The 144179-nt window shown below is 40.5% G+C and overlaps 1 protein-coding gene and 2 long non-coding RNA genes across 3 annotated transcripts in view; 1 reads left to right on the forward strand and 2 right to left on the reverse strand.

Annotated features, from left to right (window-relative positions):
* The first annotated feature begins 5788 nt into the window (after positions 1–5788).
* Positions 5789–67109, forward strand: LOC126419911 (zinc finger FYVE domain-containing protein 21-like). The gene is made up of 7 exons (XM_050087191.1): positions 5789–6059; positions 6139–6189; positions 6420–6588; positions 21042–21123; positions 44907–45001; positions 55071–55198; positions 66774–67109. Exons 1-7 carry the CDS (start codon positions 5940–5942, stop codon positions 66816–66818), a joined length of 690 nt encoding a protein of 229 aa, XP_049943148.1. The 5' UTR covers positions 5789–5939; the 3' UTR covers positions 66819–67109.
* Positions 67110–73651: 6542 nt separating this feature from the next.
* LOC126419912 (uncharacterized) lies at positions 73652–118420 on the reverse strand. The gene is made up of 2 exons (XR_007576021.1): positions 118268–118420; positions 73652–74327 (listed from the first exon to the last, which is right to left on the reverse strand). It is a non-coding gene; the product is annotated as an uncharacterized LOC126419912 (long non-coding RNA).
* Positions 118421–143638: 25218 nt separating this feature from the next.
* Positions 143639–144179, reverse strand: part of LOC126419913 (uncharacterized) — a 12649-nt gene continuing 12108 nt past the window's right edge. Inside the window, exon 2 of the long non-coding RNA XR_007576022.1 lies at positions 143639–143989. This is a non-coding gene — a long non-coding RNA (uncharacterized LOC126419913). The remainder of the gene's footprint in view (positions 143990–144179) is intronic.

Consider the following 144179-nt stretch of genomic DNA (forward strand, 5'->3'; position numbering starts at 1 on the left):
GCTGAAACCAGATGTAAACAATAATGAAATTCTGAACTCAGATTGGAAGGTATACCGCAGAGGCAGGCTGGACAGTGAAGGGGGAGGCGTGTTTATAGCGATAAAAAGTGCAATAGTATCGAAGGAAATTAACGGAGATCCGAAATGTGAAACAATTTGGGTGAAGGTCACGGTTAAAGCAGGCTCAAACATGGTAATTGGATGTCTCTATAGGCCCCCTGGCTCAGCAGCTGTTGTGAAAGAACACCTGAAGGAAAATTTGGAAAATATTTCGAGTAGATTTCCCCACCATGTTATAGTTCTGGGTGTAGATTTTAATTTGCCGGATATAGACTGGGAGACTCAAACGTTTATAATGGGTGGCGGGGATAAAGAATCCAGTGAAATTTTTTTAAGTGCTTTATCTGAAAACTACCTTGAGCGGTTAAACAGAGAACCGACTCGTCGCGATAACATATTAGACCTTCTGGTGACTAACAGACCCGAACTATTTGAAACAGTTAACACAGAACAGGGAATCAGCGATCATAAAGCGGTTACTGCATCGACAATTTCAGCCGTAAATAGAAATATTGAAAAAGGTAGGAAGATTTTTCTGTTTAGCAAAAGTGACAAAAAGCAAATTTCAGAGTATTTCACGGCTCAACACAAAAGTCTTGTCTCAGGTACAGATAGTGTTGAGGATCAGTGGACAAAGTTCAAAAACATCGTACAATATGCATTAGATGAGTATGTGCCAAGCAAGATCGTAAGAGATGAAAAAGAGCCACCGTGGTACAACGACCGAGTTAGAAAACTGCTGCAGAAGCAAAGGGAACTTCACAGCAAACATAAATATAGCCAAAGCCTTGCAGACAAACAAAAATTACGCGAAGCGAAATGTAGTGTGAGGAGGGCTATGCGAGAGGCGTTCAATGAATTTGAAAGTAAAGTTCTGTGTACTGACTTGGCAGAAAATCATAAGAAATTTTGGTCTTATGTCAAAGCGGTAGGTGGATTGAAACAAAATGTCCAGACACTCTGTGACCAAAATGGTACTGAAACAGAGGATGACAGACTAAAGGCCAAAGTAGTAAATGTCTTTTTCCACAGCTGTTTCTCAGAGGAAGACTGCACTGTAGTTCCTTCTCTAGATTGTCACACAGATGACAAAATGGTAGGTATCGAAATAGACGGCAGAAGGATAGAGAAACAATTAAAATCGCTCAAAAAAGGAAAGCCCGCTGGACCTGGTGGGATACCAGTTCGATTTTACACAGAGTACACGAAAGAACTTGCCCCCCTTCTTGCAGCGGTGTACTGTAGATCTCTAGAAGAGCGTAGCGTTTCAAAGGATTGGAAAAGGGCACAGGTCATCCCCGTTTTCAAGAAGGGACGTCGAGTAGATGTGCAGAACTATAGACCTATATCTCTAACGTCGATCACTTGTAGAATTTTGGAACACGTATTATGTTCGAGTATAATGACTTTTCTGGAGACTGGAGATCTACTCTGTAGGAATCAGCATGGGTTTCGAAAAAGACGATCGTGTGAAACCCAGCTCGCGCTATTCGTCCACGAGACTCAGACGGCCATAGACATGGGTTCACAGTTAGGCTCCGTGTTTCTTGATTTCCGCAAGGCGTTCGATACAGTTCCCCACAGTCATTTAATGAACAAAGTAAGAGCATATGGACTATCAGACCAACTGTGTGATTGGATTGAAGAGTTCCTAGATAACAGAATGCAGCATGTCATTCTCAATGGACAGAAGTCTTTCGAAGTAAGAGTGATTTCAGGTGTGCCGCAGGGGAGTGTCGTAGGACCATTGCTATTCACAATAGCCATAAATGACCTTGTGGATAACATTGGAAGTTCACTGAAGATTTTTGCGGATGCTGCTGTGGTATATCGAGAGGTTGTAACAATGGAAAATTGTACTGAAATGCAGGAGGATCTGCAGCAAATTGACGCATGGTGCAGGGAATGGCAATTGAATCTCAATGTAGACAAGTGTAATGTCCTGTGAATACATAGAAAGAAAGATCCCTTATCATTTAGCTACAATATAGCAGGTCAGCAACTGGAAGCAGTTAATTCCATAAATTATCTGGGAGTAGGCCTTAGGAGTGATTTAAAATGTAGTAATCATATAAAGTTGATCGTCGGTAAAGCAGATGCTAGACTGGGATTCATTGGAAGAATCCTAAGGAAATGCAATCCTGAAACAAAGGAAGTAGGTTACAGTACACTTGTTCGCCCAATGCTTGAATACTGCTCACCAGCATGGGATTCGTACCAGATAGGGTTGATAGAAGAGATAGAGAAGAGAGCAGTGCACTTCATTACAGGATCATTTAGTAATCACGAAAGCGTTACAGAGATGGTAGATACGGGCTTTTGTTGAAGATTCGAGAACATACCTTCAGCGAGGAGTCAAGCAGTATATAGCTCCCTCGTACATATATCTCTCGAAGAGACCATGAGGATAAAATCAGAGAGATTAGAGCCCACACAGAGGCATACCGACAATCCTTCTTTCCACGAACAATACGAGACTGGAATAGAAGGGAAAACTGATAGAAGTACTCAAGGTACCCTCCGCCACACACCGTCAGGTGGCTTGCGGAGTATGGATGTAGATAGATTTTTTTTTTGTTTGGTCATCAGTCTACAGACTGGTTTGATGCGACCCGGCACAAATTCCTTTCCTGTGCTAACCTCTTCATCTCAGAGTAGCACTTGCAACCTACGTCCTCAATTATTTGCTTGATGTATTCCAATCTCTGTCTTCCTCTACAGTTTTTGCCCTCTACAGCTCCCTCTAGTACCATGGAAGTCGTTCCCTCATGTCTTAGCAGATGTCCTATCATCCTGTCCCTTCTCCTTATCAGTGTTTTCCACATATTCCTTTCCTCTCCGATTCTGCGTAGAACCTCCTCATTCCTTAGCTTATCAGTCCATCTAATTTTCAACATTCGTCTATAGCACCACATCTCAAATGCTTCGATTCTCTTCTGTTCCGGTTTTCCCACAGTCCATGTTTCACTACCATACAATGCTGTACTCCAGACGTACATCCTCAGAAATTTCTTCCTCAAATTAAGGCCGGTATTTGATATTAGCAGACTTTAGATAGATAGTAGATACTATCTGTAGGTAGATAGTAGATAGATATTGCAAAATATTAAAGACAGTAATATGGACATCAAAGCAAATATATTACTTGGATAAGATAGTCATATCAGATAACAAAATGAAGACAGTATGGGATATAGGGAAGGAGGAGACCAGTACAACCAGACATGAAGAGGGGCAAATAGTATTAAGAGTAAATGATACGTTGGTGACAGATGTGTATAGTGTTGCAGAACGTTTTAATAAACATTTTATAACTGTTACTGAAAAGATGGATGCTGCAATGGAATACCTCAGACCATACATTTCAAGTAACTTCCATAATATGAATTTGACCCTCACTACCCCAGCAGGAGTAATGTCCATCATAAAATATTTAAAATCAAAAACATCTAGTGGGTATGATGAAATACCAACAAAGTTAATTAAAGAATGTGCTTCTGAGTTATGTAACATATTAAGCCATCTATGTAACCAGTCTTTTAACAGTGGAATATTTCTTGAATGATTGAAATGTCTTGAAGTTAAGCCATTGTTTAAGAAGGGAGATAAAGCAGTAGCATGAAATTTCCATCCAATTTCACTTTTGCCAGCGTTCTCAAAAATTTTAGAAAAGGTAATGTACAATCAGCTTTATAACCATCTTATCACAAATACCATACTGTCAAAGTCGCAGTTCGGATTTCTAAAGGGTTCCGATATTGAGAAGGCTATCTACACTTACAGTGAAAATGCACTTAATTCATTAGACAAAAAATTCTAGGCAACTGGTATATTTTGTGACCTGTCAAAGGCATTTGACTGTGTAAATTACAATATCCTTATAAGTAAATTAGAATATTATGGTGTAACAGAAAATGCTGCAAAATGGTTCAAATCTTATATCTGCGGCACGAAACAAAGAGTGTTATTAGAAAACAGACATGTTTTCAGCGATCAGGCTTCATTCAACTGGGAAATAATTACATGTGGGGTCCCACAAGGTTCCATCTTAGGTCCTTTACTTTTTCTTGTGTATATCAATGACCTTTCATCAGTAACATTACCAGATGGCAAGTTTGTTTTGCTTGCTGATGATACAAACATTGTGATAAATAGCAAATCAAGTGTAGTTTTAGAAAGATCCTCTAATAAAATATTTGTGGACATTAATCACTGGTTACTTCCCAATTCTTTCTCACTGGCTCTGAGCACTATGGGACTTAACATCTATGGTCATCAGTCCTTTGTCACTAAACTTTGAAAAAACACACCACATGCAGTTCAAAACTTGTAAGGGGTGTCCCATGAGTATATGCCTAACATATGATGACAAGCAGAGAGAAGAAGTGGACAGTGTTAAATTCTTGTGATTACAGCATGATAATAAATTCAACTGGGAGTAGCACACCACAGAACTGTTGAAGTGTCTTAACAAATCTTTATTTACAATCCGAATTGTGTCAGACATAGGGGATATAAAAATTAAAAAGCTGGCATACTATGTTTACTTTCGTTCCATAATGTCATATAGGATTATTTTTAGGGTAATTCATCAAGCCAAGCTAAAGTTTTCCAGGCACAAAATCATGCAATAAGAGTTATAGTGGTATGTACTCAAGAACACCCTGCAGAAGCCAGTTGGGGAACTAGGGATACTAACTACTGCTTCCCAATATATTTATTCCTTCTTGAAATTTATCATTAAAAATATAACTTTTTCAAACCAACAGCTCAGTTCATGGAATCAATGCGAGAAATAAGAATAAACTTCACAAGGATTTAAAGTCACTTACTCTTGTGCAAAAAAGTGTGCATTATTCAGAAACACACATTTTCAATAACTTGCCGGCAGCCATAAAAAGCTTAACAACCAATGAAATTCAGTTTAAGAGAAGCCTAAAGGACTTATTGGTGGCCAAATCCTTCTACTCCATTGATGAATTTCTCAGTAGAACCAACTGATTTGTGTGTGTATATATACCATTTCACTGCAGTAATGTGTTCATTGTAAATAAGTATTGTAGTAGATCTATTATATATTTATTACGCTATAAATAAAAAAACATTTATTTAAATTTTAAATTCAGTGCATTAATACGATCGTAGTAAATGAGTGTTTGTAAAATGATTCTTTCATACAGTGTTCATTAAAAAAATGACGATCATTCCACTTGGGACCTGTGGAAGGACATTAGTTTATTTGTTTCAGTTCTAAGTATTTGTTATGCATTATTGTTTTCCTGACATGTTCTACATCCTGGTGGACCTCCTCACTACGGATCAATTGGAATGAAAGTAAAACTAATCTAATTTACACACACACACACACACACACATCACCAAATATAGAGTCAAAAATTTCCCGAAAAATCCTTGAAACTGATTTCCTGTTCCGTTGACAGAGTATGCTATTGATGAAATTGAAATTAGTTTTAAAATCTTTTTGAGTTCCGAGCAACGACGACCAGATTGAATCGACTTTTAGGGAATTTTGAGAATTTATTTGAACTTTAACCGTATTTCACAGTAGTAAAATCGTCCAACAATACACGTCTAGAATAATTAACGAGTAACACGTATCAAAAGTACGTGATACATCGTAAATTATGTGTTCGAAATTTCTGCAGAAATATCGATTTTTCCGTAGAAATAAGGACGACTGTGACTTTCACGTAACTTCAATTTTGTCAGCGACAACTATGTAAATTGACATTCTGAAAATCTGTGGAACAGGTGTTTGCGTGTAGCAACTTTGACATGTTTACATCTTTTGGGTGATATGAAGGTGAGGCTGATTGACGTGTTATCAGTGTGGGAAGTATGAAAAATTGTACAAAAGAATGGAGAAGACAGCACCAAAAAAACTCGTGAAGTCTAAGTCGGGATTACGATTAGTAAATCTCGACGGCAACTTAAGTCCGTTTACTCTGCAGGAACCTTCATGGATACCCGACAGCGAGGTACGGGAATTGCAGTTTGACATAGAAGCGGAAATGAAATACCAAAGAAAGTATGTGAAATAAAATATTTTTGTTTCAGGCAGCACATTGTTCAAACTGCGAAGTCAAGTTCGATATGTTACGCAGAAAGGTACTCATATTGCAGACATTAATTAAGCATATCCGTTATATTGCTGTTGTTAATATATATGTATTTTCATTTGGGAACTGACAGCTGTTACCTCTACATGCACATATTTCCGAGAAATTCTGGGCGGAAAGTTTTTCTTCCACTACATGTGCTGATTAAGTATTCCACCATAAGTAGTGTAATTTTGTTACAATAACAACGAAATGAAAGTATCAAAACTGCGGTTGCAGCATCACTGCCGACGCTGTGGTAACATCTTCTGTAACTCATGCTGTGCTACCAAGTTGGGACTTCCACGTATGGGCTTCGTTGATCCAGTTCGTCTGTGCAAGCCCTGTGCTGATGTAACTGATCGCGAGAACGATTTCTTCAACAATCAGCTGAAGATACTGACAAATGGTGAGTGCTTAACAAAGCCACCTTCTGTTAGAGTGAAAAATAAAAAATCATCGAAAGCAAGTAAATTAGATCTTTTGTGTCATATGAAACTACTGAATAGATTTACATATTCAGTAAACAAGGTAACAAAGTAACGTCGTATCTTAAAGAACAACTCAAAATAATTACCTCTAGACAAGTACATGTAAGAGAACTGTGGCCTCGTTTAGAAGAATGGTTCTCAAAGTACTGGACATAAACCTGGTAGAGCAGTCAATGTGATAGGAGATACCCTCCGTGGTATAGTCTTTGTGAGAAAACTTCTTTTAAATAGAGACTATTCAAATGTGCAAAACAAAGCATAGAGCTATATATAGATACGCTGAATGAAACACCTTTGCCTGTCAGCAGAACAATTCAAGAAGTCTTCAATGATTACCATGTCATCTCACACAAAATGCAAAAGAAGTTGAAGTTATGTATTGGGCCGGCTTCCCCCGATGAAATCTTGGCTGCAGTGACAGATGACATGCACTGCAGCCAAGATCCAAATTAAGTGGAAGGTGACAGTTGAGTTCTGAGATGATGAAGCCAATGCCTGTGAAAGGAGAAATCCTGGCCATATGTAAAAGACTTCATTGGTGCCGAAGTTAGTGTCCAGATGTAGGAAATCAAAAGAAAATTAATGAACTGTTATTTTTAGTTGGTTGGTTGGTTGTTTTGGGGAAGGAGACCAGACAGTGAGGTCATCAGTATTATCGGATTAGGGAAGGACGGGAAGGAAGTCGGCCGTGCTCTTTGAAAGGAACCATCCTGACCTTTGCCTGGAGCGATTTAGGGAAATCACGGAAAACCTAAATCAGGATGGCTGGACGCGGGATTGAACCGTCTTCCTCCCGAATGCGAGTCCAGTGTCTAACCACTGCGCCACCTCGTTCGGTGTTATTTTTAGCTGCGTCTTTACAAAGAGAGATATAGAAGGGGTATCCTAGTTTAATTCTCATGGCATTACGAAGATTGATGACACAGGCACTAGCACTCATGGTGTTGAGGAACAGATGAGTTTGCTCCCATGGTAACAACGATTTATTTTAGATCCCCTGCACTAAAAACTGTGCACAGTGGTGGGAAGAAAGGACAGATTGAACACATCTACAAGAAGGGTATCAGAAGAGATCCACTAAACTACGAACAGATATCATTAACATCCAGCTGTTGTAGAATTCTAGAACATATTCTGAGCTCCATTGTAATGAGGTATTTTCAAATGGAATTACCTTCATGCTAACGACCATTCCTGAATATTTTGAAACCATTGCTCTTGAGAAACCCAACTCAGGCTTTTCTCACATGATATTCTGGAAACATGGATCAAAGCAATTAAGCAGCAGCAGTATTTCTTGACTTCAGTAAAGATTTTTACTCTACTACATGGCAATGTTCATTATAACAAGTATGATTGTAAGACGGTATCAAACAAAATTTCTGGCTGGTTGAGGGTTTATAGGTAGAAAGGGTACAGCATGTTATTTTGGATGGAAATTCATAAGTAGTAGTAGAAATAACTTAAGTCAGGCATTACTGAAAATTAAACTAGCAGGACAACCATGGGAAACTGGGGATTTAGGGCAGCGACAAGCTAAATATACAACAATAAAAAAATGCCGCACAATCCCAAAACAAACAATATAAAAAAAACCAAAATCATGGTATTCCCTTAAACCAACCTTGACCAATGCAGCTCAACCACAACTGAACCAACTCCTACAACTATGAAACATAGAACAAAAAGACCATCACCTCAACAACCCAAAAATCAGACACCACTACATCAATTAAAACAGTCAACCTGCCATAAATACACAGAACTTCACAGTTACTTTAGAATATAGCCAAAACAAAAATTACTTACCAACAACAGATTGTGGTGATAAAATCTATATTGACAACCCCAAGCACACAAGTGCGCGCGCGCGCCCACACACACACACACACACACACACACACACACACACACACACACCAAAAAATAAAAAAAAAACCTCGTAAACCACCAACAGCCTACCATCCATTAACCAACCTCAAACCACACACATCACCCCCCACCCCCAAACAAAGAGCACAAAATAAACCAAAATCAATCACAACTTACAAATCAACAAAAACTGCAACCAAACTGGTCTTCTACAACATAATCATAAAACAATCCCCCCCCCCCCTCCCCACACCCACACAATCCCAACCCCCTCAACTCACCACCCTCTGCCTATACATCTTACCCACAGCCCTAAAAAGATGCAAAAAATTAAATAATCTCCAAGGACACTCTTCAACCAGCAATACTCCTCTAAATGGGATTGCAAGTTGGAAGAGCACCTCTTCCCCCTTCCTGTAACTGAGTAAATTGTCCCGCCCCCCCCTGCCCAGAAAAAAAAAAAATCCTCAATCATACTGGTACATGCCCCATTTTCTTGATATTTAAATTGAATACTGTGATTAACAACTAAATGCTCATAACCCCTCTTCTCCAACTACCTATAGGATGAAAATGCATCTGAAACTATAGTGCTCCCTCCCTCAATATATTCTTCCATCAAACCCACCAATTCCCTCTTAGTATGGGCCTCCAAAACCCTAAAAGCACAATCAGCACCCCCCCCCCCCCCCCCCGCCCCTCCTCCCACCCACCGCAAAATAACAGCCCTCCACACCCACAGATCAACCTGAGAACTACCCCTCCCATACTTTCTCTTACCAGACTTAGATTCGTTGATATCAACGACCATACCTGGCCCATCCAACTTCCCTTTATATTTAACATACTCAGAACAAACCTCTCGACAAAAAGAAAACCAATTGAACACTATTCTCTCACTCACACCAGTCTTATGTGCATAAAAACTGATAGAGCCCCTATAACAAAAATAAGTCGGCAAACATTCTCCTTCATGGGCAACCTACAGGGTGTTTCAAAAATGACCGGTATATTTGAAACGGCAATAAAACCTAAACGAGCAGCGATAGAAATACACCGTTTGTTGCAATATGCTTGGGACAACAGTACTTTTCAGGCGGACAAACTTTCGAAATTACAGTAGTTACAATTTTCAAGAACAGATGACGCTGCAAGTGATGTGAAAGATATAGAAGACAACGCAGTCTGTGGGTGCGCCATTCTGTACGTCGTCTTTCTGCTGTAAGCGTGTGCTGTTCACAACGTGCAAGTGTGCTGTAGACAACTTGGTTTATTCCTTAGAACAGAGGATTTTTCTGGTGTTGGAATTCCACCGCCTAGAACACAGTGTTGTTGCAACAAGACGAAGTTTTCAACGGAGGTTTAATGTAACCAAAGGACTGAAAAGCGATACAATAAAGGACTGTTTGAAAAATTTCAACGGACTGGGAACGTGACGGATGACCGTGCTGGAAAGGTAGGGCGACCGCGTACGGCGACCACAGAGGGCAACGCGCAGCTAGTGCAGCAGGTGATCCAACAGAGGCCTCGGGTTTCCGTTCGCCGTGTTGCAGCTGCGGTCCAAATGACGCCAACGTCCACGTATCGTCTCATGCGCCAGATTTTACACCTCTATCCATACAAAATTCAAACGCGGCAACCCCTCAGCGCCGCTACCATTGCTGCACGAGAGACATTCGCTAACGATATAGTGCACAGGATTGATGACGGCGATATGCATGTGGGCAGCATTTGGTTTACTGACGAAGCTTATTTTTACCTGGACGGCTTCGTCAATAAACAGAACTGGCGCATATGGGGAACCGAAAAGCCCCATGTTGCAGTCCCATCGTCCCTGCATCCTCAAAAAGTACTGGTCTGTGCCGCCATTTCTTCCAAAGGAATCATTGGCCCATTTTTCAGATCCGAAACGATTACTGCATCACGCTATCTGGACATTCTTCGTGAATTTGTGGTGGTACAAACTGCCTTAGACGACACTGCGAACACCTCGTGGTTTATGCAAGATGGTGCCCGGCCACATCGCAAGGCCGACGTCTTTAATTTCCTGAATGAATATTTCGATGATCGTGTGATTGTTTTGGGCTATCCGAAACATACAGGAGGCGGCGTGGATTGGCCTCCCTATTCGTCAGACATGAACCCCTGTGACTTTTTTCTGTGGGGACACTTGAAAGACCAGGTGTACCGCCAGAATCCAGAAACAATTGAACAGCTTAAGCAGTACATCTCATCTGCATGTGAAGCCACTCCGCCAGACACGTTGTCAAAGGTTTCGGGTAATTTCATTCAGAGACTACGCCATATTATTGCTATGCATGGTGGATATGTGGAAAATATCGTACTATAGAGTTTCCCAGACCGCAGCGCCATCTGTTCTTGAAAATTGTAACTACTGTAATTTCGAAAGTTTGTCTGCCTGAAAATGTACTGTTGTCCCAAGCATATTGCAACAAACGGTGTATTTCTATTGCTGCTCGTTTAGTTTTTATTGCCATTTCAAATATACCGGTCATTTTTGAAACACCCTGTAGATTTCTTGAACCAGGTACCACATCTAATCCACTGCCAGATACCCCGCTAACACTCCACACATAATCGTCCCTGGTCCAAGATGCCATAACTCTTGTAAGACTCATATTATTACCACAAATAATCTGCAATCAGCCCAAATAACTGCAGAAATTTAATAATAGACATAATGTTCTCACCCATCTCGGCATGCAATGATGCACTATTAAAATTCACAGTCATATTCATCTCCAACAACAGAAGCCATACAACAATTTAAACTTCTTTCTGCACAACAAACAGTAAAGTAATAAGACCCAACAAAAAAGTCAAATGCATAAAAAAATTATTAATAATTCAGTGAAAACACTTCCAAACCACATTATACCATCAACTATGTACACACACAACAATGTTGCAATTGTCAAAACCAAACCACAAATGAACCCAATACAACCGGTTACGCTCGGCACATATACATACGCCACCATCAAACTCAACAAGACATCATCTACAAACACAGGCAACTCAAAAACTCTGCGCTGTAGTGATGTCACACAAAACACCACCATTATGTCACGGTTCAAAGCAGACGGTTGGATTCGGACACTTCTGTTGACCCCTTAAGTCATGCACCAGTGAAGTGTATTGGGACCCTTGCTTGTCATGTTTTATATTGATGACCTGGCAGACAATAGTAATCTTGCAGATGATACAGATAACTTTTAATGAAGTACTATCTGAAAAAAGCTACACGGATGTTCAGTCATATTCTGAAAAGATTTCAAAGTGGCACAAAGGTAGGAAACTTTCTTTAAATGAACAGAAATGTAAAATTGTGCACTTGATAAAATACAAAACTTTGGTATCCTGTAATTACAGTATCAGTGAGTCACAATTTGAATCAGTCAATGAAGACAAATACTTAGGTGGAACAGTTTGTATAGATATGAAGTGCAATGTTCACATAGGCTCAGTCATAGATGACAGACTAGATTTCATTGGCAGCACTCTGAAAGTGCAGTCTGTCTGTGAAGTAGACTACTTTACAAAACACCTGTGCATCTCAGCTTAGGATATTGCTCAAATGTATGAAATGTGGTCTAACAGGAAATATTGCATGTTTACAGAAAAAGACAGCAAGAATGGTAACAGGTTTGTTCGACATGTGGGAGAGTATCGAGGGGTGCAAAGAACTTACAAGCAGGCCCTTGAAGGTATACAGATATTACCCTGAGAAGTGCTAATTACAAAGTTTCAAAACTGGTTTTAAATCACGACTTTAGGAATATACTACAAGCCCCTACATATCACTTCCATAGGTGTCATGAGGACAAGATTAATTAAGCACTCAGAGAGATATTTAAACAGTTGTTCTTTTCCTACTCCATACGTGGATGGAAAGGGGAAAAGCTATAATAACTGGTACAGTGCGACATATCCTCTGTAATGCTCTTCACAGTGCTTTGCAGAGTATGGATGTAGATGTAGATACCTAGTAGGACTAACAGAAGATATGCATATTCAAAGAAAGGCAGCATGCTAGTTTGATGGTAATGCTGAAATCTCTGAATGGCAGATTCGTAGATGGATAGCAGTTATGTCACTTAGAGTTTCAGGAACCAGCATTAACCCGTATTCAATACGTGATAGGAACTAGAAGAAACATTTGCATGTGACACAATGCTTAACTCTCTCACTTGCCCTTCATACTTCCAAAGTTATAAATGCTAATTAACCAATAGAAATGCTTATTGTTTGCTGTACATTGTGTTGTTAGCAGTTGCTATGGTTAATTTTGGAATGGGGCCCAACTACATTGATTGTTGTAAGAGGTTTTTTTCCCCATCTGAGAAGTTTACTTACAGCAAGTGATGTTATGTTGGTAACTTGTAACACAGTAGTTTGAGATTACTAGTTACCAACTTTCTGACACACAGTTTTAATATACCAGGAAGTTTCACAACAGTGTGCACTCTACTGCTGAGTGATAGATTCATTCTGGATGCTTCTCAGTTTCATACAACATTGTTTGTAGTTCAGAATTAAATGTGAGTTTCCAAGGTGACTAAAACTGTTCATAAGACCTTATATATTTTGCATTTCTTCTGTGGCAATTACAATGTTATTTATGTCAGCAGGGAACAGTTCAGTTTTATCAGATCTCAGATTAGATAACTTGTGGAAAAAAGGCCCGTTTATTCACTTGAAACCATACGCTTTGTGTCCAGTCCACTAAGTGCCCACAGTGGGGATGATGTAAAACTTCGACACTGCAGGTGTTCCTTGAACCAGTGATAGGTGTCTCAGACATGTATTGCTATTTAAAGTATTAGCTAAAACTAGCTGCTGGGTAGTGTAAGATGAAGAGTGGCCACTATTTTCTCTTAATATGCATGTCAGGTAATATGTAACTACCATAATTATTAAAAGTTTTTGCAGATTAGCACTAGTTATAAGTTACTGTTAGTAAATATGTCTGTAGGCTTTTGTGGCAATTTCCATTGAAGGTAAAATCTTCTGGGTTGTTATGCTGCATTATATTTCTTCCGTATGATCGATGCTTTGACACCTCTGCTGGTATCTTCTGGGTGTGGTGTCCATGGTTCACTGAATACTGTTAGTTTAGTGTACTTTACAGAAGTAGCCTGCAATGGGTGCTTCTGCCTGTTCATGTATAGCTTGATTTAGCAAAACTGACATACTGTCTTTAGAGAAAATCCACACTCACTACCTTTGCAGCATATTTTATTGTCCATCTGGATTGCTTTTATTTTTAAAATGTATTTTATTGTGTATCATAGAATGTAAATTTTGCTGATAGTTGGATGGGTTACTCTGAAGACTCATCATGTGGTATTAAAACTGTTCATTTTAAAAATGAAAGCAGTCTGGATGGATAATGAAATCTGTTGCATGACTTGATTTGTTTCACATCCCTAAAGGCTCTCATTCGTGGTGGTTTTTATGGGTCAATATGTGGAAGTGAATGAATATTTTGAAATTTATTGAGGGTTGTCAGGTGTCTTGCCAGCCACACATTGGCAGTGAATGGTGTATTTGTGCTTGAGCTCATCTCCTACTTCTGGGAGACTCCTGTCACTCTTTGTTCCTTGCTTCCTTGACCCAAATGGTAACTGCATAATAAACATGTAGCATATATTTGACAAAAATTTCTACTGTGTAATATTGCAAGATGCCTTTATATCCAGCAAGTTGTTTGTCCTGTCAAAGGTTCTACGATAATGGTTTTTAGGCCATATATGTTGGATGCAATAGGGTAACAATAATTTGCACTTGTATAAACACTGGAAGAGAGCAAGTGCTGATCTAGAATCCAATAACATGATCAGTTCTTTCACTTATTGGCAAGATGCTGGAGACATTGTAGCTTTGCTATTGTAATAGTGTTGTCTCGAGGCAGAACGCTAACAATATTTGTTTCACTTCTACATAATTTTTTTGGATTGTACATTGCGGTGACATACTGAATTGAATTGTTGTCTAGTCCAGGATGTAGGTTAAGTTGAAACCCAAGAAATTAATTATAGATTATGGAACCAGTGAATGTGATTTCATGAAAATAACTATAAAGGTAGAGCCACACATCATGGAACAAGATTTCAAAACGTTCCGTAATGTGTTTCAAATGACGGCATTCTGATAGGCTGTCAGCAGAATGGAACAGATATTTATGCCAAGGTTTCTCAGAAAATAAGTTTTGACAGTGATATTTGTGTGGGGGATGATAACATTGTCTGCACTCATGTTATATAAGTGGATTTTGTGCATTTGAGCCTTTTTAGTCTGCATTTTATTGTATACTTTGTTCTTTCTCACACATTGGAGAGGTTCTAGGACAACATGGATGTCTGTCCAATGTGTGTTATTGAGCAGGACTCAAGCACTGAGTGTTCTATATAAATATAATTATCTATATATGGTTATAATTATCTATATAGATATTATTAATAAATTTGTGTGGCTTACTGGCCTGGTGCAAGATTTTCTGTTGGACACCCTTTGTGTGATCTGTGTGTCTTCAGCCTGCCCCAGTTGTCCAACTGAACAAGTGGGGCGTACAGTTTAATGTGAAGTATGAATCACATATTGTACCTCGTGGCACTTCATATCATTGACAGGTGAAGACTAGTCAAAGCAAAGACTGAAATATCTGTGGTCCATCCGAGATTTGTTCCTGTGACCTCTGGGTTTCCTGCCACGTGCTTTACCACTGGATCACCCTGCCCAACCTATGTACAGATAAATCTGTAGGTTTGATGAGCAAGTTTGCGAATATCAGATTATGTGGCTTATTTGACCGTATCTTGTGATGACGTTGGCTTAGAAGCTAAAAATTATATACATCACCACGGGACATACATCTCTACCCGTTCCTGAGAAAAAGGCTCCTAGCAAATGGACAGAAGCAGGTGGGCAACAAACAACAAAAAAATATTTTTGTGATATAATTACAAATTAACAATTTTAGAAGTTTTTCCTTTACTTACACTGTGAAACCGTGCTCCTTGGCAAAATTTGTTTCAACGAAAACAGGAAGGCTTTGATGAGTGAGTTTGTGAGTATCAAAATAAGTGACATAAATGGTCATATCTTTTGATTGCATTGAATTAGAAGCTTAAATTTTTGACTCTGCCAAGAGATCATAGACCGTAGTATGTGACATAAATTTCAATTTGATACCTCTACCCATTCTTGACTCTTAACTGTTGGACAGACAAACAACAAAGTGAACCTATGTTTCTGTTTTTACTGATTGATGTACGGAACCCTAGAAGCCAATTATTTTTTATGTTATTTGGTAATTAGAAATAGAAAGCAATTGAACAGACATGATAAAAGGTCATACATATTGCCTTGTAAATATTGTGTAATGTGTTTGTATGTATATATTTTCTCTAGTAAACAGATGTTGAGGTTTTGGAATGTTTGGATAGCACTTTTTCTGTTCTTCAGTTTCCAGCAGTTTACCATACAAACTTTATCAATAGCGTCTGCTATGAATTTTGCTTTCACTGTTAATAAATTCTATTATTTCTAGTTCTTTAATTCTGGTAGTACATTCTGATTCTGTTACACAGGTTGTATCTCGTAACCTACTATCACTGTTGGGTACTGGAGGAGGAGGGGGGGGGAGATTAGTGTTTAATGTCCCGGCAACAAGGTCATTAGAGATGGAGCATCTACATCTACTTAGTGGTGACTTTGTCTTGATGTTCCATCTAGTATGAATACACCATGATTTAACAGTGACATCAGCTTCAGTTCTGTTGACATCCATTGTTAATTGGCCATAATTATTATGACCTGTAATTTATGCATGTTAAATTTATATGAGTTACTCATGTCTGCCATTGAGATAACATCGAGTCGTCAAAGTGGAAATCAGGGATGCTGATGTTATTTGGAGAAACTGATATATAATGTTTTTAAAGTTAGCCATTTTTGCAGAATGGAGTATTTGTGATGGAATCTGGAGTTGATGCGAGGGGCACAGCAGCACTTTCATTGTCCAGGAGTCGTCATTGGATGCCTTAGTTTGTGTGACAGTGAATAGTGGAACTGTGTTTTGCATTGCAAGTAACTGGGAACAGTCCAATAGTCATCAGATCTGTCCTAAATTTGTGTGGCACTGAAGAATGAAACTATGTTTTATACTGCAAGTTACGTGAAAAAAGTTGTGTATAAATCAAGAAACAATCAGGAAACTATATGAAAATAGTAACTGTTCCGACAGAAAAGATATCAATGATGACCGTGCAGCTTTTCTTAGAAAGAAATGATAATTAATCGAATCCTTTAGCTGCCAACAGGTGTTGTTGATATAACCTAGTGGGAACAGTTGAAAATGTGTGCCCCAACTGGGATGAATTTAGGTTGTGGACAGTTGGGCATGTGGGTCTCATGGGAAGCGTGCAAGGGATAAGTCCCTGCAGTCGCGCTATCCTCTGTGCCCTCGGTGGCTCAGATGGATAGAGCATCTGCCATGTAAGCAGTAGATCCTGGGTTCGAGTCTCGGTCGGGGCACAATTTTAGGACAATTTTACGAAAGAGTGGTTGACGTATAAAGGAGGCCACATGAAGGACACTGGTGCAACCTATTCTTGAGTACTGCTGGAGTGTTTGGGATCCTTACAGGTCGGATTGAAGGAAGACATGGAAGCAATTCAGAGGCAGGTTGCTAGGTTTGAACAACACATACGTGTTACAGAGATACTTCGGGAACTCAAATGGGAATTCCTGCAGGAAAGGCAATGTTCTTTTTGAAAAATTTAGAGAACTGGCATTTGAGGCTGACTGCGAAATGATTCTACAGCCACCAACATACATTGCGCGTAAGGACCACAAAGATAAGATACGGGGAAATTAGTGCTCCTACAGAGGTGTACAGATAGTCGTTTTTATCTCGCTCTATTTGCGAGTGGAACAGGAGGGGAAATGACAAGTAGTGGTACAGGGTACCCTCCGCCATGCACCATACGGTGGCTTGCGGAGTATCTGTGTGGGTGTAGAAACATTGTACAATGGGGGCTTACCGAATGAGACAGTGCAGCTGTTAAGACATCATCATCATCATCTTGGACAGTTTCCAGCCACTGGCTGGGTCTGTCGGGAACACAAGCCTCTCCATCGTGTTCTGTCTTTCCACCATTCCCCCTCTTCCACCTTCGTCCAGTTCTCTCCTCTTCTCATCACACATTCCTTCACTCCCTTCACCCATCTATCTCTTGGTCTTCCTCTGGGCCTCTTCCCCTCCAGTTGCAGATCAAACATCCTCTTTGGAATTCTTCCCTCATCCATTCTCTTCATGTGTCCATACCACTGCAGTCTTGATTTTTCTATCCTGTCCTGTACTGGTTCCTCCTTTAGTCTTTCCCTCACATACACATTTCGCAATCTGTCTCGTCTTGTTACACTCAACCTGCTCCTCTGGAACTTCATTTCACTAGCCTGTATTCTACTTTTGTCGCTTTTGTGCATTACCCATGTCTCACTTCCGTATGTCATATGGGGACAAAGTAGGTTCGGTATATAATTCCCTTGGATTTCTGTGGCACTTCCTTGCTCCAAATAAGCCCCCTAATGCATTTGTAGAACTGCTCTGCTTTTCTGCACCTTTCATTTATTTCCATTGCGTTTCCCCCCTTACTTTCAATCATGCTTCCCAGGTACTTGAAGTTCTCTACCACTTGTAGTTTTTCCCCTCCACAAGTTATATCCACAATTGGCCTATTCTTCTTCCTTGTTGTGACAATTATTTCACTTTTCTTTGCAGAGAAATGCATTCCATATTGTGCTGCCGTTGCCTCCCATACATCTAACTGCTCTTGCACCTCCTTCTCGCAATTTCCCCATAACATCAGGTCATCGGCAAAAAGCACTGCTTTCATTTTATGATCTCCAATTGCATCTGATACTTGCTGTAGGATTTCATCCATAACAATAATAAACAATAAAGGCAAAAGTACACTTCCCTGTTGCAGCCCATTTTCCAGCTTGAACCATGCAGTACGTTCCCTCCCCACTTTCACACAACTCTCACTTCCCTCATACATTTTTCTGACTTTTCGTGTTATCTCTTCATCTATCCCTTTTGCGTTCAGCACATCCCAGAGCTTGTCCCTACAGATACTGTCATACGCCTTCTCAATATCTAAAAAGGCCATGATTAAGTCCTTCCCGTACTCATAGTGCCTTTCCTGCAGTTGCCTTACCGCAAATATGAGGTCCGTTGTTGATCTTCCCGGTCTGAAACCGTGCTGCTCCTCTTGTAGTCTACTTTCAATACTGCTTCTTATTCTCTTCTCCAGGATCTTTTCATAGATTTTTCCACAGTGGCATAGCAGGGTGATTCCTCTGTAGTTCTCACATCTCCTTTTATCCCCTTTCTTGAAGATCAGGACTATAATTCCTTTCTTCCAATCCTCAGGAATTCTGTTCTCCTTCCACACCACCCTCAGCACTCTGTATAGCCACTGGGTTCCTACTACTCCTGCTGCTCGTATCATATCCACTGTTACTTCGTCCCAACCTGGTGCCTTGCCCCCTTTCATCCTCTTTATGGCTTCTTCCACTTCATTCCAAGTTAGATCATCAATTTCCCCACTATTATAATCGTCTGCTGCCTTAGGCTCTCCATCGCTGTTAGTTACCCACTTGGCGGCACTCAACAGATCTTCAAAGTACTCCTTCCAAATCTTTTCGAGCTCATGCATTTCCTCCACAACTCTTCCATTATTATCCATGATCCTCAGGCACTCGCTTCTGTCGTTCCTCTTATTTCTTACCATGGTGTAAAGTACTTTTTTGTTCCCTTCACTGTCCTCTTCTAACATTCTTGTCCATTTTTCCATCCACGTCTTCTTCTCCGCCCTTACTATGGTCTGTGCCGCTTTCTTGCTTTCCTTATATTTTACCCTAGCTTCCTCTGTTCGGGTCTGGAATCATTCTCTGAAGGCTTTGTTCTTTCGAAGTACTGCCTCTTTACATATGTTGTTCCACCATGGGGTTTCCTTACTTCTCCTCTTTGTGCTAGTTCTTCTGCACACAGTCTCAGCTGCCTCAACTAGAGCCCTCTTAAAATCTCCCCATTCTTCTTCCACTGTTCTCTGATCTTCCTTTGGCAGCTTCTTCCTGATCAGTGTCTGGTACTGGGTCCTCCGTTCATCCTCTTTCAGCATCCATGTCTTCAACCTTTTCTCCTGTATATCTGTTGCCCTCCTATCTTTTTTCTCTCTCAGGGTGGCTACTAACAGCCGATGGTCACTGTCTAAGGCCTCAGATGGAATGACCTTAACATCTGTGAGGCTGCTCATCATCTGCCTATCCACTAGTACATAGTCTACTACTGAAGTTTGGGACCAGTCTCCACTGTACCAAGTTATTTTGTGGCTACTTCTCTTCTTGTACCAGGAATTTGCGATCGCCAGCCCATTCCTCTTGCAGAATTCCAGCAACAATTTTCCTTCTCTATTTCGGTTCCCCCAGCCCTCTGGTCCCATTATCTCCTCGAACCCTTTACTGTCTGTGCCAACATGTGCATTGAGCTGTTAAGACACTGACCTCATATTAGGGAGGACGGAATTGCTCTGTTTAGCCATCCTGATTTGGGTTTTCTGTGGTTTTCATGAATCCCCAAGGCAAATGCCGGGATAGCTCCTAAATCAAGACCACAGCTGACCATCTGTTCTACCTTCATAAAACATGTTATGTATGCTGTATGTTGTATATTTTGGCCTATTGAATTGCATTGTATTACCTTGACAGATCCTGTATGTCTATTGTGTGATGATCCTTGGATGAATAAAAACAAATAAATAAATTTTTGTGAAAAATGCAGGCAAAAATCAAAACCTGCTACATGTTGCCATTACAGAACTTTCGTCTAAATAAGGCATACCATATAAGGAAACCTCTCTGTAATGACATATTGAATTTAGCTGTCTTCTCAAAGTAAACTTATACACACCCAATTGTAAACATGCAGTATTACAGTAGGCTGCCCTTTAAATGAAGGGAAGAGTGAGTAAAAAATGGTGTCAGGTGACTTATTTGGCTTTTATGTCATGACAAAAAGGCTTTAATTAGTACATTCTTAGATTTAAAGTCTCATTTAATTGCCATTTTTGATGATAATTGTGGTAATATCAAGCATAAAATATTATCCTATGTCAGATTAGTCCTGCAGTGGTGAAAGAAGCATTGGACAAGGCCGTAAGTATATTTGCTATAGCAGTTTTGACTGGAGCAGTACTCAAACCGATGTACATCATTGCACATCATAATATCAGAAGTTTGAGTGAATTTGATATGGCTTTCCAATATTTTTTGTAAAGAACTATATTTATCATTGTAGCAGAGTTTCCTTAATTCTAGAAAACATGTATTTATTGAAAGAATATTAGCTTTTATGATTATTGTACTTAATGTGTAATTGATTTCTGTGATTGTTATTTACTCCTTTTAGGGGCAGCTTTCTTGATTGAAGATCTGGATCAGAATGCCAGTACATCTGGTTATGTAAGGTGCAAGCTATCTCGCGACCACAGGTATGAGTGAACAACTTTAGTTGATAATTTCGGTATTTCTGGTGATTTTTCATAGATTTAATTGTTGCACATCATTAAGCATGTTACAGTGGTTTAAACTATTTTTAATGAAATTTTTTTAATTTACATGAAAATACTACTTTTGCGCGCGCACATGCGCGCCTGTGTGTGTGTGTGTGTGTGTGTGTGTGTGTGTGCGTGTGCGTGTGTGTGTTTTGTTTGGCTTAATTTAATTAGAATGAGATAGTGGCTAGAGTTGTTCCCTGAAAAGGCCATGATTGATTGTGCCACCATCCTTGCCCTATGTAACTAATTATCCATATTTGTTGATCTTATATCAGTGAGATTTTAAGCTGTACACTCTGTCATGGATATACTGTATTTACTTGAATCTAAGCCACACTTTTTTCTGGTTTTTGTAATCCAAAAGACCGCCTGAGGCTTAGAATCGAGTGCAAAGTAAGTGGAAGTTCTGAAAAATGTTGGTAGGTGCCGCCACTACTAACTTCTGCCATCAATATATGTAGCACTACACAAGCATGCTTTGCAGGCACAAAGATAAATACTGGGGCCAAAACTTTTGCGTCAGTAAATAAATTAAAAGAAAAGGTAGAATAATGTAAACATTATGCCATGTATTCTTTCGTATTTGCTGCTATCTCATTTAAATCCTGTCTGCCTAATAAACTATGAAACTAGGGTGAGACAACAGCAAACGTGGAAGAATATACATAGGTCATGTTTATATTCGTATTATTCTTATGGTGAATAGTGATACAGTCAGAAATGATACACGGCAACTGACTAGATTTTTAAATCTAAGATGACTCTTTTATGTGCAGAATGTAATGTACTAAAGAGGCATCTGCAAAGATTTTCAAACGGAGAAAATTTTTTGCTAAACTCTTGTTCAGAACATCTTCTATCATACACAGTCTATTATTTGATTCTTGTTGATCATTATCAAAGAAAGCAGCAGTGTAAGTAACAACAAATAGCAGTCTCTTGCCATTGTTTCGCTTGTGAGACAGTTCCTCTCTTTCTTTATTGTAAGTGGCGGTAGCGCACACAAAAGCAAGCCATGCCATGAGTGGTGACAGGTTGTAAACACTCATTATCAGAAAGCGACAAACGATGCATGACACAGTACAATAATGCATTTCCAGTTTAGAGTGACGTAAACACCTCTAACAAAGAGAATGGCACTTATCAGATCAAATCAAAATAAGCAATCGATTCAAACCAGATGAAGCACGTGAAAAAGGAAAGGTACCTGTATAAATACGGACAGAACACCTGACACACAGCAATGGCTACTTGGTAAAGCTTAACTGTTAAGCTTAAGACTCGAACCAAACTACTGTAACTGGATCTTCATCCATTCGACCTAAATTGTGTCTCATGTTACGATGGACCAACCTTGTTTCGATTTGGAGGTGCAGTCTAAAACTTTTCTCTCCCTTTGAATTTCAAGTCTCAAATTTCAGGTGCGATTTAGATTCGGGAACATTGTTTATCCTTGATTTCGAGTCTCATTTTTCGTATGCGGCTTAGATTCGAGTAAATACAGTAGTTTCCATAAAGAACATGGTTTATACACATTTCCTAGCCTTGCATTGTGGTGAGAACTTTTGGTCTACACAGGTCTTAAAAAAGAAAAGAAAAAAAAGATTGCAGTTACTGTTGATACGAAACAAACCAGTTCCTGCAACCACAAACTTTTCAGACTGAAGAATATTGGTTAGAATAAAAAGTCTGAATTTATCACTCTCTCTAAACTGTCTGACCACGTTCTCTCTCAACAGTCTGACCAACATTCCAAACATCCTGTCCAAACATAAGTGATACGTCCTTAAAAGTTTTGTTGTCATGTCGGGACTAGTTTCCTTTACTTCAGTGTGGTATCTTGTGATCCAAACTCGTCAAAGGTTAAGGCAGATCTAATAGGATTAATAGAATGTTTCTTATTCTAATGATGAAAATGTCTCTTCAAGAGAATTGATTTCTTCATTGCAAATCATTAGACCCCAAAAATTTTCCCTCCATGGCAAAGTCATGGAAGGAAAGTGAAATGAAGTGAACAGGAGTTCCTGCTTTGCACCTGGGCTGATGGAGTGTCCTTTCTCCTTACTAAGGCCATTGTCTTCGTAGAGAATATATTTAAGTTAGGTGTACACATTAGAGTTTTTTTCATTCTGAGAGCCCTTGCTCATGTTGTTGTTGTTGTTGTTGTTGTTGTTGTCTAAACACCACTGAGAATCAGTTCACCGACAATGTCTGAGTGTGGGGAAACATCTCATATAGTCATGATTCGCGAGTTTAGACCTCTTGTGTAGACTGCAACCTCCATCTCTCGAGAACTGCTTGCCATAGCTCTCGGACAATAAAAGCTACTTGGGCATGTTAGGAGAGCTGAGAGTACTTTGAGATTGCTGCGCAGCTATATTGCGTCCCAGACTTGTGCCATATTCCACAGTTTGTACAGTACCACATCTTGATAATATAATTTGCCATACTCATGCACACATAATAGAAGTACCCACAAAACTGCATGATTTGAACTGCTTGAGCAGTTGGCTAATTTTGAAACTACTAGACTTAATGCTGTGTTGCAAATAACATGCAAAAGCATCATAGACATATAATATAGAATTAATAAACAAAAATAAAAAAAATTCTTGCTGAAGAGACTCAATATCATGTTAATATGATACTATGAATGGCAGACTAGCGCGCTACTCACTGTGCCAGTTTAACACTGCAACAAGTCCTTGTGTAAAAGTGTGCAAGCATTGCTGTCATAATGGATACACACCGTGAGTGAATATCGGTGATGTGGCGTAAAAGTAGTAATTAAGAAAGCTGCCATGAAGTGTACTCGGGACGAAGTTGTGTATTTAATTAGTGTGTAGGAGGGAAGGCCAGCATTATGGGATGTACAGTTACTGGACGACAGACAGTGGGCTAAGAAGCAAAGTTTGTTGACAGTAGTGGCTACAGTTTTTAATACCCCCACAGAAGATATTTACCAGAATATTCACAATTCAAGGAACCAGGCAAATCAGTTTTATTACATATTTAATTAACATACAGAAACAGATGAAGTTGTATTTGGAAGTAATAGTTTTGGAAGTTGGAAAATTGCCCTTTAACTTCAAATAATATAGCTGTATCAGTAATTTTGTAGATGTGATATTTATTTATTTATTTTACTAAGTTTTGAAGCTCCTCTTCTCGTTCTTCCACGTTTGCGATTTAAAAACTGAGCTATTTCGGAAATCAGCCTTATGCAAACACAACTAGTTTATTTTTATATTTCCCCAGACAAGTCTGGACACCAATGTGTCATCTTCTGTGGGTTAACTTTTATTTTTTGTAAAGTACAATATCACATTTGTAATAATTTAACTATTGTAGGCCTAAGAAATACAATATTTGCAATTTACGTCATTTTGTTTGGACATTCACCTTAAAATTACATTGTTGATTAAACTATTGCTTTTAGGGCTCGTTTTCGTCGTTTTTTGACACCATGTCATCTGCAAACTAGCTAGTCTGTTGTGGTGGGGCCGCCATGTACCCTGTTGGTTGTAGTCTCCTGACCACACAGGGATCGCTCTGCTGATGCCTGTGCCGTTAACTCCCCACGTATGCCAAGGGGTAGATGCCCATCCCCATGGGGCATCGGGACTCCCAGCAATGGCCATCTTGCCAGGTGGCCTTAGCAGTAGCTGGGTGGCGCCCGTGGGCGGGCCCCTGCTCAGAGTGGGTGGCATCAGGGCAGATGACATGCGATGAAGCATAGTCCATCATCTCTTGCTGGTGGTCGAACACCAGCAGACTCTGAGCGTTCACGAGCTCAATTCAGCGCACAGAAGTATGACCCCAAATAGTTACCATCCCTGGCCCAACCATGGGAGGAACCTCAGGCTAAGGACGGCCGCAGATCTTATTCGCCCTTTGTATGTTCGAGAGCTGATGGGGAATCTTTCATGATGATGAAGCCTCAGTATTTTGTTGAGCATTTAGAGGACAAGTTTGGGGAGGTGGAGGGCTTGTCCAAAATGAGATCTGGGTCAGTCTTGATCAAAACAGCATCGTCTGCCCAGTCACGGGCATTACTCGCTTGTGACAAGCTGGGGGATGTTTCTGTAACCATCACGCCCCATAAGAGCTTAAATATGGTCCAGGGAATCATATTTTATAGGGACCTTCTTTTGCCAGCTGACAATGAGCTGCACGCCAATTTAGAGTGGCGAGGTGTACATTTCGTTTGGCGTGTCCACCGGGGTCTGAGAGATAATCAGGTTGCCACCAGTGCCTTCATCTAGGCCTTCGAGGGTGATACATTGCCCTAGAAGGTCAAGGTGGTGATCTACCGCTGTCATGTAAAGCCCTATGTCCCTCGCCCTATGCAATAAGCTACTACAAACAGTATAGTGAACGCATTATTGTGGCCAAGATAGATACGAAGCCCACACCTACCACAGTAGTACAAGTTTATATGCCTACTAGCTCTGCAGATGACGAAGAAATTGAAGAAATGTATGATGAAATAAAAGAAATTTTTCAGATAGTGAAGGGAGATGAAAATTTAATAGTCATGGGCGACTGGAATTCATCAGTAGGAAAAGGGAGAGAAGGAAACATAGTAGGTGAATATGGATTGGGGGTAGAAACGAAGGAGGAAGGCGCCTGGTGGAATTATGCACAGAGCACAACCTAATCATAGCTAACACTTGGTTCAGGAATCATAAAAGAAGATTGTATACATGGAAGAAGCCTGGAGATACTGATAGGTTTCAGATAGATTATATAATGGTAAGGCAGAGATTTAGGAACCAGGTTTTAAATTGTAAGACATTTCCAGGGGCAGATATGGACTCTGACCACAATCTATTGGTTATGAACTGTAGATTAAAACTGAAGAAACTGCAAAAAGGTGGGAATTTAAGGAGATGGGACCTGGATAAACTGACTAAACCAGAGGTTGTAGAGAGTTTCAGGGAGAGCATAAGGGAACAACTGACAGGAATTCAGGAAAGCAATACAGTAGAAGAAGAATGGGTAGCTTTGAGGGATGAAATACTGAAGGCAGCAGAGGGTCAAGTAGGTGAAAAGACAAGGGCTAGTAGAAATCCTTGGGTAACAGAAGAGATATTGAATTTAATTGATGAAAGGAGAAAATACAAAAATGCAGCAAGTGAAGCAGGCAAAAAGGAATACAAACGTCTCAAAAATTAGATCGACAGGAAGTGCAAAATGGCTAAGCAGGGATGGCTAGAGGACAAATGTAAGCATGTAGAGGCTTATCTCACTAGGGGTAAGATAGATACTGCCCACAGGAAAATTAAAGAGGCCTTTGGAGAAAAGAGAACCACTTGTATGAATATCAAGAGCTCAGATGGAAACCCAGTTCCAAACAAAGAAGGGAAAGCAGAAAGGTGGAAGGAGTATATAGAGGGTCTATACAAGGGCGATGTACTTGAGGACAATATTATGGAAATGGATGAGGATGTAGATGAAGATGAAATGGGAGATAAGATACTGCATGAAGAGTTTGACAGAGCACTGAAAGACCTGAGTCGCAACAAAGCTCCGGGAGTAGACAACATTCCATTAGAACTACTGACAGCCTTGGGAGAGCCAGTCCTGACAAAACTCTACCATCTGGTGAGCAAGATGTATGAGACAGGCGAAATACCCTCAGACTTCAAGAAGAATATAATAATTCCAATCCCAAAGAAATCAGGTGTTGACAATTGTGAAAATTACTGAACTATCAGTTTAATAAGTCACGGCTGCAAAATACTAACACGAATTCTATACAGATGAATGGAAAAACTGGTAGAAGCCGACCTTGGGGAAGATCAGTTTGGATTCCGTAGAAATATCGGAACACGTGAGGCAATACTGACCTTATGACTTATCTTAGAAGCTAGATTAAGGAAAGGCAAACCTACGTTCCTAGCATTTGTAGACTTAGAGAAAGCTTTTGACAATGTTGACTGGAATACTCTCTTTCAAATTCTGAAGTTGGCAGGGGTAAAATACAGCTATTTACAATTTGTACAGAAACCAGATGGCAGTTATGAGTCGAGGGACATGAAAGGGAAGCAGTGGTTGGGAAGGGAGTGAGACAGGGTTGTAGCCTCTCCCCAATGTTATTCGATCTCTATATTGAGCAAGCAGTCAAGGAAACAAAAGAAAAATTCGGAGTAGGTATTAAAATCCATGGAGAAGAAATAAAAACTTTGAGGTTTGCCAATGACGTTGTAATTCTGTCACACAGCAAAGGACCTGGAAGAGCAATTAAACGGAATGGATAGTGTCTTGAAAGGAGGATATAAGATGAACATCAACAAAAGCAAAACAAGGATAATGGAATGTAGTCGAATTAAGTCGGGTGATGCTGAGGGATTAGATTAGGAAATGAGACAATTAAAGTATTAAAGGAATTTTGCTATTTGGGGAGCAAAATAATTGATGATGCTCGAAGTAGAGAGGATGTAAAATGTAGACTGGCAATGGCAAGGAAAGCATTTCTGAAGAAGAGAAATTTGTTAACATCGAGTATAGGTTTAAGTGTCAGGAAGTCGTTTCTGAAAGTATTTGTATGGAGTGTAGCCATGTATAGCAGTGAAACGTGGACGATAAATAGTTTGGACCAGAAGAGAATAGAAGCTTTCGAAATGTGGTGCTACAGAAGAATGCTGAAGATTAGATGGGTAGATCATATAACTAATGAGGAGGTATTGAATGGAATTGGGGAGGAGTTTGTGGCACAACTTGACTAGAAGAAGGGATCGGTTGGTAGAACGTGTTCTGAGGCATCAAGGGATCACCGGTATAGTATTGGAGGGCAGCATGGAGGGTAAAAATCGTAGAGGGAGACCAAGAGATGAATACACTAAGCAGATTCAGAAGGATGTAGGTTGCAGTAGGTACTGGGAGATGAAGAAGCTTGCACAGGGTAGAGTAGCATGGAGAGCTGCATCAAACCAGTCTCTGGACTGAAGACCACAACAACAACAACAACAACATGCAGTGCTTTAAGTGCTGGAAGTTCGGCCATATGTCTTCCTGCTGTACTTCCATGACATGTCTATTTTGCGGACACCCATCACATCCCAATACTCCACGTGCCCCATCTCCCATCTGTGTCAGCTGCAGAGAGCACCATTCGCCTTGCTTGCCAAGCTGCAGGATTCTCTAGAAAGAAAGAAAAATTATGGAGTACAAGACCCTGGACTGACTGTCCTACACTGAGGCTAAGAGAAAATTTGAACGCCTGCATCCTGTGCGTAGACATTGTCTTACACCTCTGCTACAACAGTTTTGGGCACTATCAGCTCTGCAGACCCCAGTCACCTCTCAGAGCCGGAAGACTACACCCGCCGCCTTGATGGTGGGGGTGCACTTCGCTCCCTGTTGCTCCTGCACCACCTACTTTGGAACACCCCCCCCCCCCCCCCCCCCCCCCAACCATCGGGGACGTCCGTCCTCACTTCTAAGCTGGAGGAGCGCAAGTCTTCTTCTGCTACGAAGGGGTCCCTTGGGTCACTCCCTTCCGAGGTTTCTGCTAGTTGGGAAGATGACGCCTGCCAGTGGCTGAAGAGCCCAAAATCAGCTGGTTGTAGGGCTTGTCCTCAGTCCCAGAAACTGATCCAGTGAAGTCCTGCCAGCCAGGGAAACCCAAGGAGCTATGAGAGGAATCCAAAAAGAAGACCCCCCTAAGACCAAGGAAATTGCGGTGGCACCCACACCACTGCTACCTATGAGCACTGCATCTGAGGATGGGGTGGAGATTTTGGTGTCCGCTGAGGACCTAGATCTCACCAGACCCTTAGACACAATGGATATGGACAGCTCAGGCAATAAGTCGGTGGCAGCAGGTGACTCTGAGGTTAAACTACCTCATTGAATGTTCCATGCCGTTCCAGTCTCACGATGACGTCATCCTCCAGTGGAATTGTGGCGGTTTTTTCCACCCCCCCTGGCTGAGCTATGGCAACTGTTAAGCTTTACACCTGCTATCTTCATTGCCCTCCAGGAGACTTGGTTCCTGGCAATGTGGACCCCTGCCCTAGGGATATTACAGGAACCATAGTGACTATAATCGAGTGTCAGGTGGAGTTTGCGTTTATGTCGTAAACTCAGTCTGTAGCGAACTTGTGCTCCTTCAAACCCCTCTTGAAGCTGTGGCTGTCACAATAAGGACGACACAGGAAATAATTGTCTGCAGTGTATATCTTCCTCCAGATGGTGCAGTACCCCTGAATGCATTAGCTGCACTGATTGATCAACTCCCTAAACCTTTCCTACTTCTGGGAGATTTTAACGCCCATAACCCCTTGTGGGGTGGCACAGTGTTTACTGGCCGAGGCAGAGATCTGAAAACTTTACTTTCTCAGTTTGACCTCTGCCTCTTAAAAACTAGGGCAGCCACACATTTCAGTGTGGCTCATGGTAGTTACTCAGCCACTGATTTATCAATTTGCAGCTTGGTAGTTACTGATTCACTGATTTATCAATTTGCAGCCCAGGACTTCTCCCATCTATCCACTGGAGAGCACATGATGACCTATGTGGCAGTGACCACATCCCCATCTGCCTGTCACTGCCCCAGTGTCAGGCCCATGGACACCTGCCCAGATGGGCTTTAAACAAGGCAGACTGGGAAGCTTTCACCTCTGCTGTCACTGTTGAATCTCCCCCACACGGTAACATCGATGTGATGCGGCAGAAAATGTGAACCTTCGCTCTTTAGGGTGTCCGAGGCATAAGGCAGTTCCTTGGTGGTCGCTGGAAGTTGCTGAAGGAATTAAGGAGTGTCAGCGAGCTCGACAGCGGCATAAACAGCAACCTTTTCTGTAGCACCTCATAGCCTTTAAACGGCTCCGTGCCCATGTTCGCCAGCTTATCAAATGACGGAAGCAGGAGTGTTGGGAGAGATATGTCTTGACCATTGGGTGCCATACGTCACCTTCTCAAGTCCTGGCAAAGATCAAATGTCTTTTTGGGTACCAGATCCCAACAGACATTCCAGGTGTTACCATAAATGGCGTGTTATGTACCGACACAAACCCGATTGATGAGCACTTTGCTCAAGCCTCTGTGTTGGAGAATTACCCCACCCCCCAGCCTTTCGTACTCTCAAATGGCGGTTGGAAGGGAACGTACTCTCATTCCCTACACACCACAGTGAATCCTATAACATCCCATTTACAGAGTGGGAGCTCCTCAGTGCCCTTGCACATTGCCCTGACACAGCTCCTGGGCCTGACTTGATCCACAGCCAATTAAACATCTCTCATCTGACTAACAAAACGACATCCCCTCGTCATCTTTAACCAGATCTGGTGCGATGGCGTCTTCTCATCGCTATGGCAGGAGAGCACCATCTTTCTGGTGCTCAAACCCAGTAAAAACCAGCTTGATGTGGATACTATTGGCCCATCAGCATCAGCAACGTTCTTCGTAAGCTCCTGGAACATATGGTATGTCAGCAGTTGTGTTGGGTCCTGGAGTCACGTGGCCTTCTGGCTCCATGTCAGGGTGGCTTCCGCCAGGGTCGCTCTACCACTGAGTCTGCCATCCGAACAGCCTTTTAAAGACGGCAACACATGGTTGCTGTTGTTTTTGACTTACATAAGGCATACAACACGACCTGGTGACATCATATCCTTGCCACGTTGTATGAGTGCGGTCTCCAGGGCCTGGTCCTTATTTTTAACCAAAACTTCCTGTTGCTCCATACTTTCTGTGTCCAAGTTGGTGCCTACCATCACTCCATCCATATCCAGGAGAATGGAGTCCCGCAGGGCTCTGTATTGAGTGTGTGTCTATTTTTAGTGGCCATTAACAGTCTAGCAGCAGCTGTTGGGCCCTCTGTCTCACCTTCTCTGTATGCAGAAGACTTCTGCATTTTGTACTGCTCCACCCGTACTGGTGTTGCTGAGCATCGCCTACAGGGAGCCATCCACAAGGCACAGTCATGGGCTCTAGCTGACGGCTTCCAGTTTTTAGCCGCAAAGTCATGTGTCATGCACTTCTGTTGGCGTCATACTGTTCATCTGGACCCAGAACTATACCTCCATGATGATCCACTCATTGTAGTAGAGACATATCGATTCTTAGGACTGGTTTTCAAACCTCAATTGATTTGGTTTCCTCATCTTCCTCAGCTTAAACAGAAGTGCTGGCAGCACCTCAATGTCATCCATTGCCTGAGCAACACCAATTGGGGTGCAGATTGCTCTAAGCTGCTGCAGCTCTACAGAGCCCTTGTCCAATCCAGAATTGACTATGGGAGTGTGGTTTATGGTTCGGCAGCACCCTCAGCATTGCCTTCACTCGACCCTGTGCACCACAGCGGGGTTCAACTAGCGACAGGAACTTTTAGGACAAGCCCGGTGACCAGCGCACTGGTGGAGGCTGGAGTCCCTCCATTGCCGATCAGATGTGCACAACTGCTCACCAGTTATGCAACACACATTCATAGTTCTCTTGAGCATCCGAATTACCATCTCCTTTTCCGCCCGCGGCAGTCCCTCTCCTGCATTGGCGGCCCTGGTTGGGCCTGACGATTGCGGTTTGAGTGCGGCCCCTTCTCTCCAAACTGGAGTCTTTCCCTTTACCACCTCTACTTGAGGTCTGTTCACATATGCCTCCATGGTGTATGCCTCGGCCGCAGCTTCGTCTGGACCTTTCACGTGGCCCTAATGACTCCGTTAACCCTGCAACTCTCTGCTGTCACTTCCTCTCAATTCTTAATGTGTCCCGGGGCTCTGAAGTGGTTTACACCAATGGCTCGATGGCTGATAGTCGCGTTGGCTTTGCCTATGTTCATGGTGGCCATATTGAACAGCATTCCTTACCCAATGGCTGCAGAGCTGGTGGCCATTTCATGTGCATTTCAGTATCTCCATTCATGCCCTGGGGTCTATTTTCTTTTATGTACTGACTGTAAATGAGTATGTGATTTGATGTTGGGGAGAGAAACTTCTGACATGAATGTTAATGTATAAAATGGCAGGGAAGGGGGAAGGAGGTTGTTAAATATGCCTCGTAGTGGCAGTGTGCAGGAGGTTGAGCGGTCAGGATTTGATAGTGGGCATCCAGGGCTACCGTTAAATGACAAAAAAGTGAATTAAGTACAATAAAGAGGATGTATTTCGATATATGGAGTACAATAGGCGCACCTAGTGTCGGAAGTTAGCAGGTTTAGGCCAGTCTATGAGATCGAACAATTAAATGAAATGGGTAATGGAAGGGAAAGCGGTTCATGTTAACTTACGTTGGTGGCTGGTCATGAAAGCAGATCCAGAGGCCTTTTAAAAATATGTCTGTTCTGCTCAAGGTCTGAATTACAAGAGAGAGAAGCAACTGTGTTCTGCACCGCAGACCACTCGAGCATCCACACATGTGATTGGCATCCCGTGCACGCTACTGGCTAAAACCAATGGCGTGAATCCGCTAGCAGTTTCAGCAGAGGGCTCAAGGCATCTCTTGTCAGCAGCTTTAACTGGACAGAACTGCCTTGGTTTTTGAAAGACAGACAACTTGTGTCACGTAGGCACAGCGTAAGTTGCTCTGGGAGTAAACTTGTAAAGATTTGACTGGGCCTTTGAACTACATTTTTTAAACCATTTCCCTAAAATATTCCTTGACTGGCTACCACCATGCACATGACTCCTTGAGCAGCCTGAAAACTATCGACGAGTGCTACCATAATCATCTTTGGTAGTGTCCATCCAGGAGTCCATCTATGCCCTGGAACGGTCGAGTCATTCAGTGGTGTTCGTCTGGACCCCTGGTCATGTCGAAATCCCAGGAAATGAACTTGCTGACAGGCTGGCCAAACAGGCTACACAGAAACCACTTCTGGTGATGAGCATCCCCACAACTGACCTGCGTTCGTTATTACGCCGCAAGGTTTTTCAGCTTTTGAAGAAGGAATGGAAAAATCTCATTACACACAACAAACTGCAAGCCATTAGGGGACCATGAATGTGTGGAAATCCTCGATGAGGGCCTCTCACAGGGACTCCGTGGTTCTCTGCTGGCTCCACATTGGCCATACCTGGGCAACCCACGGCTACCTCCTGCGGCGTGAAGACCCAACTCAGTGTCGGTGTGGCGACCGGTTGACAGTGGCCCATATTCTTCTGCTCTGTCCTTCTTTGGCTGCCCTGCGGCTTCATCTTTGGTTGCCGAACTCGTTATCATTGATTTTAGCAGACAACGCCTCATCGGCTGATTTGGTTTTACGTTTCATCCATGAAGATGGGTTTTATCATTCGATCTGAGTTTTAGTGCATGTCCTTTGTCCCTCTGTGTCCTCCACTCCAGTGCTTTTAGGATGTAGGTTTTAATGGGTTGCTGGGTGGTTGGCTTTTTGTTTTTGTGGTCGGCCAGCCACTGTAATCTGCTTCCTTGTTTTACTCTCTTCTGTTTCTTGCATCTCTGTTGTTTTCTTGTCCTCTTTTTTCGTGTTCATTGCCTTTTCTTTGTTTTTGTGGTCTTTCCTTTCTTTCCGTTTTATGTTATATGTCTCGTCTGTTTTATTCTCACACTCGTGGCATTGTTTTATTAGGAACGAGAGGCCGATGACCTCATAGTTTGGACCCTTTCCCCTCTTTTAAACCAACCAATCAACCATCTGAAGGAAGCAGGGGTAAAATACAGGAAGCGAAAGGCTATTTACAGTTTGTACTGAAACCAGACGGCAGTTAAGAGTTGAGGGGCAATGAAAGAAAGCAGTGGTTGAATAGGTAGTGATACGGAGTTGCAGCCTATCCCCGATATTCAGTCTGTGTATTGAGCAAGCAGTAAAGGAAACAAAAGAAAAATTTGGAGCAGGAGTTAAAATCCATGGAGAAGAAATAAAAACTTTGAAGTTGGCTGATGACATTGTAATTCTGTTAGACAGCAGCTGCCTTGGTAGAGCAGCTGAACAGGATAGACTGTGTCTTGATAGGAGAATATAAGATGAATGTCTGCAAAAGCAGAACAAGTATGATGGAACATAGTCGAATTAAATCAGCTTATGCTGGGGGAATTAGATTAAGGAATGAGTCTCTTAAAGTAGCAGATTCTATTTTGCTATTTGGGCAGTAAAATAACTGACGATAGATAAAGTAGAGGGGATATAAAATGTAGATGGGCAATGGCAAGAAAAGCATTTCTGAAGAAGAGAAATTTAACATAAAATATTGATTAAGTGTTAGGAAGTCCTTTCTGAAAGTATTTATTTGAAGGATAGCAATGTATCGAAGTGAAGCATGATCAATAAACAGTTTAGACAAAAAGAGAATAGAAGCTTTTGAAGTGTGATGCTACAGAATATTAGACAGATAGATCTCATAACAAATGAGGCAGTATGAAATAGAATTGGGAAGAAAAGAAAATTATGGCACAACCCGAATGAAAGAAGGGGTTGATCGATAGGTCACATTCTTAGACATCAAGGGATCATGAGTTTAGTACTGTAGGGAAGTGTGAGGGAGGGGGGGGGGGGGGGGAGGTAAAAATTGTAGAGTGAGACCAAGAGATGAATACAGTAAGCAGATTCAGATGGATGTAAATTGCAGTTGTTATTCAGAGATGAGCGTTGCACAGGATAGAGTAGCACAGAGAGCTGCATCAGATCAGTCTTTGGACAGAAGACAACAACAACAACAAGAATTAAGCAAAGAAACAGAACATAGAATTATGGGAGAATGTGGGCTTGGTAGCAGAAATGAGGGAATACAAAGACTAATTGAATTCTCCTTTAATCTTTATACACTGATAGTGTATATACTGTTCAAAAATCACATGAGGAGGTATACTTGAAAAAAGCCTGGATACACGAGAAGATAGCTGGATTACATCACAGTGAGAGATTCTGAAGTCTGACATTGGACTGTAATGCGTACACATGCCGAGACACACATTCAAATCATAATTTGGTAATAATGAAGAGCAGACTGAAGTTTAAGAGAACTGTGTTTAAGAATCAGTGTGAGGGATGATGCATGTTTGAAGTTCTCTGAGGCTGCAAGTACTGCGGCAATGAATACCTCAGTAACCAATTCAGTTGAAGAGGACACGTCAAATAAGGAGGATGATGGAAGTTGGACAGACAAACAAAGGTGCAAGGAAGGTAACTCCAAAGAACACTTGGGTAACAGAAGAAATGTGTGAATTGATCAACAAATAAATAAAGTAAGTAAAACAGTGCTCTTGAAGAGACTGAAATACAGTAATTTTACTTAGGAATGAAACAAATAGGGAATGCAGGAAATTATTGCAGAAAAAGTGTGAAGAAGTCTGAAATGAAGTGGTCATTGGAAGGAGAGATTCTGCATACAGAAAAATAAAAAAAATCTTCACTGAAATTAAAAGCAAAGGCTTCAAAATTAAAAGTGCAAGAGGAATTTCACTGTTATATGTAGAGGAAAGAGCAGGAAGGTGGAAAGAGTACATTGAAGGCCTCTTCAAATGACATGATTCAAGAAGAAATGGGAATCAATAGGAAAGACATGTGATCTAGTATTACAGTCATAGTTTAACAGAGCTTTGGAAGAATTGCAGTTAAATAAGGTAGAAGAAATAGATTACATTCCTTTGGAATTTATAAAATTATTGGTGGAAATTGCAACCAAACGATTATTCAAGTTAGTGGGAAAATGTGTGGGACTGGAGACATAAATCACCAGAATTTTGTAGAAATATCATCTACACAGTCCTGAAGATAGCAAGGGCAGATAAGTGTAAGAACTGCTGCACAATCAGCTTAACAGCTGATCCAGCCATGTTGCTATTAAAAACAGCATACAGAAGAATGGAAAAGAAGATTGGGGATCTGTTCGATAACAGTCATTTTGGCTTTAGGAAACGTAAAGGCACTGGAGAGGCAATTCTACTGTTGAGCTTGATAATGGAGGTAAGACTGAAGAAAAATCAAGACAAATTCATAGGATTTGTCAATCTACAAAAAGTATTTGACAATATAAAATGGTGCATTATGTTCAGAATTTTCAGAAAACTAGGAGTAAGCTTTAGGGGAAAATGAGTAATGAACAATTTTTGCAAGTACCAAAAGAGAACAATAGGAATGGAAGACCAAGAACAAAGTCTTTGGATTAAAAATAGTCTAGGACAGGGGTGTTGCCTTTTAGTCCTGCTCTTTAGTCAACATGATGAAGAACCAATGATGGAAGTAAAGAGAGGTTCAGGCTTGGGATTAAAATTTAGAGTGGAAGGATAACAATAATACAATTCACTGATGGCATTACTACCCTCAGTGAAACTCAAGAAGAATTACAGAATTGTTTGAATGAAATGAACAGTTTAATGAGTACTGAATATGGATTGAGGGTAGACCAAAGAAAGACATAAGTAATAAGGAGTAGCAGAAATGAGATCAAATTTACAACAAAATTGGTGACCAGAAAGTAAACAAAGTGAAGGAATTGTGCTATCTTGGAAGCAAAATAACACGACTGATGAAGCAGAGAAAACATAAAAAGCAGATTAGCACACTGAAAGAGGGCATTTGCGGCCAAAAGAAGTCTATTAGTATCAAACATTGGCCTCAAATTTATATATTGTCTAAAAGTGAATCTTTGCTTATTGGACAAATGGAAGAAAAGATAATTGAAGCATTTGAAATATAGAAAGAGACTGAAAATTAGTTGGACTAATAAAATGAAATGGAGATGTTCTCCACAAAATCAGAGAGGAAACAAACATGAGTAGCACTGACAAGAAGGAGGGACAGGTTGATGGTACATGCAATAAGACATCGGGGAATAACTTCCATGGTACTGAGTGGAGCTGTGGAGGATAAAAACAGCAGGGGAAGGCAGAAATTTGAATATATCCTGCAAATGAAATTCTCTGGAAGATCAAAACTGTATGCCACACTGGGACTTGAACCTGGATATCCAGCAAATAATGGGGACATTTGGAGCAAAGTGCTACACTTGAGATGAAGAGATCAGTACAGGAGAGAGAATTGTGGAAGACCACATCAAACCATTCAGAAGACTGATGATGAAAATATTTATAAAAACCTGTTACAAATATATATTTGTGTGTGTGTGTGTTTGTTTTAGATGTATATGTCCCTGTAAAACATCATCATGAAACTAGAATTAAGTACAATATATCTGTAGCAAAAGGCTGTGAATCAGAATTCAGGAATACATCAGCACTGTGGGATTCAGTCAATAGCAGGTTAACACATATATCATTCCAAACTGAATCTTAAACATTGAACATCTAAGAAAGACTTTCATATGGTGTGCTAATACATTCCTTTCCTGTATTTTCCATGATTAGTGTTCTATTAAGAGTTTTAAGAAATGAATTTGGTCATGAAAATACAATGTTTTTGGGCTTGTCTATATAACATTTTTTTCTGATATGAATATAATAGAGGGAAACAATCCACGTGGGAAAATAAATCTAAAAACAAAGATGATGTGACTTACCAAATGAAAGTGCTGGCAGGTTGATAGACACACAAACAAACACAAACATACACACAAAATTCAAGCTTTCGCAGCCAATAGTTGCTTCATCAGGAAAGAGGGAAGGAGAGGGAAAGACGAAAGGATGTGGGTTTTAAGGGAGAGGGTAGGAGTCATTCCAATCCCAGGAGCGGAAAGACTTACCTTAGGGAGAAAAAAGGACAGGTATACACTCGCATACACACACATATCCATCTGCACATACACAGACACAAGCAGACATTTGTAAAGGCAAAGAGTTTGGGCAGAGATGTCAGTCGAGGCGGAAGTACAAAGGCAAAGATGTTGTTGAATGACAGGTGAGGTATGAGCAGCGGCAACTTGAAATTAGCAGAGGTTGAGGCCTGGCGGATAATGAGAAGAGAGGATATACTGAAGGGCAAGTTCCCATCTTCGGAGTTCTGACAGGTTGGTGTTAGTGGGAAGTATCCAGATAACCTGGACAGTGTAACACTGTGCTAAGATGTGCTGGCCGTGCACCAAGGCATGTTTAGCCACAGGGTGATCCTCATTACCATCAAACACTGTCTGCCTGTGTCCATTCATGCGAATGGACAGTTTGTTGCTGGTCATTCCCACATAGAGAGCTTCACAATGTAGGCAGGTCAGTTGGTAAATCACGTGGGTGCTTTCACACGTGGCTCTGCCTTTGATCGTGTACAACTTCCGGGCTACAGGACTGGAGTAGGTGGTGGTGGTGGGAGGGTGCATGGGACAGGTTTTACACCGGGCCGGTTACAAGGATAGGAGCCAGAGGGTAGGGAAGGTGGTTTGGGGATTTCATAGGGATGAACTAAGAGGTTACGAAGGTTAGGTGGACGGCGGAAAGACACTCTTGGTGGAGTGGGGAGGATTTCATGAAGGATGGATCTCATTTCAGGGCAGGATTTGAGGAAGTCGTATCTCTGTTGGAGAGCCAGATTCAGAGTCTGATCCAGTCCCAGAAAGTATCCTGTCACAAGTGGGGCACTTTTGGGGTTCTTCTGTGGGAGATTCTGGGTTTGAGGGGATGAGGAAGTGGCTCTGGTTATTTTCTTCTGTACCAGGTCGGGAGGGTAGTTGCGGGATGCGAAAGCTATTTTCAGGTTGTTGGTGTAATGGTTCAGGGATTCCGGACTGGAGCAGATTCGTTTGCCACGAAGACCTAGGCTGTAGGGAAGGGACCGTTTGATGTGGAATGGGTGGCAGCTGTCATAATGGAGGTACTGTTGTTTGTTGGTGGGTTTGATGTGGACAGACGTGTTGTAATGTCTCTTGCAGCGGTCTCTCCGCGATATTTTCAGAAATTTTATAAATTATATAACTCAGTATATATCTCGAAATATCTCTTCTTATCTTACCGATTATCAATGCAAAGTAGTTTCAAGCCCAATTATTCCTTGGAGCGTCCATTTACTCCATGGAATAGCTTCTCTGCTATCTATGTTTTCTCTTATGAAAAGAATAGTGGTCTTCTTGCCGATGAGTCGTGAAAGAAGGATGTATATGTATATATTGTTGAGCTAGTAGCAATCTTGATGAGATTCTGTATGAGAAGGAATTTAATACATGAACTAAACTAAAGTAAGTGTGTTCGCATATTATTTAACTGATTATTATTGACAGTGTCTGCTTACTACGCTGTGTTGCACGGGATCAGTGGGGAACGTCTGATTTACACTGGACGAACCTGCCGTTTTGTATGCTCAAGATATCCAGTTACTTCAAATAAATAGGCTAACATGGTCTTACCAGCAGATCTCCGGTCTTCCCCATGTGATCACCAAAAGTTAATAATTATTACAAATGTTTTCAGGAGATCGACTGACAATTTTCGTCGCACCGAGACTTCGAAATGGCTTCACTGCCTTATGGAATTTAAGTTAAGCTCAATTTAATCAGGATAGAACAGTATTGAACTGTGTGAATGTGATAAGCCTGCCTTGTGAATTAAAATTCCCTTAACATACGCATGTTTTTACTATCCTGATCAGTGAAGCTAAATCAGGCCGGTGTGAGAGAGGGTTTTTAAATTGTAGATCCCACACAAAATATATTAATGTGTGAAGCTGGCCATTGGACAGATGGAGGTCAACGTCAAGGAAAGTGGCATGGGATTTGGAATAGGACCAGGTGAATCTGATGGAACCAAAGGAGTTGAGATTGGAGAGGAAATTCTGGAGTTCTCCTTCACTGTGAGTCCAGATCATGAAGATGTCATCAATAAATCTGTACCAAACTTTGTGTTGGCAGGCTTGGGTAACCAAGAAGGCTTCCTCAAAGCGACTCATAGAGAGGTTGATGTCCGAGGGGGCCATCCTGGTACCCATGGCTATTCCCTTTAGTTGTTGGTATGTCTGGCCTTCAAAAGTGAAGAAGTTGTGGGTCAAGATGAAGCTGGCTAAGGTAATGAGGAAAGAGGTTTTAGGTTGGGTGGCAGGTGATCAGCGTGAAAGGAAGTGCTCCATCGCAGCGAGGCCCTGGACGTGTGGAATATTTGTGTATAAGGAAGTGGCATCAATGGTTACAAGGATGGTTTCTGGGGGTAACAGATTGGGTAAGGATTCCAGTTGTTCGAGAAAGTGGTTGTTGTCTTTGATGAAGGATGGGAGACTGCATGTAATGGGTTGAATGTGTTGATCTACGTAGGCAGAGATACGTTCTGTGGGGGCTTGGTAACCAGCTACAATGGGGCAGCCGGGATGATTGGGTTTGTGAATTTTAGGAAGAAGGTAGAAGGTAGGGGTGCGGGGTGTCGGTGGGGTCAGGAGGTTGATGGAATCAGGTGAAAGGTTTTGTAGGGGGCCTAAGGTTCTGAGGATTCCTTGAAGCTCCGCCTGGACATCAGGAATGGGATTACCTTGACAAACTTAGTAAGTAGTGTTGTCTGAAAGGTGACGCAGTCCCTCAGCCAGATACTCCCGACGATCAAGTACCACGGTCGTGGAACCCTTGTCCGCCGGAAGAATGACGATGGATCGGTCAGCCTGCCACCCATTCCACATCAAACGGTTCCTTCCCTACAGCCTAGGTTTTCGTGGCAAACAAATCTGCTCCAGTCCGGAATCCCTGAACCATTACACCAACAACCTGAAAACAGCTTTCGCATCCCGCAACTACCCTCCCGATCTGGTACAGAAGCAAATAACGAGAGCCACTTCCTCATCCCCTCAAACCCAGAACTTCCCACAGAAGAATCCCAAAAGTGCCCCACTTGTGACAGGATACTTTCCGGGACTGGATCAGACTCTGAATCTGGCTCTCCAGCAGGGATACGACTTCCTCAAATCCTGCCCTGAAATGAGATCCATCCTTCATGAAATCCTCCCCACTCCACCAAGAGTGTCTTTCCGCCGTTCACCTAACCTTCGTAACCTCTTAGTTCATCCTTATGAAATCCCCAAACCACCTTCCCTACCCTCTGGCTCCTATCCTTGTAACCGGCCCGGTGTAAAACCTGTCCCATGCACCCTCCCACCACCACCTACTCCAGTCCTGTAACCCGGAAGGTGTACACAATCAAAGGCAGAGCCACGTGTGAAAGCACCCACATAATTTACCAACTGACCTGCCTACACTGTGAAGCTCTCTATGTGGGAATGACCAGCAACAAACTGTCCATTCACATGAATGGACACAGGCAGACAGTGTTTGTTGGTAATGAGGGTCACCCTGTGGCTAAACATGCCTTGGTGCACGGCCAGCACATCTTAGCACAGTGTTACACCGTCCGGGTTATCTGGATACTTCCCACTAACACCAACCTGTCAGAACTCCGGAGATGGGAACTTGCCCTTCAGTATATCCTCTCTTCTCGTTATCCGCCAGGCCTCAACCTCTGCTAATTTCAAGTTGCCGCCACTCATACCTCACCTGTCTTTCAACAACATCTTTGCCTCTTTACTTCCACCTCAACTGACATCTCTGCCCAAACTCTTTGCCTTTACAAATGTCTGCTTGTGTTTGTGTATGTGCAGATGGATATGTGTGTGTATGCGAGTGTATACCTGTCCTTTTTTCCCCCTAAGGTAAGTCTTTCCGCTCCTGGGATTGGAATGACTCCTACCCTCTCCCTTAAAACCCACATCCTTTCGTCTTTCCCTCTCCTTCCCTCTTTCCTGATGAAGCAACCATTGGTTGCAAAAGCTTGAATTTTGTGTGTTTGTTTGTGTGTCTATCAACCTGCCAGCGCTTTCGTTTGGTAAGTCACATCTTTGTTTTTAGATATAACATTTTTTTCTGTTATTTATGAGGAATGGGTCCTGAAAGTTTCGCCATACCCTTTGTTGCATCCTGTGTCATAAAGTTCATTCCTATTTCCCCTGTTTCTTAAATATTTATCATGTTATGCAGCTATTAAGGCAAAATTAAATCTGATTTGGGCAATAGCAAACATACTGTAACTTTAATTTCAACAGTAATTTATTGTGCAATTTGTGTATGTTATGTAGGCTTCATGAGGAAACCTCTTTGTGGCACCATTATGAGGTGTGCTCACAAGGTAATGGGAATTTTAACTTATATTAAAGAATCTTTATTTGTTCATCAACTTTGTCCCCTTCAACGTAATCCCCCTCAGATCACACTTGTGGCGGCACTTTTTCCAATCTTGGAAGTACTTCTGGAACTCACTTTTCGACATGATGTTCAACTCCTTTAGTGATTCTGTTTTCATCTCATCAATGGTGCCAAAACGATGTAGTTTCATGGTTCTCTTTAGCCTCAGGAATAGAATTTGCAGAGGGCCATGTCCGGTGAATACAGTGGCCGAGGCAACACAACGATTTTGTTTTTCTGCCAAAAAATCACGAACAAGTATTGAGGTGTGAGCAGGAGCATTATCATGATGCAATTTCCATGAATGGTTTTGCTGCAATACGGATTGTTTTCTTCAGACTGCTTCATGCAAACGGCACATAACTTTCAGGTGGTATTCTGTATTGACAGTGCTACCATAACGCAGGAACTCACGATGCACTATCCTGTTGGAATTGAATAAAACAGTAAGAACAACATTCACATGTAATCGACTTTGCTAAGTTTTTTCTGACTTGCTTCTTCAGGCAGTTTCCATTGAGATGATTGGACCTTGGTTTTTATGTCATATACCCATGTTTCATCACCTGTTTGTGAGTGATGTATATGTAACGTTGTTTTTGGTCGAGATTTAACAATTTTAGAAAAAAATGTTGCTGCTACAAGTTTCATTCCCAAAACATCTGAAAAAATTGTTTGGTATGAGCCAAACATCATCAGCAACCTCTCTGATGGTGATTTTCCAGGACAATTTTCTTTACTTTTTACACGTTGTTGTCAGTATTTGATGTGATAGGGCATCCAGGGCAGTCATAGTCTTCAGCATCTTATTGGCCCTCTTTGAAACATTTTTACCACTCATAAACTCTTGTCTTACTCGTAGCAGATTTGCAAAAAGCCACAGCCATTATTTTGAATGTGGTGCTGCACTTTATTCCATTTCCAAACAGATGTAATGCAGATTCTTTGATCAACCTTTTTTGAAAGTAAAATCTTGCCGAGCACTTGAAAACACACACAAGCTTTTGACTGTCAACAATAAACTAAATATTCAAAACAGCTGAAAATGCTAACATACATAAGGAACATGAGTACCAACAAGATGAAAAAAATTGCAAATCCGATGTATAAAGCCCGTAAAATACAAAAAAATTCCTGTTACTTTTTGATCATGTCTTGTACAGTAATAATCTTATGCCTGCACATACGTTGATTACTGGAGATTTGAAAATTATTTTAACTAGAAAATGAAGTAGTAGATTTAATTTGATAATGATGGTAAGTCAGTAAATAAGACACAAATGTTAGCTTTCCTTATACTGTGTTTAAATTACATGTGCATATTTTGCCAGAAGATAGCAGTATATGTTTGCTTGTTACAGAGGCTGCAGGACATCACGTGGCAGCCTATGCTAGATGCCTGATGTGTGGCATGAGTGTACAGGATTAGAACAGTATTTGGTTGTGCATTTTTAGGAGCCAAAAGACTCTCCACAAAAGAAGTACATCTTGAAATACCTCCCATGTATGGTGACAATATTCTATTGTGGAAAGTTATCTTCAATTTGATACTAGGAGTTAAACAAGGATTGGCAAAGCATCAGAGACCGGGAGCATCCTGATGTCCCTGCTGTAGTGGCAACTGAAACCACAGCACATTGTGTGGAACAAATCATTTGTAATGATTATAAGGCTCAGTGACATAGTTCATACTGTAGGCTGTTCACATGGAACTTCTTATAGTGTTATGCATGAGTTGAAGTTTCATGAAGTTTGTGCATTGTGGGTGCTGCACAAGTCAACTGAGGAAGATAGAATGAAGCGAATGAGTGTGTCTTTCCAATGCCTCGTTCGATACTCAGAGGAATGGGAGAACTTCATGACATGAACTGTTGTAGGGCACGAGTCTTATGTTTGCCATTTTCAACCAGAAACCAAATGACTGTTCATGGAATGGAAACATTCCACCTCCCCGACAGCAAAAAGTTAAAGATCATTTCATCAGCCCACAAGGTTATATGCTCACCAGGTTTCTGGACATGCAAGGGATTGTACTGATGACATTCCAGTCTCACAGTGAACCAGAGAATGCCACCTCATGTTGCACCACTGTGCAGGAATTCCAACAGGCCATTCTTCTCCAGTGGTCTGGCATCCTGACAAAGGGAGTGATCTTCTGGATGACAATGCTCTTACAGAAAGTGACTTTCATTTGTTTGGGTACCTAAAATTTACTTTGGGTGGCCAGTGTTTTGAAACTGATGATACCATAGCCGAAGAGATATGTTGGCTGTGACAGCAACCAAAAGACTTCTTTGCTGCTGGCCATCAAGGAGTTAGGATAAGTGTCAGAATGTACAGGGTGGACAGGTAGAAAAGTAAAATAAATTTCAGGAAATTATGTTTATTATTGTTGTCTCTGTCCCATTTTGTGACTTATTTATTGAATTATCCCCATACTTGGAATTGCTGTGATAAAATTTAAATCATACATCCTAACTTTCTTGGACAAGTACATGTCAGCTGTTAGTATTTTTCATACAGTTCCTTTCCCCCATTTATAATATATTATTTATTGCATAATGAAATAGAAATGTGATAATGTCAAATACCAATCACCATTATGTTGATAAAGTGGTGATGGAAGTAGGTTTCACAATTAATTCTCCCTCTAGCAAATTTTCTGTCTGGTAAGCTGTGTTGAAATATGGTGTGGTGTGACTTACAGTACAATGTTATTTATAGGTACCTTCTCTTTGAGGGACACGAAACAGACAAACCAGAACCATTGAAGCTCTCTGAAATAAAATCACTCTGTGTTACCCGTTATCAAGATTCAGGTAAGGAACTGTCATTATGTGGTTGGAAGCTGCTATATTGCGGATTTGGTTTCATTGTAACACTGCATGTCTGGGTGCACAAACTAATAGAAATGGTTTTTTAAGCCACTAATCATACGTAAAAGTCTAGACCAGGAGCAGTGCTATTACTTCGATATTTAGCATAGCAATTTTGGCAAGTGCGCACTCAGAGGTGTAACAAGAACAGATGGGAATGGGTCAACAGCTCGTTGTTAACTTTTTGCTAAATGTAGCCGAGTGTCCCATCATATCACTCCATTGGCTTTGCCTGTTCTCAGTCAAAGTGTAACCTTTCAGCCTAACCTAAATCTCTCTTTGTCCTTCAGCCCACTGTATTGAATGGTTTGTCTTTCATTGGTTACCTTAAAAACATCCTACTATGGTGGCACTTCACTGCACATTGATTTTAGCAGTCTGGCCCCATTTTATATGCATCTGGCTTGCTTTGGCTGTTGCTTGATGCAGCAAGGCTCTTTCTTTGTCATGTGATGGGACACCTGTCTACTATGGTCACTGGCTAATGGCGCCAAGACAGTAGCTTCAGATCTAGATAAGCTTCCGTTGTCTTAACCTCACTCTTCAAGACAAGAGCACTGGAGTTCAGTCTCATGCAAGCTCTGCAATGGATGTGTTAGGTAGCTCTGGACTTTGTATCTCTAATAGTGCAGTACATGATACCAAATTCATTCTTGGGCATTTGTTGAGAAGTTATACCATCTTTACACCTACACCTTTACAACTACAGCGCAGCTTGGTATATACAGCAGTGCATCGCACCGCAAGACTTTCTATCCAACAGGCAAATGCTTGTTCCCACGTAGGTAGTAGCCAGGGTTTGAGCTCCTGCCCATCATGGCTGGTATGTTCACGAGAAGACTGTGTATCATTTTACAGAATCCTGCCCTGCTAATTTATCTGTAAGAGACATTTGTCTGTCCCATGGCTTGTGATGACATTTTTCTTTCTCTGCTTCTCACAATATTAAAACGTTTGTTGATAGCTCGAGGTGACAAGTTAGTGACTTTATTTTGTGTCTCCATGCTACTGTTGAACTGTATATAGTGTGTTTATTTTCTGGGCAAATCGGTACTAAGGATGCTAGTCTTGCTGCACCTTGTGGCAGCACTATTTTCTTTAGTATGTGTTGTATTAGTAAGTGGCATCAATACTGTGTATGGCTTCAGGTATCGCAGAGAACTATTAATTTATGAAATTATTTAAATGATCCTTGTAGTATTTAGTTAGTTGTCTTAACCTATTGTAAACGTTATTCATTGTATCTGTGAGGAACATACGTGTTCCAACATGCTCAGTTTTAGATAATTTTATGTGGATTATTTAGTTAGTTAGGAACGAGAAGTTACCAAATCGTGTGCTTTAGAGGGAAACTGCCCTGTTTGGCATTGTCCCTTGTTGTAGACTTTAGCCCAAATATCATCATTCAAAATAGATTATATCTCAGATGTTTTTAAATTGTTGTAATTTCATGAAATTGGATTTGGATTCTGCATTATTGTCAAAAGCACACCATTCCACAGCAGTGGAGGTGAGGAACACTGAACACCAGATATTTACCATGGAAATGTGTAAAACTGTAGACCTGTTGATCCAATTTTGGGACCAGTATTTTGGTGATTGATGTAGTAGTCTTTCTCAATTTAATTATTTTGGCTGTAGTCACTATCTGGATCCTGCCAGGCTGTGTGTTATTGTTAACAACATACTGCTGTTTAAGCCTAACTTTGATTCACAGTACCTTCCAGGCACATAGTTACATGTCACATTTGTTTTCTGGTATCAGCATTTCATAACATTTGTCTCGACATTTTTAATTCTTGAAGGATCATGGCTGTGCAATGCTGGCTATCTCTCATAATCCTGTTGGAGTCCAATCAGCAAATGCATAACTTGGAGTGACTGATGAAGATGACTAGGTATTTTTTTATAATTTTTAGATACATGGTTTAGGGAAACATCACAATCAACCGAAATGTAAATCTTGTAGAAGTTCTGTATCTATATATCTTGTAGAAATCATCCCAGAAAACCCGAGAAATTAATTAGGAGGAACAGTTCACTAATTGACATAATATCTATGCTCTTACTTCTATGGCTGAAAAGAAATCCTGAGAACTGCTTCCGTTTGTAGGAAGAAATCACCCAGATCTAGGGACAGCATACAGCCTGCTGGAACTCAATAACTGTTATGGAGTAGTGCATAACACGTAGTAAGATTTTCCCTATTTTTTTAATAGTGTCATTTTTTTCCCGCAAGTGTTAAGCTACATTCACTGCAGTAGCAAAAGAAATTCGTTAGTGGTGTGATTCTAACATCTTGATGCTGCATGTTTTCCCTAAGTATAATACATGTGCCTCATGTAATGAGACACAGTTGAGGTCATAGTCTCACTTGGCAGTACACTGCTACCTCTGCTGTACAAGTAAATTTTATAAAAATCATGGCTGATGAAGTACACTGCCATAAAAACAACCTGTTGGAGCACCTTTTATCAGTAAAGTAGAAGCAGCATTCATGCCAACAGGGTTTATATTAATGTGGTTTGTATTTTGTTCTAAAGGGTACTTTATTACCAGATAAAGGATTGTTACATACTTGATGATGTTCTCTTGAGCTCATCATGTGAGTCATGTCCTACTGGATGATCTTAATGTGCAAAGCATATATTCATGCAGGTAGGGACTTGGGTGAACTTGATGCTGTAATGCAGGGTGCAATGATGCAGACAGTGATCCAAATTTGCATGGATAGCTTGTAGAGTGCTGTGAAAATGCAGAATACATGTAGTCTGCTACTCAGTGTTTTCTCTGTGTGATGAGTATTGTTGATCTCTCACACACTCTTATTTAAAAGATATTCCCATATGTAATAAAGCATAATGCACAGTTAGTTTCATTTTACAACTGTACTGTTACAATAAAATCATGTAACTCATGGTCATGAATTTCTCTGTAAAAATTATATTTTAGACCTCTATATCATAAGTGTTAACAAATAAAGTAGTTTTGTTTTGTCTTAATTTTTGTAAATGGTAGTGCCCTTTGAAAAATGTTTATTTTGTAAATAAACCAAAAGTACTTGAGACCTGGCAGATGTTTTGCATTAAAGCCCCCTCTTAGTGTGTTGAAATTTAGTTGACACCCACACACTTATGGACTTTTTTTAACTTACAAATTTAAGATGAAAATATGAAATTTAAGTTAATTTTTCCACAAATTTATTATTTGGAAAGTCACAGAATGCTATCTTTTCTGTCATGTTACCAGATATGACTGATGTAATTGTAAGCAGTATCTCCTCTGCTCCAGCTGTTTTTATTATGTATATATGTATTACTAAAAATGTAAAAATTTTCATATTTATAAGTATTTATGAATTATTTACTCGAAAAATGCCATCCAAAGACTTTTGAGAATTATACAAAATATTGTGTGGTTGATATGTTAGTTGTCAATACAGAGACAGTGGAAAATATTTTTGTATGTAAAGTTTCAAAAATTTTTCAGCATTCTGCATATTTCACATCACTGAATTTCTAGTGTAAAATATGCATGTTGGCAACACTGTTTCCAGGCTCTTTTATTTATAAAAAATGAGTGACTATTTGCATGTAATCCATTCTGCATCGAGTGTTGTGTTTGGTTCGAACTTTTTGTTATATACAGTGTCAGTGAGGAAATACAGTAGTGAAAGAGTGAGGTGTGTGAACTATGAAAAAAAGACACAATAAGGTAGTGTTTCAGAAAAGAGAAAAAACACTTCACAGGTGTTGGAAATCTGTCAGAGGTATTGCAGGAATATCGTGGTCCTCAAGGAGTGATTCGTTGTGCAGGAATTGCGACACTCACTACAGCTGCACTACACTCGCTATGTGAAGAAATTTAGTGACAACCCACCTGAATGATCACCATCACCTGAATGCGAAACTGAAGATGACAGTGCAGATAAAAAGAAAAGTGAAAGAAATTGAAACAAGGTTTACACAAGCAACATCTTCAATACTTTATGAAATGTGTAATGTAGATGCACTTTGTGCAGAAATTGAAGATAGTGATATGTGCATGAAATGTGATATGTGGTTTCAGAACCTAAATACTGCTATCTCAGCTGCCACCTATGCTGAGAAGGTACAGTTACTGACACTGATACCAGGTAGCTACTGTAAGCAGAAGTTACAGAAATGCTTACCCACTTCCTCACATTATTTAAACTCAAAAGGTAAAATAAAGAATGATAGAGGTACTTGGGCATGCCCAGATTCTTATTGTGGGCATCCGTTGCAAGATGATACTGTTGCTCTGGAATATTACCTAAGTGATGACAAAGATTGCAGCAGACAAAGTCCTAACTAGGCTGATGTTATCTCTGTTAGTGAAAATGGTGAAAAAGTTAAAAAAGTAAAAATATATGTGAAAAGATCAATAAGAGAAGCATATCTCCTAATGAAAAAGGAGAATCTGAATTTAAAAATTGGTCTCACAAAATTCTTCCACTTACAACCAAAATGGGTAAAATGCCCGCCAGTGAAGGAAGTATGCATATGTGTTTAGGGTGCACTAATTTGAAATTTGTTTGTTTTGATATAAGCAGTGTCACAGGAAAGAAGTAAACAGAGATGGACCTGATGCTTTTCTATATATGTCAAGAGCCGCAGATAAATGTTGGTGGCAGGAGTGTGCAATGTGTCCTGGTGCTGAAGTGGTGACTGTTAAAGCATTACTCCTTATGGATACTGAAATGATGAAACCTATGCATTGTGTGAGGGAGGAGAGCCACAGAAGTTTGTTACAAAGGTTAGGCATTGGGTCATGAAAGTAATAGCTCACCATCATATCTGGAGGTTTTGGAGACAGGTCATAGCAGAAGTAAAATCAGCCACATCCCAGAATATTGATGCATTAGTTCTTCATTTCGACTTTGCTGAGAACTGGTCTGTTGCTTTGCAGAATGAAATTCAAAGTTACCACTGGTACGCATCGCAAGTATCAATATTCACATGTGTTACTCACTTCCTTGGAACATCACACTGTCTTCCTACTGTCAGTGATCTCATAAGTTGCAGTACACATGCATGCTACACTGTCAGCATGAAAATTGATGACATAGCATCTAGAGGCCATGCATTTCCTAAACATGTGTATGTGAATGATGGTGCAGCATCTCATTTTAAAAACCGTTTTCAGCCTTATGAGTTTGATCAATACTGTAGTGCAGGAATTAAGGCGAAAAAGGTATTTTTTTAGTAACAGGTGATGGAAAAAGTTCATCGGACAGGGTAGAAGGTCTCTGTAAACATCTTGCAACAAGATTTAATCTCCAGCATGAAGCTGTTGATGATATAAGAGATGCTAATGGATTTGTACACACCATGTCAACATTAGTAACACACATGAAACTCTTAATTCTAAATGAAAGTACATTAAGGGAATTCCATTTAAAAAAGAGAGAAGAGTGATCTGCTATGAAGCCTGTTGTAGGAATTCAATCAAGACACTATTGGGTTGCATCCTGGAGTGGCACATACATTTCAAGAATGGTTCTCCATGAAATGCAGCCTATTACTATGAGTGAGATGCACAGACCACAGTATCCATTAGAATACCTTGAAGTGAGCCACTTTATTTCTTGTGTGTATGACAATCAGTGGTGGATGAGAAAGATAATAATTGTCTCTCATGAGCTGCAAAATACAACCGTGTCCTTTATGACACCTCTTGCTCCTGCTAATGTTTTCAAATAGCTGTCATCAAAAGATCAGTGTGCAGTTCCCATTTCCCAAGTACTGATCTCGTTGGGTCATCCATGTCCATGCACAAATTCAACTCGGCTATACAAGCAGATGGGGAAGAAAAAAAAAAAACTCTTTTCAACAGTACATTGTTGATTGTTATATTGTATGTAATTTTAATTCATGGGAAGTCATGAAGAAATAAAAGCATGACAGAAGACAATAATAATTTGTGAATAATACCATAAAAAGAAAAATGGATATAAATATTCTATATCTCATTTTTGTTATAAAATGCTTTTGAACAAAATTATGAGTTATTTTCCCCCCTTACTTATAATTTTATAAAGTAATTATTTTGATTCAGGAATGCCAGTTTTACATGACATTTACTTAAAATCAGTGATCAGTTTAAATATTTAAATGTCCATGATTTTTGGCCTTTAGAGTTGAGCTAGGTCTACCTAAAAAAATTCTCACATTTTGTACAGACAAGTATTGCCCATTCTGACTGTACTTTCCTTAAGTACAGTGACCATCTAATGTACCATGAAATTTTAGAACATTTAAGATGGGGGTTTTGGAGAAAATATCTAAATAACCAAAAATTTCAGATTCTTTCATCTTATGTACAAATATTTTGACAGTTTAAGAATTTCATGTATTAATGTCATAGCTGACATTTAGCAGTTCTTGCACTTTATCATTTCTCAAGACAATTACCATGCTGTGACTATTCTTATTTTCAAAACATAATTTTGAAATTCACAAAAAGTTACAAATTTTCATAGTTTATTCTTCCAGAATAAATGGAAAAAAGCTCAGAAGTGTATACAGTGTGTAAACTTTTAAATGGCAGGCCTCTCCCTAGTCCTGAATCGGTAGAAGTCGGTAAACTTCGGGTGGCTTCGGTAGGTACGCAGTATCGACTGCTGCCAACATTACGTAGCTGACTGTGTTGTACAAGGTAATCATTGTCGTCTGCTTTGTTATTGTTTTGCGCTGTACTCTTCTGCGTATTTTTATTGTGCAGTGTGCTAAACATTATCAAAATGAGTGAAGAGGCATTTGCTGGCCTATCTCGGGAGTCCCCAACAACCCCTACCGGTAGGCCTACGGTTAGAAGGAAATTAGTATTACATAGCAATGCTCGCAAAATTATATTACGTGTGATTGAATGCTGCGAATGGGAATATTTTAATCTACATGACGATTTCAGTTTCATTTACGAACAACATTTAAAGCGAGTTTTACTTCCAAGCCTTTCGTCTGCTTTTGTGTAAGCATGACGCGCAATTTGTAGTGCCGGCACTGCAACTGGTAGGCGTTACTTGTCCCCCCCCCCCCCCCCCCCAATCCCCCCAACAACTCATCATCTCTCGCCAGCCAATGCTTGCTTCCTCCTCTCCCCGCGCACTCCCCTCACAACTCTGCCATCTTACAGTTAACACACTGTATGTATTAATCATGTGCCATAGTATTGGGAACAAAGTATTTATTGAAAATAAATTCAGATCTCTATCACATTTAGTTTCTTTATTACTTTTTTTTTTTTTTTTTTTTTTTTAATTTTCACAAATACTCTCATTTAGAGAGGTCTGTAACATTTTAACAAATCATCAGAAAATCAAAATATTGTAGTTTTGGTGGGATATTATGTATAACTTCAACACACATTTTTCTCAGCAAACTTTGAAATAGTGATGTGGCACATTCACTCTTGACCTGTGTGATTTGAGATGAATCGCCCAGCCGTCAGTACACTGCATTATGAATTGTCAGTAAGTTCACAGTAAAGTAATTGTCTTGATCCACAAGAAAATTAAATCAATTCGCACTACTAATATACTGTATATCAGTTTATAAACCGAATACAAGCTAGCAGTTTACAGTAAAACAGGTGTCACAATATTGATACATGATGGTTAAAACCACTGCAGTAGTTAGTTCACGTGACTGAATAAGTATACCAGTCTGTAGGCACTGAACTTTAACTTCACTCTAGTAATCTCACAAACAGGCATCTTTGACTTGCATGGTGGTAACAGCAATTTGTGTCATTGTTCTGCGGAGGCCATAAATACAGCATCGTTGTCTAGGGAAGCATCTGTTAGACCAGGACACGACAATGGCTGACTCGCAGAGAATGAGAGTGGGCTCATGGCTGCCAAGGCTTAAATTGGCCAGCTGGAGATGTTTCCTTGCTAATAGCAGCCTCGCTGGATGTAGATGTAATAATGGTTGTTGCTAGTTCCATGTCTTCCATCGATCCCATCACCTGATATCACTGAAAAAAAGAGTACTGATACAGTTTTTCAAGATACCCTCCCACCTCCTCTATAAGAATGTGCTGAATTCTAAGTGTCACTGGTTGGATCTGTGATTGCTCTTTTACATCGTTATCATCAGTGGTTGATACTTTGTTTACAAAAGCATGCAGAAGAAAAATGTGCCCTAAGAAGATAAGAAAGATTCATACACACCATGTGTATTGAATGGTCCCGGTAAGCAGTGGAGACATATTCCAAGGAGCACACAAGCTATACTTCCAGAACTTATGCTCTTTGACAAATTTTGCATAAGAAACAAAGTATATTTCCAAAGAAAATGCACATACGAGGGCTATCCACAAAGTACATTACGTTTTGGAATTATAAATAATTGGAAATTTTTTTTTATATACAGATGAAAGCCACACTTAAATACTACTTTTCTACATAGTTGCCATTTAAATTAAGGCACTTATCGTAGCGATGGATGAGCTTGGAAATTCCTTAGTCATGAAATTCGGCCGCCTGCGCCTTCAACTACGTGGTTACCTCTTCTTGAAGCTGTGGGTCGTCATCAAAATGCTGCATAGCCAACCACTTCTTCATTGCTGGGTATAAGTAGAAGTCGCTCGGTGCCAGGTTGGGACTGTACGGTGGATGAGGAAACAACTCCCACTTAAAAGATTCGAGAACTTCACGATTGGCATTTGCCGTGTGGGCCCGGGTGTTGTCGTGAATCAGCAAGATCTTTGAGCCGAACTTTCCCCTGCGCTTGTTTTGTATTGCTCTTCTGAGGTTGTGCAGAGTTTGGCAATACTTTTGAGAGTTTATTGTAGTGCCTCTTTCCAGGAAATCCACAAAAATCACACCTTTTCTGTCCCAAAAGAGGTAACCATGTGGTTGAAGGCGCAGGCGGCCGAATTTTACGACGAAGGAATTTCCAAGCTCGTCCATCGCTACGATAAGTGCCTTAATTTAAATGGCAACTATGTAGAAAAGTAGTATTTAAGTGTGGCTTTCATCTGTATATAATAAAAAAGTTTTCCAATACTTTATTTATTTTTAATTCCAAAACGTAATGTACTTTGTGGATAGCCCTCGTATTTACTGGTTGTGCTAGTAAACTTCCTTGTTTGAGCTTTCAGAATAATTATAACGATTTTATTGCTGTTTGACACACACTACCATGCCCATTCACACATTTATCTGTGCCAGAAATGATTCATCAGTGTACCTCAGCTTGGTCTTAGTGTTATGAAGGCATACTGAAAATTAATGCCTCTGAATTTTTATGTGAAAACTCGTAAAGATTTTTAAATGAAACAGATGTGATTAGCACTCTACATTTTTATTCTTCATGTCTACATATTTATTTCTCAACATAGTCCACCTGGCATGAATACATTTCTCCCAACGAGAGACCAGTTTGTTGACACTGTCACCATAGAATGTTTGACTTTGTTGATGGAGCCACAACCTTACCTTTGCTTGCACTGATTTATCAGTATCAGAATGAAGTCCTCAAAAGTGTTGCAAATGGATGAAAAATCAGATGGGGACAAGGTTGGGACTGTATGGTAGATCATCGATGACAGTGAACCCAAGGTGACAGATTGTTGCAGCACTTGTGTGTGGTATGGCATTGTCATGCTGAAGGAGAGGATTCTCAATATGCTGACAAACTCTTCAAATTCCAAACTTGATTACAGCTCACTGATCTTTGCACACCAGAGATAGTTACGTTATGAGCTACCATGCTATACACAACAGTTTGTAGTCCTTTTACAGCAGAGGGCTTCAAATGTGTGGGCATCAAGAATAAAGATGTGGAGTGTTAATAAGGTTTGCTTCATTAAAAAAAAAAAAAAAAAGCTTTAAAGGTTTTGACATAAATTTGGAGGAATTACTTAGTTAGGTGTACTAAATAGTAAACTGCCTGTAATATATGATGATGTATTTTCAGTGGTCTCATTTGTTGACAGGTACTGTGTGTGCTGTGCTTCTATTTTTTTGAATACTTATTGTTTCAAGGTCCATGTGGTGTGAAGATTGTTTACGACAATGGTGAGAAGGATGGGCCCTATCGGCAGCTAAAGTTATCTTGTGGTCAAGAAACTGATCAAACAGCATCTGGTCTGTGGGTGTCGGCCATTCATGAGGTCAGTATAAACAAATCTTCCATATGTAACAATGAAAGTTGCCACTCACCATATTGCAGAGACGCTGAGTCGCAGATGCACATAACAAAAAGTTTGTCACAAATAAAGTTTTCGGCCAGTAAGGCCTTCGTCAACAATACACACATGCCGCCCGCCCCCCCCCCCCCCCCCCCACCCCCTACACACACAAAATTAGCAGTTTGCGGATAAGAATTTCATTAATAAATCTCATCTGTTCAGTACATTTTCTTTCAAAACCAAGTTAGTGGCCCTATATACGGATATCAGAGAGTGGCAGAATAATTCATTGTTAGTGTTGTAGCAAGCGCGTTGTTATCACCTCTCCTCACCACACTTCCGCACAGCTCTGACTGACTGTCCAACTGAGTTCACACATAACATATGTATTTATATTCACTCATAAATGTTGGTGAGCTTGTAGCTAGACACACAATGATTTTTTTTAGAAAGAAATAAATTCGCATAAAACACAACACAGTGGAATATTACTACATACTAATGTCCAAATAATCATAACAAATTCTGGTCTTTCGAGATGAGTGACAGTGATGTTGCTTGAAAGAATTCTGCCCATGGAGTTGTACATTGAGTTGTTAATCGTTGGTAGCTAGATTTGGACTGATTGCGCACAGATGTTATTGTCATGATTTCCGAGTGCAGACAGGGGTATATAAAGATGGGTGTATGGATTTTCAGTGCCATTGGTAATTTTATTTGCAATTATAATGATATAAGGTTCAAATTTAGGAGGGGGTCAATCTGTTCAGCCCAACAACAATATTGCTTAACTGTTTGATAGATAATTAGAAAATTATTAAAGTCTGAAGTATTGTTTGATTATTACACTTTATACCAGTGCGGTGGGTTATTGATTTTCATGTAAAATTTCCAGGTTCATAATTTCTTTAATTTCTTTGACTTCTGGATGTTGAGGAAGGAAGATGAAAGAAGATTGGAGGCACTAGAGATGTGGATATGGAGAAGAATGGAAAAAGTGAAATTGGAAGACAGAGTAAGGAATGAAGAAGTATTAAGAAGAGTTGGAGAAGAAAGAGAAATGTTGAAAGTCATCAGAAAGAGAAAACAGAAATGGATTGGACATTGTTTGAGGAGGGACTGTTTATTGAAGGAAGGGAAAAAGGGAAGAGGAAAAAGAAGATATCAAATGCTAGACAATGTCAAAGGAAACAAATATTCAGAAATGAAAAGACTGGCTATGGACAGACAAAAGTGGAAAAGGCTTAACCCATGACAAGACCTGCCATAAGGCAGAATACCATACTACTACTCCAGTTTTTGGCTTGTTTGAGTAAATAAAGACAGTGTGATTCAGAAAAATTAGGGCAACAAAAGGATAATGTCAAATCTAGGTAATAAAGATAGCTTGAAAGTTCAAATAATGAAAGTATTTTTTGTTCAGTCCAAACTTTAATTATGAATTTTTTCTTGGTTAATGAGTTTTCAGAGAAAGTAAACTGATTACAGGAAATAACAAAACTAGGACTATCGAAAGTGCTAGGTCTTTTTACAAATGAACTGTTATTAACTCACATAATTTTTTATGATTACATACTACAGGAACAACTTAAATTATCAATTTCTCTTAACTAACAATCTTTTAGAGAAAACTGAAGTATGCCATTGGAATCAGGAGATTGTAAATTATAATATGGATAGCAACATTATGTAAAATACTGCGTGAATAATTATTTGGAAATTTTGTATATGAATCTGCGTATGATTGGAAGCAGTTGAAATAGAATGGTAGCTAATGGAGTCTTGCTATATTTGAACTGGACTTGTGTTCAGGAGTGATATTCAAATGCCAATACAACTATTTTGATTTGATTTGTCTAAACTTTTTTTTTTTTTTTTTTTTTTTAAATTGCTTGAAATGGATGCTGAGATTTTTTCTTAGATAAGACTGGTACTGGTTTTTCTGCCCCCACACCAATTTTATTTTTGAAATTCTTTCTCAACTGTGACAGTGCTCTTTGATAAATGATCCTGTTATTGACAATATTTTGGATTCTACATTACATTACATGGGAGATGAAAAAGCTTGCACAGGATAGAGTAGCATGGAGAGCTGCATCAAACCAGTCTCAGGACTGAAGACCACAACAACAACAACATTACATGGTAAACTTTTGGAAAAAGCCTTTGTTATAGTCAGTTAAAATGATTTTAAAATATTACTCTTAGGCATTTACACATTTTTCCATTCTCTAAAGAAACTTAAAAAGCCTCAGCTCAGAGCTTAATAAAATAACTTTTAGAGATTTCTGATATGTGGACACTGACATTGTCCAAAAAGGCAGTGCCCTGAGCTGTGATGGAGAAAATCACAGAAAGATGTCCTCTTGGCAGACGAAGACTGTTGTTGATGGGGTAAGCTAGTAAGCAGCTCAACGAAGCAGGTTGCTGAGGACCACTTGTTACCTGAACGTGTGGTCTTAGGGGTCAGTGGTCACATAACAAGGACAGTGGTACATTATTACAACTATTTGAACATGTAAGAAGCACATTTGCACTTAATTTATTTACACGTCAAGTTCCATAGGACCAAATTGAGGAGCAAATCTCCAAGGTCATGGAATGTGTCAGTACATGAAATTACAACATAAAAGTAATAACGGATAAAAATAAAATGTTTATGAACCCAAAAAAAGTTTAGCCATAAGTTTAAGTAAATGCAGTCAACAATAGAACATAAGAATCAGCTTAATTTTTCAAGGAATTCCTCAACAGAATAGAAGGACCAACCCATGAGGAAACTCTTCAGTTTTAATTTGAAAGTGCGTGGATTACTGCTAAGATTTTTGAATTCTTGTAGTAGGTTATTGAAAATGTATGCAGCAGTTTACTGCACACCTTTGTGCACAAAAGTTAAGGAAGTCCGATATAAATGCAGGTTGGATTTTTGAGGAGTGTTAACTGAGTGAAAGTTGCTTATTCTTGGGAATAAGCTGATATTGTTAACAAGAAACAACAGTAAAGAATATATACATTGAGAGGCCGATGTCAAAATACCCTGACTAGAGAACAGGGGTTGACAAGAGGTTCGCAAACTACACCACTTGTTGCCTGAACCGCCCATTTCTGAGCCAAAGCTATACTTTTGGGAAGAGTTACCCCAAAATAATAACACCATATGACATAAGTGAATTAAAATAAGCAAAGTGGGCTAATTTCTGTGTTGAACAATCACTTACTTCAGGTACTGGTAGAATAGTAAAAATAGCAGCATTAAGTCTTTGAACTAGATTTTGAATGTGGGCTTTCCACGACAGTTTACTATCTATCTGAACACCTAGAAATTCAAACTGTTCAGTTTCACTAATCATATGCCCATTCTGTGAAATTAAAATTTTGGGTTTAGTTGAATTGTGTGTTAGAAACTGTAAAAACTGAGTCATAATGTTGTTTAGCATTAGTTTACTTTCTACAAGCCATGAATTTAGGTCATGAAATGCACTATTTGAAACCGAGCCAGTGTTGCACACAGCACCCTTTACTGTCAAGCTAGTGTCATCAGCAAACAGAAATATTTTAGAGTTAGCCGTAATACTAGAGGCGTATTGTTTATATAAATAAGGAACAGGAGTGGCCCCAACACTGATCCGTAGGGCACCCCCCCCCCCCCCTCCCCATCCCCCTCATTTGACCATACCCCACTCAGACTGCACATCATGGCCGTTCTCAACACTGTGAGTCATAACCTTTTGCTGTCTGTTGCTAAAGTAAGAGGTGAACCAATTGTGACCTACTCCACATATTCTGTAATGGTCCAACTTCTGGAGCAATAGTTTGTGATCAACACACACACACATACATCAGTTAAATAAAAATATTTGTCTAGCATTCAAAACCTTTTGTTTAACTCATCCAGTACTTCATGGAGAAAAGAGAATATAGCATTTTCAGTTGTTAAATGACTTCTAAAACCGAACTGTACATTTCATGGCAAATTAAGTGATATAAAATGATCAATACACAGCCTTTTCAATAACTTTAGCATCTACATCTACATCCATACTCCGCAAGCCACCTGATGGTGCGTGGCGGAGGATACCTTGAGTACCTCTATCGGTTCTCCCTTCTATTCCAGTCTCGTATTGTTCGTGGAAAGAAGGATTGTCGGTATGCCTCCATGTGGGCTCTAATCTCTCTGATTTTATCCTCATGGTCTCTTCGCGAGACACTGATGGCATACAAATAGGTCTAAAATTATCTACATTATCCCTTTCTCCCTTTTAATAAAGTGGCTTTACTACTGTGTACTTTAATCGTTCACGAATCTGACCATTCCTATAGGAAAAATTACAAATATGGCTAAGTACAGGGCTAACATGTACAGCAAAGTACTTTAATATTCTGCTAGGCACTCCATCGTATCCATGAGAGTGATTTAATTATTGACTCAATCTCCACCTTGTCTGTATCACAGAGGAGTATTTCAGACATCAATCTCGGAAAGGCATTTGCCAAGAGTGTTACATGATTCCCTGTAGAAACTAAATTTAAATATTTAATTCACCAGCAATGCTCAGAAAATGATCATTAAATACTGTACATATATCTGATTTATCAGTAACAGAAATATTTTTACTATGAACTGACTTCATATCGTTGACCTTGTGCTGCTGACCAGACACTTACTTCACAAGTGACCATATGGCTTTAATTTTATCATGTGAATTAGCTATTCTATTTGCATGCCATATACTCTTTGTCTTCCTAGTAACATTTTTAAGCACCTTACAATACCGTTTGTAATAGACTACTATAGCTCCATTGTGACTACGTCTAACATTTTGGTATAATTCCTGCTTTGTTCTACATGATACCCTTATCCCACTATATCCGGGCCGATGAAACATGTCACTTGACAGCTCGTGTGGGGTTGGCTACACTATGATTGCGAGGTTGCAGTAGCTGCCAGCGCACACGCCCACAACTCCGAAGTACGTTTTGTAAATGTTAGCTACAATCAACGTTTATATGTTAAGTGCAACAAAATACGTTATTCTAACAATGAATAGAACGATGACGTTCGATAGTATATGAAACTGGGAAGTAAAAACATCTGAAGTTAATGATAATATCTATGAAAAGTCGTTCTAAATCATTACAGTAATAGCTGCATGTACAACGGCGTATAATAATGTAAATCTAAGCATACCAAGTAACACGCTATCCACACTCATAGAAAGAAATAAAGCAAAACATGCATAGCCTATCCGATTGCTGAGAGAAAAAGAATTAATTCTGTACACATTTACACTCACCAATTTACAATGTCAATGCCGCAATTCCATCCAGTTCTCCTTCACTATCATCGGAATCGGTGCCAAAATCTTTGTCTTCGTCATCGTCATCATTAAGAGAAATCATTAATTGTTGGTTTTCATTTATAATGCTGTCTATAGTCTGTGCTTCTCTTATCAGTTCAGCAACATGGTCTACTTTCTTCCTCCATGAGGTAGCGTCTACAGTAGCAAGACCTTCACATAGCAGTCTTTCCACTTCTGTTAAAGTAAAAGTCCTGTTGTTACTTCTAATGTATGCCTTGACTTCACTCCAAACCAATTCAATTGGATTAAAATGGCAGTGATAAGATGGTAGCCTAATTACCAAGTGACCCTGTTTGCTTGCAATTTCATCTACGATGTAGTTAGGCATCACAGGCTTATTTTGTTTCACAAGTGAGTATAACAGCAGCCTTGTCATGCTCATGTCCGCAGCAATGTCTCTGCCTGCAACCACTGCATCATAGTTTCATTACGGTCACTAATGGTGGGATTTTTATCTGAAATCACGGAATGGTACGGTGCACTGTCCATCACAAAAACTGTCGGAACACTAAACTGGAGTAACAAATTTTTAAACCACCATAGAAACCGTGGGCGGTCCATACCCTCATACCAGTGTTTTTTCGATCGAAAAACTAGAAGTCCTTCAGGCACAAAGCCGTTTGAAGATCCTGCATGGGTCACAATTAATTGGGACCCTCTTCCTGTTGGCTGATGATCACTGCTATTCGGAGTATCATCTGTCCAGCATTTCTCAACTGATTCTCCAACATTGACCCAGGTTTTGTCTAACCATATGACTGAGTGTATATGCTTTCCCACAGTTTTAGTCAATCTAATTTTTTAAAACAGAAGCCTGTACTTTTTAATATCATCTCAAGTGGCGTTTTCCCCCCTGAGAAAAGTTCACTTTCTTTTAAAGAAATTAGCAACTTTGCTATTGTGGAATATTCTTTCCTTTTATAGTATCCGTATATGTGCCGACGAATTGCATCAGATTGGGAAGAATCAATATCTGTAACAGGATGAGGCTGCTCTTTTTCGTGCCCGGAGTACTTAAACACACACTCTTTCTTCCGCAGGGGCTTTCTTCCACACTGTTTACTTCACTGTCTTGTAAGTCTTGAAGTAGCACACCTTTCCTTATAACTGTTCTTTCAGTGAGTCCTAAAGTTTTTAAGGTATGATCTAAAACTTTATTGGCAGGAATCGATGCATGCCCATGAACAGAAACAAATTCTTTGTCTTGTTCGTAAAACTCGTGCTTCCTCCATAGCAATTCCAAAGCCTGACTATTTAATGGCACTCCATGGCACAACGGATTGTCGCTTGGTGAACGATGTCATTTTGGTGACATGGTTTAACAAACAACACAACAGCAGGCATTTGCGCACTAACATACAATGTTTACATGTAAGCCGGCAACATGGTAGCATCGACGCCGGAACCGGCTTTTGTTCTGTGCTGTTATTGGTTCAGAAGACGCGGCACCTCCCGTTCCTCACTTGTTCGTTAGTTCTACCACCAACACTACAGCAATTGAGGAATGACCTCGAAGTGACATGTTTCAGTGGCCCAGGTTTAGTCAGCCAGCCAGGTGCCCTTTTACTAGACCCCTAACCCCATTTAGGACGTTCTAATGGAAAGCAGCTCTCAAACAGCATGAGAAATGTGTTAAGGAAAGCATTACATTGTCAGCTATGTTACTGGCACTATAAACGTCCTGCCACTCTTGTTCCTTGATGAGTTTTAGAAAACTCTATTGCCGTTGGAGTAAGTTTCCTACAAAGTTTGTATTTACATGTGACATTTATTTGAGTACAAAAGCCTTTTAGTGTCAAAATTTGTGCATCACGGTCTGAAATGCCATTCACCATTTTGCTAACAGAATGCCCATCAAGTAATGAAGAATGAATAAAAATGTTGTCTATGGCTGTGCTACTGTTCCCCTGCACCCTAGTTGGAAAGACTTTAGGATATCTACCAACATCCTTTTTCTTGCACAATCATATACAAAATTAATATTGAAGTCACCACATATAACTAATTTCTTGTGGTTCCTATAAAATCAATCAAGAACCCTCTGTAGCTTGAGCAGAAATGCTCGGAAGTCAGAGTTAGGAGTCCTATAAACAACAATCATCGTGTGTTTCCATTATTATTGAGAATCAGAATCTTATTGCCATTTTTCTTGTCTGCCAAACTTCTCTGTGACAATATTGTTATCAGCATACCCATGCTAATTGATCTCTACCTCTCTTACGTCTCCCATTCCCTAACATCTCTGCATTCCTCATACCAATCTCTGACTTTCTCTTGTTTTTCATTTATAGTCTTAATGTAGTGCCTACATCACACTTTTTATGTTTAAAATTCTTTATATTAAACTAGTCTTTAACAGTGGAATTTCAGTTATGATAGTGGTTTTATACAAACAACTACTCATACACTAGTGTCCAAAATTAAAGCAACACACTTCTATTTCCCCATCCTGCATCTAATTCACAATATAATCATACAAACTGTCAAAAGATTTCCATATGATCGTATCCTGCATGGTGATGACATTATGGTCAATGGACAACCACACCAATGATGACATTGGCTGTAATGGCATGATGGTACCACCTTAGTATTGCACAGCAACTGGCATCTGACCTCCCAGCATCCACTGGATGTGTTGTAGCAAGGCAAACGGTGCACAGAAAGCTTCAGAAGAGTGGCCTTTATTGTTGGAGACCTGTTTTATGTGTACCCCTGATGCGTCTTCACAGAAGGGAATGTCTAGAGCAGAGCTGTTACCATTCTACCAGGATGGTTGAACAGTGGACCAGTGTTCTTTTCACAGAAGAGTCCCAATTTGGTCTGGACATGATTTCGATGGAGTCTCTTCGGGACCTAACCATTGTGGAAAGATACTGATATCGAGGATTGTCCCTAGTGGTGTGGGTAGGGATTATGTTGACCACTTAAACAACTCTTCATAAAATTTGTGGTTAAATTGGAAAGGTTTAACTGCTGTCAGGTATCATGATGAGTTCTTGGGACCTCGTGCGGTTGTTGCAAGGTGCTGTGGGCCCAGATTTCGTGTTGCTGGACGATAATCCTCAACCTCATAGAGCACGCGTGGTTGATATTTTCTTAGAAATGGAAGATATTGCAGCTGTGGTGTGGCCTGGTAGTTCTCCTGATTTGAATCCCATAGAGCACGTCTGGGATGCACTAGGGACATGGGTTGCATCACTTCAGCATCCACCAACCACTCTCCATGACTTGTGAGCAGCGCTGCAGGAAGAATGGGAGTTATTGCCTCACCAGAGGTTGACATCATTTGCAGTGTGCGCCATTGCTGTCAGGGCTGTATTGCTGCCAGAGGTGGTCACACCCCATACTGATTGCATTACCCAGTTGTTGTGTAAATTTTTTAAGTTGGGGAAAATGAAGAACATTTTTGTCTACTGTCTTGCATGCTGTTGCTGTTTACATTCTTTATATAACTGCCTTATTATCACCTGATTATACTTTTTTGTGGCAAAATGAATGCAACCTTGCAAAATTTTGGTTTGTTGCTTTAATTTTGGATACCAGTGTATTTATTCACATGTTCTTTGATACTGAAAATGTACATCAGCTCAAGTCACTGTACTGAAAAGAAACCCACTGCTGCTGGAACAGTGATGACAAATTAAGGTGCAGGTCAACTGATGTATTATTGAACCAGGAGAGAGAAGGTTTTGAAAAGTGACGGTACATTAACAGTATTGCCCCTATTCTAAAGTACTCCTAATAATGAGCTGTTGATGAAAGATGAATTTTAATCACCAAAGAAACTAAAAGATGAATTAACGTAGACAAAAATGGTAAAAAGATGTATGAAGGACAGAACAAAGGAAGAAAATAATGGTGATGGACTGTTAAGGAGAGAATGATAATGCAAAATGCAAAAAGAAAAAAGAAAGGAAGACTATGGAAGAAGTTGTAGGAATCAGGGAATAAGAGATTGATGGTGATTGAGAATAACTATTGCCTATAACAGAGAATAAGTTTGAAGGACTTCTTTGAGCTCTGATCCTGAAAGCACTGCTGCTCTTGTCCAAACAACTCAAGTTGAGACACTACAGCCAGATTAAAATTACTTGATAGTTGACATTTCATGGCTGGTGCTAGTTTCCACCAATTAGGGTGCTCAACATCACGCCCAAACCATTTACTGTTGCCAAACAGCACGCGCGCACACACACACACACACACACACACACACACACACACACACACACACACACACACACACAATGCTAGCAATATAAATATGTTTCGTGCACAGCAGTAACCAAAAACTACTGGATCCTTCCCCACTAGATTGATTCAGTGGCACATATATTGTTATCATAATCACAAAGATTGTTAGAAGAGTTTCGCGTGGCATTACATGAAGCTAAATTTTTGAAGGCACCAATGCATTGTTGCGTTTGGAATATCAAAGTCATAAACGTAACAACTTTATGTATTGCAGTGTCATAGAGTAGTGGTTAGCACAAAACCCTGGCGTGTAGAAGGTTGTAGATTTCAAACTTATGAGCAAATTTTATTTTATTTTATTATTATTTTTAATTTCAAAATCTAATGAAAAGACTTTTATTATTATTATTATTTTTACTCAGTTAACTCCTTTAAATGTATTTTTTTTTTTTTAATTTCTAATACTTCACTCCATCATTTTCAACATTGTTTTGACTTTTTTATTTGCAGCAGTTCATGTAGACAGTGGGAGAATAGTTTCAGGTAACCAATGAAAGATGGCGAGAAATTACAGTTTGTTTTTTAGTACTGAAACTGAAATTTTGCTGTCTTGAGTTTTCTCATAGAGGTTAGTTTTAATTGCCATGAACAAAGTGATTGTGATTTTAGTTCTGCTGGTGCTTGTTGACTGCCATGTCTCAGATACAGTGCACATCACAAGGTTGTGGTTAGGTTAGAATGTGAGTTTAAATTCAAAGCTACAAAACATGTCATCTGCCACAGTTCACTTAGTTGACACTTAAAATCAGCTGTTGACAGCGCATCTTGGATTTCCATTGTACTTTGTGGTGGCCACTTCCAAGATTGCTCCATGTTACACATTAATAGCATTTGTGAAGTGACTTACTATGTTTGTGTGTCACCTATAAGCAAGCTCTAACAGCCAGCCAATGTGGCGACACTGTAGCTGCAAGTGGCAGAGGTCAACTATTAAGTAATTTTAAGCTACATATTTTCAAATTGTTTACAAAACAACATTACCCTTTTAAAATACTCTCCATTACCACTAATACAACCTCCCCCCCCCCCCCCCCCCTGTGGTTCTTCCACAGTTTGAAATATTTTTTGTAGTTACCTTTAGAAATGGCTGACAGATCCTCCATTGTTTTTCTCTGTGACTTCTTCAATGTTGTCAAATTGGTGTCCTTTCATGCCCCTTTTTATGTTTGGGAATAAGAAAAAGTTGCATGGAGCTGGGTCAGGGGAGTAAGGTGGGTGGGGCAGCCATTTTTAGCCAAAAACTCTAACAGAGATGGCTGCATGTGTAGGTGCATTGTCTTGGTGGAAGAACCAGTCTCATGTCTGCCACAAATTGTTTTTTAGAAACACTGTTGCGTTATCTTCTTACTACTTCCTAAAATGGTCTGTGAGCACAAGCTCTCGAATTTTTCAATGCCTTTGCCGATTCAGGCTGTTGATGGGCGTCCAGAACGAGGTTCATCATCAATCGACAAGTTGCCATTTTTAAAATGAACAAACCACTGTTACACTTGTGTTTTCCCATAGCATAATCTTGGTAAGCTGTTTTCAACATTAAAACAATTTCAGCAGCATTTTTACTGAGTAGAAAACAAAATTTCATAGGTGCAGTTGTTCACTTAAACTTACCATCATAAAAAATGAAATAAGAACAAAACAGCTCTAGCAAGCACAATCATTGTAGATGAACAGAACAAGCCAGGTCAACAACACAGGTGACACTGAACTGTCAATGAGTTGTGCTATACACACCTAGTGGCTGAGATGCGTACTACACAAGCTCTGGTTTTTATTTGGATACCCTTCGTATAGTACCCAGTTTAAAATGTTTTTGTGTAGATTTGTCTCTTATAAAAGACATTTTGAGTAATTTTATAGATCACTTAATATATTTAAAGTAACTTTCTTAATCAGTGGAATTTGCTAGTGATTTATTTTTTAAAATTTTACTTCTGTTTTAGGCGTTCAAGCTGATTTGTCGGCGCACCACGGGGGAGAACAGATAACTGAATCACAAAAAGAAAAATATTTTTAGAAGATGAATTTACATGAAGACAGATTTTATGTTCTATCTTGCATTGTGTGGCAAATGTTTAGATCAGGCAGTTGGTAAAATACTGTTGATAAGGGAGATTTATGAAAGTACAACCAAATTTTAAGTGCCTTATATATGTATATCTACTTAAACCAATAGAAATTGTTACCTACAAGCAGTTGTATTTAGAATGTTATATTTTATATGTATGTTTCTTATGCATTCCTGTTTATTGAATATTTTGTTTTGTATTTAATCAGAATACTATATATTCTTATTCAGAAATATAAATTATAATGGTGTATTCCATTTAAAACAATGTTTATGCATTCATAACCTGTGGCCAGTTGTGTGTTATTACTTAATTTTCATTGAGACCTATACCAGAAAAACGATCAACAAAACGTAAGTTAGCTTGAATTTCAACAGAACAAATTCTACTTAACAAATATGTGAACAAAGGTGGATTTATGTTATGACATACTCCTGGGTCACACATGGAGGCTGCTCCGACGTGATGTACCTTCAGCCTGTGTGGAACTCACTCGCAAACATTGACATTGCCACAAATTGTCAGGAGAGCTGATAGTATATTGTCATGGTACACCATTACAATAATATTACTTGTAAGGAAAGACTTTTTTGTCAAATTACAAAGTGTATATACTCATATTCAGCAAGGGCACTAATACCCATGCTGTTATCATCTAAAAACCGTCATTGTGCCATCACGATAAACAGGTGTTTTCATCGACTGGAAAAATTTTGCAACAGTAGATGATGGCTTGTGCTATTCACTCTGGTGGAGTATCCATGACTGCTTTTCAATTTTCATCTGAACCTTTGTTGCTTCAGATGTTAAGGGTGTAGATGGGGCCACTTTCAGCTATCAGTGCTGACATATCCATAAGAATGGGTTCACCTGGGATCAGTCATGAGCACTATCCTCTCAATAGTTTCAATTGGTATCATTCTGCAGCACATCCTTCAGCTGCATTGTCACTGTATGTAAATAGCTCCTGTCTAAATTACAGTGCTTTGGCAATAGATACTGCTGTACATAAGCTCCAGGATGCCATAAGCTGTCATGAACCTGATTATTGACGTGAACACACCATTCTTTACTAGGTGTGGTCCTACTGAAGGGTCTATGCCCTTACCATCTGCTGATCTCTGAACTGACTTACCAATCAGTTTTAGTCAGACCTACAGTTTAACATATACTCCAAACAAATGTTCATCTTAAACATTGTCAGAGGTGAAAGAAGTCATGGGAGACAGGTAAGTTCTTGGGCTGACCAGGGCATTTACTGTTGAGCTGTTGATGGATACCTTCTGCAGAGTATAAAAATGAGCTTCTGATCTTTGAAAACTAAGGCAGTGCCCTTCTGCAGGTTTGGGCCACAATATCCCCAGCCAAAACTCGATGTAGTACATGTGGTTGAGCAACATTGCATCGTGTCACTCTTAGGAGGGCTGCTCTTAAAGCATGCAACCTCATTTTTTTATTGCTAAAACCAACAGTGGTATGGGGTGTGCACGCTTTCTAGGCTTGTAGGCATACATAGTGGGCAAGCTTCTTCTCTCTCTTTTTTTTTCTTTTTTCCCCCTACAGAAACGAGAAGTCACCGACTAGCCATTGACAAGTGAATGTGTGTAAGTGGTAGTCACCAGAGGTTGTGCTATGGGCAAAATGACAGAAAAGTGGAGCAATGTTGCAGCATCAAATTTTGTTTTAAGCTTGGCAATTCTCAAGATGAAGCAATCTGCAAGATTTGACAAGTCTCTGGTGATGAAGCAACAGGCACCACACAGATAAAGGAATGGTACAGCTGCTTCAGAAATGGCCACTTAACACTGAGGAGTGAAGCATATTCAGGTAGACTTCCAACGTCCACAAATGATGATGCAATTGATCACATAAAAACCCTGGTGATGCAGTATAGACAAATCATGATCAGAAAACTGCAGACAAGATTATAATTAGTATTGGATCCATTCATTCCATTTAAACAAAACATTTGCATCTCAGGAGGATATCAGAAAAATTTGTGTAAAGTTGCTAACAACTGAGCAGAAGTAACTTCGTTCAGAGATCACAAAGAACATGCTGGATACTGTGGACAGTAATCCCCGCATTCTTAACACAGTGATCACTGATGATGAGTCTTGAGTTTATGGATATGATCCAGAAACAAAGTTCCAGTCATTTCAATGGAAGCATCCATCACTCCCGACACTCAAACTGAGAGAGATTCTGAAAGGGACCAGATACCAGAATAGGGAAGACATCATGTAGAATTCTCTGGAGAAGCTGTGCACCATACCAAAAGAGGCTTTCCAGTGATGCTTCCAGCAGTGGTGGCTGTGTTGGGAGAGGTGCGTAGAAGCTGAAGGGATTACTTAGAAGATGACTGGTGTCATACTGTTGTATCTGTATAAAAATTGATTTTATAAATAAAAGTCAGATACTTTTTGAACAGCCCTCATACACTGCAAATCACTAGAATCGCAGAAGTATGAAGGCATATGCAACAGATGTCAAGTTGGCATGAAGTGTACTAAATACTTGGATATGCAAATGATTAGCGTTTCAGCACAACTGCACAAAGCACATAGCAGCAACACAATCACCATTTTGTATTTAAGGTAAGACTGCGCAGTAGGTGTCTCATTCAGAAATTGCACTTGAATGGTAGCTGTTTATGAGATCATCACATTACATCTAATATAAGTAGGAGAAACAGCTACTGACACCTGTTAGAATTCAACAGCAGCAGAGTCATGGCCTATTGATACTGTAATTTATTGTTCCTGGGATATTGCTGCTCATTTTTGTTGGGCTTTAATGATTTCCATGCAAATATGTAATCTGTGGTTCAGGAGCCCCATACACATCACCATGAAGGACATCAGTAGGCTCACTATGTTAGCAGCTGAGAGGACAGACATATCATTTGCTTGGATGCGCTGGGCTGTACAGCCAGTCATGTACGTTAGGCATGTTTGTAGCAAACCAAGTATGTGCACGGACTGCTTTTAAATCTAACATCAACAATGGACCCACAAGTGACACCACAGCATTTTTTCAGACAAGACCGATTCTGTGTACGGCATCATAATGGATGTACTCATATGTGAATACACTGAGCAGAATGAATGTTATCAGGATGCATTCATCGTAGTCGTATGGATCCAGCATCTAGTGTGAAGGTAGGTGGCTACACAACACTACCACTTCTGATTCATAGCACTGGTAATTTGGACAATAGTGTCAAATTTGACATACTAAGCTGGTGTCTGCAACCTGTGTTTGATGTCTGAGATATTATCTATTAACAGCACAATGCAAGACAAGATGTTGCTGTGCTGGCCTGACCTACCTCAACAGAGAGGGTGTTCGACCGTTTCCTGACTAGCGCATTATCCATGTTTCTCTCACATTGGAAACATCTGGTCATGGGTTACTAAGAAACCTACAGGCCAACATTCACTAGCCACACCAACTGATGAACCCTGGCAGAGTTGAGGTGCTATGGAATGACATACCAGTATTTGTCATCCAAGCTCAGATCGACTCAGTGCTCAACTGAATTAGAGCCATCGTTGCTGTCAGAGGTGGCAGCCATTTGTACTAAATTTCACACCGTATATAACCCCAGATGTGTGAACTGCGCAGTTTTAAATTTCTGAATATATAAAGCAAGTGTCAAATTTTTTGCACTAGTTGTAAATCCACCATCTGGTCTTTTTCGCAACTTGTCATGTTGTACATGATTACACTGGGTGTATGCACCCAGGACAACTGGGAAATTCAGGAAAAACCTGGAATTTTTTTTTATAATTCTGGGAACGTTTCATTTTTTTAGTTTCCATTAATTTTTTGTAATTTTGTTTTGTAAGAACTGATACTGCAACAAAGAATTTTACTTTAGCCCACTACTCCAGCAATAAAATATAAATGAGTGACTTAACACCAAAATAAAACTTTAGTCGCAAAGAAAATGCGTCATTTACAACAACAAAACATAATGAATGTACTAGTGTCTGCCAACAGTAAAATCTGCCAAAGGTTTTAGGCAAAGACTAATCAATACTTCATAACAGTGAACTGCTTTCGATAAGTATGATGTCATAATTGTTTAAATTTCTAACGGGCCACGCACTTGAGCGACAGATGGCAGCGATCTGTCACTGGTCGCATGGAAGTCACAGGCAGTCTGGTCGGTCGCATGGGATTCGTGCACACAATATGGCTGTGACTCATTTCTCTATTTATTAAGTGTGGTTGTGCAGTTTTCTTTCATTTTAGTTTGTCCGTATTAAGGAAGAAATTATCTTTAGAATTTAAAGTTATTCATGGACCATGAGCTACTGTGAGAAGTTAAGAGGGAGCCAGAGTTCCATTTATATTAAGAAGTAATGTAGAATACACTCTCCAATTTTGCATTGATTAGCATTTTGAAGCTTGTCTATAGAAGTTGAACTGATGGGAAGCTCGTAGTCATGATATAGTGGGCTCCCTCTTATGATGTTGAGCTAGTTATGAAATAACTGTATGCATTATTAAAGTTTTTAATTTCTAAATAGGATAAGATACTTGTACATGCTGTAATGTTATGAGGACATTTTAGTTTAAATATTCTGGGCAAATCTATTACACAGTTATACTCAAATCCCTTGTCATTTCATATAATCTGACTCTCCTTCATACAATTTAAAACAAGAGTTACGGTAATTAGTAGTGTTGCTGTTGACAACATCTCTATACACACATCGAATAAATTGTGTAAATACTTGCAGTTAAATCATAGGGCTAGAGAATAAAAAGCAGTTGAGGACTAATAAACGTAACACGAATTGCATTGGCACACTGGAGAGATGTACACAACCAATTTAGTTTCAGTGAAAAATGCAAAGTAACCCACAGTTCTGAATAAAAGCATTTTGAAACAAGTTTAATAAATTAGAATTCTCATTTATTTTAAATTTATGTTTTGCAAGTATTCCTATTGATAAGGAAATCAGCTGCAACTGGTGGTAAACATGGCAGTTCATTTTATGTAGAACTTGTCAACACAGTGATGTTATAATACTGATTCAAACTGCTTGGCAAATCAATTGTTTGTGGGTGTCAAGGCAAGTGACTGATTACAGGCAATATCAAATTCAGTCTATTGCTATGATTTGTTGCTTATGTGTGGTGTCCTTAACAGATTGTGGGAAAATATTATGAACGGTGATTTGAGAATCGTTACTTTCAAAGTAAGTTTCCTGTTACACAAGATGCATTGTGTTATGTGTAAGAATGTGCAATGAATTTCAAATCATGGATCATTTAATTTTCATTCAAAACTTAACACTTTGAGGACCAGCCACATAGAAAAATTATTGACCCCAAAGACCAGCCATTGATGCCATTATTTAAAATTTTTCTGGAGCATTTGTGTTTGATATATCATAAAGGTAACGACTGTTTAAAAACACTAACATTATATGTGAAAGCTTAGAGTTTCTACCTGCTGTCATTGGCTGGCTAGATCATGTGACATGATTGGCTGACAAAAACACATCGCAGTCTCGAATTCAGTGCTTTGGAAACCACTGTACTGTGTTTGGTTGAATTCGTACTTATATTTTTGTACTGTGAAAGTATACAGTGTACATGTTGCCATGCAACAAACGTGTTTCTAAAACACATTTTTTGCTGGATTTCATTTCCTAAAGTGCTAGGAACTTCTACGATGGTGTATAAAACCTTTACCAATACAAAGGATTGATAAGTTTTACAGCTCTGAGGGAAAATACATTGTCACTTGACATGGTAAATATGTATTTTCATGTGGAAAACGTATTTTCACCTGGAAAAACTATATTTTAATCCGAGAAAAACTGGGGACTATTTTTTCTTGGCCATGTATACACCCTGTTACAGATAACAGGGCTACAGTTAACATTTTGATTGCTGCATGCATAGTGGTGGATGTTTCACTGCCAGGCTGCGTTGTCAGGCATGTGGCGCTGGTGTGGTCACCTACAGGCACAAGACATCATGTGTATGGCTCTGCTGTGGCTGGTGGTGGCCTCATAGTAGTCAATTTGTTAATACTTTCTGCCAGGGCATTAGTATGCAGCTAGAACTGTAAAGGTGTGTCCACACTACTCGTGCTCGCCAGACGTGTGCTCGTCATACTCGTCTGTCAGGAGACTTGTCAAACTTGTCTGACTTGAGCTTGTGCTGCTTCTTTCTTTGTCCACACTACTCCAGTTGCTTGCCAGGCTTTGGCTCATGAGAATCTGCACCTTACTCGCTGTTATGTCCACTGCCAGTTTCCTAATTTAAAAATGGATGAAGTGGTTACAGCAAGTGCCAGCTTCCTTGTGATGCACCTATTAGCTGAGGGAGGAGATATAAGAAGATGCTACAAAGACCCAAGAAAACGCAGGTGGTGGATGACTACAGTTTTCAGGAGCAGAAAAAGATAGTGGGAGTGATTTGATGGATGACTTGGATTTTGAAAACATACATTTCAAGACATTTTGCCGTATCTCTGCGTCAGATTTTGAATATTTTGTTAATTTGGTTGGACTGAAAATATCAAAGGCTGGCAGCAAATTTAGGAAAGCTATACCAGTTACTGGGCGGTTAGCACTTACACTCAGCAACTGGTGATTTCTACACAAGCCTCAGTTTTTTATTTAAAGTCTCCGAACAAGTGATATCAAACATTGTTCCTGAAGTATGTGCAGCTCTTACTGGCAGCTTGAAGGAGTTTATAAAGGCAAGTTAACAAATTATACAAATTTTGATATTAATGCACTTTTATTCATCAGTTAATAAGCAAAAGAAATAAAACATTTAGATTTAAAGAATGAGAAACAGTTAACTGCAGAGATGATTGATTTTAATTATTATAAATCAGGTAGGTCCAGAAAATGTGGAGAGCCTTGTTCGGTGTTGTCAGAAGTCGAAGTAGAGGTAGATGTCTGTTGGAAGTTGCTTTGCATCTGTTCATGGGCATGAACATGTTGAGTTGAAGAAATCGCTAAATGTGACTAGCAGCTGTGGTCACTGTTGGTTGAACTAGGTCTAGAATGTTCGAAACAGCTGCTTTCTGCTCTCAAAATTGTGTCAGAAAATTCTTTTTTAACAAAAGCATGTGCTCTTTTATCCATGGACCACAGAACGTTCACTTTGTACTCTCCTTAGCCGTCAAACTTGTCTGTAGTTTTGGATAAAGCAATTTGTGGTGCATTATATGCCTCTCTTATACAAGGATCTTCGGCCTTTTTTCTCTGATTTTTTTCTAGGTGAAGCAAATACCTTCGTGCATTTGTTTGGTGTGGGTGGTTGCTTGTTGCCTTGGGTTGTTTGATGATCGACATCTTGACTACCAACTTCTTCGCAAGTGTTTGCTGTACCTTCGTTTGCATCCATGCCTGCAACCCTCTGTTCTTCCAAATCCTCCTAAAATTCCTCCTAAAACAAAGCAACAACAATAGATTTATATAAACAATAACAAAGCAAGTAAAATAAAAAAATAAAAGAATTGATGTATGGATAGGGGTATGTATGATAGTAATCCTTAAAAATTGGGAACAATGTCAAGTTGATAAGTGAAATGCAGAAGATTTGTTATAATGATTACCTACCGATTATTATGCAATATTATTGATTTTAATTATTATTAATGTTCATTATTGTCAATGCTATTAATAAGTATTTGTATTATTAGAAGTTATTGGTTTCTATTTACTTTTTTGCGGGTGCCACAGAGACAACAAGAGTGATTGCTTGTAGCAGAGGAATATGAGAGAAAATGGAACTTTCCTCATTGCCACGGTGCAATGGATGACAAACATTGCACAGTCCAAAGCCCAGTTAATTCTTGACATGATTTTTTCAATTATAAGAAATTTTTCAGTATTGTTCTTTTTCATCTAGTGGATGCTGACTTTTGTTTTTTTGTATGCTAATGTCGGCTGCCAAGGTCGAATTTCTGATGGTGTTTTTTGACTTACATCTTTTTTTAAGAATATGAGTAATGGTACCATTGTTTTTCCGGATGATCGTACGCTCCCAGGTAGACAGAAAGAAGTACCCTATGTTATCATTGCAGATGATGTGTTTCCCCTGAACAGTCATATCATGAAGCCTTATAGTGGACAATAACCTCGGAGGTCAATGAATAGAATTTTTAACTACAGACTTTCAAGAATATGGCGGATTGTGGAAAATGCATTCGGAATACTTTTTTCCGTATTCCATATACTAAAGAAGCCTGTATTACTACAGCCTGAGAAAGCCCAAAGTGTTGTTATGATTTCTATATACCTCCATACTTTCTTGCGGAAAAGTTCTGCTTCCAGACAAATTTATACCCCTGTAGGAGCAGTGGATCATGAGGAGAACAGGCATTTAAAGCCAGGAACTTGGAGAAATGAGATCACTCCTGCTACAACAACTACATGATTAGTGAACATTCCATGACGTTCAACACAGACTGCCCAAGATATTAGAAATTAATTCGCTGCTTATTCCATTTCCGAAGAGGGAAGACTGCCATGGCAAGATGATTACCAATAACTTATTAAAGAATTTTTTCAGGTACTAGCTACATACATACTAGTGGCTGCCTGACTGCACACATTTCAACTACCTATATATGTGAAGTTTTACCTTCATTAATTCCTATTTTATTATTTTTATTTTCATAAATAACACAATATACAAATAAAATATGTATAAATGTACATGTGCTTAAATATATTGTGTTAGAAAAATAAATGTTATTCAGTATTATTTATTTATTACTAGCTGAGTACCCAGCATTGCCCCGGTATGCATTCCAGTCCTGTTAGTCCATTTCCTCCTTTCCCCTCTGTGATGTTCAGAGCTCATTTTGTCATAAACCCTATAATTTTGTTACAATTAGAACTTTGTTTTAATTTTTAAATTTGAAAACTATAAGCAATTACTAGATATATTCCTAATAGAAAGGGTAGTATGCTAAAATAAACACAAAAAAAAAATCTTAAGGTAAGATATGATATGATTAATAGTATATAAGGGAATAACACCAAAATATTTAAAAATAACAAATGAGCGGGGACTGAAATGTAAGCTGATAAAGTCAAAACGTTAAGCAGCCATGGAGACAGAACAAAAACGGACCGAACCCCATTAAGTTTGTTAGTACGTTTTTTATACATTTCCAAAAATAAATACTTTTTACTTACTTCTGTGTTGATTGTCTTCCGTGGCTGATATTTACAGTGCAATAATTCAAATGCTTTGAAAGCGAACCAATTTGGACGTTCACTTCCTCAAACCCAGCGCCAGACTTCCCAGGCTTATTTTTCTTTTGGCGGACTTTCCTGTAAGTGGCTAATAAGCTGGAATAAGCAATTCCACACGGAGTTCAGTCGCGATGGAATCCCATGCTTCATTTTTTTTTTTTTTAATTTTATTTTATATTGGCAGTTTGTTGCATCCCACAGCACAGGATATTGTTCATAAATATTAATGAATTTAATGGCAAAAACATCGATCAACTCCATTTTAAAAGAAAAACTGATGTCCACAACACAGAATAAGAATAATACCTAGACCAAACTGTATGAGTGCAACGAGCCAACTGGTCAATACTTGTTGCCGTCTACACCACTCATGCAGCTAGCTACGCGTCCCTTTGTTGTGCCGATAACAGCCAGAGCCAGACAAGCCATATGCTTGTGCCTCTTGCGAGCCTGTTTTGTGATGAGCTCTCTGAGTCTACCTCTGTTCACATTACCTGTAAGGCTCGCAAGTCTCACAAGTACACGAGCCACATGAATAGTATGGATACACCTTAATAAGTCCAACACACTTCCCATGGTCGTAGTTCTATAAATCTAGGCTGTGGATGTGCAGGGTATGGATCCACAGAGTCATCAGTGCTGTGGTTCCCAAGCAGCACAAATCTGTAAGGCTAGGAACCAGTGTGTTCTGCACAAGCATTATTAATAGTATGCTAACAGAGACAGGCATGTTAGCTGTTTATTAAGTATGCTGTAATCTCTATTACTAAACAGCTGAAATGGTCACCCAGTATCAATTGCAGATTGCCTATGTAATGGCTTCCAGGGATGACAAAAATTTGATTTTCAGTATTTCAATACAATTAGTGACTGAATTTAAAAATTTAAAATACTATCATAATCTAATGATCAAGAACTTTAATCTTATATCTTTTTGTTGTGCCTATCTCCGCTATAGGGTGAGTAGCAACTTTCCTTCTCTGGTATTGTTACATTCCATCCTAGATTTTCCATTATTTGATTTAATCTTACATTAAAGGTTTTCACACAATAAGTAAGCATTAAAGTTAGAGACGGTATATGCCTGAAGGTAGCGTAACTCATGACATGCAAATTACCTGGATTATATTTGTCCAGTAATTGAGAGAGAGGGAGCACTTAGCCACTTACAACAAACTTTACACATAAATTGTAACCCCATCAATATTTTTTCACGCCGAAACCCCACCCCATAAAATAACGAAAGCATGTTTGCTGTTCATGCAACAAAACACCATCAAGCATGGTATTTTAATTTATTAATTCCGTACTACTTATTCAATTTGTAACACATTTTGCAGATTATATCCACATATACCACTGGCTGTACCTGCAAAATTTATTATTGTATGATAAATAGTTCCGGAGGTATGACATCATAAACACTAAGATGTGTGAAAAACTAAATTTCCTTAAAACAGAGCTATTGAAATTGTTTTATGCATGGGAGTTCAATTCTTTAAGAAATTGTGGAGATGTGGTGGGGGATGCAGAGCAACTGGTACTTCACTAAATACCAACACATACCTGTGTTATCCAAATTTGCTTAACTGTGAACAACACTTAACATTTTATGAAACATCTCAGAATAGACAATTCACATCTACATCTACATCTACAAGATTACTCTGCAATTCACATTTAAGTGTTTGGCAGAGGGGTCATCGAACCACAATCATACTATCTCTCTACCATTCCACTCCCGAACAGTGTGCGGGAAAAATGAACACCTAAACCTTTCTGTTCGAGCTCTGATTTCTCTTATTTTATTTTGATGATCATTCCTACCTGTGTAGGTTGGGCTCAACAAAATATTTTCGCATTCGGAAGAGAAAGTTGGTGACTGAAATTTTGAAAATCGATCTCACCGTGATGAAAAATGTCTTTGTTTTAATGACTTCCATCCCAACTCACGTATCATATCTGCCACACTCTGTCCCCTATTACGTGATAATACAAAACGAGATGCCCTTTCTTGCACCCTTTCGATGTCCTCCGTCAATCCCACCTGGTAAGGATCCCACACCGCGCAGCAATATTCTAACATAGGACAAACAAGTGTAGTGTAAGCTGTCTCTTTAGTGGACTTGTTGCATCTTCTAAGTGTCCTGCCAATGAAATGCAACCTTTGGCTCACCTTCCCCACAATATTATCCATGTGGTCTTTCCAACTGAAGTTGTTCGTGATTTTAACACCCAGGTACTTAGTTGAATTGACGGCCTTGAGAATTGTGCTATTTATCGAGTAATCGAATTCCAACGGATTTCTTTTCGAACTCATGTGGATCACCTCACACTTTTTGTTATTTAGCGTCAACTGCCACCTGCCACACCATATAGCAATCTTTTCTAAATCGCTTTGCAACTGATACTGGTCTTCGGATGACCTTACTAGACGGTAAATTACAGCATCATCTGCGAACAACCTAAGAGAACTGCTCCGATCATCACCCAGGTCATTTATATAGATCAGGAACAGCAGAGGTCTCAGGAGGCTTCTCGGGGGAACAGCTGATATCACTTCAGTTTTACTCGATGATTTGCCGTCTATTACTACGAACTGCGACCTTTCTGACAGGAAATCACGAATCCAGTCGCACAACTGAGATGATGCCCCATAGGCCCGCAGCTTGATTAGAAGTCACTTGTGAGGAATGGTGTCGAAAGCTTTCTGGAAATCTAGAAATACAGAATCAACTTGTGATCCCCTGTCGATAGCTGCCAATTGTTGGGAATGTGGACGGAAGTTCTAAGTGCTGATAATTGACTGTCCCCTGCCATATTGTCTTCACAGTTGCCTAATTCGCAAGTGAATTGTAACATGTTTTGGCAAATTCCAGTGATCTGAGAGCAGCAGAGACCTTATTATATTTATAGTTGTGCCTCATTCCAAATCTATGAACATTCAATCCTGGAAGCGATGTGAGCAAATGGGTCTAGGACCAATGACAGAATTCGTAAATGTTTGTGCACACAGTTATTTTCTTATGACATGCATGTTTTGGCTTATTAATTGAAAGCTGTCTCTAAAGTTTTGAAATGCAAAAAGAAAAAATAAGACAATGTATTCTCCTGAACAGTGTCTGAGTAGCTATCTCTAAGCTCTATACCAGTGTCGTACATGAAATATCCTATTGTCATAGATGGAAGACATGTTAGGTAAACTTAATAACAGAATCACTTTTGTTTTACTTTGGTATGAAAGCATAGATTCATTTACAGATGCAGAAGTAACTCCAGCTGTGCCCCAGGGAAGCATGTTGGGACTCTTGCTGTTCAGGCTGTAAATTAATGCCATGACATAAGATAATCATAGCAACAAACTGCAGAAAATTTAAACAGATCTTGATAAGATTTCAAAGTGGAAGAAAACCTGCCAACTAGCTTTAAATGTATAGAAATATAAAATTGTGCACTTCCTAAAATGAAAAAACAGTTGTATCATATGACTGCAATATCAACAACTCACAATCAGAATCAATCCGCTCATGCAAGTACCTGGGGTGACAATTTATTAGGTTTCGAGATGGAACGATCACATAGAGTCAATTGTAGCTAAGGCAGGTAGCAGGCTTCTGTTCATTGGCAGGATGTTTGGAAGATACAGTCTGTATACAAAAGAGATTCATTACAAAACACATGTGTGCCTCATCTTTTTTTTTTGAATTGTTGGAAAGTGGGCCCCACACCAAATATGATTAATGACGATGTCAAATTATGCAGAGAGGGGTGACAAAATGGTCTCTGTTTTATTTCGCTTGCAGGGAAGCCTAATGGAAATGCAAAACTTGAATTTGCACACTCTCAAAGGCAGACTCAGATTATCCTGTCAAAGCCTACTTACAAAATTTCAAGAATTAGTATTACATGAAGAATCTACAATCTCTTGTATGTTACTCTCATTGGGATAATGAAGACAAAATTTGACTAATTACAGCATGCACAGAGGTACTGAAGCAGTCATTCTTCGAGGGCTGTAAAATAGAAATGGGAAAAGCTCTAAAATGCCAAGTGCTGTCTGTCATGCATTCCACAGTGGTTTTAAGGGCTTATATGTACCCACGGTCTAGGGGTGCCGGCACGGTAGCTCAGTGTGTTCGGTCAGAGGGTTATGTGCCCTCTGTAATAAAAAAAACTGAGTCAATCAATCAACAACGAACATAAATGGATGTCTTACGGCGTCCGCACTGAGCAGACAAAAAAAAAAAGGGAGGGGGGGCAGCGTCTTTGATTCATAATCAAATCATCTTTGGTCCTCGGTTCGATCCCCGCCACTGCCTAAATTTTGATAAATAATCAGCATTGGTGGCCGAAGACTTCTGGCATAAGAAGTCAGCCTCATTCTGCCAACGGCCTTGTCAAGGAGGGCGGAGGAGCGGATAGAGGTTCAGGGCACTCTCTTGTCCTAGGGGTGGGAAATTGCCCCTAAAGGCGGAAGAATCAGCAATGATCAACGACATGAGGATGCAGAAGGCAATGGAAACCACTGCATTAAAGACACGTAATGTGTATCCACAGGACATGTGGCCTGTAATTGAAGAAGTGTCATGATGATCTCTCCATTGGCAAAAGATTCCGGAATAATCCCCCATTCGGATCTCCGGGAGGGGACTGCTGAGGGGGAGGTTACCATGAGAAAAAGATTGAATAATCTACGAAAGGATAACGTTCTACGAGTCGGGGCGTGGAATGTCAGAAGCTTGAAAGTGGTAGGGAAACTAGAAAATCTGAAAAGGGAAATGCAAAGGCTAAATCTAGATATAGTAGGGGTCAGTGAAGTGAAGTGGAAGGAAGACAAGGATTTCTGGTCAGATGGGTATCGGGTAATATCAACAGCAGCAGAAAATGGTATAACAGGTGTAGGATTCGTTATGAATACTGTGAACAGTTCAGTGACGGGGTTGTTCTAATCAGAATTGACAGCAGACCAACACCGACAACGATAGTTCAGGTATACATGCCGACGTCGCAAGCTGAAGATGAACAGATAGAGAAAGTGTATGAGGATATTGAAAGGGTAATGCAGTATGTAAAGTGGGACGAAAATCTAATAGTCATGGGCGACTGGAATGCAGTTGTAGGGGAAGGAGTGGAAGAAAAGGTTACAGGAGAATATGGGCTTGGGACAAGGAATGAAAGAGGAGAAAGACTAATTGAGTTCTGTAACAAGTTTCAGCTAGTAATAGCGAATACCCTGTTCAAGAATCACAAGAGGAGGAGGTATACTTGGAAAAGACCGGAAGATACGGGAAGATTTCAATTAGATTACGTCATGGTCAGACAGAGATTCCGAAATCAGATACTGGATTGTAAGGCTTACCCAGGAGCAGATATAGACTCAGATCACAATATGGTAGTGATGAAGAGTAGGCTGAAGTTCAAGACATTAGTCAAGAAGAATCAATATGCAAAGAAGTGGGATACGGAAGTACTCTCACATTCGGGAGGACGACGGTTCAATCCCGTCTCCGGCCATCCTGATTTAGGTTTTCCGTGATTTCCCTAAATCGTTTCAGGCAAATGCTGGGATGGTTCCTTTGAAAGGGCACAGCCAATTTCCTTCCCAATCCTTCCCTAACCCGAGCTTGCGCTCCGTCTCTAATGACCTCGTTGTCGACGGGACGTTAAACACTAACCACCACCACCACGGAAGTACTAAGGAATGACGAGATACGTTTGAAGTTCTCTAACGCTATAGATACAGCAATAAGGAATAGCACAGTAGGCAGTACAGTTGAAGAGGAATGGACATCTCTAAAAAGGGCCATCACAGAAGTTGGGAAGGAAAACATAGGTACAAAGAAGGTAGCTGCGAAAAAACCATGGGTAACAGAAGAAATACTTCAGTTGATTGATGAAAGGAGGAAGTACAAACATGTTCCAGGAAAATCAGGAATACAGAAATACAAGTCGCTGAGGAATGAAATAAATAGGAAGTGCAGGGAAGCTAAGATGAAATGGCTGCAGGAAAAATGCGAAGACATCAAAAAAGATATGATTGTCGGAAGGACAGACTCAGCATACAGGAAAGTCAAAACAACCTTTGGTGACATTAAAAGCAATGGTGGTAACATTAAGAGTGCAATGGGAATTCCACTGTTAAATGCAGAGGAGAGAGCAGATAGGTGGAAAGAATACATTGAAAGCCTCTATGACGGTGACGATTTGTCTGATGTGACAGAAGAAGAAACAGGAGTCAATTTAGAAGAGATAGGGGATCCAGTATTAGAATCAGAATTTAAAAGAGCTTTGGAGGACTTACGGTCAAATAAGGCAGAAGGGATAGATAACATTCCATCAGAATTTCTAAAATCATTGGGGGAAGTGGCAACAAAATGACTATTCACGTTGGTGTGTAGAATATATGAGTCTGGCGATATACCATCTGACTTTCGGAAAAGCATCATCCACACAATTCCGAAGACGGCAAGAGCTGAGAAGTGCGAGAATTATCGCACAATCAGCTTAACAGCTCATGCTTCGAAGCTGCTTACAAGAATAATATACAGAAGAACGGAAAAGAAAATTGAGAATGCGCTAGGTGACGATCAATTTGGCTTTAGGAAAAGTAAAGGGATGAGAGAGGCAATTCTGACGTTACGGCTAATAATGGAAGCAAGGCTAAATCAAGACACTTTCACAGGATTTGTCAACCTGGAAAAAGTGTTCGACAATATAAAATGGTGCAAGCTGTTCGAGATTCTGAAAAAAGTAGGGGTAAGCTATAGGGAGAGACGGGTCATATACAATATGTACAACAACAAAGAGGGAATAATAAGAGTGGACGATCAAGAACTAAGTGCTCATATTAAGAAGGGTGTAAGACAAGGAGGTAGCCTTTTGCCCCTACTCTTCAATCTGTACATTGAGGAAGCAATGATGGAAACAAAAGAAAGGTTCAGGAGTGGAATTAAAATACAAGGTGAAAGGATATCAATGATACGATTCGCTGATGACATTGCTATCCTGAGTGAAAGTGAAGAAGAATTAAATGATCTGCTGAATGGAATGAACGGTCTAATGAGTACGCAGTATGGTTTGAGAGTAAATCGGAGAAAGACGAAGGTAATGAGAAGTAGTAGAAATGAGAACAGCGAGAAACTTAACATCAGGATTGATGGTCACGAAGTCAATGAAGTTAAGGAATTCTGCTACCTAGGCAGTAAAATAACCAATGACGGACGGAGCAAGGACGACATCAAAAACAGACTTGCTATGGCAAAAAAGGCATTTCTGGCCAAGAGAAGTCTACTAATATCAAATACCGGCCTTAATTTGAGGAAGAAATTTCTGAGGATGTACATCTGGAGTACAGCATTGTATGGTAGTGAAACATTGACTGTGGGAAGACCAGAACAGAAGAGAATCGAAGCATTTGAGATGTGGTGCTATAGACGAATGTTGAAAATTAGGTGAACTGATAAGGTAAGGAATGAGGAGGTTCTACACAGAATCGAAGAGGACAGGAATATGTGGAAAACACTGATAAGGAGAAGGGACAGGATGATAGGACATCTGCTAAGACATGAGGGAATGACTTCAATGGTACTAGAGGTAGCTGTAGAGGGCAAAAACTGTAGAGGAAGACAGAGATTGAAATATGTCAAGCAAATAATTGAGGACGTAGGCTGCAAGTGCTTCTCTGAGATGAAGAGGTTAGCACAGGAAAGGAATTCGTGGCGTGCCGCATCAAACCAGTCAGTAGACTGATGAAAAAAAAAATTATATATATATATATATATATATATATATACGAGGGCGGTTCAGAAAGTAACCTCCGATTGGTCACAGTGCGGGTTGTGGGTGGAGTAGCGACGCCATCTGTGCGTTCACGCACTCAACAGGTCAGTCGGCATCAAGCCGTGGTCGAGTGAACGTCGTACCTGCGCTAGTTTAGTTTTTGTGGCAGTTTGAAATGTGTGCTGCAATAGAAAACCCCGCCAAATGTGAAGTGCGTGCTGTCATAAGGTTTTTTACAGCCAAAGGATATTCTGCAGCAGCTATTCATCGTGAGCTTTGTGCCGTGTACGGACCAAGAGTTATGAGTGAAGGAGTTGTCCGTGAATGGGTACGTTTATTTAAAAGTGGACGAGAAAACGTTCATGATGTAGAGAGGAGTGGTAGACCATCATTGGTGACTGACGAACTCGTTCAGACAGTTGATGCAAAAGTTCGTGAAAATCGACGTTTCTCAATGTCGGAGTTGTCTACTGGTTTTCCACAGATTTCTAAGACTCTCTTGTACGAGATAGTGACAGCAAGATTGGGTTACCGTAAGTTCTGTGCACGATGGGTGCCCAAAATTCTTACCGACCACCACAAAACTCAAAGAATGGCCTCTGCATTAGACTTTCTGTCACGTTATGAGGACGAAGGAGAACCATTGTTAAACAGAATCGTGACCGGTGACGAAACCTGGATTAAGTACGTGAACCCTGAGACAAAAGAACAATCAAAGATGTGGGCACATTCAAATTCGCCTACCAAACCAAGAAAAGCCTCGCAAGATTTTTCTGCCAGAAAACTGATGGCAACGGTGTTTTGGGATGCCAAAGGGGTGTTGTTGGTTGAATTCATGGAACGTGGTACGACCATTAATCAAGACGTGTACTGTGAAACAATAAAAAAGTTACGACGGGCTATACAGAACAAACGCCGTGGTATGCTGACTTCCGGTATCGTTTTTTTGCACGATAACGCCCGTCCTCACTCTGCTCGCAGAACAACGGCCCTTTTTGAGTCCTTCAAGTGGGACGTTATCAACCATCCACCTTACAGCCCAGACCTGGCGCCAAGTGATTATCACCTCTTCATGCATTTGAAGAAATGCCTCGGGTCACAGCGGTTTGATGACGACGAAGAGCTCAAAGATGCGGTCACAGGCTGGCTCCAGGCACAAGCGGGTGATTTTTATGCAGAAGGAATTTCAAAGCTTGTGAAGAGATACGATAAGTGCCTCAATCGCTATGGAGACTATTTAGAAAAATAGTGCAAAGATGTAGTTGTAAGATGTATATATTAAAATATTTTTATTTAACTTGGTGTATTTTTTTAAATCAACCGGAGGTTACTTTCTGAACGGCCCTCGTATATATATATATATATATATATATATATATATATATATATATATATATATATATATATATATATATATATATATATATATATATATATATATCAGAAACAGACCATAAAGGTAAAATTAGAGATTAGAGAGAATCAAGCTTGTATGGTCGCATTACCAACAATAGTTCAAACTACACAACATCTGTGATTGAAATAGAAAAGAGGGAAGTGACTATGGTACACGAAGTACCCTCCACCACACAACATAGAATGTAATTGTTCCCAATTATTTTGTGCCAGTTTTCCGCATGCACACATCAGTAAGAAAAACCCCCAAAGTACCAAGCTGCAGTAAAACACTGAACATTTTTGTAGGTTGGGAAAATGAATGTATTAGAGATCAGTTGCAAAGGTGGCTGTAAAATGATCAGAGAACCGCCAAGATAATGAAATTTAAAAAATTGCTTAGAGAAGCAAGTAAACATAATTACATCTCATGGTTTGGAATTTATAGGGGGTTCCAGGTGCTACAATTGAGTGCTCAGTTGCTCTTAACTAAATTAATTTTAAATTTTCTGTTAAGATAGATGTAAACATTAGTGCTGTTTCTGAACTGACTTACTTGAAGGAGACTACTGATCGCAAGTAACAGAAATGGCAACGTGGATTTACTAAACTCTAACTTCACCAACTCTAGTTTCTCATTTCCCCATTGTCAGTGTTAAAGTACCTGTTAGAAGGCACTTACACATCCACTATGGTTGCCATGCATTTCCAAATATGTGGCTCCCATTAAGATGAACTTGCTAAAACTCAGTATTTAGATACTGACTCTCAAAGTTTAGCAGGATATTTAAAACCAATTTGATTGTTCGACTTTGTGTTTTGTAGCTGTTTTAGAGCTCAGTAGCAGTAGCTGTACAAGACCACGGAGCATTTTCCTTTCCTTTTTCTATATTTAGTGGTTTGCATGCTAATATTTTGTAATTTGAACATCACAGGACAGGGAGCCATAAAAGTGAGTGTAAATTTCAGACAACATGACAGCCACTTAGGTATGTTACTGACTTCTCATATCTTTTAACAACATAGTGTATCTAACTAGTTGTTATCATCAGGAATTTCCTGGCATACTGAATCATACAGGAAGCTGCTAGGAACTAAATTGTGGAAATATTAAATACTTTGCTTAGAAGATTCAAGAAACTAGCAACAGCACAACAGAAGATAGCAATTGTCAAATTTTCTACAACACCAGCTTCACTGCAGTTCTCTACTTAAACTCTTAAGTCCTGGTTTTGAACTTCCCTGTGAATTTTTATGTTATTGCTCCTTGTTAAAATCTGAAATGGACTGTAGGTGTTGCATGCAGATGCAGGAGAAATTGACAGTGTCAGTAAACAAATGGAAGCTGCATTGTCCTTGGTTGACTAGTTTCAAGTTATTACACTGGGCTTTATTTGTGATAGGGAGGCTACAGTTATTCCTGAAATTTCACTGGTGTGCCTGCCGTCACTAGGGACCCCTAATGCTTCTGGGCCTTTTGATGCATTTGACCTGGCTTGTTGAAAATCATTCCGCAGTGAATGACAGATAGTGTTAGGGTCGCAGATCTATGGGCAGAGTTTGAATATGGATATTGTCCTCACAGCTGTGCTTAAGCAACAGATGTGGGCTGCTGTCCACAATGGAATCTACATGTCGGCTACTTTGATATGTCTCACCTGTTAGGATTGGGGCTGATAGCTCTTAAAATAAGAAACTACCCGCCATTCGAATATCCAGCTTACTACAGGTATCGGAACTCTTTAGGAAAATGGACATGACGTCGAGAAAGAAGTCCAATGTTCATTCAGGATGTTTTCCAGAGGTCTCATCTGAGAGCTGGAGGAGACTGCCAGCATGAACTAAGAGCAGTGGTTGCAGCCGTTTGGAGATTGTGGTTCATATTGGTACCAATGACACCTGTTACCTGTGTTCAGAGGCTATTCTCAGTGGCTTAAGACTTCTGGCTGAAGTTTTAAAGACTATTAGCCTTATTCATAATTAGCAGAATGGGTACCCCAACTCCTGACTGGGAGAGGCTGAACGAGTGCCTGTGAAGGAGAGAAGCTGCGAAATGACTGTAAACTATCACTACCATTTCTTCATAAACTTGAAATGTCCTATGTGCATAGGAAAGAAGGACTCCATATTTTTAATAGGCTCGTGATTCTAAGACAAAAGCTTGTATCGGGTAAATAGTGACTGTATAGAGTGTAGGCTACTGGTAAAAGTGTACAACATAATGCCACAAAGACACCAATTCATTCCGATTTTGCAAAGTAGATTCCTTGGATACATCAAAGCATACCAGTTGCTGCTCATATTGTGAGTCATCATTTGTCATTCTAAGACTTTAAGTCAATACAGTTTCAAAAAGGACCAACCACTTCACAGTGGCTCTGATTTTGGGCCTTACATGATAGGTGATGCCCGTAAAGTGTAGTTCCCTACAGAGCTTACAGCTGTCTCATGAGTTGCCATTTCCTCTACATCTACATCGATACTCTGAACATCATTTGGAAGTGTGTGGCAGAAAGCACTTCACACTGTACCTGTTATTATGTCTTCTTGCTGTTCCATTTACTTATCGAATATGGAAAGAATGATTGTTTAAGCATGTATGTGAATACTGCAATAAGTGTAATCTTGTTATTGTGATCCAATGGAAGTGACATGAAGGGGATTGTAGTATATTCCTAGATTCATCATTTCAAGCTGGTCTTTTGGGATAGTCTGAGTGTACCTTCAGCTGTCTGTCACTTCAGTTTCTTCAGCGTCTCCGAGTCACTCACCTATTGGTCAAACAAACCTGTGACCATTCTTGTTGCCTTTATTTTTATAAATTCAGTCTACCCTGTTATTTCAATTTTGAACAAGTCCACATACTTGGGAACTATACTCTAGAATGGGTTGCACAAGTCTTTTTATAAGAAATCTCCTTTGCACACTAATTGCGATTTACTAGAGTTCTACCAGTGAACCAAAGTTTGCCACCTGCTTTACCCATGACTGAGCCTGTGTGATTGTTTAAGTACTGTCTGCTGTAGATACTAATTGTCACATAAGCATATGGATTCTGTTGTTGTAATCAGCCTTCATGTGACTAGCACTTACACCCTACATCCTAAATTATTTATTGGGTGTATTGCAGTGCCTGTTTTCCCGTACAGTTTTTACACTCTAGAGCACCATCTAGTACCATGGAAGTTATTTCCTAATGTCATAATAAATGTCTGATCATCTTGTCCTTTTTTTTTCATTCTTTTCCATATGCTTCTTTCCTCACTGATTTTGCAGAGAACCTCCTTATTCACTATCTTTTCAGCACTGTTCGATAGACAACATCCTAAATGCTTTAATTTTCTTTTCTGATTTTCCCACAGTCCATGATTTACTACCACAGAATGCAGTGTTCCACGCATACATTCTTAGAATTTTATTCCTCTAATTAAGGCCGATGTTTAAACAATGGAAAATCCAGGATGGAATGTAAGGCCAATGTTTGATACTGGCAGACATGTTTTGGCCAGAAACGCCCGCTTTGCCTCTGTTAATCTGTTTTTTTATGTTCGTGCTATGTCTGTTGTGTATTATGCTTTGAAGGTAACAGAATTTCTTAACTTTGCTTTGTGGCCTCCAGTTTTGATGTTAAATTTATTGCTAATCTCATTTATGTTATTCCTCATTACTTTCATCTTTCTTCATTTCACTCTCAATCATATTCTGTACTTATTAGACTATTCTGCAGGTCCTGTAATTCTTCTTGAGTCTCACTGAGGATAATAATGCTGCAGCAAATCTTATTGTTGGTATCCTTTCACCCCGAATTTTAATGTTACTCTTGAACCTTTCTTTCATTACCATCACTGCTTGTTCGATGAATAAATTGAACAGTAGGGGCAAGAGACTACACCCTTTTTAATCAGAGCACCTCATTCTTACTTACTGTATATTATCCATATTTCCCTGTAGCTTACTGATGGTTTCTCAGAATTTCACATGTGTTGCATCATTTTACATTGTCAAATGCTTTTCCCAAGTCAACAAATCCATTCATAGTGTATCGATTGTTCTTAAATCCTCCTCCTCTTATAGAATGTAATGTCAGAACTCTCTGTCTAATGGTTTGCCTTTCTGAAAGCCAGACTAATTGTCATCTAACGTTTTCTGAGTTTTCTTTTCAATTATTCTCTGTGTTATTCTTATCAGAGTCTTGTATGGATGAGCTGTTACACTGTTTCTGCTATAGTTCTCACACTTATCTGCCCTTGCTATTTCTGGGACTGTGTGGATGGTATTTTCTGAAAGTCTGGTGGATGTCTCCTGGCTAACAGATCCCACACACCAACTTGAATCACTGTTTGGCTGCCAGTTCCCCCCAGTCGTTTGGAAAAAATGAAGGATGTTTTTTTGTTATGTATGTCTCCCACCTTATTTCATAAACTCTGACTCTAATACTGGATTCTCTCTGTCTTCCATATTGACCCCTGTTCTTCATTTATCACATCATCAGACAGTTCCTCCCCCTTATAGAGGCTTTCAATGTACTCTTTCCATCTGTGTATAAAGGGGAAATTGCCCTTCAACTCCTTAACACTGATGATCTGGATTTTAATTCAGCAAAGGTTATTTTGACTTCTCTACATGCTGAGTCAGTCCTTTTGATGAGCATTTCTTTTGCTGATTTCTACACATTTTCCTGCAGTCATTTCATTTTGGCTTCCTTGCACTTCCCATCCATTTCATTCCCAAGTAACATTTTTTGCTGTGGTTCCTACCTTTCCCTTTTTTGTACTTCTTTTGTTGAACAATTGAAATATGTCGATATGTCTTTTGTTATCCAAGGTTTCTTTGAAGTTACCTACCTTGTACTTATATTTGTTTGTCTAGCAACTCTGGTTGCCATTTTTAGAGATGTCTCTTTCTTTTAAACTGAACTGCCTACTATCATATTCTTTATTGTAATATCTGTGGTCTTAGGGAACCTCAAATGTGTATCATCATTCCTCTGTACTTCAGTATCCCACTTCTTTCCACATTGATCCCTGCAGATGATTCTCTTAAGCTTTAGTGTGCTCTGCATCATTACTAAATTGTGATTTGACTGTGCATCTGGTCATAGTACTCCTTGAAATCAACTGTCTGATTTTGGAATCTCTGTCTCTCTATGAATTCATCCAGTTGATATCTTCTGAGGCTCTGATGGGCAAATTGCTGGTCATGTATCTCATGTGGCGCTCTGACTCATTTGGATAATATCGCTTGCAGTTCCACACCTGCAATGTGATTGAAACTTCATGGCCAATGTGTGAAAGAGTAGGATTATAGTTAAAATTCACATCATTTCAGTTGGCAGTTCCATCTGTCTCTGTCTGAAGAGATTTGCCTCCCCTCCAAGATTACCCCATCAACCACTTTCCTCTCCCCTTGCTGCCATTCTGCACACTTAGGAGCCACAAAGCATCAATCGGCCAATATGTGTGATGGAGGTGCTTGTTTGTCAGAAGAAATTGGCTCATAATAAAGGATCGAATTTTGAGACACACTTTAGAACTAAACAAGTGTCATTTAGTACTAAGTATCCTGTCGGTGAAACAAGGAAGAAAGTATTTCTGGAAATTAAGAAGACTCAAGAAAAATGAAGTTCTGTATTTAATTACTAGATGCAGTCTTCAAGAAATTTTTAAGAGAGAAAAACAGCCAAAGAACTGTTTCAGGACATTAAGAACAAAGCAAATATTCTTAAAAACCTAAAGAGTTACCATTGTCTACTAAAATAGAGAAATATAGAACAGTCAGAATGTCTTTGAGTATAACCAAACATTTCTGCATTCCAGGTTGATGTCAAGTTGGTGGACAATGAGAGCACACTTGAGGTACAACCGAGCTGCATGTGCAACCCTAAGATCATTAAAAGTGGAGCAGTACTTTGTACCTCAAACAGTGCCGCAGATTCCACTGCAGGCACCAATAGCCAAGGCTGTGGCAATGTTCCTGCCATAGGTCGTGGTGACAAGTCAGGCAAGATGGAGCTAGATAACACTGGATTGCGGGAGGCAGATTTTCGATCTCACAACTGTACCAACAAGAAAAAACCACTCCTCTTCATCTTGACTGTGAAAACTGTCAACAGTCAATGCTGTATCACAAGATTGCAGAGAGATCTTTAAGGTGAGGAAGCTCTTAAGCTTCCAAGTAATGGTTGAGCCTCTCCCCTTGGACCTGGCATGGAGCCACAGTGATTCAGTTGCCAAGAACCTGGCTGTGTGGCAAAATACTACCAACGTTTGCCATGATGTGACAGATGTATGAGAAACCATGAGTTGCATACCTACAGGGTGGTCCATTGATCGTCACTGGGCCAAATATCTCACGAAATAAGCGTCAAATGAAAAAACTATAAAGTTCGAACCTGTCTAGCTTGAAGGGGGAAACCAGATGGCACTGTGATTGGCCTGCTAGATGACACTGCCATAGGTCAAAAGGATATCAACTGCATTTGTTTAAATAGGAACCCCCATTTTTTATTACATATTCGTGTAGTACGTAAAAAAATATGAATGTTTTAGTTGGACCACTTTTTTCGCTTCACGATAGATGGCGCTGTAATAGTCACAAACATATGGCTCACAATTTTAGATGAACAGTTGGTAACAGGTAGGTTTTTTAAATTAAAATACAGAATATAGGTACATTTGAACATTTTATTTCGGTTGTTCCAATGTGATACATGTACCTTTGTGAACTTATAATTTCTGAGAATGCATGCTGTTACAGTGTGATTACCTTTAAATACCGCATTAATGCAATAAATACTCAAAATTATGTCCGTCAACCCCAATGCATTTGGCAATACATGTAACAACATTCCTCTCAACAGTGAGTAGTTCATCTTCCACAATGTTCGCACATGCATTGACAATGCACTGATGCATGTTGTCGGGTGTTGTCAGTGGATCACAATAGCAAATATCCTTCAACTTTCCCCGCAGAAAGAAATCCGGGGATGTCAGATCCGGTGCCCGTGTGGGTCATGATATGGTGCTTCGATGACCAATCCATGTGTCATGAAATATGCTATGCAATACTGCTTCAGCCACACATGAGGTATGTGCTGGACATCCATCATGTTGGAAGTACATCGCCATTCTGTCATGCAGTGAAACATCTTCTAGTAACATCGGTAGAACATTACGTAGGGAATCAGCATACATTGCACCATTTAGATTGCCATCAATAAAATGGGGGCCTTCCTCCCATAATGCTGAACCATACATTAACCCACCAAGGTCGCTGATGTTCCACTTGTCGCAGCCATTGTGGATTTTCCGTTGCCCAACAGTGCATATTATGCCGGTTTACGTTACCGCCATTGGTGAATGATGCCTCTCCGCTAAATATACTGCGTGCAAAAAATCTGTCATCATCCCGTAATTTATCTTGTGCCCAGTGACAGAACTGTACACAATGCTCAAAGTCGTTTCCATGCAATTCCTGGTGCATAGAAATATGGTACGGGTGCAATCGATGTTGATGCAACACCGACGTTTTTGAGATTCCCGATTCTCACGCAATTTGTCTGCTACTGATGTGCAGATTAGCCATGACAGCAGCTAAAACACCTACTTGGGAATCATCATTTGTTGCAGGTCGTGGTTGACGTTTCACATGTGGCTGAACACTTCCCGTTTTCTTAAATAATGTAACCATCCGGCGAACGGTCTGGACACTTTGATGATGTCATCCAGGATACTGAGCAGCATACATAGCACATGCCCATTGGACATTTTGATCACAATAGCCATACATCAACATGATATTGACCTTTTCTGCAATTGTTAAATGGTCCATTTTAACGTGGATAATGTATCATGAAGCAAATACCGTCCACACCGGTGGAATGTTACGTGATACCACGTACTTACACATTTGTGACTATTACAGCGCCATCCATCACAAAGCAAAAAAAAGTGGTCCAACTAAAACATTCATATTTCTTTACATACTACACGAATATGTAATAAAAAATGGGAGTTCCTATTCAAAAAAACGCAGTTGATATCCATTTGACCTATGGCAGTGCCATCTAGCGGGCCAACCATAGTGCCATCTGGTTTCCCTCTTCAAGCTAGATGAGTTTTGTTCTTTGTAGTTTTCTCATTTGATGCTTATTTAGTGAGATATTTGGCCTGGTCACTATCGATGGACCACCCTGAAAAAAAAAAGCTCCATCCTTGTGTGTGAGCTGTGGAGAATAACTCATGGCATGGTGATGAGGATGCAAGGTCTTCTCAGATCACACCCTTGCTGTGAACAAGAAGATAAATCTGGTGAGAAAAGCCATGTCTGGTGAGGGGACAAGCATAGAAAATGAGCAACAGCTGCCCTGCCAGCCATACCAGAGAAAGGCATGCATGCCTTGACTGTGCAGTGCAAACTTGTGGGGGAACCTGCCAACGAGAGTGGTGGAGGAAGCCACAGGGAGACACAGCAGCATTTGCTGTGTGGCTGCCAGACTCACTAAGGGCATGGAAGTGCCCAACCAAGCAGATGGGCGAATCCACCACAGACTCTGCAAGAGGCAGTGGCAAGCAAGCTGTGCAGAATTTCGCCCATGGAACAGGGACAAATTTCTTGCTTGCTGCACAGTGAGGATTAATGGATGTGTGGTTGCAAGTTGTAAAATCAAGTAATGAAACTGATAGCTCCTACCATGTCGATGCTGATGGAACAGTTAACAGCCGCAATGTGTGATGCCATGATGACTGTGTTTTTCACAGTCAAGGAGCAACCAATGGTGGCAACACCAGCAGCTCCAATTGATACATTCGGAGTTTTCCCTTGGGCATAAGGTGAGTGCCAGAGATGTCCCCTTTAATCCCCTCAAATAAATTCATAATTAGGAGACATAAGATAAAATCCCCCCACCCCTCCCCAAGCCCACAGCAACAAAAAACAGAGTCACAACAGAATAAAGTAGTTACAACCTTAGGCCCAATAGAGCAGTCCTCTCAGTGGCCCACCCGCCTCCCTCAGAGATGGGATTGAAAATGGAGGGAGCTTGATCCCTTTAGTTCAACTTGTTATTCTATGACTTACTGGAATGATGCATGGGAGGCTAGCAAAAGTTGTAACACTTGCATCTGGCCAGTCTCTCTCAAAAACAATTAATAGCAAGAAAACAGTAGCCAACACTGTGGCTAATGTGACAGCATGTAATTTCAACAATGGCCTAACAAGCATTATGGAAATTATAAAAGTGCTCAAACGTGAGATCAGACAATCCTGTTGCAGCTTCCATACGAGAGTGGATGAAAAGCACATTGAACAAGCAGAGCAGTGAAGACAGAAGCTGCCAAAGAGGCCTGCAGAACTACCATGGTCATGATAAAGATAGAGGAGGACTTCCTTTTGGATCTGGAAGGACTGCTGTGTGGTCCAGGGATTGCTGGCTAGAGGTATGTTTGTTTAACTTAACTACCAAAAATGTAAATCAAAACTGTAAACACATTTTCTTGAGACTGTATTTTTCAAATTGAAACATAACTTCAGAGTGGTACATATGATTTTGATTGAATTTTGATGCAGGCATTCGAAACTGAATTCTCTTTCAGAATATGTAGCCATTTTGCAATATCTTCAAAAGTCTATTTTTGATGCAAGCTTTTGTCTATAATTTTTGGGTGAAATATATGACTTTTTTTTCAACAAATCGGTATTGTGTTAAAACTCAATATTTTTCTGTTTTTCAATTATGCTATGTATGCTAACAGAAAATATCTTGAAAACAACTTACACAAAATTATTTTGTTACAGGTCAAATAGGAGGGCTTTGGGAATTCCCACTGATGACCAGTGTGCCGGTTGCAAGGGGTTCTGCAGTGGTTACAGGAAATGGCCAGTGTGGACACAAAAATGATTTCTTCATTTCATGCCTTCAAAGAGCACTACCCCCTTAAGTATGATACCTAGTTTTATCAAAATAATCAGCAACCAGCTACATAAAGTCAATTTCATTTTGTTAATGCCTCTCTTCAGAAGGGTACAACTATCTCATTATTTTTGAATGTGAACAATAAGATCCTCAAAGCATATTGCTGTGAGCATGTGGTTGCTGATTATTTTGATATATACAACTACAGTTGCTGAAGATGGATAAAATTCTAAAATATCAAGTTTTATTCAGTGTACCTATAGTTTGAATAAGATTTAAAACTTTAAGTGAGTTAATTTTAGGGAGCGTTTTGCAATGGAAGAACATTTACTGTTGAGTATTGAGAAAAGTATGTGTTGAGATGGCCTGAACATACAGAGAGGACGAATAAAAGGAGACAGATGACACAAGTACACAAGACAATGGGGGATGGGAGAAGGGAACGCTCATAAATCAAATTGAGAACTTTTTGGCAAATGCCAGATTTGGTGTACCGTGATTAAAAAATTAATATATTGTTTATTTTTACTTGTCAGTTGCATATTTTTTTATCGTATGATAAGTTTCAATCACATTTGATCATCCTTAGATCTACGTAGTTGCATTAGCAACCCATCATATCTGTGTCGGAGCTACACATCACAATACTCAGCTACATAGATTTGAAGATGATCCAGTGTATTTGAAACCAGTCATACTGGAAAAAATTGTGCAGCTGAGGGAGAAAAAAAGTTGTGCAGCTGAGGGAGAATCTATATATATGAACACAGTTGCTAAATTCTTTCACAATGAATATTTCAGCTATAGTATCCTAATTAAGTTGTAATAACAATGTATCTACCTATGTAGCTTAAGTTTAAATAATGTGGCTCTCAAAAGAAATTTCAATCATTTGTTGTACTGTTGACAGTTGGCTCTGTTGACTAATGAGTTTGCTGACCATTGCTCTGAGATATTCAGGCATTTTCAAAGTATACCTCCTCCTCTTGTGATTTGTTAACAACATATTTGCTATTACTAGCTTGAATTTATTGCAGAATTCAGTAAGAATTTCTTCTCTGTCTACCAAGCCCATGTTCTCCCTTAGGTCTCTCTTCTATTGCTTTGATTACCAGTGCATTCCACTCCCCCATGATTATTACATTGTCATCTCCCTTTACATGCTGAATTATCCATTCAGTATTCTCATGTACTTTTTCCATCTTCTGCTTGTGACACCAGCTCATTTGGAATTGATTTGCAGTCTATTCTTATGAGAAGAATTCTATCTCTGAACTGTTCACAGTAATGCTCTCTCTGTCTTAGCTTCTTTTTCATAACAAATCCTACTCCCATTATGCCATTCTCTGCTGCTTTTGATATTGCCTTGTATTCTCCTGACTATAAATCATTATCTTCTTTCCATTTCACCTCATTGACTCTCAGTACATCTACATTGAGCCTTTACATTTCCCTTTTCAGCTTTCCAGCTATCCTACCATGCTTAGATTTCTGACATTCCATGTTGAGACTCATAGAATGTTACTGTTACCTGTTTGTTGGCTCTTCCATGTTTTCTTCATGCTCACCTCCCCCTCGGTGGTCCTATCCCAGTGATCCAAATGGGTGACTGCCCCAACCCAGAGATCCAAATGGGGAACTAATTTGAATCTTTTACCAATGGAGAAACCACTATGATAAATTTTTCAGCTATAGGGCACAAATCCTGAGGATAAACATTGTGTGTCTTTAATGCAGTGGTTTCCATTGCCTTCTGCACACTGTTGACCATTGCTAATTCTTCTATCTTTTAAGGTCAATTTCTCTCTCTCTCTCTCCACTGAAACAATTGGTGCTAGCTATCTGCTGTAAACAACAAATCTGACATTGTTACATTGTTTGCACATGTACAGGTAGAACTGGCAAAGCACAGGAAGTTGAGTAAGGGAAAACTGAAAGGAAAAGACTCTCCACTAAAAGCAACAAAAGACTAAAATAACTTCAACTTATTTATGTGTTCACATAGCTGTAATCTTCAGGTTCACATTCACAGTTGTAATTGTGAGAGTTTGGTGCTATTCATGCAAACCAAGTTGATACTCAGTGTAGCGGCTAATAGGAGTGACTGTAAATGGAAAATGCATGCCAAGTGTCAACTTGGTTTATGTGTATAGTACTACTATAATGATAGTTCTTAAATTAATGGAATGACTCGTGGTGTTCTCAAATTTTTGGATGAATGTTTTTGAAGTGCTTTACTTCTCTCAATTTAATTTCATGGATATTAAGTTAAATAAATGTATTGCCATGAACAGAGTATTATTATTATTATACTAAGAAATTTTACGTATTTTATTGTCATTATAATTTGAATTGTAGGCATCTGTAGAACGTTGAAGGTGCAAGTGACCACAAATAAAAGTAATATTTGGGGGTGGGGGTGGGAGTGGGGATGGAGGGTGGAGAGAGAGAGAGAGTGTGTGTGTGTGTGTGTGTGTGTGTGTGTGTGTGTGTGTGTGTGTGTGTGTGTGTGTGTGAGAGAGAGAGAGAGAGAGAGAGAGAGAGAGAGAGAGAGAGAGAGAGAGAATATCAAACATCCAAACTGGACCCCCCTCCCCCTTCCTCAGACCTGAATGGTATGTTTGTCTCCTGTGTTTAAACTCATTTCTGTAAAATTTTCATATGTACTTTGCAGTTTAACCCACTCAGAAATGACAGTATGCTTATTAGCTCCTGCTGAATGTTGTAGTATTAGGTTTTCAGCTTCCTCTGCTAACTACAACGTTGATTGAGGCTTTCCCAACCAATGTGCCAAAACGGTTGGAATGGTCCTATGAATGTGTCGTAAAATTTTATTTTTTCCAAAGCTCTGAATATTATAAGTTTATAATATCATGCATTTTCTATTTAATGTGAACTGTAATAATTTATTATACATTTGAGATGTCCGTGCAATTCAACAGCTGCAGTGGTTGAAAACAGTCTGTTCTGTTGCAGGTATTTTGATCAATAATAATAACAATCTGGAATAATGGTTAGCTTACTCTTTCCAGTTGCAAGGGAAGTGCTTAACCTCGAATGTTCAGAACCACATGAAAGTGTGCTTACAATGCTTAGAATATAAGTACCTCATCCCAAAAACAGTGGCATGAGCCATTACCTTTCAGAACTGCATGTCTGACCATGGAAGGCATTTGAATGTTCTCCTATTTGAGGTCAAAGAGAGGAATACCTTGGTAATGCAAAGACACAAAATATTCATGTTTAGAGCAAAAACACACCAAACACAACAAAATATTGCCAATCTCTTGAGGTGTACTTATTTAGGTAATATAACTTCTACATGAGAAGCTTTATTTACTTTGTAAAACTACAATGAGAAAAACCATAAGTAGTCAGATGATCATCATTTCACCATCAGACTTTCCTCTGTGCTACACAGACAGCTTTCTGTGCAGAAGTACAGGCCTCTGTTACAGTACACTTGGCAAATGGCGGATTATGACACTGACATACTAATGTAATCATTTGAAAGTTTAATTAGTGTGGCATTTGATACAAGACTCGTCATGTGCAGAAGCGATGTTGAATAAAAAAGCAGCCTTAGTCAGATGGGTCTATTGTTCTATATGACTTTGTTTTGCCCACTTCATTGAAATTCCATACCTGAGCTTTTAAGATGGAATAGTAGGGTGACACTACAAGGCCAGTACAAGAAGTTTGTTGTTCCGATAGTGTAATTATTTAAAGCAGAGGAAAATATAACAGTAACTGATGAGAATGAAATGTGTGTCTATTGGTTCTATTATATCAGTATTTTATTTTTTTCACATTGCCAGTGTACCACTCTTAAACCCTGAATAGATGATCACTCAAATGTCTCTCTTGGTAAGATGTGCAGTTTTGCTTATGAATGGTTCATGCCACTGTTTTTGGGATGAGCATATTTTATTCTAAGCATATTTTGGTGTGATTCTGAGCATTTGTGGTCACTCACTTCCATTTTTAATAGAATAGGAATACTAAAATCCTTCTCACTGGGTTAGTTTTCAATGTATACGTGGCCTAGGTAAGTAGTGGCCCAAAATTTTTTTTCTAGTTTTACAATAGAGAGAGTAACACTCAAGCAGTTGTTTCTCCTTCCTATGTGCGAGCAGCTAATAAGAGTTGACTGTGCTGAGTGATTTTACTGTGTTGATTAATTTTACAATAGTCAGATAATAGTTGGAAAACCAATCTGCTTTCCATTTCTTTGAGCTTGAATTAGTATAATAAGATTTTATTAGATGTTACATGTACATATTATAAGGGGTGATCAAAAATGTTCCTGTTTGAGGGTACTGCTGCAGTGTATATGAAATTTAGTGTGACTCTGATGAGGGCATATAAGCACTGACACATAGGAAAGGCATTAGTTGGTATTTGTGCCTTTCCTATGTGCGTGTGGCAAACACAGAAATGTAAACTATGGAGATGTTATTACAAAATGCGTCCAAACAGGAAAATTTATTGTTATTCCTTTCTTGGCTGCCAAGGGACAATCACTGGTAGAGATCCTTTGGAAAATGAAGAACAAGTATAGGGCAATACATCTGTGGAAAGCAACTGTTGTGGAATGATGAGCCAAGTTCTGTGCTGGAAAAGTGATGGTCACCCTGTTCTTTCATTACTGGGTCCCAATACTTACTGATTTTGAGAAATCTGGTGTCTTTGTCATAGGGAATGTTATTGCACAACTCTGTAGAAACTAAGGCATGCAATTAGAGCGAAATGTCCAGGAAAGCTGCGACTAGGGGTGCTGGTGCTGATTATGGATGTTCCCATATAACAAATGTCATAACACAGAAGTTATGCCAACTAAAGTGGGAGACACTCAATTGCCGGCCCTATAGTTTTGATCTTTCCCCATGCTTTTATTATGCATAAGTCCCTTAAAAAAGGCCTCAAAGGGTCGTCGATTCATGTTGGATGAGGATGTGCAGCAGGCAGTTATGGACTTCTTCATGCAGCAGGACAGCGTGTTTTACCAAAGGGGTGTCCTCAGCTTGGTGCATTGATGGAAGACTGCCTCAATGCTCATGGTAATTTTGCCTGAATGGCATACTGATTGTGGACTGTTTGGCCTTTGGATGGAAACTTTTGGTCACCCCTCATATATGAGAGTAAAGTAGAATGTTAAAAATGTGAGAACATATATGCGCCACAATTCATCAGTGGTACAGGCCTCAGTTGATCTTAAACCAGCCCTGCTCAGAGCAGTTGGCTTGTGTAGCAAACATCTGACTTGCCCACTGCAGTGCAGTGCTCAATATGTTTGCAGTGGTGTCATCAGTGTAAAGACTGAACTATATGAGGATGCATGTATTTTTCATGGTTCAATTACAATTCAGTTTGCAGGGTGAGTTCCATTGGGTATTCATCTTCATCTACATCTGTAGCCTGTGTTTTAATTTGACTTTGTCACCAGTCGGATTGGCTACTGTGACTTCTCTTCACAACAACAGCCTACAGTGTACCATTGATACGTCTGTGTAAACAGGGCCGCTGCTTCCAACAAACAGTATAAGGCACACATACGCATAATTTTTACAACTACTGAAATAACTACAAATGTCTATGTTCAAATCACTGATTTACTCAGTAACACAAATACTCGGTTTCCACGTGAAGACCCTACAAATATTCCCAGCCTGTGTCAGTGTCCTATTCAGATACAAAGTCCACACTGATGCATACAACTCCTTTCTTTCTGTCATAGACACTACTATGAAGCAGTGTCTTGTGTTCTCACTGGACTGCTGATTTCACATTGGACTCGTCTTCAACAAATGGGGCAGTTCCTTCCGCAAACAGCTTGATGCTGCTCAGCAGGTGAACAGTGATGGAATTGGAACCTGATGGAACTGGATATGCCCATTAAACTGTGGGATATGCTGTATACACTTGTTTACACAGGGGTATGAAATTGCATATGACTTGTTCCATGTGACAGATGGCAAGCAACATGTTTCCAGTTATACTAATGACCTCTGTTGTAGGCTGCTTGAATCGATAGTGATCTTGCAGTGTCTGATGACTAGGCTGCCCTGTGCATCTGCATTGCTGGTGGCAACGCTAGTTTGAAAGCTTCCAGTGGGGCTGTGACCTCATGACTCATGGTTACACCACTTTGCAACACAATGTGAGGTGTGTGACAGAATGTACTTTTTATTGTATCATACAGGTATATTAAGGTTTCTTTCCATTCTATTTGTGGATGGTGCATGGTAAGAATGACTGCTATCTTTGTATTAATTGTTTCTGCCATGAAAGATGGTTCATGAAGTTTGTTTAGCAGAACTGAAAATATGTTACATGCCAGCAATCATGTGGAACAAGTAGGACCAGTTTTGTATCACTGCGCAACTGTTATCGGTTTTATTTGTGATCACCATGAGATGGATTCTAACGAGAAGAAATATACTCATCATTCATGTCCTGAAAGATAGTTCATGAAATTTTTTTAGCACGTTCTGATGACATGTGCATTGTCTTTCTTTGAGTATCTACTAATTAATATCGTTCAAATTTTCTGTGAGTTTTTTGACAGTGACCATTCACACCAAGTTTCTTTGTGTGTGCCAGATGCCTTCTGTTTGTCGGACTTGGTATAGGTCCCATAAACTTAAGCAGTATTAAAGTGTGAGTCTTATAAGTTTTCTGTAATGCAGTTACAGGAATCAAAGGGCAAGGAATGGATGAAGTAGTTGAGAAGGGAGTGAGACAGGGCTGTAGCCTATCCAAGATGTTATTCAATGTGTACACTGAGCAAGCAGTAAAGGAAACCAAAAAAACATTTGGGCATGGAATTAAAGTTCAGATGGAAGAAATAATAACTTTAGGGTTTGTCAGCAACATTGTAATTGTGTCATAGACAGCAAAAGACTTGAAAGAACAGTTGAACAAAATGGATACTATTTTGAAAAGAAGCTGTAAGACAAACATCAACAAAAGTCATAACATAATTGAATTAAATCAGGTGATGCTGAGGGAATTAGATAAGGAAATGAGATACTGAAAGTAGTACATGAATTTAGCAATTTGGGCAGCAAAGTAACTGCTGATGTCCAAAGTAGAGAGGATACAAAATGCAGATTGTCTATTGCAAGGAAAGAATTTCTGTAAAAATGAACTTTGTCAATACTGAATATGAGTTTAAATACTAAGAAATCTTTTGTGAAAGTAGTCTGAAGGGTAACATTGTACGAAGTGAAACATGGGCAATAAACAGTTCAGACAAGAAGATAATGGAGTCACCCAGAACAATATCACTGCCCCGAGGTGGCTCAATTAACCTCTCTGGACCTACAGTTATTTCACTCTAATCGATGTTTGCGACAAGATGCTTTGTACCTTATAGGGCAATAAAATATATTTGTATGGAATTGTGTGACATATTTGTGGTCGTTATACGTAACTTCTATCCAAAGTACTGTACTTCTAACAGAGAGAAGTGTGCAGTCGCCAAACTGGAGATGGAGACTGAGAAATGAATAGAGTAAGCAGGTTCAAATGGATGAACAGGGGCTGGCTAAAAATATGGAAACTCCAAAAGCACAACACATTACCATGCCTAATACTGTGTGTAGGAAAGCAGTTGGCATTCAAAACAGCTTCCACTCCTCTCAAAATGGATAAATACAGGTCTGTACAATCTCAAGGGACTCTTGTACTATTCTTCCTGTAAAATAGTGGCAATTTCAGTGGAGATGGATAGCGATCATGCACCCTTCTCTCCAAAGTGGACCAGAAAATAAGGGCCTTGTTGTCTTGGAGCACAGGACCATCATTGGAAAAGAAATATTGTACCATGAGATAGGCCTGATCAGCCAATATGGTCAAATAATCTGTGACAGAAATGTGACCTTGCTGAGTACCATGATATGGGAGCCAGAATTATCATTGAACAGCCGCCAGATTTTACTGTTGGGATATTAACTTGGCCAGAAGTTGGAAACAGTGTGAAACAAGCCTCATCCAACCAAATGCCTTTCTTCTATTGCTCCATAGGTCAGTTTCATGGTTTCAGCACCATATTTTCCATTTATGAGCGTTTGCATCACTAATGAGTGGGTTTGAAATTCCAGCTCATCCTGCAATTTCCTGCTTCTGGATCTCTTTTCACGTTGTTTTGGTGCTGACAGGGTTTGGGAGCGTGACATGCGACTCTGCAGTGACTTTTGCAGTTGTCATCCTTTTATTCTTTGTCACAATCCTTTTTGATGACTGCCTGCAACAATCACTCAACACACTTTTGCCTGTGTTTGGACTCAGCAGATGATCTTCGTTCCAATTTCCCTGCATGTGGTATTAATCTTTGATATGACATCTCATGAAACACCAAACAATTTGGCTACCTTGTTTACAGAATCGCCCACAATATGACCAATTTACTCATATTCGAGTTTACATAGCTCCAACATAATGCACTCACAATCACACAGAGCAGAATTCTGACTATATATGTATGTATTGAGCTGGGGACCTAGAAACGATGGAGAGGCTTTGTCCCCGCCATAGCCCTCAGTGGTGCACAACTGCACAACAGGCTACAGCAGTCCACTCGCTCCACTACCACCCCACACCGAACTCACGGTTATTGTGTGGTTCGGCCCCCAGTGAACGCCCCGGGAACGTCTCACTCCAGATGAGTGTAACCTCAATGTTTGCGTGGTAGAGTAATTATGGTGTATGCATACGTGGAGACAGTGTTTGTGCAGCAACCACCAACATAGTGTAACTGAGGTGGAATAAGGGGAACCAGCCTGCATTCCCTGAGGCAGATCGAAAACCACCTTAAAAACCATCTACAGGCTGGCTGGCACACCGGATCTCAGCACTAATCCGCCGGGCAGATTTGTGCCGGGGACCAGCATGCCTTCCTGCTCGGGAAACAGTACGTTAGACCACACTGCTAGCCAGATGGGCTGTTCTGACCATGACTGACACTTGTAAGGCATTGAGGACATTGCTGTTCTTGATCAGTTACAACAGCATGATGTGAAGGCTTTTAAAGCATCTGCATTTATGTTCAGGCATGCATTTCTCGCAGCATTTCCATATTTTTGTCCAACCCCTATAACTAGTAGTAGTTATTCATAGATCAGAAGACTTAGGAAGGAAGTGAGGGCCGTCTGAAAAGTTCTCAGGCTGATAGTGAAAACGCCAGTCTGTGTTTTCAAAGAAGTTTTATTTTTCAACATTATCTCCTCTGATACCAATATATTTCACCCAGTGATGTTCCACTGCTGTTATCCCCCCCTGCAGTGTTCCTTCTGAAGTGCTGTAAAGTACCCATCTACAGCTGCAATTGCTTCTTCACTGGAAGAAAAGCGATTACCAGCAAGGAATTTCTTCAATTTTCAGAATAGATGAAAGTCAAATTTGGGAAATAGGGTGGATGTTCCAGTACTTAATAGTGCAAATCTCACAATTTCCCCATTGCCAAGTCACTTTTGTAGGTGCATTGTCCTGATGGAAGATAATTTTTTTTCTTCATGAAGCCAGGTCTTTCACGTTTGCATGTCCAGTTTTGTTAGAAGTTGCGAGTACAGTTCCCCAGTTATGGATTTTTCTTTTCAAGATAACAAAATTCCTTTCGCAGCCCAAGACACAGATACCATAACTTGTCCTGCCTCGGCGATGTCCTTGCCTTCTCTGGAGCTTAAGATCTGGCCTTTTATCTACTGCATAGACTGCTGTTTTTAGGTGTGTAGTGGTGAATCCATGTTTCAACCACTGTCACACATCGATGCAAAAAGTCACTTCTGTTTTTCTTAAAACGTACCAAGCACTTTTCTAAAAGTGTCATGTGAATGTGTTTGTGATTCACAGTGAGCAAACGCAGCACCCATCTCGCACAAAGCTTTTGCATGCTCAATTGGTGCAAGACGTGACTAACAAGTTCCTTTTGTATGCCTAGAGGACTAGTAATTTCACACACTTTTATACAACAGTCTTCCAAAATCATATCATGCACTTTGTCGATGATTTGCTGTGTGCTTGCACGTTTTGGATGTCCTTCACTTTGACCGTTTTGGATGCTTTCACGACCACGTTTAAACTTGGCTGACCATTTCTTCAGTGTATCTTGGCGACAAACAGACCTGATCTTTTTGAGGAAGTTAATCTAGAAGAAGGTATTATCGACCATAATGTCGTTGTGGCTTCTATGTATTGCGGCCACATATAGTAAGCGTTGCTTCGCGCAGTGGAGAATGGTAAAACAGAGGCACGCCGGCGACCGAGGCGTTGTGGAGTAGGCAGGCACAGATACCCTTGCTGACAGCAGCAGTCTACCAACAGACTGACGCAAGGACTCACACAGACCGTGCGCCAAGCAAAGCCTGCAGAGTGCTGAGTGCGCATTGTCGGAGAATCTACACAGCAGCAGCCAGGCGTAGGGACCCGCAGGGCTGGGCAGCGACGACGAGTGAGAAATTTTGTAAAGAAACTTCAATAAATAGTTGTAAAACTCCACGCCATCTCAGTCTTTGGCGCAGCCACTGTGTCTGCTGCTAACAAGTCGTAACATATGTCAGTGGAAGTTGCAAAAAAAAAAAAACCAAACAAACAGCGTAGAGCTTTCTTGTTTGGGAAAGCAAATAAAAGTGTCATTAATAGGTATCTTCATAGTCGGCTCCAAGCATTCACTGCAGGACACAAAGATATTGAGCATTTTGGTCGGAATTTATAGGTGTCCACATTGTGCTGGAGAAGTATGTGCCTAGCAAAAATATAGGGGAGGGAAAGGTACCACATTGGTACAACAAACATATTAGGAAGTTGCTGAGAAAGCAGAATATTTTGCACAGTCGTTTTAAACGTAGTCACTGCCCCGCTGACAAACAGTATTATGCAAAATGAAAGCAGCTGTCAGAAAGACAATAAGGACAATGAGAGATTCTTTTAACGAATTTGAAAGCAATATTTTATCTTCAGATTCTAAAAAAAAACCAAAAAAATTGTGGTCGTACGTAAAATCTATGAACGCTACAAGTAATTCAATAGCTTCTCTTGTTGACAGTACGGATAATGTAACTGATGATGATAAACAGAAGGCCGGTATTCTAAACCTAGCTTTCAAAAACTCGTTTACGGCAGAGGACTTCACCACCATTCCCTCTTTCAATCATCGAACAAACGTAAGGGTGGCTGACATAGTTTTTAGTGTATCTGGGATTGTAAAACATTTAAGCTCCTTAGACGCGAGGAAGGCATCTGGCCCAGACGGTATCCCCGTAAGATTATATGTTGACTATGCAACAAATATAGCACCATTCTTATCCATCATCTATCAGAGATCATTGGAACAGTGGAAAGTTCCACGGGACTGGAAGAAGGCCCAGGTCATAGCAATCTATGAGAAGGGTAGAAAATCGTATGCACGTAATTACCGGCCAATTTCACCGACGTCGATGTGTTGTGGAATCATGGAACATATTTTGTGTTCAGGAATAATGACCAGACTCTGAGAAGCTCGTCTGCAGAAACCATCACGGTTTTAGGAAACAGCGGTCATGCGAGACACGGCTGGCCCTCTTTGTGCATGATATACAACAGGCTCTAGATACTGACTCCCAGGTTGATGCCATATTTATCGACTTTCGAAAGGCGTTCGACTCAGTTCCGCACTGACCTTACTCCAAAAAGTGCGCGCTTACGGTCTATCCGATGACATATGGGGTTGGATAGAAAGTTTTCTAACAGACAGAGAGCAGTATGTCGTCCTGAACGGGATGACTTCAACAGAAACAAGGGTAACTTCAGGTGTGTCCCAGGACAGCGTAATAGGTCCGCTGCTTTTTATGATTTACATAAACGATGTGGTTGATGGTATTAACAGCGGCATTACACTGTTTGCCGATGATGCTGTAGTCTACAGGAAAGTGGTATCACACGAAAGTTGTGAACAAATCAATGAGGATTTGCAGAAAATAAATGTGTGGTGTAATGACCGGCAGTTGTCTCTCAATATTGTTAAGTGTAGTCTACTGCGTATAACAAGGCGAAAATCCCCATTAATGTACGAGTACAAAATAAATGCCCAGTTTTTGGAAGCGGTAACATCTCTCAAGTATCTGGGTGTGACTACTCGAAATGATCTCAAATGGAATGATCAGATTACACAAGTAACGGGTAAGGCGAACTCTTAGATTGCGGTTTATTGGTAGAATCCTGAAGCGATGCAGTCCTTCAACAAAGGAAATAGCTTACAATACATTAGTTCGTCAGTCTTAGAGTATTGTTCGTCTGTGTGGGACCCTTACCAGTTGGGTCTGATTCAAGAGATTGAGAAGGTCCAAAGAAGAGCGGCAAGATTCGTGACTGGTACATGTAGCCATCGTGAGAGCGTTACAAATCTCATAGAAGGTTTGAAGTGGGACACACTTGCAGTTACACGGCGCGCTAAACGGAAGGGGCTGCTCACTAAATTCCGAAATCCGATCTTCCCCGAGGATGTAGAGCATATATTATTACCACCAACTTTCAAATCGAGTAATGATCACCATTCGAAGATAAGGGAAATTAGAGCTCGTACTGAGGCGTCCAGACAGTCGTTTTTCCCTCGCGCGATTCACGAATGGAACAGAGGGGAAAAAATATGACTTTGGGGCTAGCGGAGTATATATGTAGATACGTAGACGTAGAAGGTGAGGAACTGCCTTACACATTTACATGCCGGAAATGAATATCTGTTGGTATGAATACTTCTTTAACGAAGAATTTAATCACTGCACGATACTCGATTTTTTTTTCATTTTCAACACCACGCGCACCACAACTACTTCAAATGACTGCATACTGTCAACTGCTGCCTGGAATGTCCTGCAATTTTAAGTGGCGTCTACTAACACGTGTAGCGACATAAGAGGAAAGAAATGCACAAGTAGTGCTGTAATCTCTGGGTGAGCCAAAGCACTTTGCAGACAGCCCTCTTAGGCGGTGTGAAGAGCTGTATCAAACCAGTCTTCAGATTTAACAGAAAAGCAACAAGAGTTTTGCATGAAACGTCTTTTGAAGACAAACTGTAGTTTCTCAGTATTCTGACAACCAGTTGCAGTGTATCTTTGTTTTTATGCCTTGTTAAGTGCTCAACTGCCGGCCGTTGTGGTCGAGAGGTTCTAGGCGCTTTAGTCTGGAACCGCACTGCTGCTACGGTCGCAGGTTCGAATCCTGCCTCGGGCATGGATGTGTGTGCTGTCCTTCGGTTAGTTAGGTTTAAGTAGTTCTAAGTCTAGGGGACTGATGACCTCAGATGTTAAGTCCCATAGTGCCATTTTTGATTTGTAAAATCTGACAGTGAACAGTGTAAGTGGAAGAAAGACTTACGCGAAGTAATAAATACACGCCAAAATGAGACTTGCAAAACTGTCTGGAAGATGTAGTGTCCAGGGTGGACATAAAGTCACGTTACCCTACTAATAACCAATATAAACCTCTGAACTTTAATAAGTAGCATGAACAACAGTTCTTTAGAGGAGTTTTCTAGAAATATGAACCACGTACAACTGCTCATGGGAGGCAATGCATTGTTACTAATAGAGATCTACGTGACTGGTCCCTCCGAATTAGAACTGAGATGAACATTACTGATTTCAGAGAAATTATGACCTTTAGCTTCTTACAGACGTTGATAAATATCAACGGGGACAGTTGAAAAATGTGTGCCCCAACCGGGACTTGAACCCGGGACCTCCTGCTTACATGACAGACGCTCTGTCTCACCTTTATTTTATCTCATTTTGTTCGATATTGTTCGCTGAATTTGTTCGAGGCGGACGTCCGATGACACCCAGTTAGGTTCTTCGTTGATCCATTCACTCAGTTTTTTTGTTACAGAAGATACCTACCCCTCTGACCGAACACGCTGAGCTACCGTGCCGGCGTTCCTTTAGTGCGTTGCATCTGCTCGGGGAGGACGTCGTAAGACATCCGTTTAAGTTCGTTGTTGGTCGATTAACTCAGTTTTTTTTTTATTACAGAGGGCAGCTAATCCTCTGACAGTCTGACCGAACACGTTGAGCTACCGTGCCGGCATCCGACTGAGCCACTGAGGACACAGCCAATAGTGCGACTACAGGGACTATCTCTGGCACGCTCCCTGTGAGACCCACACTTTCCAACTTTCTGTCCACACACTACATCTGTAGTGTCCCTGCCCACCATACTCATTACTCGTGGCAGTCAATCTACCGATTTTTCGGGCAATTTGAGTGCATCCGCACTGAAGACGACCATTGGTCGGTAAGCCTTATCCATACGAAGCTGTTACCTGTACAGATATCGCTGGTGACCTTGCAGCTCCAGAAGAATGAAATTATAACGAAATCTAGACCTTTAGCTGCTTACAGGCGTTGAAAAATATGGACAGGGACAGTTGAAAATGTGTGCCCCGACTGTGACTTGAACCTGGAGTCTCCTGCTTACATAGCAGACACTCCATCTGAATGAGCCACCGAGGACACAAAGGATAGTGCGACTGCAAGGACTTATCTCTGGTAGACTCCCTGTGAGACCCACATTCCCAAATTACTGCTCAAATGGTTCAAATGGCTCTGAGCACTATGGGACTTAACTTCTGAGGTCATCAGTTCCCTAGAACTTAGAACTACTTAAACCTAACTAACCTAAGAACATCACATACATCCATGCCCGAGGCAGGATTCGAACCTGCGACCGTAGTGGTCTGAAAGAACAGATATCAATGGTGATCTTGCAGCTCTTGAAGAATGAAATTACAGTGAAATGAGACCTTTAGCTGCTTACAGGAGTTGATAAATTCCCAACTTACTGTTCACACACTACATTTGTAGTGACCCAGCTCCTGCCCACCCCGCAGTCGCACTGTTCTCTGTGTCCTCCGTGGCTCAGTAGGACAGAGCATTTGCCATGTGAGCAGGAGATTCTGGGTTCGAGTCCCGGTTGGGGCACATATTTTCAACTCTCCCCATTGATATCTGTGAACGCCTGTAAGCAGCTGAAGGTCTGATTCCATTGTAATTTCATTCTTCGAGACTATTTGCTTTTGATGAAGTTCAGTGTACACACATACAACCGTTACTTATAGATAACTGTTGTACACACATTCTGGTGACTGAAAGCCAAACACAAGACTATTTCTTAAAAAGCACACCACACGTATCATTTCCATCGTTTGACATGCATTGCTGAAGACTTTCACTGAAGTTCCTCATTACATTCTCAGTGCCTGGGAACTGATAAGGGAATTATCTAATCTGACGTGTCGGAACATGCACTGAAATTTTTTATACAAAAAAATTATATGGGAAAATAGACCTGTAAAATTTTTAGCTGCTATGATGTACTGCAAATTATGATTTTTTTAAAAATAATGTCTCCAAATTCGTTGTCCGCTAGGCAGCTGGAGAAATATACATTCCTGCTGGGGATGTAGTGGACTGAGCATGCGTAATATAGCAGGCATATATCCTTGGTCGACGACGCATCGGTAAACAGATAACACGACTCGCTGCGATCATGATTTGTAAAACGAATTTCAACCAATGCTGATCTTGCATCTTCATACAGGGTGTTACAAAAATGACCGGTATATTTGAAACGGCAATACAAACTAAACGAGCAGCGATAGAAATACACCGTTTGTTGCAATATGCTTGGGACAACAGTACATTTTCAGGCAGACAAACTTTCGAAATTACAGTAGTTACAACTGTCAACAACAGATGGCGCTGCGGTCTGGGAAACTCTATAGTACGATATTTTCCACATATCCACCATGCGTAGCAATAATATGGCGTAGTCTCTGAATGAAATTACCCGAAACCTTTGACAACGTGTCTGGCGGAATGGCTTCACATGCAGATGAGATGTACTGCTTCACCTGTTCAATTGTTTCTGGATTCCGGCGGTACACTTGGTCTTTCACGTGTCCCCACAGAAAAAAGTCACAGGGGTTCATGTCTGGCGAATAGGGAGGCCAATCCACGCCGCCTCCTGTATGTTTCGGATAGCCCAAAGCAATCACACGATCATCGAAATATTCATTCAGGAAATTAAAGACGTCGGCTGTGCGATGTGGCCGGGCACCATCTTGCATAAACCACGAGGTGTTCGCAGTGTCGTCTAAGGCAGTTTGTACCGCCACAAATTCACGAAGAATGTCCAGATAGCGAGATGCAGTAATCGTTTCGGATCTGAAAAATGGACCAATGATTCCTTTGGAAGAAATGGCGGCCCAGACCAGTACTTTTTGAGGATGCAGGGACGATGGGACTGCAACATGGGGCTTTTCGGTTCCCCATATGCGCCAGTTCTGTTTATTGACGAAGCCGTCCAGGTAAAAATAAGCTTCGTCAGTAAACCAAATGCTGCCCACATGCATATCGCCGTCATCAATCCTGTGCACTATATCGTTAGCGAATGTCTCTCGTGCAGCAATGGTAGCGGCGCTGAGGGGTTGCCGCGTTTGAATTTTGTATGGATAGAGGTGTAAACTCTTGCACATGAGACGATACGTGGACGTTGGCATCATTTGGACCGCAGCTGCAACACGGCGAACGGAAACCCGAGGCTGCTGTTGGATCACCTGCTGCACTAGCTGCGCGTTGCCCTCTGTGGTTGCCGTACGCGGTCGCCCTACCTTTCCAGTACGTTCATCCGTCACGTTCCCAGTCCGTTGAAATTTTTCAAACAGATCCTTTATTGTATCGCTTTTCGGTCCTTTGGTTACATTAAACCTCCGTTGAAAACTTCGTCTTGTTGCAACAACACTGTGTTCTAGGCGGTGGAATTCCAACACCAGAAAAATCCTCTGTTCTAAGGAATAAACCATGTTGTCCACAGCACACTTGCACGTTGTGAACAGCACACGCTTACAGCAGAAAGACGACGTACAGAATGGCGCACCCACAGACTGCGTTGTCTTCTATATCTTTCACATCACTTGCAGCGCCATCTGTTGTTGAAAATTGTAACTACTGTAATTTCGAAAGTTTGTCCGCCTGAAAATGTACTGTTGTCCCAAGCATATTGCAACAAACGGTGTATTTCTATCGCTGCTCGTTTAGTTTTTATTGCCGTTTCAAATATACCGGTCATTTTTGAAACACCCTGTATATGATAGCTTTAATAGGAGCTTTGGTCAGTTATGGTTATAACCATGTTACCTGTATGTTAGGTACGTTGCATATCTATTGGACGTTAACTCATCATGTGCGTGATCAGCGTCTTACTAAAGTCCCCTAAAAGCTGGAAGCAGTAAACCATATAGCTACTGACTGAGGGATTAAAGGGCCGCGTAACCTACAAAACATATTTCTTCTACATAGTTATCCTTGTGCCTGTTACTTAAAAATAAACAGAATTTATAGCAAAATTGAACTTGTCAATGTTTAATTCAGGTCTTATTCTAAAAATGTTGATTTGTAACGTAAAACAGAGGGATGTTGCGATAAAAATAATTGGCGCTAGAAAACCCAATTTCCTTATCAAAAGATAAAATTAAAAAACCGCAAAAAATATCACAAACTTTGCTTCAATACTTTGTCGAACATACATAAAACATGTTTCTGTCATCATAAACCACTTCTGCATTTATCAGTAATAATAGGAAAATATTGCCTTTGATCATGTATAAGAATGTTCTATTGAGTGTACATATAGTTTGTTATGTTTGTCATGTAAACTGTACTTGCATCAAAAGTACTTGCTTTGGTTACAGGACACTAGCAATACTGTATCCGAACATTACAGGTTTGATCTTTCTACTCGCCCGCATTAACTTACATTTTTTCACATTTTGGGTTAGCTGCCATTCATCACCCCAGCTGGAAATTTTGTCTAAACCGTCTTGTATCTTCCTACAGTTGCTCAACTTCGTCACCTTACCGTACACCATGGTATCATCAGCAAACAACCGCAGATTGCTGCTCAGCCTGTCCGCCAAACCGTTTATGTACACTCCTGGAAATGGAAAAAAGAACACATTGACACCGGTGTGTCAGACCCACCATACTTGCTCCGGACACTGCGAGAGGGCTGTACAAGCAATGATCACACGCACGGCACAGCGGACACACCAGGAACCGCGGAGTTGGCCGTCGAATGGCGCTAGCTGCGCAGCATTTGTGCACCGCCGCCGTCAGTGTCAGCCAGTTTGCCGTGGCATACGGAGCTCCATCGCAGTCTTTAACACTGGTAGCATGCCGCGACAGCGTGGACGTGAACCGTATGTGCAGTTGACGGACTTTGAGCGAGGGCGTATAGTGGGCATGCGGGAGGCCGGGTGGACGTACCGCCGAATTGCTCAACACGTGGGGCGTGAGGTCTCCACAGTACATCGATGTTGTCGCCAGTGGTCGGCGGAAGGTGCACGTGCCCGTCGACCTGGGACCGGACCGCAGCGACGCACGGATGCACGCCAAGACCGTAGGATCCTACGCAGTGCCGTAGGGGACCGCACCGCCACTTCCCAGCAAATTAGGGACACTGTTGCTCCTGGGGTATCGGCGAGGACCATTCGCAACCGTCTCCATGAAGCTGGGCTACGGTCCCGCACACCGTTAGGCCGTCTTCCGCTCACGCCCCAACATCGTGCAGCCCGCCTCCAGTGGTGTCGCGACAGGCGTGAATGGAGGGACGAATGGAGACGTGTCGTCTTCAGCGATGAGTCGCTTCTGCCTTGGTGCCAATGATGGTCGTATGCGTGTTTGGCGCCGTGCAGGTGAGCGCCACAATCAGGACTGCATACGACCGAGGCACACAGGGCCAACACCCGGCATCATGGTGTGGGGAGCGATCTCCTACACTGGCCGTACACCACTGGTGATCGTCGAGGGGACACTGAATAGTGCACGGTACATCCAAACCGTCATCGAACCCATCGTTCTACCATTCCTAGACCGGCAAGGGAACTTGCTGTTCCAACAGGACAATGCACGTCCGCATGTATGCCGTGCCACCCAACGTGCTCTAGAAGGTGTAAGTCAACTACCCTGGCCAGCAAGATCTCCGGATCTGTCCCCCATTGAGCATGTTTGGGACTGGATGAAGCGTCGTCTCACGCGGTCTGCACGTCCAGCACGAACGCTGGTCCAACTGAGGCGCCAGGTGGAAATGGCATGGCAAGCCGTTCCACAGGACTACATCCAGCATCTCTACGATCGTCTCCATGGGAGAATAGCAGCCTGCATTGCTGCGAAAGGTGGATATACACTGTACTAGTGCCGACATTGTGCGTGCTGTGTTGCCTGTGTCTATGTGCCTGTGGTTCTGTCAGTGTGATCATGTGATGTATCTGACCCCAGGAATGTGTCAATAAAGTTTCCCCTTCCTGGGACAATGAATTCACGGTGTTCTTATTTCAATTTCCAGGAGTGTATTTGGTGAACAATGGTGGTCCTATCACACTCACCTCAGGCACTTCTGACGATACCCTTGCCTCTGATGAACACTCGCGTCGAGGACAACATTCTGCGTTCTATTATTTAAGTCTCCGAGCCACTCACATACCTGTGAACTTATTCCATATGCTCGTACCTTCGTTAACAGCCTGCAATGAGGCACCGTGTGAAATACTTTACGGAAATCTAGAATTATGCAATCTGTCTGTTGCCCTTTGTCGATAGTTCTCTGTATATCATGTGGGAAAAGTGCAAGCTGAGTTTCACACGAGCAATTCTTTTTAAAACTATTCTGTTTCGTGGAAATAAATTTCTGAGTCTCAAGAAAGTGTATTGCATTAGAACCGAGAATATGTTCAAGGATTCTGCAGCAAACATAAGTTAGGTGTATTGGTCTGTAATTTTGCAGGTCTGCTCTTTTACTTTTCTTATATACTGGAGTCACATGTTTAAGCAGATTACAAAAAAATCATCTAGTATAGGAAGTCGCAAAACAAAATTTTACTTCAAATACAAATATAGAGGAGATGTCATTAATTCGTGGCTGACGTGAAGACGAAGCTTGTTGTTATCTCCACACCTATTGTGTTTAACAACTATCTGTCAGAGATTGTGAGGGAACTGTGAGCAAACCGCACTTTATCATTTTGAAGAGAAAAAATACACTCTTTTTTGCAGTCGATTAATGCTGTGTCACATTAATGTACAATGACAGTGATAATTATGAATAGGTTGCTGTTTCTGCAGCTTTATATCTGTCTTCAGGGCGCTTAAATCATGTTAGGACCAAAACGAAAAGGAGGACTGTTTAGTGGAAAAAAACTTACAATCGACCTATAAAAACCTGGAAAAACGGGAAAGAATAATTTTCAATATTTCATTCGAAATGGTTTCTGTCGGTTGTGGAAATTAATTCTTTGCTTTTGTTGGCGTGGGCATAACGACACCTTTGGCTTTCTGGAGGACATCGAAAAGACCGTTGATATAATTCATATTCCACCTTGGAGTATCCAATGTGACTCTCGCTAAAGAATTTTTTCGACTGTGGAAAATATTTATAAGTCAATTGTCAGACACATAGTTTCCGATAACTGCGTGCCATTTGAGATTTGTTAGGAGAACAGTATTCTTAAATTTCAGTCATTTGTGAATTATCATTTTGCATGGGCACGTTTTACGAATTGCTTTATGTAGGCTATGGCAGGCATGCCGCCCAATATGCACAGCAACAGCCAGGACATTTCTTACTCCACCGCAATTCTGTTCAAATAAAACTAGTAATTACTGTGTTGTGCGTGAAAGTATTAATTTTTCTATCGTCAGATGTGCCTGGTCAAAGAAAATTTTGTTTCCATCGTTCAAACGACCCTTCGTTGCATGGTAACGACTATAGGGAGTAAATAAAGAACTCATTGTTACTGACATGTGCATTATTCAGAAAGTATTATAAGAACTATGCTTAGAATTTGCTATAAAATGATATTGTGTAAGAAATATTTCATTTTGATAAATTAAAGTCACGATTGACGAAAGTCGTCTATAGTGTAAACATCAAGTGCTACCTTCATTTATTTTCCTTTGATAGTCACCTTTGTAAGAATTACGTATGCAACAGTTTAGCTGTCGGTGTGAACTGCCTCTTATTCAAAACATTAATGATATATGGCATTTTTTGTGTGGCTTAAGTGCTTCAAATTATGTGTCCTGGATATTTGCACTATGTGGCGTTATGCTCTCTTGTTACGGGCGATCGCGCACTACAAACAACTGTCATTAAGTGGTTCTTGGTGTGACGAAAACGTGTAACTTCAACAATTTTTAAAAAATACTTGCAATGAATCTTAGCGGCTAAAATTTGGACCGTGCGTTTCTTTCGTCGTATTCTTCCTGTACCAAAAATTTCAGGCTGGGCTTCATGTGGGATTGGACTATTCCTTTGTGAGGAATCATGGGATTGAGTCCTGATCGGACCACGGAAATTACCAGTTAGCCTTTAAATTAGCCTTCACCTCCCAACGATGTGAGGAGTCGTCAGGGCAGAAACGTGGTTCGCATTCCGCGTCAAACTTTAGATGCCCTCTGTCCTGCAATATTACTGGGATCGATTAAGGGCACGCAAGCTACTGAAATGGCATCCAATTGAAAAACTTGTGCAACTGGCTATTGAGCTACACGAAATTATTATTTACCGAACTTATTGACTTTTACAAGTTCTTGCAAGCGCGGTGAAAGTGCACTGTCTGTTTGCATTATTACTTTGTGTTTTGCAGTTCGGCAGACGTCAGAGTCCACTACTGCTCGCAGTTGAACGTTATTGATGTCCGCTAATGCCTTTCCGCGATGTTGACTTATGAAGGGCGATAAGGTGCGATCCCAATTTTATGAACAGTCCTCGGTGAGTCTCCCACTTACTTTGTAGCGCTCAGCTGCTTTGCTGATCTTCCCCGGAGCCTCTGCTACGATTTCAACTCTCAAAGTAAGAGTAGCTGTAGGTCTCTAAGGCTTTGGTTTATTTACACTTTTTCTATTGTAAATATTTACTTATTTTCGTTGCCTGTGGAAGCTTGCGTCAGTTTCCGATGCACTAGGGATGTTTATCCAGGTTCTGTGATTCCAAAGTTAAAAATGTTATATGTAATGACCAGACAATTTTTTATTGTATTTTATTTGGCACTAGATAAATTTTAAATACCCTGCAGCCACCAGTCACACAAAGTACTACAATACAATTTACATTTTATCTTTATAAGATGTATTGCATGAAAGAATTTGCTTGTTTAAATATTCATAAATTAAATAATAAAAGAAACTCAAATAAACATTTATATACGTTTATGCTGTTGCTATATAACAGACGGAATTCCCCACGAAAACTGTGGACATACTTTCATCAACTCTTCCATTAATGGTTTCCTCTACAGAGAATGTGCGGATTATGTAATAGTTACTTTATTTAGGTCTGCAGTGGATTCATTGTCACAATCGCACTGTTAAAAATAGCACGAAATGGGCCGTAATAAATGACCAACATGTTATACCATAATGAATTGAGACACCGTGACGACTAGACTGCTAGTAGCATCTTTACTTATGAGAAATGGAATTATATGCGCGTAAATCAGAGACGATGATTCTATTCTGAATATGGTGCAGTAGTCAAAACATTTCATATTGTCACCACTTTTTTCAGAGTCTTCTTTAATATTCTTGTCTGGCGAAAGCACAGGGTGACGATTTGTCTGGAAACTCGGAAATTCTGGAATCCTCAGGGGAATACAATTGGTAGGAAAGTAAAGGCTATGTCAGGTAATTCTAAGAGACTCGAGGTGAAGCTTAACTACTAGTTGACGGAAAGAAAATGCTCTGAGTCATTTTGTTACAAATTACTCAGAGATTCTGCTACAGAAACAGTCGGCTGTGAAGCCTCTAGAGGAAAACTGAAGGACTATTGATTGATAATGAAATGAAATAATAGAATTATAGCTGCAATGGATCCTAAATAGAACAATGAAAAATGTTTAAGCTCAACCTGATTGCCAATAATAGCACAGAAAATGTAGTGAATCAAGGACCCATGACACAATGTGCAAAAGCTCTTTTTTATTGTTGAACGTAAGTGGCTTCACTTACAACTTCCGGGCTGATAGGCCGTAGTGGATGTATAAAACTCTCCCCTGACGTTTCGTCTCCGACTGCGGGAAACATCTTCCGAGGTACATCGGCTAACTACCTACATTGTATGATCGAACGTAAGTGGATTTTCCTTCCTGGAACAGATGTGTGGTAACATGAACTTAGCACTGTTAGGTGAAATTAATTGTATTTCATGTGACAAATAATAATACATAATAATTTAAAGGTTAAAACATAACAGTCAACTGAGATACGTACTTCTGACACTCCGACGTTTGGATTCAAAAGAAGTCAAAGGAAAATGTACATTAGTTCGTCGCTGCCAGTATCATGTCGTACATCCGCTCACTGACACATTTTTCTGTGTTAGGACTGCACTCGACCAAAACTACAGTTCGGTAGTTTTGGTACACTACATAAATGACGTAGTAAATGGTTGGATTACAAGTAGTATTGGTAGCATTGTGAGGCAAAGTCACACAAATGAATGTGTAGGAGAGAAACTGGGAGCCGACGATGTCTCTTTTTTCTGTTTGTTTTGCACATAATGAGAACCACACCTCATCCAGTGCTAGTACAATATGTATTTTATATCCTTACAGAATATAAATCGTATTTCATAAGTAGTGAAAATGAATTGCTCTCACAACTCCTGCACTTTTATGTAACCAAAGCAAGTACTTTTGATGCAAGTATAATTTACATGACAAACACAACAATATATATTTATTGTCATAATTTCGTACTAGATAGAACATTCTTCTTCATGATCAAAGGTAAGATTTTCCTGTTATTACTGATAAACGCAAAAGTGGTTTCTGATTACAGAAACATGGTTTATGTATGTTCGACAAAGTATTGAAGCAACGTTTGTGATATTTTTTGCGGTTTTTTAATTTTATCTTTTGTTGAGGATATTGTGTTTTCTAGCGCCAAATGATAAATATGTATTTTTTTATTTTGATTACAGCATCCCTCTGTTTTAAGTTACAAATCAACAGTTTTAGAATAAGACCTGAACTAAACATTGACAAGTTCAATTTTGCTATAAATACTGTTTATTTTTAAGTAACAGGCAAAAGGATAACTATGTAGAAGAAATATGTTTTTTAGGTTACACGGCCCTTCATACGTCCGCACTCAGTAGCTATGTGGTTTACTGCTTCCAGCTTTTAGGGGACACTCATGAGACGCTGATCACACACATAATGAGGTAAGGCCCAATAGATATGCAACACACCTAACATACAGATAATGTGAGTACAACCTTAACTGAGCAAAGCTACTATTAAAGCTATCATATATGAAGATGAAATTATAATGAAATCAGACCTTTAGCTGCTTATAGGCGTTGATAAATATCCATGGCGACAATTGAAAATGTGTACCTCGACCGGGCCTCGAACCCAGGATCTCCTGCTTACATGGCAGACGTTCAATCCGACTGAGCCACCAAGGACACAGAGGATAGTGCAACTGCAGGGACTTATCTCTGGCACGCTCCCCGTGAGTCGGATATAGTGGGCAGGGGCACTACCAATGTAGTGTGTGGACAGTAAGTTGGGAATTTATCAACGCCTGTAAGCAGCTTAAGGTCTGATTTCATTGTAACTTCATTCTTTGAGAGCTGCAAGATCACCATTGGTATCTGTTCTTTTGGACATGTCCGAAAGAACAGATACCATCTTCACATATAGGTAAGGCTTCCCGGCCAATGGTCTTCTCAGTGCGGATGCACTAACATTGCTCAAACTTTTACGGGAATCGGGAGTTGACTGCCGCGAGTGATGAGTGTAGTGGGCAGGGGCACTACAAATGTAGTGTGTGGACAGTAAGTTGGGAATGTGGATCTCACGGGGAGCGTGCCCAGGGTAGGTCCCTGCAGTCGCACTATGCTGTCAATAGGTCAGCGAGAGATTCTTTTAACGAATTTGAAAGCAATTTTTTATCTGCAGATTCTAAAAATAACCACAAACAATTTTGATCATACGTAAAATCTATGAACGCTACAAATAATTCAATATCTTCTCTTACTGACAGTACAGGTAATGGTACGGATGATGATAAACAGAAGGCGGAAATTCTAAACCTAGCTTTCAAAAACTCGTTTACGGTAGAGGATTGCAGCACCATTCCTCCTTTCAATTATCGAACAAACGCAAGGATGGCTGACATAATTTTTAGTGTATCTGGGATTGTAAAACATTTAAGATTCTTAGACGCCAGGAAGGCATCTGGCCCAGACGGTATCCCCGTAAGATTATATGCTGACTATGCTAAAATATTGCACCATTCTTATCCATCATATATCAGAAATCATTGGAACGGCGGAAAGTACCACGGGACTGGAAGAAGGCCCAGGTCATAGCAATCAATAAAAAGGGTAGAAAATCGGATGCACATGATTACCGGCCAATTTCACTAACATCGATTTGTTGTAGAATCCTGGAACATATTTTGTGTTCAGACATAATGACCTTTCTAGACTCTGAGAAGCTCATCTGCAGAACCCAGCACGGTTTTAGGAAACAGCAGTCATGCGAGACACAGCTGGCCCTCTTTGGGCATGATATACAACAGGCTCTCGATACCGGCTCCCAGGCTGATGCCATATTTCTCGACTTTCGAAAGGCGTTCGACTTAGTTCCGCACTGTCGCTTGCTCCAAAAAGTGCTCGCTTACGGTCTATGACATATGCGGTTGAACAGTAAGTTTTCTAACAGACAGAGAGCAGTATGTCGTCCTGAATGGGGTGACTTCAACAGAAAGAAGGGTAGCTTCAGGTGTGTGAACAGTAAGTTTTCTAACAGACAGAGAGCAGTATGTCGTCCTGAACGGGGTGACTTCAACAGAAACAAGGGTAGCTTCAGGTGTGCCCCAGGGCACCGTAATATGCCCGCTGCTTTTTATGATTTACATAGACGATCTGGTTGATGGTATTGACAGCGGCATTAGACTGTTTGCCGATGATGCTGTAGTCTACAGGAAAGTAGTATCACACGGAAGTTGTGAACAAATCAATTAGGATTTGCAGAAAATAAACTCGTGGTAAAATGACTGGCAATTATCACTCTATATTAGTAAGTGTAACCTACTGCGTATAACAAGACGAAAATCCCCATTAATGTACGAGTACAAAATAAATGCCCAGTCTTTGGAAGCGGTAACATCTCTCAAGTATCTGGGTGTCACTATTCGAAATAATCTCAAATGGAATGATCAGATTACACAAGTAACGGGCAAGGCGACCTCTTAGATTGCGGTTTATTGGTAGAATCCTGAAGCGATGCAGTCCTTCAACAAAGGAAATAGCTTACAATACGTTAGTTCGTCCAGTCTTTGAGTATTGTTCCTCTGTGTGGGTCCCTTACCAGTTGTGTCTCATTCAAGAGATTGGAAAGGTCCTGAGAAGAGCGGCAAGATTCGTGACTGGTTCATTTAGCCATAGCGAGAGCGTTACAAATCTCATAGAAAGATTGAAGTGGTATACACTTGCAGATAGACGACGCGCTAAACGGAAGGGGCTGCTCACTAAATTCCGAAATTCGATCTTCTCCGAGGATGTAGAGCATATATTATTACAACCAACTTTCAAATCGCGCAATGATCATTCAAAGATAAGGGAAATTAAAGCTCGTACTGAGGCGTTCAGACAGTCGTTTTTCCCTTGTGCGATCCGCGAATGGAACAGAGGGAGAGAAATATGACTTTGACGCAAATTGTGGCCTCCGCCCCACATCGCTTAGTGGCTAGCGGAATATATACGTAGATGTAGATGCTCTGTGTCCTCGGCGAATTTTTCAACTGTCCCCGTTGATAGTTATCAACGCCTGTAAGCAGCTAAAGGTCTGATTTCAAAGCTATAATAGTCCGTGCTTACTTATGAAAGTCTACTGTAGCCTACAGTAGCTTCATAACTTTATCTCATGTACATCAGAGCCTAATAATACATATGATTGCGTACCTCGTGAGGCAACATTGTGCAGATGCTCCCAGCATTAAAGTGTTAAAACTGTGCTCAGATGGTATTTTTTGGCTGTATGTTAGCCAAAAAACTCGAACATCTGGATTCCAATCTGCTGTGTCCTCCACAAGATAAGGGATACGTCCTATGTAGAAGAGAGCCGGGCTGCCTATGACTCAGGCGCAACATAATAACACTAGAAGCATCATAGAACTTTTTTATCCCAAGCAAAATTTTAACCCCTCTCCCTCTTCCAATAGTTCCACGAGGTGCTTGAAAGTCTATGGCTTTTAATATTTCTTAGAATAGTTCACTTTGAAATAAAAGTCCATACTATAAAATGTATACTTTATAGTTTAATAAGTACCTGTTTCACTGATAAGGGAAAAGTGCATATAAATATGCGTCGTGTGACAAATCAGTTTGCAACAAATGTATTGTTCCAGTTTCCTATTTCTGTAGAGATTACAAAACTTAGCCTATAGACAATGATGATCTATAGGTATCTAAAAGGAACGTATTTACTTACACAGATTTTAATGTTTATCTTTAGAAAATATCTGTTAGTGTGTAGGTGTATATTGGACTGCGGTAATTTATTAAATGTATACAACGAGTGGCTTTAAAAGAACAAGATTGTTGCTGTAAAATATTTTATTTCGAAAACATACATATTTATTTATTGCGACCCTCAATATACACCCCTGCTCTATCCTTAAAAGGATCCATGCGAATTTTTCATTGATGGGAACAGTGCTGGAAGTCTTCTTCGATGAGCTGCTTTATAATGCATGCTGCTTTTCCTTTTACTGCTTCAATGGATTGAAATTTTGTTCGTTTTAATGCAGATTAGATCTTTGGGAATAGATAAAACTAACATGTTGCTAGGTCAGGCTAGTAAGATGGGTTGTCTAACACTGGGGAGCTGTAGTTGCTAGAAACCTTCTAATAGGCAATGATATGAGCTGGTGTGTTGCTTGATGCAGAGCGCATGATGTGCCCTTCCACAATTCCCATTTACTCATGGAGTTGAATAGGAACCTCAAGTTAGTGAGGTTAATTAACAATCTGACCTTCAGGATTCTTTTTTTTGAAATTTGTGGTAAGGTGTTATGGGACCAAATTGCTGGGTCATCGGTCCCTAAGCTTACACACTACTTAATCTACGTTAAACTAACTTACGCTAAGGATAACACACACACACACACAAACACACACACACATACACACACACACATGCCCGAGGGAGTATTCGAAGATACACAATTCTGTGAATATCGAAAAAACAGTGATAATGGCTTGAATCATGATTTGCTCATTCGAGCTTTTTTCACTCTCAGTGAAATTGGGCTCTGCCAGTACATGGATTGGCCCATATTTTCTGGATCATAATTGAAAAACGAAAATTTGACACATGTCATCAGTCTTTCCAAGAAATCAGGATCATTTTCAATGGGATTCAAAGTGTCAGTCAGACATTTTCACGGGCTCGTTTTTGTTTGATCGTGAGAATTTTCATAACCAGTTTTGCACACACTTTTCTCGTGTTAAATTGGTTATGTAAATTTTTATTCACGCGTTCTTTGTCAGTGCTACAGTTTCAGCAGTCGATCGAATATTCAACCGACAGTCAGGTCGAATCAGATGACTTAATTTTCCGATATTTTGATCCGTTTTAGGTGTTGATGGGCGTTCCGGCCATGAGTAATTTTCAACGTCTTGTCGACCATCTTGGAAACACTTGAACTACTCAAAAACTCGACTGGTGATGAACAGTCTTCGCCATACACTTCTTTTAATAACAGGTACGTTTCAGTAGCGGTTTTTCGAAATTTCGTGTGAAACATCACGACAATTCATTGCTCTGTTATTACACTTATCATTTCAACTCTTAGACAAACGAAGGTCACGACCACATAGATTTATCTACAGACACTAAAGATGGTGCATTCGACTGAGAAGTTCTCAGATTTCACAGCTATTGGTCGTTCATCTTTGGCGCATGCGTACTTACTCTGTGACACCATCAGGTCCATGATTTTATACCAACACCTGGGTTTATCTTTTTTTTTTTTTTTGCTTAGTTGTAGAAAATATCATTCTGTACTAAAAACTTTATGACTTGGCTGCATTTCTATAAAAATACATGATTTCTTCTTGGTATTACGAACAATTCTTAAGTATTCGCATATCGGAGTTTTTCTGGACACAAGTAAGAAAATATTCAATTTTTATGTTGTCAATAATATTTTAAATGAAATGTAAGTATGAAGCATGACTGTACTTAGTCGTTCGAATTAAAAGAGAATAACGGACAGCAAGAGTGACTATTTGTTACAGAAAATTCATCGCCCAAAATACCGTACTGGAAAAGCATCGATTAGAGATGGGACTTTCTGCCTCAATGGCGGTTTTAGGAGGTTCAAAAAACCTGGCGGTTCCAGTATTAAATGTCAGAATCCAGAGAGGATGCGCTCGACTAGGACTGTGTTACATATCTACTTTACGTCTCACAAATAGTCCACCAGTGGACGTTGCTCCAGCAGACTCCATCAACAGTCGGCGCCAAGAAGAGCCAAATAGGACATTACACACATGCAGTGGATTTAGGATTATACCAAAGTTAAAGACAGTTCAGTGTAACTGAAAACTGATCTACTTTATCATGCACAATCTTCATGTTTCAGTTGATTATTAAAATACGTATTTCAATAACTCATGGTAAATTGTCGATGATCTGTGTTGCCATCTACTTTTGCCATAACTGTCGCCTAACTGTATTTGGTCCTGTGACCTAGCTGTGTAGTTGCTGTGTGCGAGCAAGCAACCAATTAACAGCAACTATTTTGGTGGTAGGGGGCTCTCATAATGCCATATTTGTATGTTTGACCCCAAGTTCATTTGGTGAAAACACTAGAATCCCATGTGGCACACAGTTTGAATCTCTCAGGAATTTTCATTTCGATGTACATGTCAGAGCTTAGTGATCGCTTAACAAAAATGGTGAACAAAACATCAAAAATCTTGATTTTTCTTCCTAAAAACAAATTCGATGCCAACATTTCAAACGATATTGCATACAAGTTTGACTTAAGAAAAACAGTCAATGCTTAGCATGTTATATGGGACATTTCAAGAGGCGCCCCAGTCCGGCAATGTTTGGTTTGGATCCTGTGGGTCATAAACGTTTGAGAACAGTGGCGTTGAAGATTTTTAGTCTGGAAACCCATTGCCGGTCGGAGTAGCCGAGCGGTTCTAGGCGCTACAGTCTGGAACCGCGCGGCCGATACGGTCGCAGGTTCGAATCCTGCCTCGGACATGGATGTGTGTGCTGTCCTTAGGTTAGTTAGGTTTAATTAGTTCTAAGTTATAGGGGACTGATGACCTTAGAAGTTAAGTCGCATAGTGCTCAGAGCCAACGGCATGTACACAGGTGTCCGTATGCTGCTTGCACACGGAAAAGTTAATGAAAACGGCCGAACTGCAGTACGACTGTTTGTGGAAAGGTTTCCCAATATTTTCGTGCACATGCATAGTCCAGTAGTTACTTTTATGACACAAAACAGATTACTGATAATTTAAAAACGATGCTTATGAAGGAGGTTGCGTGGTGAAATGCTGGTTATTGAAGAGAGTATAATAACTGAGAGGAACATTACACAAGATTTTGCTGGTAGCAACACGTAACTTAGGATACTAAAGGACGTAAACGTGACAAGAGGGATCTTAAAAGATTCAGTTTTATGAAGCGAAACGTTATTGCAGTTAGACTACTGATTGGTTTTAAAGTATGAAACATTGCTGTTGAAAACAAAAACCATATGTAAATCGTATATTAATAAATTCCGGCCACCCCATTCCTCATTATTTAAATCAGAGGCTCTCAAACTTCTTTGGCGGTAGAACCTTTTTGATATAACAAATACTTTATGGAGCTCGAAGATAAGCAGAACTTGGTTTTATATTCATTAATTACCATCATTTAATGAAAATTTTACAAGAATAGATGCGTTGTACACTACTGACTTCTACAACAATATACAAAACAACACACAATAATACAACACAAAAATAGCACTGTATTAATTCTACTGTAAATTGATAAAATTGTTTCCATTTAGTGGGGTATGAAGCTGCCTTACTGTTTTTGACCAACTGTTTAATGTCATTGTTGGTAGACGAGAGTTGAAGAAACATGTCAGGTTCAGTATCCAGTGTATAGTGGTATTTTATCCTTGTAGCTGCATATCCTGAGAATCCTGTTTCACACAAGTATGCTGATGGGAACGGGAGAAGAATAGTCAGAGCCTGGGTGACAGGTTGCGGATATTCATCACGAACCCCGCACCAAAAACCTCAAGTAACATTCTTTTGATTAATGATTCCATCCATGAATCTGATGTCATTTCTATAAAGTTTGTAGGTTTGGTTTGACATATTTTCTGATGTATACAAATTTGATACAAAAAGATGCTGAACCCATTAATTCATTTCAGTTTTGTATTCTGCTCTTCAGGAAAATACGTCTCAGAAGATGTGTATATCACTAAGGTATTGGACCATTTCTTAAAACATTTCATTTGATAATCCTGTTGTCTCACCAAAGAACACATTCAGAGTTAAAAACCTTTTTAATTTTTTTCTAACCAACACAAACAATCCAAAGTTCTAATTTTTTAGGTGATTCTTTTATTGTTAGTATTGAAAACTGTTGTCTGTTTTCCTAGTAAACATAGATTTAATTCATTAATTTTTCCAACTGTATCTGCCAAACAAGCTAGTCTGAACAACCAAGTCACATTGGCCAAACAGTCACTTAATTTAAAAGAAATGTCAACCATAAAAGTTTGTGATTCACGTCTTAGTTCGAATAACCTCGATAAGGTATTACTCTGAACAATCATCTAAGCTTGGGACAGAGCAGTAGTCTTTTATGTCTGCTCCCATAATCTTCACACAATATTGGAAGCTATCAGCAGCGAATAGCATGTAATTTAACGTGATTGATTAGTTTTTACTGCTTCATCAAGAACCAGTTTTAGGTGTGGGCAGCATCCTCTTTATCGTGAGTGCTTCTCTATGCAAGATACAATGGTTGGAACTACTGATACCGCTCCTGTTGTTTTATCAGTCATTGCCTTGGCTGCATCTGTACAAAAGACGACACAGTCGTTCAAATCGACATGGTTGATTTAAAAAAATTCTTAGTCAAGTTATATATTTCTTTTTCAGTAGTGTTAATTGGCAGCGATGCGAATATAAGGAAGTGTTCTTCCAGTGAATCTTTATATGGATGTCACACAATTACATATTTGAGATGGTCAGTCCAGCAACATAAGTCGACTCATCCTTTGCAAAACGAATTAGTTACATTGAAGGCGACCAACTGTTTCTTGCTTGATATAGCCTAGGACATTGTTAATTACAAACGAAACAGTGTTGTATTAAAGCGGCACTGTAGAAAGATGTTTTTCAGATTTTTCACTGAACAAACATTGCTTTATGTCTGCCGCACATAGTTAATTAAATTCTCAGCAATACTGTGCGATTCGCCTACTTGTTCAATGTGTTAGCTGACCCACATGATGCCTCAATGGCCTTTTCATTCAAACATTTTTTATCTCTTAATAAATGTTTCTTGTCTTTTAGTTATAAATCTCCTGACTGGTTTTTTGCTGCCCTCCACGAATTCCTTTCCTCTATTACCATGGAAGTTATTCCCTAATGTCTTATCAGATATCATGTCATACCGTTCCTTCTTCTTCTCAGTGTTTTCCATAGATTACTTTATATAGCGTTCTAAGACCGATGACTCTTTGATTTCACTTGTTAATTTGATTTTTTGTTTATTTCCATTCTCTTCAGAGTGAATGAAATATCATAGCAGTACTTATAATTTGACAAGAACTTGTTGAATTTTATATCTATGGAACTATTGGTTTCCATGTCCCAGTTTGCATTTTTTAACATTAGATTAAAGACTCTAATACTATCATCATTAATTAATCTTCTCTCAATATATCTCCTGTTGTCACTTTTCTCATGAGACTTCTCTAAAGTCAATTTAACTGCTTGATTATCAGAGAAACCTGTATCCAATACCTCAGATTTAAAGCCACATTTTGATTTGTCAATGAATATTTGATCTATAGTACTTTCATTTTTGGTGCTGTATCTGGTGGTATCTTCTACACACATGTCCATATTGCTTGTTTTTAGTAGATTAACAAGTTTTTGCCTTTTTTTTACAGTCGGCCTTGAAATTAATATTGAAATATCCAAGAACAATTATGTATTTTGACTGACTATTTAGATAGTTAAGAAGATTTTCCAATTTTCATAGAATAATTCAAAATTGCCAAGTAGGGACCTATATATACATGCAATTATAATTTTACTGTCTGTTAGTTCACATAAACAATATTCAAAATATTTTTCAATATAGCATACATTTTTAAACCTAATTTCCTTTGATTTAATACCTGTTATTACATATATACATGTTCCACCCCCTCAGTGTGTTTCCCTGCAAAAGCTGCTGACCAACTGGAAGTCTGAAATCCCAACTGCACATTTTTGTAGTTCTTGTAGCCAGTGTTCACTTATACACAAGATAGAAATCTCCTTCAATGAACCATGCAAAAGGACCTCTAGATCATATAGCTTACTGGTTAAGCCCTGTACATTATGATATAGGAGAGTTAAAGAATTATTCAGTTCTATGAGAGACATGTTCCTTGCTTTGTTACTTCTTTAAAGAGTGGGCTCTAGTCTTTTCGTTTCTGACCTGATTTTCACCTCCTGTGGGTCCTGGACTTCTTCTTGGTTGTTTTCTTCTGCAGTGGATTGGGCCATAAAAAATCGTTCATATGTTGTTTGGATGCTAACTTCTGCCAGGTGCTTCGTCGTGATCTGTTGTTTTTAACTTCTGTCCACTCTGGTACGGCTTTCTCCTCAGTCTCTTTTCATGGCGATTTTGTCTTCTGTGCTGGTTCCCTGCCATTTGTTTGTTTCACTGAAAACATATTTACTGTTAACTTTTTGGTTTCTTCTCCTGTTATTTTCGTATACTGTGGTGATACTGTCTTCTGTGTTGCTTCCTTGTCACTTGTTCGTTACATGGAATGCATATTTACTGTTAATTTTTTGGTTTCTTCTGTTATTTTCCCATATTGTAAGTATAGAGTTTCGTTGAGTGACTGATGTGCCTGTTGCAAACAGTTAACTGCTTACCTTGGTGACCAGTAAAATGTACTACCATGGCCAACACAGCGTTTAGAGTAAATGCGGTTGAGATGTTCCTTCACACGTCTGGTAAAGTGTGGAAAGGCTCCATCATGCTAGAAGTACACGGCAGTCTGTGTGGTCAAAGGAACATCCTCAAGATATTGAAGAAACGAATTTTCCAAGAACTGGAAGTAATTATGTCCCGCCATTCGTTCTTCTAAAATGACTGGCCCTGTCATCATGTACATTAAATACATTCTGTCTTGGAAACCATTCGGAACATAGCACACGTCCATATCAGGCTTTAGGTTCAAATGAGCTGGCATATCCCATAATAATGACCATTTCTCCTGGGACACCCTGTATACAGCAGTTTCTTAAAAACTTACTTTGAACTATTTGACCCAAAACGATTAACGTCTTTTCATCACATACTAAGATTAAAAAGAAAACATTAATATGCTCATTTTATTACAAGTAAACTCTCGGTTGCTTTCGTGGCTTTTAGTTACTGTGACACAAGCAGAATGTTGGTAGACCGACTTTAGTTACTGTACTTCATTACAAACAGGTACATGGCCGATGAGCAGACGTCGGAAGACTTGTGGTTGTACACAAGACAGCCTCATTGATCGGTACCAGGCATTGTTTGTATGAACGCTGCCGCTGACATAATGGTTCTGGTGTGTTGCGTCGATATCTCTGATGGTATTTGCTCACATTCATGACCGATGTCTCCAGAGAGCTCCTAGCGAACATTGAACTGCCTCACATTGAAATGTATCTGTTATTCAAAAATAGATATTCTGGCAGAGTGAGCTAAATGGAACGCTTCTATTAACAGGAGGGATTACATAAAAGAAAAGTACCCTTGCAGTGGAAGGTTAATTGAAATGCTATCAGATATTTGGACAAAGGTTTGCACAACAGAGCTCTCAAAGAAACATGTCCTTCATATAAAATACAAGAAAAAAATCATTACACCCTTTTAGAGGTTTGCGATTCATTCAAGATTTATTGTTGCAACAGTATATATGGACATTTACAGATCAATAGCACAAGCGGTTCTGAGGTACCAGGTATCGACCTATGCCTAAAAACTCATATTAGTACGTGGTGAGTCTCCACAGCCAGCAATGCAGACGCTGACTCTGGCATCCAGTCGATCGTACAAATTGCGACTGCTATCCTGGCATACGTTATAAAACACCTGCTCGACCTGTTCACGTAGTTCTGTAAGAGTTGTTGGATGACCAATTGCATGAATCACCTCTCCTCGCATCATATCGCACACATGCTCGGTTGGAGACAAGTCCGGAAATCGTGCTGGCCATGGAAGCTGCTGCACGTCTTGCAGAGCACGTTGAGCATCACGGACAGTTTGTGGGCGGGCGTTATCATGTTGGAACAGCAAATCATCCTCCTGTTGCAAGAACGGCAAAAGAACGGGCCTAACAACATTCTGCACGTACCGAGCGCTGGTTAGCGCCCCCCCCCCCCCCCCCAGAGACAAAAAAGTGAATGAGAGACCATAAGGCCTGGAGTGGAGGCAGTGTGCGTTGGACGGATGGACTCTACGAGACAGCTCTCGCCAGGTCTACATCAGACGAGCATCACATGCGTGCAGACCAAATCAGCTTTCATCATTCCATTCCGTCTTTCAGGGGTGATCTTCCGAGGGCACCATTCGAAGAGTGCACATACACTACTGGCCACTAAAATTGCTACACCACGAAGATGACGTGCTACAGACGCGAAATTTAACCGACAGGAAGAAGATGCTGTGATAGGCAAATGATTAGCTTTTCAGAGCATTCAAACAAGGTTGGCGCCGGTGCCGACACCTACAACGTGCTGACATGAGGAAAGTTTCCAACCGATTTCTCATACACAAACAGCAGTTGACCGGCGTTGCCTGATGAAACGTTGTTGTGATGCCTCGTGTAAGGAGGAGAAATGGGTACCATCACCTTTCCAACTTTGATAAAGGTCGGATTGTAGCCTATCGCGATTACGGTTTATCGTATCGCGACATTGCTGTTCGCGTTGGTCGAGATCCAATGGTTGTTAGCAGAATATGGAATCGGTGGGTTCAGGAGGGTGATACGGAACGTCGTGCTGGACCCCAACGGCCTCGTATCACTAGCAGCCGAGATGACAGGCGTCTTATCCGCATGGTTGTAACGGATCGCACAGCCACGTCTCTATCCCTAAGGCAACAGATGGGGATGTTTGCTAGAGAACTACCATCTGCGCGAACAGTTCGACGACGTTTGCAGCAGCATGGACTATCAGCTCGGAGACTATGACTGCGGTTATCCTGGACGCTGCATCACAGACAGGAGCACCTGCGATGGTGTACTCAACGACGAACCTGGCAAAAAGTCATTTTTCGGATGAATCCAGGTTCTGTTTACATCATCATGATGGTCGCATCCGTGTTTGGCGACATCGCGGTGAACGCACATTGGAAGCGTGTATTCGTCATCGCCATACTGGCGTATCACCCGGCGTGATGGTATGGGGTGCCATTGGTTACACGTCCCGGTCACCTCTTGATCGCGTTGACGGCACTTTGAACAGTGGACGTTACATTTCAGATGTGTTACGACTCGTGGCTCTACTCTTAATTCGATTCCTGCGAAACCCTACATTTCAGCAGGGTAATGCACGACCGCATGTTGCAGGTCCTGTACGGGCCTTTCTGGATACAGAAAATGTTCGACTGCTGCCCTGCCCAGCCCTGCCCAGCACATTCTTCAGACCTCTCACCAATTGAAAACGTCTGGTCAATGGTGGCCGAGCAACTGGCTCGTCACAATACGCCAGTCACTACTCTTGATAAACTGTGGTATCGTGTTGAAACTGCATGGTCAGCTGTACCTGTACACGCTATCCAAGCTCTGTTTGACTCAATGCCCAGGCGTATCAAGGCCGTTATTACGGATAGAGGTGGTTGTTCTGGGTACTGACTTCTCAGGATTTATGCATCTAAATTGCGTGAAAATGTAATTACATGTCAGTTCTAGTGTAATATGTTTGTCCAATGAATACTCGTTTATCATCTGCATTTCTTCTTGGTGTAGCAATTTTAATGGCCAATAGTAGTGTAGATGCTGTGTTCTGAGAGGAAGACAGGCTGCAGGCGTGCGTGCCCACAGTCCCACAGCTAATAATCGGTTCGCAACAGTTCGTGTTACAAATTTGCACTCACAAGCTCTCTTGCCTGTGCTATAGTAGCTGTACGATCTGCCAATGCTACCCTTACAATACGACGATCCTGGTGGACGCCTGTGCTGTTGGGACGTCCAGAACGTTGTCTACAATATCTTGAGGATGTTCCTTTGACCACACAGACTGCAGTGTACTTCAAGCATGATGGAGCCTTCCCACGTTTTACCAGACGTGTGAGGGAACATCTCAACCGCACTTACTCTAAACGCTGTATTGGTCGTGGTAGTACATTTTACTTGCCACCAAGGTAACCAGATCGTACACTATTAGATTTTTGTAAATGGGGTTTGAAAAAGTCTGAGGTGTACAAACGAAAGATGAGTACGCGCGATGAACTGCTATTTCGCGGACGCTGCTGCTATCACTAGGGAACACACTGAGACAAGCAACAAGACATAAGCTCCCAAGAGATCACAAATGCATTGAAATTGACGGGGGATATCCAAATATTCATTGTGAACTGCACCACACCTGTAATCTCACGTGTACGATAACGCTTAGAGGTGAACGAGTTAAAAAACGTATTTTTCATGTGATAATTTGTAAAACACATGATTTAATGTTAACTATGTGTTGTGTGTGTATGGAATCTTGTGGGACTTAACTGCTAAGGTCACCAGTCCCTAAACTTACACACTACTTAACCTAAACTATTCTAAGGACAAACACACACATCCATGCCCGAGGGAGGACTCGAACCTCCGACGGAGGGAACCTCGCGAACCGTGGCAAGGCGCCAGAGACCGTACGGTTACCTCGAGCGGATGATGTATTGAATAACACGGAAAATTAATAAAAAGGCACATTAAATGTGTTTTGTCTCGGAAACCATTCGGAACAGCGTATATGTCCAAATGAAACTTTTTCCTTCAAATGGTCGTTACTGTCACAACCCCGAATATTGATCATTCCTCCTAGGAGACGCTGTATGGTTGGTAACTACCATGAATTTAGCTATTATACAAAATCGATCAATTTTGTAGGTATCTAACTTCTAAAGGACAGTATAAATATTCATCGCCTTAATAACAGCAACACTGCAATATCTTGCGGAATTTTGGAATGATTTGGAAAAATAAGAAGTAGAAAAATTGTCAGATGATAAAAAAGTAAATACTGATACTATGACAAACATTTAAATCTCGATGATGTACATAAATCACTGCTGTCACATACTACTGATCTTTTGTGTGCAGATATATTCATCATGGGCATTTTCAATAACTGAGGTACAGTACTTATTTGTCCTTTTGTGATTGTTGTGGTCTTCAGTCCAGAGACTGGTTTGATGCAGCTCTCCATGCTACTCTATCCTGTCAAAGCTTATTCATCTCCCAGTACCTACTGCAACCTACATCCTTCTGATTCTGTTTAGTGTATTCATCTCTTGGTCTCCCTCTACGATTTTTACCCTCCACGCTGCCCTCCAATACTAAACTAGTGATCCCTTGATGCCTCAGAATATGCTCTACCAACCGATCCCTTCTTATAGTCAGTACCCCTTAGTAACTATCGTTTGGTACAGTAATCATTTGGAAAAATGTTGTACGTAGAGTATTTATGCAGGTTTCATTTGACAGTACCCCCTAGTAGGTATCATTTGGTACAATGATCTTTTATGTAACTTACTGTATTTGCAAGTAGTGTATTTTCAAATATCATAGCCTTTTTTAGAATCTTTCGATGCTCAAACCTCCCAAAGTAGTTAATGCAAAAAAGTGCGTTGTCTACATATAATCTGCAATAGGGTACCTGATCGTGTTGCAGCGTGTTCATTCTAAAACACCGTTGTATAATGCATATACATTCGTATTTCACTCGGTGTTAGGTATTCATTTCGGTAGCTACTGCAACGGTGGTAGTTGGTCTTATCCTTGTAACATATCATTTGCGTCCATGCTGGTCGCAATTGTGAACGGCACCGTCGGTTCTCAGGTTTCCGTGGGACTGAGGCTGTTCTCCATCTTGGAAGTAAATTTTCTTAATCCGGCTAAGATGAGGTGGTCCGGCCGTGGCTGTTTTCAGGGTGGTTTCCACAGGATGGTTGGTGTTTCCTTATACCCTAATATCTGAAACTGTCGGCAGTCAGCAGCACCTTACGCGGTCCTGTCTCGGGAGGTGAAAACGCAGCCGGTCAGGGAGCTGGTGACGTCACTGCGTAGAATTCCACATTCTACTACACTACGGAGCGTGAAATGAAGAATCTGACAAATCAGATTTTTGCCTAGTGCAGAGGAACGCGGCCAGTCAGACGTGAAATCGATTTTACAGGCAGATTAGGAGCAGCCATATTGTATGGAATCATGCCTTGTATTTCGTTTGTTTTCTTTACTGTAGACATGGTACGACATAAGTTGCTTCAAAGCATAAGATAACTGACGATTTCAGGGAAACGTGCCTTTTAGCTACGAATTCTTATAATAAAATGACAGCCGGCCAGTGTGACCGAGCGGTTCTAGACGCTTCACTCTGGAACCGCGCGACCGCTACGGCCTCAGGTTAGAATCCTGCCTCGGGCATGGATGGGTGTCATGTCCTTGGGTTAGTTAGGTTTAAGTAGTTCTAAGTTCTTGGGGACTGATGACATTAGATGTTAAGTCGCATAGTGCTCAGAACCATTTGAACCACTTTTTTGAATAAAATGACATGGAACTCCATATCGGCAGTCAAATGCTTCCTGTATTTGATGTCTTAAGCGTTGTAACATGTGTGCTGTGAAGTAAACTCTTTCAATGCTACAGCACAATTATGACGTATCAGTAGCGCGCTATATTTAATATCAAATAATGCCATTTGTAGATACAGTCCTTAGACCATGTATACCACATACAGAGATCCAGCTGCGATGTTGAAGCTGTAGCTAGCTGATGGCGTTTTGAGGTTCACGTCTACCTCATTCCAGTTTCTTTCACCTTGTGTTGTCTAAAGGATTCTGGATCTTTCTTACTAACGATAATTTAATAGAAGCATTGTCTTACACAGTTGCTGTTAATTTACGCATAAATAATGTATATGCTCAATTCTTGTTGTGAATTGCAATGATAGGAATGTTTCCACAGTGATCAGAAATCTTAATTGCCAGTCTATGTCAGTAAGTAAACACAAGTGCTACACTAGAAATGCTTTGCTATCATGAAACTTTGTGTGATGTATATAATTACGTGGTATCAGGTATCGGTACCACCCCACAGGTGTTGTTATTTTGTTAACAGAACAGCAAGTTTCTATAATGGTCGCGCAGGATTGGACAGACAAGATGATGTGCACCCACTAAGCCACGCCTCCAGTGGCTCTGTACCACGAACGCCCTCTGCTGCCATGGTATCGGACGGCTGGCGGCGGTTGCTTGTGCTCGGAGCCACTGCACTAAGGGAGACTACACAGACACCGCCTAGTCACCGCACTGACGTCACTGTTCGTCATTCAGTACATAGAGACTCTTCCTTGTTGACATTGAGGTGACTGGACTCTATTTCTTGCTGCATCATTTGGAATGAGTCTTGGTACGCTTGGAGAAGTACAAGTTATGTAAATCTTATTTTTGTTATGTGAAATTGTTCGCTTATCATTTCTGCTCCTGTCCAAATGGTTCAAATGGCTCTATGCACTATGGGACTTAACATCTGAGGTCATCAGTCCCCTAGACTTAGAACTACTTAAACCTAACTAACCTAAGGACATCACACACACGTCCATGCCCGAGGCAGGATTCGAGTCTGCGACTGTAGCAGCCGCGTGGTTCCGGACTGAAGCGCCTAGAACCGCTCGACCACAGCGGCCGGCGCTCCTATCCAACTTTCCTACAATGACAGTTCCCGCAGCACTCTGTAGCCCACCTCTCTGTACCATTATGTATGAAGTCGTACACAACAATTCACTCGTATATCTATTTCTCGGTATTACTGCCTCATGTCTGATCTTGCCAGTGCGTATCTCTTTCAAAGCTGACGAGTAGCTTCGAAAAAATCTTCTCTTCCACACACATGAAGTTTCGAACCGGTCTTGAAATCTATGTGATGGAGTCCGTTACTTCAGAGTGTTGATAGCCAATGCCTCATTGAGAAAAAGGGTATTATGCAGACGCAAACTAACATTAGGTTCTATACATTAACTACATTCAGTTTAAAAATAAGTATGGAATGAATGGTCATTCGAGTTACCGGTAACGAATAACAAAATTATGTAATGTTCCTCTATCAACAATTTGCTGGTCAAGCCATCGACGAGTCCAGAATCTTCTCCACGATTTTTCCCTTTCTTCTTCGACAGTCAACACAGCTGTCTTACACGCGTCCATTGTCGTTAAGGAAACTGTGAGTTACATGGCTGATGCAGCTGGGAACTCCTGCTGGAGGGCGCTGAAGTCGCAAATCACGTTGAGCAGCACGTTATGTTCCGTGAGATGTAGCAGGTCGTTTCGGAGCGTACAGCAGCAACGCTAGACACCACATCTGGTGTGCTGCGCAATGAGAATTATGTCCCGCGTGAGGATGGCTTTACAGCAGCCCTATGAGCGTTAAGAGGAAATGGTTCTGGAGGCTGATTCGTCCAGTGGCATGAATGTTAAAATAATTTCGTGTAACGGCTGGGAGCTGGCGAAGTCGAAGAGTCTACTGGCAGCCATCACGGGATGGAGGAGGCTAGTTTTGAGCGCTCTTGGGCAGAGGTCATGTGGAGGTTTGTATCTCCACCCACATCAATGCTCCGCAAGCCACCTGATGGTGTGTGGCTGAGGGTACTATGTGGGGAGAATGATTGTCAATGATTTTCTGTGTTAGTTGGTTGGTTGTTTTGGGGAAGGAGACCAGACAGCGTGGTCATCGGTCTCATCGGATTAGGGAAGGATTGGGAAGGAAGTCGGCCGTGCCCTTTCAGAGGAACCATCCCGGCATTTGCCTGGAGTGATTTAGGGAAATCACGGAAAACCTAAATCAGGATGGCCGGACGCGGGATTCTGTGTTAGTTCTAATCTCTAAAATTCTCTCGTCGTCGTCATTTCACGAATGTGGGAGGAAGCAAATGTTGTCTGACTCTTCCCGGAAAGTGTTCTCTCGAAATTTAAACAATAACTCTTTTTGTTATGCACAACGCCTTTCTTGTAGCGTCCGCCACTAGAGTTTGTCGAGCATTTTTGCAACGTTCTTGTGCGGAGTAAACTATCTCGTGATGGAACACGCAGCTCTTGTTTGGATCCTCTCCATCTATCCTATCAATCCTGCTTGGTGAGGATCCCAGATTGATGAACGTTGCCCAGGAATCGGTCAAACCAGTGCCTTGTAACCCACTTCTTTAGTGGATAAATTACATGCCCTTAAAATTCTTCTTATATCATGAACATCAGTGTGGCATCTTCTTTTCCTACTAGTTGTGTTATGTAGTCATTCCACTTAGGGTCGCTCAAGACAGATACTTGGCTCAAATGGCTCTGAGCACTATGTGATTTAACTTACGAGGTCATCAGTCGCCTAGAACTTAGAACTAATTAAACCTAACTAACCTAAGGACATCACACACATCCATGCCCGAGGCAGGATTCGAACCTGCCACCGTAGCGGTCGCTCGGCTCCAGACTGTAGCGCCTAGAACCGCACGGCCACTGCGGCCGGCAGACAGATACTCCTAGATATTTTACGGTGGTTACTGTTGCCAGCAATTTTCATCAGTAGCATACTTGTACAGTAGTGAATTCATTTTCCTACGCATGCGCAATATGTTACATTTATTTATGTTAAGGGTCAATTTGCCAGAGCCTGCATAATCGTCAATCCTCTAGAGGTCACTCTGTAAATCTTTACTGTATTCTGGTGTTGCTACCTTCCTGCACACAACCGCATCATCTGCGAACAGCCTTAAAGAGCTTCCGACACATTCTACTGCAGTATTTACATACATTGTGATTATAACAAAAATTTCGCTACCTGGGAGGACTCCAATGAAAAATGAGCGATCATAGGATAAAGAAATTTCGTTGCAACATTTGTAAGGATATGTGGAAGAGAAATAACGAATAAACCACTGAAAGACATTTTAATTTCCACATGAGAGACTAACATTTGTTAATAGCATACCGTTCACATTCCAGGTTACAAAAAATTGACCGTCGCCATCTACCAGAAACAATTCCTAAATGGCCAGTTAAATCGAACTTACGAATTTCCGGTACGGAAGAAGGAACTATCCGTGCAGCTTTAATGTATCGATAGCCGAGAAGAGCAGCAGCGCTGTCGCTGCTGTTTTGACAAAAGATTCATGTTGGCTGTCGACAATTGTAATGGGCACTGATGCTTGTGTCTTAACGCTACATCGACGTACCTGCACCAGAGCTTAATAACAAGTCGTTACCTAACACTGCTAACAAAGCAAGTATAGCAGCGCACAGTCCGAAAGTCATTCCTATAAAGTTGGGTACTCATGTGATAAATAGTTGTCTAGAATCATTAGCCCAAAATATCGGGAATCCCTACTATCTTTAACCCTAAATGGGACTACAACAAGAGAAGATAGTAAGATTTTTCGACTGGTTCTGACAAGAAGAAGGATGCCAGCAGATGAAATCCAGGTAGAGGTCGCAGGCAGAGGGTCACCACTAACAGACGGGAATCGATTGCTGGAAGCTGGCTTGAGATCTGGAGTTTCCACCCGTCGTTTGCCGCTGATACAATTCGACAGACAACATGGGCTTGAGTGATGTTTGAGTGATGTAGGGCCATAGTCAGCGACTTTCTGTGGTGTTCAGCGTTCCGTTTGTGCGGGTCAGATCGACGCCAACAAATCCGTAGATGACCTGATCAGAGGTCACAGGAAGCAACGATATTCGCTACCCATACCTCTCCATTTCTTGGAATCGTGAGATTCCCCAGGGTTCAGTATAATGTCCTATACTCTTTTCATTATGCGTAAATAATGTGTCATCAGTTTTGACCTACTGCAAGTACCACAAGTATTTTGATGACTTCTAATTGTATCTAAATGCAAAATCTATATACCTGAAGACAACTATTGAGAATCCCAATACTGACCTGTGTGTACTATCGAAAGTGGCGCATACAAACGACGGTGGCTGGTCATTCTAAACTCATTCGTTCCTTCTTTAACTCTAAATGGGACAATTGTCCACTCTAGTCCTGCAGCAAAGAATCTAGGCATAATAATAGATGAAGCTCTAAACTGGACTGAGCACGGAACTGTCCAAGAAGACATCAGCATCTGTCCATGCCCTACAAGAATATTTAAAAAGCTCTTACCTCTTGACCTGAAAAAGAACCTGTAGAAACATACTCCCAGTTATTGATTACAGCGACGATATCCTGCGAGGCCATTCACAGGGAATCTTACGACCCCTGGCTTAGGAATGCCTGTGTTCCTTATATTGTGATATTCGACTCTTTGGTCTCACTTCACAGCTACCCTTTCCACGTGCGTGCAGAGATTACCATACCTTCTGTCTTCTCTACTGGCTTATCAATTAATACTGTTCCTCATGACTCTCCTCGACCTGAACGCTCTAGTCTGAACAACATGACAGAAACACTTGCTCCCATCAGAGCAATCTCCTTTCTGTCCCACATTATCGTTCAGCCACTTTCTCGAAGTCCTTCTCATTAACAGGAACCAGACTCTATAATAACCTTCCGCATTATATTAGAGAACTGAACAACATCTCCAGCTTCAAAAGACAGCTACTGACAGGCCTCCTAAAGCGACAACAGGGATTACCCTTGTCCCTGTAGACACTCGTTACCCTTGTATGTCCCTCTTTTCAACCTGCCTTTCCTCATTTCTCAGTGTGCTTCACTGATGCTTAAATCCCCTTTCCCCAGAATTCGTTGTATCAGAAAACATCCGTTTTGTACAGATACTGGCAGTATTAGCTGTTTTTGTCCATAGTCAGTATAATTTACTAACAATGCCACTTCAGACACACAAATAATTTTAATACTAGCTGTCATATTAATATTGTTATTTCTTAGGGAACTAGGATGTAAAAAATATAATGTACGGGTGAAGCCCTGGTCCAGTGTAAGAGAGGGCCTGTTGACCCTAATCAGATGAGGTTCAATAAATACGTAAAAGTAAAGTAAAGAAGCTATTAGATACCGTAAGAGGACTGGTTTGGTAATTGCTGAAGAGATCGGTATCTGGCAAGAATGTCATACCCTTCTTGACGAGTATGTCAATTGGCATACTTCAGGAGAGTAATCCAGAGTCGTATAGCTACGCCTATAAGGCAAAGAGCACAACCTAGAACGAATCATTTTGCTTGAGAATACAAAGGTGACGCTGCAGGAATCCTGTTATCTTAGGCATGGCTTGATGGGAACGTGAAACTTACGTGGACTCAGCTGAAGAAGCCACTACGCGCGGCACGACACTGGCCAGACGTAATACGGTCACCTGAGGTGTCACTAGACGATGGCCAGAAGCGTCAGGCGACGTGGCCTGACGCACTAAATACACTGCTGGCCATTAAAATTGCTACACCAAGAAGAAATGCAGATGATAAACGGCTATTCATTGGACACATATATTATACTAGAACTGACCTGTGATTACATTTTAACGCAATTTGGGTGCGTACATACTGAGAAATCAGTACCCAGAACAACCACCTCTATCCGTAATAACGGCCTTGATACGCCTGGGCATTGAGTCAAATAGAGCTTAGATGGCGTGTACAGTACAGCTGCCCATGCAGCTTCAACACGATACCACAGTTCATCAAGAGTAGTGACTGGCGTATTGTGAAGAGCCAGTTGCTCCGCCACCATTGACCAGACGTTTTCAATTGGTGAGAGATCTGGAGAATGTGCTGGCCTGGGCAGGAGTCAAACATTTTCTGTATCTGCAACATGCGGCCGTGCATTGCCCCGCTGAAACGTAGGGTTTCGCAGGGATCGAATGAAGGGTAGAGCCACCAGTCGTAACACATCTGAAATGTAACGTCCACTGTTCAAAGTGACGTAAATGCGATCAAGAGGTGAGCGAGACGTGTAACCAATGGCACCCCATACCATCACGCCGGGTGATACACCAGTATGGCGATGACGAATACACGCTTCCAATGTGCGTTCACCGCGATGTCGCCAAACACGGATGCGACCATCATGATGCTGTAAACAGAACCTGGATTCATCCGAAAAATGACGTTTTGCCATTCGTGCACCCAGGTTCGTCGTTGAGTACACAATCGCAGGCGCTCCTGTCTGTGATGCAGCGTCAAGAGTAACCGCAGCCGTGGTCTCCGAGCTGACACTCCATGCTGCTGCAAACGTCGTCGAACTGTTCATGCAGATGGTTGTTGTCTTGGAAACGTCCCCATCTGTTGACTCAGGGATCGAACCGTGGCTGTACGATCCGTTACAGCCATGTGGATAAGATGCCAGTCGTCTCGACTGCTAGTGATACGAGGCCGTTGGGGTCCAGCACGGCGTTCCGTATCACCCTCCTGAACCCACTGATTCCATATTCTGCTAACAGCCATTGGATCTCGACCAACGCGAGCAGAAATGTCGCGATACGATAAACCGCAAACACGATAGGCTACAATCCGACCTTTATCAAAGTTGGAAAGATGATGGTACCCATTTCTCCTCCTTACATGAGACATCACAACAACGTTTGACCAGGCAACGCCGGTCAACTGCTGTTTGTGTATGAGAAATCGGTTGTAAACTTTCCTCATGTCAGCACGTTGTAGGTGTAGCCACCGGCGCCAACCTTGTGTGAATGCTCTGGAAAGCTAATCATTTGCATATCACAGCATCTTCTTCATGTCGGTTAAATTTCGCGCTGTAGCACGTCATATTCATGGTGTAGCAATTTCAATGGCCAGTAGTGTAAATATGGAGGCAGGGGCGCTCCCTAGGTCAGTTAGAGAGTGAAGGCACCCGTACACAAGTTAACCGGTCTACCGACACCCTCGCCGAGCCGATCAGGCCCGACCTACTCGCCTATGGTTGAGCGAAGGGCTCGTTGCCGGCTCTGTTTCGGGTGAGTCATTCCCACTGGCAAGTGCCTCCCTCCTTACCTCGACTGCTACCTGCCGGCCCACACTCCGTCAGTACTGCTAAGCAGCGTCTGCCACGCGCTTGGCAGTGTCCACAAACAGTTGGAGAAATCACAGCTATTGTTGGCGAGCGGTTCGGCCAACCGTTCGGGCTGTGATTGAATGCCTTAACAGTCGCCTTGGAGGGATTTCGTATAGATCAGGCCTGTGGTCTGGATTTAGAGTATTTGCTCTGGCTCTGCTCACATTTTGTACACAGCCGTGTTCCACCCTCCAAGGGAACTCTACAATTAGTACAGACAGGAATAGTATATCATTATCCATTTTGCTCAGACGAGCAGTAAAGTTTATTGCTGCAAAAGTTTTGCCTTCATTTGTTCATATTTCCGAACCAAGTTCCACAGATAATTCCTGAAATCATTTGGTCAGCCTTCACCACGTTGGGTGACTGAATGGACCTCTCTCCATATCTATGACATTCAGTGTCTAGAACACTTACTGGACTCGATACCAAGACCCCATATAGCAGCTCACAGCACAAATATTTTGAGGAATGTAGGGATCATCGACTGGCCTGCCCAGTCCCCTGATTTATTACCCATAGAACATGTCTGGGATACGATGGGAAAACGTGCAGATTCATTACCAGTCCCCAGCCAGCAATCGTCGTGTATTGACACAGCATCAGCTTCAGGCACAGCAAGAATGTATTCGTGCCAGTGTCACACCTTACACTGACCATGAAGGATACCGTTTTCAAATAGGATGAACGTTTAATCACTGAATACCCTTTATGTGATGACCATCCCCATAAATACTGAAAGATGTCAGACTGGTGCAGGATGTTGTAACGTTTACATTCCAATCAGTGAATGCTTAGGGATATGCGATGACAGCTAAACAGGCAAAACATTCCGTAAACAAACGAAGTCAGTAGTGCTTTTTGAGTGCTAAAATTTATTTATTTTTTGTAATGTTCTTTTATAGATTTGCAAAAAAGGAAAGGTCGCTCTTGATATAGAAACAGGAATAGTGTTAAAAGTCTGAAGTGTGGAATAAACTGAAAACTTTAAAATAAGGTAGAGCACTGTGTTTCTTGGTGCTGCCAGCAATTCGCTCAGCCGCTATGGAAGTGCACGGATATTCCCCAGCGGTCTTGTAGCGCCTGGTCCCCAGATGCCTCGTCGCCCGCTACTGGCTGCACCGGCTCCTGGTTGCTGGCGACATCCCCGCCAGGGACCGCTGGTGGTGGCGCGTCAGCAGACTGCTGCGGCATGGCGGCCACAGCCTGCAGACAAGGACGACAAGTAGCTATTGAAACCACGTCTTGAGAAAAGTCAAAACACGATGTCTACCTAGAAAAAGCGTTCGACAGTGAAATGCTACAAGATGTTTGAGGTTTTCAGGACAATAGGTGTAAGCCAAAGGAAATGACAAGTAATACTCACTATGTACAAGAAACGAAAGGATAAAATAAT

The sequence above is a fragment of the Schistocerca serialis genome, chromosome 9 (genome assembly GCF_023864345.2).
Source record: "Schistocerca serialis cubense isolate TAMUIC-IGC-003099 chromosome 9, iqSchSeri2.2, whole genome shotgun sequence".
Taxonomy (NCBI): domain Eukaryota; kingdom Metazoa; phylum Arthropoda; class Insecta; order Orthoptera; family Acrididae; genus Schistocerca; species Schistocerca serialis.

Bases quoted from the DNA above. Each gene is read 5' to 3' on its own strand.
- LOC126419911 (XM_050087191.1), top strand. From the start codon at position 5,940: ATGGAGAAGACAGCACCAAAAAAACTCGTGAAGTCTAAGTCGGGATTA. The intron at 6,060-6,138 runs GTACGGGAATTG...TTTTTGTTTCAG, and splicing joins CATGGATACCCGACAGCGAG to GCAGCACATTGTTCAAACTG. The intron at 6,190-6,419 runs GTACTCATATTG...CTGCGGTTGCAG, and splicing joins TCGATATGTTACGCAGAAAG to CATCACTGCCGACGCTGTGG.